The sequence below is a fragment of the Hoplias malabaricus genome, chromosome 10 (assembly GCF_029633855.1).
Source record: "Hoplias malabaricus isolate fHopMal1 chromosome 10, fHopMal1.hap1, whole genome shotgun sequence".
Taxonomy (NCBI): Eukaryota; Metazoa; Chordata; class Actinopteri; order Characiformes; family Erythrinidae; genus Hoplias; species Hoplias malabaricus.
In genome coordinates this window covers 22,557,047-22,699,062 of record NC_089809.1, presented here as the reverse complement: position 1 = coordinate 22,699,062, position 142,016 = coordinate 22,557,047, and the positions used below count along the sequence as shown (strand labels likewise).

General features: G+C 38.8%; 8 protein-coding genes and 2 long non-coding RNA genes across 13 annotated transcripts; 7 read left to right on the top strand and 3 right to left on the bottom strand.

Annotated features, from left to right (window-relative positions):
* Positions 1–21,104: 21,104 nt before the first annotated feature.
* Positions 21,105–25,014, top strand: lingo4b (leucine rich repeat and Ig domain containing 4b). The gene is made up of 2 exons (XM_066682511.1): positions 21,105–21,211; positions 21,747–25,014. The coding sequence occupies exon 2, from the start codon at positions 21,759–21,761 to the stop codon at positions 23,580–23,582; it is 1,824 nt and encodes a 607-aa protein (XP_066538608.1). The 5' UTR covers positions 21,105–21,211; positions 21,747–21,758; the 3' UTR covers positions 23,583–25,014.
* Positions 25,015–27,654: 2,640 nt separating this feature from the next.
* Positions 27,655–45,063, top strand: si:ch211-113g11.6 (uncharacterized protein LOC559008 homolog). 2 transcript variants are annotated; one of them, XM_066682510.1, is made up of 14 exons: positions 27,655–27,887; positions 30,669–30,808; positions 31,283–31,345; positions 32,088–32,183; positions 34,158–34,260; positions 34,466–34,573; positions 38,088–38,227; positions 38,405–38,580; positions 38,965–39,073; positions 39,181–39,382; positions 41,834–41,949; positions 42,218–42,390; positions 42,485–42,540; positions 43,101–45,063. In XM_066682510.1, the coding sequence occupies exons 1-14, from the start codon at positions 27,809–27,811 to the stop codon at positions 43,445–43,447; spliced, it is 1,908 nt and encodes a 635-aa protein (XP_066538607.1). In that variant the 5' UTR covers positions 27,655–27,808; the 3' UTR covers positions 43,448–45,063. The 2 variants fall into 2 exon arrangements, with proteins under 2 accessions (XP_066538607.1, XP_066538605.1); XM_066682508.1 differs by having other exon boundaries at positions 43,098–45,063.
* Positions 45,064–50,902: 5,839 nt separating this feature from the next.
* On the top strand, positions 50,903–64,743 carry tlr18 (toll-like receptor 18). Its single transcript, XM_066682507.1, has 4 exons — positions 50,903–50,989; positions 60,583–61,565; positions 61,660–62,833; positions 63,274–64,743. The coding sequence occupies exons 2-4, from the start codon at positions 60,604–60,606 to the stop codon at positions 63,748–63,750; spliced, it is 2,613 nt and encodes an 870-aa protein (XP_066538604.1). The 5' UTR covers positions 50,903–50,989; positions 60,583–60,603; the 3' UTR covers positions 63,751–64,743.
* A 4,214-nt stretch (positions 64,744–68,957) lies between these two features.
* On the top strand, positions 68,958–70,578 carry s100a1 (S100 calcium binding protein A1). The gene is made up of 3 exons (XM_066682983.1): positions 68,958–69,046; positions 70,069–70,227; positions 70,384–70,578. Exons 2-3 carry the CDS (start codon positions 70,087–70,089, stop codon positions 70,528–70,530), a joined length of 288 nt encoding a protein of 95 aa, XP_066539080.1. The 5' UTR covers positions 68,958–69,046; positions 70,069–70,086; the 3' UTR covers positions 70,531–70,578.
* Positions 70,579–71,302: 724 nt separating this feature from the next.
* On the bottom strand, positions 71,303–78,829 carry mettl25b (methyltransferase like 25B). The gene is made up of 8 exons (XM_066683347.1): positions 78,553–78,829; positions 78,029–78,147; positions 77,546–77,756; positions 76,650–76,712; positions 76,406–76,540; positions 74,544–75,454; positions 73,480–73,664; positions 71,303–72,452 (listed from the first exon to the last, which is right to left on the bottom strand). The coding sequence occupies exons 1-8, from the start codon at positions 78,652–78,654 to the stop codon at positions 72,349–72,351; spliced, it is 1,830 nt and encodes a 609-aa protein (XP_066539444.1). The 5' UTR covers positions 78,655–78,829; the 3' UTR covers positions 71,303–72,348.
* isg20l2 (interferon stimulated exonuclease gene 20-like 2) lies at positions 78,763–83,570 on the top strand. Of its 2 annotated transcripts, none has more exons than XM_066683348.1 (4): positions 78,763–78,927; positions 80,297–81,060; positions 81,183–81,383; positions 81,969–83,570. In XM_066683348.1, the coding sequence occupies exons 2-4, from the start codon at positions 80,449–80,451 to the stop codon at positions 82,104–82,106; spliced, it is 951 nt and encodes a 316-aa protein (XP_066539445.1). In that variant the 5' UTR covers positions 78,763–78,927; positions 80,297–80,448; the 3' UTR covers positions 82,107–83,570. The 2 variants fall into 2 exon arrangements, with proteins under 2 accessions (XP_066539445.1, XP_066539446.1); XM_066683349.1 differs by lacking the exon at positions 78,763–78,927 and adding an exon at positions 79,276–79,328.
* A 3,965-nt stretch (positions 83,571–87,535) lies between these two features.
* bcan (brevican) lies at positions 87,536–118,297 on the top strand. Of its 2 annotated transcripts, none has more exons than XM_066683238.1 (14): positions 87,536–87,610; positions 95,305–95,387; positions 96,025–96,411; positions 108,972–109,146; positions 109,325–109,452; positions 109,546–109,839; positions 110,495–111,373; positions 112,326–113,318; positions 113,892–113,999; positions 114,174–114,332; positions 115,229–115,311; positions 117,016–117,160; positions 117,306–117,488; positions 117,686–118,297. In XM_066683238.1, the coding sequence occupies exons 2-14, from the start codon at positions 95,312–95,314 to the stop codon at positions 117,799–117,801; spliced, it is 3,726 nt and encodes a 1,241-aa protein (XP_066539335.1). In that variant the 5' UTR covers positions 87,536–87,610; positions 95,305–95,311; the 3' UTR covers positions 117,802–118,297. The 2 variants fall into 2 exon arrangements, with proteins under 2 accessions (XP_066539335.1, XP_066539334.1); XM_066683237.1 differs by having other exon boundaries at positions 96,022–96,411.
* On the bottom strand, positions 98,267–102,309 carry LOC136708595 (uncharacterized). The gene is made up of 5 exons (XR_010804366.1): positions 102,213–102,309; positions 102,041–102,131; positions 100,611–100,676; positions 99,507–99,574; positions 98,267–98,740 (listed from the first exon to the last, which is right to left on the bottom strand). It is a non-coding gene; the product is annotated as an uncharacterized lncRNA (long non-coding RNA).
* A 176-nt stretch (positions 118,298–118,473) lies between the features above and the next one.
* On the bottom strand, positions 118,474–129,133 carry hapln2 (hyaluronan and proteoglycan link protein 2). The gene is made up of 6 exons (XM_066682244.1): positions 129,031–129,133; positions 127,562–127,653; positions 125,954–126,313; positions 124,862–124,978; positions 124,139–124,321; positions 118,474–121,225 (listed from the first exon to the last, which is right to left on the bottom strand). The coding sequence occupies exons 2-6, from the start codon at positions 127,635–127,637 to the stop codon at positions 120,948–120,950; spliced, it is 1,014 nt and encodes a 337-aa protein (XP_066538341.1). The 5' UTR covers positions 127,638–127,653; positions 129,031–129,133; the 3' UTR covers positions 118,474–120,947.
* LOC136707997 (uncharacterized) lies at positions 126,209–141,247 on the top strand. The gene is made up of 3 exons (XR_010804306.1): positions 126,209–126,344; positions 138,805–138,874; positions 139,751–141,247. It is a non-coding gene; the product is annotated as an uncharacterized lncRNA (long non-coding RNA).
* The last annotated feature ends 769 nt before the right edge of the window (positions 141,248–142,016 follow it).

The following is a 142,016-nucleotide window of genomic DNA, read 5'->3' as shown; positions in this document are numbered from 1 at the left end:
TGTCTGTAATCGCTTATACATTTTAGGTTTGCAGTGAGTATGGGGGATGATTATGTTATTAAATACTTAATTGTAAAACAATTAAGCACTAGTAATTTTGTATTAGTGATGTGATGTAATGTTAGTGACCAGACTGCTATTTGAGATTACCTTGTGACCCACTTAATCAGCTCGCTATAGTAATGGGGCTGTGACTTACTCAGGCTTTGAATTAAATCTGAACACTGTCCCATGATGTTTACCCAGCAGGCATGCAGTAGGACATGACTCCATCACAGACAGTCACCCTGACAGAAAAAATAAATACATGACATGTTTAAGGGGAAATACCCTAGGTGGTATAGCTGCATACTGTGTGCATGTTAGTCACAATCATATAAGGCTTCCATAAATATCCTGGGATAAAAGTAGCGTTGCCTGCTGACATAAAAATGAGACATTCATACAAACATTTAGCATATTTTTCACTCAATTGTGCCAAAACGCACCTTTAGTGAACAACTTTCAAGTGTTTTGTTTGAAATAAATATACCAAATATTTTATATAGAGTGCTTTTACTGTTTATGAAAATAATTATACTGTGTGCATTTAAACTAATCAAACAATTTATAATTTATGACATTATCCTGGGGTTAATAAACAATGAGTTTAGTTTCTTTTATGGTTTTGATGACTTAAACTAAATTCTTACTTTACTAGCTCCTACAGCTCACACTAACAGCCTCCATTCACCTAATTATTTCCTCAGGCTAAATGTGTGTGTCAGTGCAGAGATTTAACCAAAGCTCCATAGATCATCTGCAGCTCAAGCACCTTACAGTGATCACAGGGGTCACTCAGGTTAGAGGTGAGGGCAATAAAGCCCAGGCTTCTCAGCCTGAATAACCAACAACTTCCTTTTGAGTTCTAGAACACTCTGAGGTTAAATATAAGTGGTGATTTAAAATTGCAGTTGACCACAGATTTCTTTTTGACTTTGCATATAGTCACTAATTCCGATGATTATATACCTATAGCTATATAATATCATAAGAGTAATATTATGGATGTGTTGGTTTTCTTCCAATGGAATGGGAAGCTTTGGAACAGCCACTCATTAGTCTTTGTGTAGCTTATGCATGGCTAAGGTCACAGTGTCGATACAAAGTGCAAGCTAGAAGGGAATAAATCTCCCTTGCATTGAACTATGGGGCAGTGAAATCCTGTTTCCTACAGTGATGGAGCACCATCAAAAATCTTTATGATTAGTTGGAGTGGCTTTTGAGATGAGAACTAATCATCTAATATCAATACCTGACATCCCAGTGCTCTTGTGGCTGAATACCAAAAACTCTATGCAGCACTGTTTGTCAGTTCTCCCAAAATCTGGCAAAAATTGGTGACCCACAACCCTTTGTGTCAGAGTTGCTCACACTGACTGAGCCTTTGGTGGATGCTCCTTTTAAACCTACATATTCACTGCATATTTTGGAATGTTTTAAAATGGTGTAACTTAAAGCAACGCAATGTAAACACTGACCTGTAATAGGAACATTAGAGCCTCTCTCATATATGCAACTTTTAAAGGTGGGTAGGGAACCTTTCATGAGAACTGTGAAACCCTTTACATCGCACATAACACACTACACATACGGAGGAAGCAATGAGTGAAAAAGAGTGTGACCAAGCAAAGAGTAAATTGGCCACTATGGTCTGATAATATCGACCACAGGATTCTGTCACCAGCTAGTGACATGTAACACTGTCACAGGCAGCTACTAATATAATCAGAAGTACTATGTATCGGGCTAAGAGCTGGTACTTGCCACTAGTCCAGCGTTTCTCAAAGTGTGAGGTGCACCCCACTAGTGAGGCGTGTAGATATTGCAGGTGGGGTGCAAGGAATCCAAAGAACTGAGCATTTCTTTTTTAGTGAGCCTGTCTTTATTAATGCATTTCTGCTGTGCCTATAAACTTACTCAGTAAAAAGCACCCACTCACAATGGATTCATTAATAGCTCTTAAAAATAATAGAAGAGCATTAGATGGGACAGGTGCTGGTCATACAATTAGAATAACATACAAAAGTTGATTTACTTCAGTAATTCCATTAAAAAAGTGGAACTTGTATATTATACTCATTCATTACACACAGACTGATATATTTCAAGTGTTTATTTCTTTTAATTTGATGATTATAACTGACGACTAATGAAAACCCCAAATTCAAAAAGTAGAAAGTAGAAAAGTAGAAAATTGTGAAAAGGTTCAATATTGAAGACACCTGGTGCCACACTCTAAACAGCTAATTAAGTCAAAACACCTGCAAAGACCTTTAGATGGTCTCTCGGTCTACTTCTGTAGGCTACACAATCATGGGGAAGAATGCTGACTTAACTGTTGTCCAAAAGATGACACCTTACACCAACAGAGCAAGATACAAAAGGTCATTGCTAAAGAGGCTGGCTATTCACAGAGCTCTGTGTCCAAGCACATTAATAGAGAGGCAAAGGGAAGGACAAGATGTGATAGCAAAAAGTGTACAAGCAATAGAGATAATCTTTCCCTGGAGAGGATTGTGAAACAAAACCCATTCAAAAATGTGGGTTGGATTCACAAAGACTGGATTGCAGCTGGCCATTCTTGAACCACAAAGCCATTCTTGAACAAGAGACAGTGTCAGAAGCGTCTCGCCTGGGCTAAAGACAAAAAGGACTGGACACTGCTGAGTGGTCCAAAGTTATGTTCTCTGATGAAAGTAAATTTTGCATTTCCTTTGGAAATCAAGGTCCCAGAGTCTGGAGGAAGAGATGGGAGGCACAGAATCCACGTTGCTTGAGGTCCAGTGTAAAGTTTCCACAGTCAGGGATGGTTTGGGGTGCCATGTCATCTGCTGGTGTTGGTCCACTGTGTTTTCTGAGGTTCAAGGTCAATGCAGCCATCTACCAGGACGTTTTAGAGCACTTCATGCTTCCTGCTGTTGACCAATTTATGGAGATGAAAATTTCATTTTCCAACAGGACTTGGCACCTGCACACAGTGTCAAAGCTACCAGTACCTGGTTTAAGGACCATGGTGTCCCTGTTCTTAATTGGCCAGCAAACTCGCCTGACCTTAACCCTATAGAATATCTATGGGGTATTGTGAAGAGGAAGATGCAGTATGCCAAACCCAACAATGCAGAAGAGCTGAAGGCCACTATCAGAGCAACCTGGGCTCTCATAACACCTGAGCAGTGCCACAGACTGATCAACTTCATGCCACGTCGCATTGCTGCAGTGATTCAGGCAAAAGGAGCCCCAACTAAGTATTGAGTGCTGTACATGCTCAAACTTTTCATGTTCATACTTTTCAGTTGGCCAGCACTTCTAAGTCTTTTTTTTTGTATTGGTCTTAATTTTCTGAGATACTGAATTTGGGGTTTTCATTAGTTGTCAGTTATAATCATCAAATTAAAAGAAATAAACACTTGAAATGTATCAGTCTGTGTGTAATGAATGAGTATAATATACACTTTTCACTTTTTGAATGGAATTACTGATCAGCACCTGTATGTTTTTATTTGCAAACCTTTATTTTGAAAATGCGCCACTGAGATTTACATGTTTTTGGCTGCGAGTCAGGCACAGGGTGGGTCTTCATTCAGTCTTCGTTAAGGCACCTGTTCAGATATAGAGCTGCTCCAATCATCAACTTCACTGGCCTCCGCTTCACTGTCAGAGTCTGGTTTATAAAGTTAGTGTTTATCAGCTCTGGGCTTGAGGTCAGTAACAAAAACACAACAAATAACAATGGCAGCTAATTACAGTTGTAAAAGCAGCTTGTATATAACTGTTAGGGTAACAGGAGGATCTGAGAGTTCATTTATTCATTCATTATCTGGAACCGCTTTTCCAGTTCAGGGTCGCGGTGGGTCCAGAGCCTACCTGGAATCATTGGGCGCAAGGCGGGAATACACCCTGGAGGGTGGCGCCAGTCTTTCACAGGGCAACACAGACACACACACACCTACAGACACTTTTGAGTAAACTTTAATATTAGCTGTGTTCAGGTTGTGAGAAAGCGCTAAAAACATGCATAAAGTTAACGTTAGTCTCTGGCATTGTCCCACTGCTGTCCCACTGCTGCACTGAATAGTGTGAAAAAAATATATATATAATCCTGTAATGTAGAATATAAAGTTCCATAATGTGTTGTTTGGGACACAGCCTGACTCTCTCAAATGCTGTTACACATAATAATAAATGCAGTATTTTACTGCCTCATCTACATAGGAATCAGCTTATGGCTATCTAATATTTTGACTCAGCAAATATATTCCCCCACAATTTCAAACTCACTCCTATGCCCTTGCACCTGCACCAAAGAAACTGAAGCACAGTTTAATTAGACCAATTTTCTGTACATTGATGCTAATGTATCTGTTATAATGTTAAGCTACTGATTTAGAGGCAGAAGTTGATGTTACTTAAATAAATTAGAAAATTGTAAACTTCAAAGTGTATTTTATCGCCATTTTTTGGGGGCAATATGGTACAGGTGGGGTGTGAAAATTCCCTTTTGTCTGAGGTGGGGAATGAGTTTGAAAACCACTGCACTAGCCGCACCTAATATCAGTCAAAGAACTTTGTATCCAGCTAGTGGCTGCTAATATTGACAGAGGGAATCTCCATTAGGATGTGACTTCTAATAAGAGTAAGTAGTGTGAGTATGTTTTTTGTTGCTGCTCATTGGTTGGATTCTTATTCTTACCACTGAAATTTGTGATGTCTTGTACTATCTGTACTACTGTGTTTTTTTTTGTTTTTTATTGGGTTGTGACAGAGATGCATGACTTGATTTCAAGACTGAATTACACTCTGTGACTTGAGGGAGATCCCAAGAGGAAAAATTCCTATTCTTACATAATGTTGCATTAATAATTCTATAAACATTTCATTCATATTTTTCCTGTCTGTACCTTTTTAATTCTAAATATATTTATTTTAAAAATACACAGTTAAATTGATTAAATCATTAAATATCCTTGTAATTTTGTCCATTGAAGCTTCAAGGGAATTAACAAGTAACATTTTCTAGTTTTTAATGCATTTTACAATAAATCCCAACATTTATTAATTAATAATTAATGGGTTTATACATATATCATGGTTACATCTATAAGTATCGCTTAGTTCCATTATATACCACATATATGGATATGAGCCAGTGGCGATTGCTCTAAGACTGCAAGGGAAGCTCAGCTTCACCTTAAATGTCCAAAAATGAGTGATCAAATATATACTGTTGTGTGTACATGTCATTGAATAAATATGCACTACAACGCGCTCAACTTTTGTTCAGAATCAGCTCCTTATCACTGGTAAAGACGCGGCTTTCCTCTCAATCATTCTCACAGTGCTTTAAACAGTGTTGACGCTGAGCGTCCACAGAGAACAATAGCGAAGTGCAGCGAAACGAGACGAGTCATTGGATAAATGCTGGGCTTTGTCCCGCCCATTGGACGCTCAGCGTCTCTGGGGGTCTATGGGGCAGTGGGCTGGCCTCGGCTGGCCCGGACGCTCAGCTTCTGCATGATGATTGGATGATCTGTCTGAGGTTGAATCCCTTTTTGATTGACAGCGAAATGAGCGAATCAGCGATCCTTTGGTGTAAAGATCCGTGGGAGCATTACATTTTCATTCTGTTCTGAGTTGAACCAGAGACTTTGTTAAAAACGACTAGCGACAAATCGAGCTTCTATTTCTGGTGGGGCTTTTTGTAGCTGCTTGTGTTTGGAGACTGACTTCTAGCACTCTTTCTGATTCTATCGCAGTTTCTGTCCAGCGGGTGCTGCTGAGCCCACTTCACATGGACCAAGGCCGTTTAAGCAGCCTAGCTCTGCTGGTAATTGAGAGGACACTAGTCAAGTCCCTGGAAAAGACGCCGAAATTGAGCTTCCCCTCCTTGAAAGACCAGCATCCGCCACTGATATGAGCATTATGCAAGTAATAGTAATTGTGTGCCAAAAGCGTCCCATGGGTTTCTCAGAGCATAACCAAATCCAGATGTAGGGCAAAAAGAATGACTTGACTCACAGAATATTTTCCACTGCTTAGGGTTGGAGGTTTTATGATTCTTTTAAAAACAATGTTGTTTCCATTGTTTTCACCCATAGCAGCATTTATCTATCATTTGGTGAGCAGGAATTCATCAGCAGGACCTGTGTAATGCACATATGTGCTGCAGAGGACGTACTTCATGGTATGGCCAGTCAACTTATCTTAACTTAAAATGGCCATGTACCAACAAATTATGTCATCAGTGACTTCCAAAACAGGGCCCTGTGTTTAAACTGTATTTTATCCAGGTTTGAACTAAGGTTCCCTATTATAGCACAGACATTGCACGTTGGCACATCTCCCCCCTGACTCTCTCAGAACTGTGAACTGGAGCCAACATCTGTTTCCTCTTTGTTTGCATACCACAAAAAGTGAAACATTACTGGAGGACACTTTCCCAGCAGCCTTCAATATAATCACATGACTGATCCCATGACTGTCACAAGATCTGTAAGTCATAGTGTTAACTGTTTAATGTATTAAATGAAATACTACTTACGATTTTTAGATTAAAATACAGTTACAATCAAAATTATTCAACCCCACTGGAAATTGGGTTTATTAAACATACACATTTTCAGTTGCTTGCAAGAAAAACCAATCAAATAAGTATAACTTTAATAGCTCAACAAAATTAATTTAACAAGAGAATTCAAATTCCACAAAAAAGCCACTTTTAATGACTACTGCAGGCTCAGAATTCATTCATTTATTCGTTGTCTGTAACCGCTTATTCAGTTTAGGGTCAGGTTGGTCCAGAGCCTAGACGGAATCACTGGGCGCGAAGCAAGAACACACCCTTGAGGGGGAGGCAATCCTTCACAGGGCAACACACTCACACATATGTACACTTTTGAGTAGCCAATCCACCTACCAACGTGTGATTTTGGACCATGGGAGGAAATCAGGGCATGCGGAGGAAACCAACACGGACCTTAATAAAAATGTCTTTAATACTTATTACAGCATGGTACTAGGACTATCTTCTGGCAGCTCTCCTGAGAAATCATAGACCATTCCTCATGGGCACTGACCTTCAGGTGACTAATATTTTTGGGTTTGTGTGCTGCAATCGCCCTCTTCAAATCCCACCAAAGAATTTTTATGGGGTTCAAATCATGTGACTGTGACAACCACTCCAGCATCTTCCAGGAACTCTTCAGAAAACAATCCTTGGGGAGCTATGAAATATGCTTGGGATCATTGTTCTGCTGGAAGGTCCAGTAACACCAAATCTTCTGCTTTCTTACAGAAGGCATGAGGATTTTTCTAGGATTCCTGATTGACCCATCTTGCTCTTCTCACACTGCAGGTTTCCAGTGTCAGAGGAAGCAAACTGTCATGCCTCACTGTAGACAGAGTGTACTTTTCAGAGTATGTTTCCTTCTACATCTTGCAGATATACTGCTGGTCTATTAGCCTGAAAAGTTACAGTTTTGTTTTGTTGCTCTAGTGAACAGAATCCGACAACATCCCTGGCTTATTTATATGATTTTGAGCATATTAGAGCCAACTTTACATCATGTTTACATCTTGGAGTTCAGTCAGGTAGGCCTTTGACATTTAGTTTGTACCTTACTGTGCAAACTGAAACCTCTGTGTCTACTGCCACCAAATCTTGCTGGAGGTCTTTTGCAGTCACTCATCTGTTTTTGACCACCTGCCTCCTCAGGAATCTGGTGACAGCCGGTGATATCTTCCTCTTCTGCCAAGTCCAGGTAGTGTTTCCAGTACAGTACAGTATAACTTTGAACTTTATTACTTCCTAACTGAATTACTAACTTAGAACTATGCTTCCATACATTATTTCTAATAAGTTGTCTTATAGAGGTGCATTTTAAAGATTGTAATTCATCCGTATATCTGGCAAATTTGTTAGCTCCTTTTATTCATTCATGGTCAGAACTCCCTCAGGACCACCACTGAGGAGGCATTATTTGAGTGGTGGAGCATTCTCAGCACTGCAGTGCTACTGACACTTGGTAGAATGGAATGTTAATAGGTTTTTGAGTTTGTACAAATGGTTCAGAAACAACAGTTAAGTGTGTGTGTGTGTGTGTGGGGGGGGTTCAACATTGTACGCCTACTGCCCATTTCAATACCATGGTCCAGCTATAACCTCTTGGGGAAACCCTCAATGCATGTGTGACAAATGTATTAGATTAATGATTGTTGTAATGAGGGATGAAGTGAACACAATCATCAAATTTGGTTGCAGATGCTAAGACATCACACTAAGGCAACTCCGGATATTATCCCCTGATTTTTTCTTGTGGGGGGCTGTTCCTAAATTGCTTGTTGCCTGTCAACAAATTGAGGCTACAAACTGCCTGCTTTCATAGGTAATAACTGGTTACCTGTCTCCTTCTAGTGTGACTGAGCATTTATTATTAGGTTGCAAAGTACTCCATCCGTTATGCATGATTGCTTATACAATTGCATCACTTTATTCATAGCCTCAGCCATAGACGCTCTGCCCACAGATTAGTTTGTTCATAGCCAAACAAAGCAATTATTAACAGGAAGGGGGCCTTACCTTACAATTTATTAGATACACATGCCTTGCTCTTCAACCTTGCTGAAGTAAAGTTACAGATAATTACAGTCATCCCGTAGTCCTTCAGCAATAGCTGGATTATATGGTCAGTTTTGTTTTGACTGTTGGCCTGGTAGATTTTTTTCACTCCAGTAGTAACACTAAAACGTCAGTGTGACTGCAGTATTGAGAATGGCCTGTTGATTAATAATACCTGCTCAGTGGTTATCCTTTGCTGTTATTAATTAACAGGTTATAGTGGGGCAAATGCAGAACATGTAAAAACTAATATGTGTAAAGCCAATCCCCCAATTGGATAGTTGAATGAAAAAAAAAGGGTGGAGGTGATGCAGAGGTTGGAGCGAGTTTGTGTGATACTGTGACATAGAAATAATGTGAATGTGGCGATATATATATATATATATATATATATATATATATATATATATATATATATATATATATATATATATATATATATATATATATAGGGGCATGCATTGTCCTACTCCCTACTACTTTAGGTTTTTGTTAATAGAAAAACAATTGTAATTACTAGTACTAACAACAGTTACACAAAATGACAAAAGAGAGATAATTCTCAACCCTGTGCTCTTACAAACTAATAGTTTTGGACCAAATGTCAAAATGAGAAATAGAGTTTATTTATTGAGATGACACTTGCATGTCTCTTATAATGCCACAAAGTCAATGAACACTGCAGTATAACAGACCATTCATAAATAATGTCTTCAAGCTGACAGAGGTCGTGTTGCTTCCATTGATGCACAGATGTCTCCATGCTGCGGATTAAAAGCACTGCAAAGCAGCGCTGGCAAACTATATGTTAAACCCCAGCATGGCCAAAGCGCCTTAACAGGCAGTGCACATTCACAATTTACAGACTCTCCCATCTGGCACGTGCTGAGTGATTTCAGGGTTGCTGGGATTTAGGCCAACTCTGATGCATGTCTTACAGACAGCACTCCGCAGTAATGGATCTACAGAGCATGGCCGATGCACGTTTGTTTTCACAGAGGGGTGGGAAACAGACGTTGATGAATGCTGAATACCAGACATGTGTTTAGGGTGGCTGATGTCGCAGAATCTAGTTAATAACTCAGAGGATGCAGTGGTCCGTTTAATCACCTCTTACAGTAACATCCTTCTCAGTGAAAACTCTGTTTGCTTCAATTTTTTTTTACAATTATCCAAATATATAAACCTACATTTAAACATATTCCCATCCTGAAAACTGGTCTGTAAAAACTAGGACATCAATTGGAATTGGAATTATATCACTATAAGATGCTTCTTCATTCTGTTTATTTACACATACCCTTCCTTCATCCTTATCCTCTGTGTATATTGTAATCAACATGCCCTGGGATGCCTTCCTCTTGTCTCTGTTTTAATGTTTATTTGACTATAAATCTTTATACACCACAATTTCATAACCATACCCTTTGTTAATTCTTGTTTATTCACTTTTTCAGAGCACAGAAATAACACAATACATGGGGGAAAAACAAACCCAAAATGAATCCCAGAGCAATCATATTAATTACGAAAAACAAGCACTGGCTAAATACCAAGCAGCCCCTGTAGAGGGCTACATGCCAGCTGTCAATCTCCGTCCTACCACAGAGAAAAGATTATGCTCACAGGTGAACAAGCAAACTGAAAGTAAATGAGATTTGTCCCAAAAACAAAAGTAACCTGGCTGTCCAAATGCTGAAACACAAAATAGGTTACACAACACAAATATATTATTTATTACCAAGGTGCTATCTCAGAATGACCTGAAATAATCTATAGATAATCACGTGTTCAGCGACATATTACTGCACTGCAGTTAAAGACTCAGCTGTAAGAAATTTAGCTGTGTTTTCATGTAGTTCATTTAAGGAGTTTAATGGGGATAAAGGTGGATGTTTTGTATAATAGAGGGTTGAATCTCATTCCTTCACTTCATCTGAGACATCCTCCCTCCAGTGGCCAGATTTAATTAAATTCCTAGAGGCAATACCAAGAGTGCCACAGTACTCCCAACCCACTAACACTACATTAAAGATCTGTCTCTCTCTCCTCTCTCTCCATGCCTGTCTCTTTCACATGCATTGTCAAAAATTATTTGAAAATCATAAGTATAACCAATCTGTTACATTGTAATTGCTTCTCCTGCAGGCAGTTTTATCCATAAACTCTAATTCATTGCTCCTTTCTCACACCCTCTTGCATTCAATTTGGTACATGGACATAAAGTAAGGGAGGACAGATGTTTTTTTCTGCTGAGGGAGCAGCTAAACCTGCTAGCTTCAGGCTCAGAGATCATTTGAGGATAATAGGTCATCTAAAAACAATGAGAGGCTGATGATGATGAACAATCAGCAGAATGATGAGGTAGCAATCTAAGCCTTTTCTTCAAGGTATTAAGTATAGAACTATATATTTGGGCAGAAGGGGAGTTCAGGTTAGCATACAACAGGAAACTTTCTTGGGGTCACATTAAGGTTGTCCAAGTAATAAATAAGGTAAAACCACCTATTATCTCTCTGAAGTTCAGTATCAATCCCAATAAAGCCGGGCAATCTGGACATTAGCCTAAACTGAGGATGTGAACCCTTTGGAAGGGAAGGAAACTGGATTATATGGAAATAAATGCCAAGGGTGGTATATGAGAGTAGTGCCACATGGTGACTAGTAGGAGTCTCAAAAAAGTTATCACCCCATTCCAAATGTGCCCAGGTTTACAGCACAGCTGCTGGGGCAGGAGATCCTTTATGAGTTGAAAAAAAAGAGGTCTGTCTCACACTGAAATCTGCCTTCAAGAAGAAAGTCATAGGCTTTATATATTTAAATATATATAATGAAAAATATGTCAAAATAATAACATTATAAAAGACATTTATTCCATGACAGTTTGGAGCATTTCTATCTGTCCATTCACCATGAATTTTTAGGCACCAGAGATTATGAGATTTAAAAAGTTATTTATCTGAGCAGTGTTTATTTGCTAAAAAAATAAATAAATAATAAAAAAAAATAATACCCAACATTAGAATAAAACACAATAACATTATTCCAGTGTGACATTCTGTTTGTGAACTTTTTCCAAATCTCTCCTCATGGAAGTCCATATTATTTGAGGGAAAAAAATATCTTATATTTCTTATTTGTTGTATGATTTTTTGTATTTACTGTGATTATATATAACTTTATACAAGCACCACACTTACTGAGAAGGCATTAGTTTAAATAAATATGTTTATCGTGCCTAAGACTTCTGCAGAGTACTGTATATATACAGGGTGCTCAAAGTCTTGAATCTGAATAGAATTATATTGTAAGTTATTTATCAGAGCAGTGCACAGTTACATGTTTCAAATAATCAAAATCCATAAGATAAACATTAGAACAACACAACTGACTTAAGTGCATCAAGACGTCCCAGGGTCTTCTGTTTTTCAAACCAGGATGTCAATTCACTCACGTGTAGATATTTCATTTTCTGTATTTGTATTTGTTAGTACTACGATTGCACAGTGTTTTATTTATATCTTAGTAAAACATGATAAGCGGACTAACTTTAAGAATATATTAATACACTTATCAACCACAATATTATGACTGCTTCCTTGTTTTTACATTCACAGTTCATTTTCTCAGCTCCACTGACTAAACAGGAGCACACTGAAGTTCAATTACAGACTGTAGTCTATTGCAATCTGCTGCTCTGCATATATTTTAGCCTCATACCACTCTGTTTTTCATTGGTCAGAACCACCACAGAGCAGGTATGATTTGGGTGGTGGATCATTCTCAGTGCTTCAGTGATACTGACGTGGTGGTGTTTTGTTAGTGTGTGTTGCACTGATAGCAGTGGATCAGACAGAGCAGTGCTGCTGGAGTTTTTAAACCCCTCAGTGTCACAGCTGGACTGAGAATAGTCCACCACCCAAAAACATCCAATCAACAACCTCCAGAGTCCACTAATGAATGGACCAAAGAGGTTGGGCTGTCTAACAGAGTGGACACAGTGTTCAAAACACTCATGCAGCACTACCGTGTCTGATCTACACACTACCATGATGCCAATGTCACTAAAGTGCTGAGAATGATCCACCAAGTCATACCTGTTCTGTGGGGACCCTGACCATTAAAGGCCAGGGTGAAAGGGGGCAAACAAGATATGCAGAGCTCATAAGTGCTCATTTTTGGTCAGTGTAGTTGAAAGAATGTAAAATTAATGTAGAAACAAGAAGGTGGTGAAAATGTTATGTGGATCTATAGTGTATTATAGTATATTGTATCATGGCAATAATCTACATATTATCTTGAGGGTCTGTGTAAGCTTGGAGCTAACATTACATTCAACCATTAGGTCAAAACATTAATTTGTTAAAAAAATAATACTTTTAAAATGAATGCTGTTATAACATATAAACAACCAACAAAAGCAACATTTATATCTAGGATTTTTTTAAAAGTTTTATAGATTTAAGATTTAAATGACACACTATATCTTCAGACCTCAAATTTAAAATGTGTGCGGGTGTGTGTTATTCCCATTGTTTTCATGGAAGCCTTCTTTCGGACTGTACAACGCTGCATTTTTGTATGTGTCTCATGTTTTGGACTGCCACCGGTCTTTCTCTTGGCATCCATCTGCAGCTGTCATTAAATCCGGAGGGGTGTGTGTTTGGTTGAGGCAGAAGGGCGCATGGAGAGGGCTCATGGCACTTAAACACACTCTCTAACCGTGCTCTGTCCTGATAAACTCCACTCAGTCTCTGGAATATAGCAGCAAATCCTGTAGGGACAGCCACCCAGCACAAACTCACACTAAATCCAACAGCTTATACACTCACACACCGTCACACACACACACACAGGATACGTTTTATTTCTCCTGAGCCGTTTCAGTGACTAATACTAGGTTACATACGAATTTTATTGCTCTTCGTCGCTCAGTTTGTGTTTTATTCCCGACAGCCTTGCTCCACTTGCCAGGCGGGAAAGTGTGTGGAAGTTAGCTGAGGCGACACGGAAAGGAAGCTCGAGTTCTGAGAGGAGTCGACCTAAATTATGGCACCAATTATCTTTATAGACCCCAGGGACCACGCTTGGTAGACAGAAGAAATTAATGAAGGAGTAAAACGATTAAAAATGCTCGGGACTCGTCTCCAGATAGGTGTGCGTTTTCTCTCAGAACCACGACTCACGACACCGGGAACGGAGCTCTGAGAAGAGGAGAGAACCACACCGGGAATGGCCACATAAAGAAACCTGGGAGAGTCCTCGTTTAAGAAGCAGGTGAGCTCCTCTATCCACTTTTCTCGCCTGTTCATTTCTTTTCTTTTTCTCTGGCTGAACATGACAAATATACGATAACGGGAAACGTAGACTTCCTGTTTTGTGTGGTTATGAATAGTAAGTAAAGTTTCCTCATTCAGTGCAGGACATCACGTTATTTCCATTTTTATTCGTTCTTCATGGGTGTCCTTTGTGGTACGTTTTAGCCTCATTTTACGGCTCCTAAAAATTACGACGGAGTCTGAAATATGCTTCTTATTCGGCTTTTTATTGAATTGTTCGTTCCACCTTAAACGGGCGCAGTTGCACTCAGGCGTGTGTAGATACCGAGCCTGCCCGAATGTGCACCCTTTAAGGTGGGGCGTAAAACTCCAAGAAACTGCAACAAAAAAATTAATGAATTTTCCGCCTCTTGGACTATGATCATTATAATTTCATTATCACATTATTTATAACATTCCACTGGGATGTACTTCAAATGTGACCACTGTATGATTCAAATATGAACATCCATTCCCCATGAATAAAATATGGCAACAGTTTTTACCAGAAGTAAAACGGATGGTTAGATACAATGAATAAGAGAATGAAACCTCTCTACGTATTGAATCAAGTACGTATGAAGTTTAGATCTTCAAAGTTAAGTTAGTTTTGTGTTATCTTTTTAAAAACTGAAAAAAAAACCCCATCTAAAATCTTTAGAGTCTAATTACAAATGAAATAATTTGAGTAATAATGAAAAAAGGCTGTCACCTAACACACCCTGTTGCATTCATTAACCCATTCATATATTCACTAGTACATACACACATATAGTCACTCCCACACTCACTGGATAACTGCAGACATTAGCAACCACTGCAAGTCTGTCTACACTGAAGATCAAAAAGGAGGTCAAACTGGGAAGTCCCAGTTAAAGACAATAAGCAGTCCTGCGATCAATCTCGCCTTGAACTGAGCCAGATTACTACTGCTGCAAAGCAGAAAATCTGCCACCTTTAATATTCTCAGCACATTCTGATGAGCTCAGATTTCCTGATTCAGTTTTGGCTCCGTAGCCCTGGGAATGTCTGTTGAATTGATACTAATCCATTTGTGGAAGTTTTCTCTAATGAGAGATTAAACAGCAGACCATAGTACCAATAATGTGCAGCAAAGCAAATTCTGTCCTCGCGTGTGCAAGGGGAAGCCAAAGTGAGGAGGCTTGGAGAGGGTCCAAATGGACACTTTAATCAGGCAAGTTTTAATGCACAGCCAGAGTGTCCCAGTCACCTCTTGCTGCTTGATTTATCTCTGACTCCTGTTATTCGCCCTCCTGCCTGAGTGGCTGGACCAGTGGAGTTCACCAATAAAATCACTGATCTGATCACTGCTGTTTGTTTGTTCTGTCAAACTGTCAATACTCCCAATCAAACCCGACAGGAATTTGTGTTTGATTTAAAGTTCATGATTAAAGGTAGCTGCAGAGCTGATAAAAGACTGATTTAGAGATGATATGATACAGGACTTATTTTACACACCACACATTCCCAAGGCTAAATGTTTACTGGGTATAGTAACATTTATCTGTTGTAAGGGTGACACATCTGTGCCACAGGATTAAGACAACAGCACTTTCACATTTGGTTTTAAAAAGGCTTCTGAGAGTAAAAGCTTGCGGTTGCTGATCAGCATGTCCTAGGTCAGCTGTCTGCCCCATGAGAGTTTTGCCTTTTCTTTCTGTATGTAATCCTGACGCTCTGAACCAGACCCGCCTAGGACTGCTCAGACACATATATCTATTCAGGGCACAATTTGACCCCACTCATGTCTGGCCTGCTGTACAGTTAGCCACCCGTTGATATGCATTTCTAAACTGGTAACATTACAAAGAAAGGCAAAATGTTCTTCTGACAGTTACATATCAGTTTTAATGTCTTCCATATTCGTTTACAATGTAGAAAGTCAAAAAACAAAAGAAACCCTCCCTGAGTGAGTGTCCAAACATTTGACTGGTACTGTATGTTGACAAAATCATGTCGCATATATTTCAGTAAGGCTCCAGGGAAGTGGCTTAACTTGTGGAAAGGGGGTATAATATGTACCCTGTAATGTCTCAAGCATTGGTTTAGAAATTTGGTCTATTTCTGTTGGTTAATTTCACATAAAATACTTACACAACAGAAAGGTCAGTTGTGCTCAGTGAAAAAACATGACATTTTGCCATATGCAGTAGTTTGAACATCCCTTATCAGATGACATGTTTTATACAGTTCTCTGGTCACTAGTCTACACAGGTCAAACTGGAAAATATATAGCGTAGACATTAAATCAAGTCACACCTTTCACACAGTCCACATTTTATGTTTTATATTTCCTCATTCATTAATTTAAGCTATTAAATGGTAATTGTGCATTAAAATATACACATATTTCCTCTATAGAGTATGTGTACTACAAAACTAGACAAATGTTTCCACAATATGTGGAAAATGGCCCAAAACAATGGAAACCCTCCAAGTGGGCGTTTCTAAACATTTGACTGGTACTGTATATTCACTTGGAAAATTAACTTATGCTAATTGGCTAATAACATAATTTTTTATTTTCACTTGGCTGATATAGCCAGGACTGCCCAAACTCTGCACATAATTGCATCAGTTTTAATAGGACAGCAGCAAATACATTCTAGATTCTAAGGTCAAGATTACACTTAGTTTTCAATATTATATGTGCTACAAATGGCTTGATTCTCTTGAGCTCTAAATTATACGCCACAAAGACTGCTGTTACTCAGACTGGTTGTGGAACACCAGCACTCAAAGCGCCTAATAATTTATAAGCAAGAAAATTAATCATTTGAGTGTGGGTGCATGCATAACATAACCCCTCCCCTTTTCTACCCTCTTCACATCTGGTGGAACCCACATAATTTAGATAATTGACAGTGTTTTCCCAGTGGTAGAAAATAAGGGGTTTCATGTTTCTAACAAATTAATTTTGTCATCTTTTTGTCATGGTTTTGTTACACCCTCATCCAGAGCTAAACAGATTATACTGAGCTAAAATGCGTGAATAAGTAGGACAAGGACCGTGTACAATTCAAGTGCATTTAAGTGAATGAATAGCAAAAGATGACCAATCTTTTTGCATGAATATGTGTCTGTATCATGTCATGTGCCTCTTTGTAAGCTCACTGACAATCTCAGGCTGGGTTGCACGTGAAACAGGCTTGAATCATTTTCCTCCCCCCCATAACAACAAGTTCCCATCAGTGGAATCAAATCTAAAGCCAGGAATTTGCAAGATATCTGCTCTTGCCAGAATGGATTTCAAATTTGAGAAGCTAGCTGTCCACTCCATGTTTGGGATTATCCAAATAGTTGTTCACATTGTATCTTTGCATCAATTAGAGACGTACGGTGATTTAGTACAACATTTAATTTGCCAGTGCAATGAGAAAATCATGCATAGTTACCTATACATGTACTTTATATTCACTAATATTTGATTATCAGTCTATACCTCTAACGAGTTATTCAGCTACCAATATTTTTGTTGAGATTATTCTTATTATTATACATATTCTTGTCGGAATTATTTGCTGAGAGACATTTAGAAAAACAGTTTAAACATTTTCGCAATAACTCATCACCAACATGCATTCTTTTTCCCATTTCTAGTTCATGCTGTAACAGTACGCAGTGTTCATTCTCAGGCAGAGCACTACAGCACAAAGCTGATGTCATGTTCTATTGTAATCATATTCTACATGCTGATCTTTTGTGATTAAGTTCTTTTGGAACTGGGATTATTATTTTTGCTTCTCTCCTATAAAGCACAAGAAAAGTTAAAGTAAAAATAATATCAGTTCAGCTCAGAAGGCAATACACACAAAAAGGTATCCAGTGTTCATTGTTCATAGATGTCTACCGAATACATTTTTATCTGTTTACTCAGAGAAACTGAGCTAAAAACTAAAAATGAATGCTCTTTCCTGTTCATGTCCCCTGCAGTTTGAACTAAAAAACAGAACAGATAAAAAAAACACACACGTTCTCAAATCTCCACTTCCTCCTCTTCCTTCTCAACACCTTTCAAATACATTCAGAGAAATCATATGGATTATACTCCATATCCTTCAAAAATAAACAGTCTCTGAGTGTAAGGCACATACAGGACACAACACAAATTGCCACCTACTTTCATACCTTCTCCTTCAAGACGTGTGTGACGGCTGTGGGAATGTGCAATGCTCTGTACAGAGTGAATGGCTCATGTAATCATGTTTGTTACAGGCCTGAAGCTTCTGCATTGTTTCTTTATCTATCTCTCGCACATTCTTTGAGTCTTAAGAGCATAGAAATTTGCCTCACTTTTTCAGATACTAAAATTTGAAAACCCACTTTACATATTACTGTCACAGTTGATCCATTGAAAAATGCATTATGTGAATATAAAACAGACATTGCAAACGTACAAAGCAGAGAAACTACTGATCTTGGTTTATCTCCTGTAAATGCAATATTGCAGTCTCTCTCTCTCTCTCTCTCTCTCTCTCTCTCTCTCTCTCTCTCTCTCTCTCTCTCTCTCTCTCCATAGTTGCACTTTTTTCCTTCTATATTTTATTGGCTAGCTCTGGGGGAAACACACTCAGGCATCCTTCAGACTCAGTCATCTTTCCATCCAGCACCTGTTATTTGCTTGGAGAGCTTTTAATACTCATGAGAGTGGCTATGCTGCATTCTGCAGAGGGTAATGATGGAGATAGGTGCCTGACCAATAAACGGCTCCCTCTGATACTGGCACTATTGTTGTTCTATCTAAGGAATTCTAATTGAGGATTCATGAGTGGCTGGAGTTAGATCACACCCAAGCTGGGGTAAGAATAGCATCACAGTATGAGGAAGAAAGGGCAACAGAGGCAACCTAGTGCATTTGGTGTCTTCATGCTGAGGGCAAATGTCAGGCCAGCTACAGAAGTCATTGACCTCTCACACAACCCTGTATCTTAAGCAGAACTGGGTAGAACATTAAATTGTACTTAAATAAAACCTGTCTAAATCCAGAGTCTTGCATGTTATTGTCCACATTTAAGACCTACTGATTAGTTTTATCTGATTCTTGGATTTGATTTCAATATCTTCAATTTCAAAATGTGTCTGAGCTTAGGGTAAGACAGTGGAGTTGGGTGTATTTACTGACTGCAGTGGATTGCACACAAATCAAGAAGCATTAAAAGGCATGTGGAATGCAAATGTAGACAGTCACTCATCAGTCTACTTTTAGAACAAGCAAGCCTTATGGCTCACTAATGCTGATTAAAGACACCGAAGACGTAAAACAATGAACACAAAACACTTCCTGTTTGTATATGGGCCAAAGAGCAAATGAGCTCAGAGCAAATGGTTCAGTCTGATTAGCAGAAACACGGTTTCTGGCAAAATTGCCCACATTATATAAGTATCTGAAACTGAGAAAGGCGAGCTGTGGTGTTATGCAAAACAATTCTCTGAAACATCATGCTGATTAGTTTCGAATTATTGTGGATGTTATAAAATGATTTACCTCATAAATATCTAACATGGACCATGACGTATTTTGACAGAGTTTGTTGTATTTTTGAAAATGGAGTTTTATGAGCATTACACCAGCTGACTGTATCCATTATTGATGGTGATGAGCATGATCACAGACGTAATTGTGTGTAAAGTGGTAAGTTGTTGTGTAAGGAACACTATCCTACTGAAACTGATATAAAGTTGTGAATAATTTATGTAAATGTGAGTTTGTGTGTGTGTGTGTGTGTGTGTGTGAGAGAGAGAGAGAGAGAGACAGAGAGAGTCAGTATCAGTTCTGCTACTTTTTTGAGCACTACACAGGCTAATGTTGTGCACCTGTCAGTCCTTGTCTCTCGTAAATTGTACTGAGGGATCAACGCTTTAATTTGTGTAAGCTGGGCTCTGTGCTTCACAGACAGGCTGCATGGTGTTAGGATAGTACAGCTACGTCCAGCTCTCTCCCCCGAGCCCCACATTATGATTCATCTCTTCGCTGCCATACAAGACCCTTTGTATGAATACCTGGATTGAAAAGCTTTAGAGCTGCTTTCAGCTTCAATCATATGCCTTCTGCAAAGAGAGATGGAAAAAATGGCTCTGTGAGAGGGAGAGAAGTGAGAGATTTTCAGCCATGCAGGTTTGAATTTGTATGCTTCTTATGAGTTATTTCATCAAAGAGGTTGTGTGTGAATAATGTCATTTTAGATCTGAGTTTTTCTATTAAGTGTATTTCAATGTAGTTTACTTTTAATTACACCCATTCAATACAAATTCATTATTTCAACGTGTCTTCCTGTTAGCTTATGCTTCAAAAAATAAAACATTATATCTGAAATTTATGTAACTATTATGTAATTTCCATTAAAATAACAACAAAACAAGCCCTTTTCAAGCATTAGGCCTTTTCTAATTTTGGCCTCTGGATATCACATACTGTATGTTAATTCAATATATTATTGAGCTTGGTCCTTGTTAGCATCTTACATGTTAATAAGACAAAAATAGTTGTTGCTGGCTATACATTTTGAGGAAAGGAATTTGCTTACAATCAGAAAGGTTCCTTCACTTTAAGCATAGATCTAATGTCAGGAAATCTGCTTCAGATACTGTTTTTAAGTTATTTTGAATTATGTTAAATACAGACTACTATATTCTTTTTAATTCTTTGTTTTTGTACTCAGTCATTATGGGGAACAGTTATAATAAACAGTGCTAATGATGATCAACAAAGTCAGTTTTACATTCTTTAAAACCAAATCACGGCTCAGCGTGAAGATGTGTGCTGTGTGTCTAAGTCCTAATTTATGGCAAGTTCTTTTTCACATACAGCATCTGGCCTGTGGTTAAACCAGTGTCCAGTGTAGACTATTACATACAAACCTGTCTATGCATATTAGCCCCTCTAGCAGTCTCACAGCATGTTCTGCTCTAGATAACTACTGAGAAAGGAGGCTTGTTTGTGTCCGCCACACATCACTTAAACACCTAATATTGCCATAATATAAGCCAAATATTGTGTGACAATACTTTTTTAATATGTATTGTATTTGATTAAGAATTTGATTATGTATTGTATCTGGATTAAGAAACAAGGACCCTGTAAAAATCTAAACCCTTTTGGATTGCAGGTTTTCTGGAGCTGGATGCATCTGTGATGAACTCAAGTATGGACTGCACTCAAGCCAGACCTGATCCTTAAATATCTGGTAATGAAAACTTGCACAACAGTAGCACCTTGGTGAGCAATGCTCTTCAATTAACCTCATAAAACCCCTCTTTTTCATCCTTAGGGCCTCTTACTCTAGTTAAAATGTATAGAGCTATGTAATTCTAATTTGGACTCACTGGTGAACTGGGGTTTAAAGGAAATGTAAATTGAAGAATAAAATATACAGAACCTTCCGGTTACCCCAAATATTGTTGAACCAAATTTTAAAATTCCAAACAGAGATTTTCCCTCTTAATTATACCAGTTAATGGCCAGGTATAGTACGTCTGTAAGAGCAAAAGTATCCATAAATTGTACCAAGTGAATACTGAACAGCCTTGCTTTAGATGTCTCTGTTGTTAATATATAGAGAGGATTTTTAACACATCATAAAAGTTGAATCTTCATGGTTGGACCTTCATATGTAAAACCAAGTAGTATTTTGTAGTTGTATGTTGGAATAGTAAGTAAATTACTACTTTACTGCCATTTTACATAGGTTTTCATCTCATGTTGATCAGCTGCTTATGTATCCCCAACAAATTTCTTCCTGTTGTTTTAACAGGCAGGAGGTAAGATGCTTGTGGAGGTGTGTGGCCAGCACGGCGTGTGGGCACTCCTGCTGCTGTGGTGTGTAAACTTATCAGTAGCTGATCTATCCGGGCCATGCCCACAAAAGTGCACCTGTCGACAGGATACTTTAGAGATCAGCTGTTTCACAAAACAGATAACAGGTGTCCCTGAAGGCCTGCCTAACAATACCAAGCGTCTGGACCTTTCTGGCAACCGCTTAAAAACTCTGGGTCGCAGACAGTTCTATGACTTGTCCAAGCTTGAAGAGCTTGACCTTAGTGAGAACATTATATCTATGATCGAGGTGGAAGCATTCCAAGGTCTTAAAAACCTTCGAACCTTACGAATAAAAAACAACCGGCTGAAGATCATCCCTGTGGGTGTCTTTTCTGGCCTGTCCAACCTTCGCAGCTTGGACATCAGTAAGAATGAGATCCTTGTATTTCTGGACTACACGTTTCAGGAAATGGGAAACCTTCGGGAATTGAACGCTGCAGAGAATGACCTGGTGTTCATTTCCCAGAGGGCCTTTGTTGGACTGCAGAACTTACGGGAGCTCCATGTGGACCGTAGCAACCTGACCTCCATTCCTACTGAAGCGTTTTCACAGCTCCAGAGCCTCTCCAAGATGCGTCTGAGAAGACTTACCATTAGCCTCTTGCCCAACAATGCCTTCCATCGGCTCCACCAGCTGCGCACCTTGCAGATCATTCAGTGGTTCTCCCTGGATACCTTAAACATCAACAGCCTTATGGGTCTCAATCTCACCACCCTTGTCATCAGCAACTGCAATTTGAGTGCTGTGCCATACGTCTCCCTGCGCCACTTGGTCTACCTACGCTACTTGGACTTGTCTTACAATCCCATCACCTACATACATGGCAACATGCTAGGGGAATTGCTCCGACTTCAGGAGTTCCACCTTGCTGGTGGAAACCTTGTGCGTATAGAGCCAGGTGCCTTCAGAGGACTGGTCCACTTTCGGCTCCTCAATGTTTCGTCAAACCGGCTCACCACCCTCGAGGAGAGTGCCTTCCATTCAGTGGGGAACTTACAGACCTTGCGGTTGGACCGAAACCCTTTGACTTGTGACTGCCGACTTCTGTGGGTAGTTCGCCGGCTTGTGAGGCTGAACTTTGATGGTCGTCAGCCTACATGTTTAGCTCCTGATAAAGAGCGCAAGCAGGAGTTCCGGGCCTTTTTAGAGCTGGAAATACCAAAAGTGTTTATTTGCAGACAGGCAAAGATCCTGGCCAAGCAGATACAAGAGGCAAATGTGGACGAAGGAACCAATATACAGTTTGAATGCAAAGCAGACGGGTATCCACCACCTTTTATCACTTGGATATCACCCCAGCAGACTTCGGTCAGCTCCACCGGGAGAATACGAGTACTTGCAAATGGGAGTCTGGAGGTGCGTTACGCACAAATGCAGGACTCTGGGACTTACCTGTGTACTGCCGCAAATGCTGCAGGGAACGACAGCATCTCCGCAAGTCTTCAGGTTCGAGGTTTTCCTCGAAACTACACAGCTCCCTATTTCTCAGAGGATGGGTGGGCTGAAACTTCGTTACCCCCTTCCACCAACTCCTCAGATCAAGTGTCAAAACCTTACCCTTTTGATGCCAAGACCCTTGTCATTGCCACTACAATGGGCTTCCTTTCATTCTTGAGTTCAGTGGCCATTTGTTTTGTGTTTATGTTCTTTTGGAGCCAAAGTAAAGGCCAGATCAAGCACACTGCCACCATTGACTTTGTGCCACGTACATCAGTGGGTGGAGGCGGTGATGGTGCAGACACTGGAAGGTTTACAATGAAGCTCATATGAAGTCGTTGAAGGGATTATTTAAAACTTTGACAAGTTGCCAGCACTGGTAAGGTAAGCCAAAAACAGCTAGCTTACTTGCAGTGTCAGAAATCAGCTTTTATTCAGATATGTTCACAGCCATGCTCAGTGCTACTTCTGGCTAGCATGTCATTTAATGTCAGTATGGTGTCAGTTTAAGCTCATTTGATAGTCATTACTGTAAAAAAGAAAGCAAAGGTGATTTTCTCATCAGTTTTGCTGAGCTGGGTCAAAATAGACTTGTCCCCTGCACTGGAATGCAGAACGGTAGCTCACATTAGCACGGTAATGTATGAACAGTTCAATTTTGAATGAATGTAAACAGAGCAGAGCAGAGTAGTGCAAAATATGCTATTTGTCAGAGTTGGCTACAACACAAACATCATTTAATAGGCGGGGTATTGTAATGTAAATAGGAGGATTAAGTTGGCCTCAACAGACAGGATATGATAAGAATATCATGTAAATTCACTCATATGGACAGGAACTACCAGTTAAGTTGAACCACATTACTGTATTTACCTGGCATGTCTTTACCAATCATATGAATTTATCATTGTTAATGGTTTATGTGAAGTTAGATATTACTCTTTTTATAATAACTTATACAGAATGCTTATTATGGAGTTTATCATTCTCTTAACTAATATACTGTATAATTAAATGGTGTCAATTACAGAAATGAATAGGGATTTATTGGTTACAATTTGCAAAATATTATTGATTTCTTTACCATTAGAAAGTGTTCCCAACAGCATAATGTTTACATTTTACATTTGCAGCATTTGGCCTATGTTTTTATCCTGCAGTGTTAACCCTGTAACAGACTTAGGCCCATATAGATTTAGGTGTCTTTTCCAAGGTCTCTTATTAGTGTAGCCTGCTGTGCTAGATCACGTTGGGACTCAAATTTCATTCTTAAGCACTGAGAGCAGCTCATTTTTAAATCCCATAGTATCATCTCTATAGTGAGAAAGAAGGCTGAATGTAAAATTTGCTTGCAATTTTACAGTTATATTTAGTGTTACCGTGGGAAACTCACTTACCTTCTTAGCCCGAAAAAGATGGATTATAATCATTTAGTATATAACCATTTAGCAATAAGAGTAATATTGTAATAATACATAAATGTATTGCTTTTCAGTCTGTATCAGTTTTGAATAAAGTAGTACTTGACTTGTTTGCACTTTGAGCGTAACATAATGGTGGAGTTTCAGTTCAGTTCTTAATTGATTCACTATGGGTTTTTTGTGGATTGACACATGATAATGTTAAATGTATATTATTATTATTATTATTGTTAATATTATTATGTAAATGTGTGTTGTTTTAGACATGAAAAACTATGTTTAATCAATAAAAACTATTTGGATGTGTCTTAGCAATGCAAAATAGCACATTGTGCCCATGGAATTTAGGATGCTTTTGAATAAAACTAATGTAAATACTGTATACTTTTGTCACACAATTTTGTTTTGCTAACTTATTTGTAAAATGTAGAATTTTGGATTTTAATCTATTAAAGACTATGCAGATCTGCTGGTTGGACAGCTGTTGTCTTGGTGTCCTACTTGCTTATTCCACAACAGTATATATGATCATTTTAATATATATAATATATAAAACCAAGGAATTCAAACTGCTTCTCGCTGCAGATTTGAATTATAGGTTTGTTTAAATACTAAAGAGTAGATTTTACTATTGAATGGAGGTACCTCTTCACATCTTCGCTAAGCAGGAAAAACATTGCTGTCATGCTTGAGCAGGCTGTGTGATTATCACAATAAATCTCAGTCTATATTTGTTATGCCACTTAAAGCGATTTCCTCAGCCTTCCTCAGTTGTCCACATGATTTACTCATGTTTTTCGAGCACCTTGTTCAATTCTCATAATGAAATCAGAGAATGAAGTTGCTCAGGGAGGCATGTGCTGATAAATCTGGTGTTTGACAGCTGTCTTGTTACAGGAGAGAATGTGGAGGTAGAAGGTCAGGATCCTGTTTGAATGCTGCTGCCTCACTGCAGACTTTAATCAAGTGTCTCCTGCTTTATTTGGGATTCTGCAGCAAAGAGAATTCACTCATGCCATAGCCGAGAATAACCCAGAAAAAAAAAAAAAAAGGATGATAATCACGTGTATGACCAGCGGTTTAAACCCTTTAGGATTACCTCTGGAAGACTCAATCTGTTATATAGGTCTGTCTGGCTGAGGATGAGCCCAGACCCTAGATAAATATCATGCGGTATAATCTGCTAAATGTAGAAATGTTGCTTTTTCTTCTCTAAATTGGAATCGGCAAAAAACCTTGGATCTGTAGCTGAAAGGCTTTAGTAAACTGCAAAATAACAGCACCCCTTGTGCATTGACACTGTGTTTATTACTCAAATGTATAAATATAAATACACTCAAATTTGTCAGTAGGTCTCGTGCGCAGTAATTCACACTTCATGGACTGATTTATCTTTTATTCATAAATATGGTGACAGTATTGGGACCATAGGCTGAAGTCCCATTCTGTGCAATTGACTGATGTGTCCACTAGGTGGAGCCAAAAGCAAATAATTGAAGGAACTCTGATGTTTGGAAACGCTGCCTTTTGCAGATAAATAATGTTGAGATGGGCTTTTCTTTATTTCCACGTGTACTATGACTAATATAATATGATAATGTATTATTTTTATATTACAATTAATCCTTTATATTCGAATCAATGCTTAATGGATTGTAAATATATAAAACAGACGTCTACAGCTATACTTTTCTTTATAATGTGTACTTTATCTGGTGTACAGGTGCTAAATAAGTGGTCTGGCAGCTGTTCCTATTGTTAAAGCTTTGGCAAAGTGAAGACAGTATATTACTCCACCTGTTCAGTAGCATGCATTATCACAAGAAAAACACACATATCAACTTTCCCCCTGACCACTCCTGCTGTTTAAAATGTCCTCAGTAACAGGATCATAAAATCTAATCTAATAATCCTACAGACACTCAAATGGATTATTCATACACATGGATTTTCCAGCAGGGAGTAATACAATTTCCAAGCTCTAAGAATATTGATCATTGATGTGCACATCGCTATGCTTCCTCAGCAGGACCTGCACTGCCGAATCCATCTTATTCAGGAGCATAAGTGACTGCTGTGAGGATGTGAAAGGACAAGCTTCAAAACACCATAACAGAATAGGCTGAGCTGAGAGGGGTGTCTTAGATTTATGTTTCAAAACATGTCACTAGATATGAAGAGTGCACAGTGGAAGGCCATTTCACAGTACACTGTACAGGCGTCTGTGTATGGCCACAAGTCAAACACAATGACTTACTCTATCAGTACAAAGCCACAGGTTTTCAGCACTGAACGTCCAATATTTCTTCCAATTTCAAAAACCAAGGGTGTACATGTGCTTCCTTTACTTGTAGTAACAATGGAAGAAGCCTATACACTAGATGCTGAAATATTGCTGTGAGGATTTAAGCCACAAGAGCATTAGTGAAATCTGATAGTGAAGCTGGATGATCCGTTCCACACCAACTCTTCACAGAAATCCTGAATGGAGCTCAGTCACTCCAGAGAGTGCAGTTCCACTGCTGCAGAGCCCAGTGCTGGGGGGCTTCATATCCATCAAGCCTTCACTTGGCATTGGGTGTAGTGAATTTACACTCGTGTGTAGATGCTCTAGAGCAGAAGCCAGTGCCAGCACTGGGACACCATAAATGAAAGAATGAACTGATTGTAATTAGTGTGTGGATAAATATGGACTCTACATGGTCAAAGTTGATAACACACTTGTCATTATATTAAAGGCTATCTGTAAACTTCTGCACATATGAATAGTGTGTGTTTGTGTGTGTTTAAACTCACTCAGCACACATTCATTACATTTCATGATGAAAGCTCATAACTGTAATAATAAAGGTGTTATAAGCAGGTTTAAGTGTGTCAGGGAAAAAAAAGGTGGATTGCTACAAGCCTGGACATCTCTCTCATCCCCCCTCTCTGCTTAAGGGGAGTGTGACGCACAGCCCATCACCCCGACTTCCTCTCGGTGAGATGGTGAGGGACAGGAGAGCTCAGACTAGCGCTGAAACCAAAGCTGCGTATTAAACCCAGTCTAAACCCAGCGATTTGGAGGAGGATTTTTTTTCGGTTGCGTGATTTGAAGGACGCTCTTTTCGTTGTGATCCGAAGCAGCTTCTGAGAGCCATGAATCCCATCCTTCTGACGACCCTCTTTACTGTGATTCTGGCGGAAAAATCCCCTCGGCTCAAATTCACAGTGCAAGGTAAGCAGCGTTTTTCTCTCGGGCTCGGGGTTATTTTTTACGACGAAGATGAGAAGCTAAGGACAGTACGTCAGCTAAAGGGACAGGTCGAGAAACGTCGTCTAACGGACGCTCTGTCGGTCTAATGGTGTTTGTGCTGGAGGGTAATGAACAGTAATGAGGGGGCTTGGGGGGATTAGTGCAAATGCTGCGTGCGTGCTTTGCGTATAAAGTCGCCTGTTCCGAGGGCATCCGCTTAGAAACTGTAAACTGGACACAGTTGGGAGTGCAGTGCGTTTGCAACACGCTTTTAAACCCATCTGGTGCCAGTATATTTTCAACTTAATCTTGACCCCCAGAACGTGCAGTTAGATGTGGATGGTTAGCTCTTGGACGGATGAGGAGATGTTCTCCTTTTTGGCCATAGCACAGCCTACTCTACGTCATTCCGAGTGGAGCCCAAACTCGCTCAGACTTCACTTCTTCACCATGCAGTCCAGCTAATAAAGAGTGATGACGGTAATAAAGTCTACAGATAACTCATTCACGTAAAGCAAAACCCGACCGTGTCCGAGGGGGTGAATACTGCAGACACTGCGCCTGTTTTCCTATAAACCCACAAGGGCTGCTGGTCACTGTCACCATTATAGATGAGTGTGGTCAAACCTGGGTCTCGGGTCGATATTTATGGCTTGGTCTCCATGGTAACGCCATCTTGACATATGTTGGTTGTTGGTCAACTGTCTGTGATTACAAACACTGACTTGTTGAGATAAGATTCAGAGCCGGCCACAGTTGCACTTATTGACGAACACAAGGACCCTTTGGACAGGACCCCCGGCTGGACGTAGATTGGTCATCCCCGTGTAATAAGGCTGCTGAAAAGGTCGGACGAGGGATGGGAGGCGCAGGGAAAAAGAAAACTGTTTGTGAAATGCCATTGACCCTTAAATTGTGCTTGTTGTGATGTGTCCAAAGCTGCACAACTGCATTGCAGGTAGGAGCTAATGGAGATGATGCCATTGCAGTAGTCGAGGCTTTTCTCGAAGATCAGAGCTGAAAACACATGCAACCTCGTAACACGCGCGCACACGCACTCACTCACGCGCGCGCTCGCTTGCACACACACACACACACACACACACACACACACAAACAAACATATGGGAAATAGCCCATGGAAAATTCCACACAATCCACCAAGCATTTATTCATTCAGTGCACGCCTTAACGCGTTCCACTCCCCTCACCGACCCACAGCCAATGATGATGTAGACCCTGTTCATCATCATCATCTCCACCATCATCTTTATTGTTGTAGGCTATGTATCACTTGTTCCACGATGTTTGAGCTCCTCTTGATCTCCTGTGTAGTCACACCCAGTTGGCCAACATACACGGTGCCTTGTATAAAGAAGAGCGTGCTTTGACTTGTTACCATTTGGAGGCTGTTTTAGTACCACGGAGAGCGCCTATCGATCTCTCTATCTCGGCCAAAGGAAGGCGCGTCCTCCATTCAAAGCACGTCTATCTGAATTCACAAAGGAGGGGCGAGACACACACACGGCTCCTCTGAAGAGCTGGCTACATCATAAAAAAATATATGCATTCCCCTCTGACAATAAGCTTGATGTGGTCCCTTTTACTGTGTTTGCTAACGCTTAAAATTTAGGTTCCGATTTCAGTTTTCTCCTAATCGCGAAAGAACACCTGTTGATGAACAAGAGTCAGTTCCTATGTTACAGCATACAAATAACACAGAGCTCGAGAGGCACAGGGTACACGCCGTGGGCAGTAGCTTGTCTCAGAAACACATTTGTGTAATGCTTACTGTTGATGTGATGATGTATGGCAGCTGTAAAGAACAGCACACAAAAAGGCAGATGTGCCTTAATTGATTTATCATAAAAACAGTGCAAAACGAATGACACAAATCACTGCTATTATACCCACACAACCAAGCTAAGATGGTTGCACTGAATCCATTGCCTGATCTTTAAACATATGTACGTTTATTTATAAAACACAGTATCCATCATGTTTCAAGTCCTTGAAAATGTCATACAGTTCTGTGCAAAAGACAGAGGCCACCCTTCATGTATTTGACCTCAAAAAAACAGACATTAAGCAAAGGATATTATTTGATCAGTGATGCCAGAAAACAAACAAACAACAGAAGGAAAACCTTTACATAGAGAGACATTTACAAGAGAAAATGACAGAAGTCTTAATGTGTAAATTTACAGTGACATTTCTCAGTGTCTACATTTTCCTTTATTTCAGCTTCGATACTTTAAAAAAAACCTGTTTTCGATGTTTCACAAGAATCTCCAGAGAAGTCTTTCCACAGCTCTTAAATTCATTAGATGTTTGCATTTTCTGCTTCGTGTAATCCAAGTAAGCTCAAACACAGTGATAATGAGGCCAAGGCTCTGGGGTGGCCAGGCCATTGTTCAGCAAACACCTACAATTTATTTATTTTTATTTTACTCTTTTTATAGCTATGTAGCGATGATCTTATCTATCTTATATCTCTTAAAGAATGAACAGGTCTTAGCTTATAGCCATTTGACTGGAATTGTAATAAAGAATGACATCTGACTTTTGCACTGTACTAAAGCCACTGGGAAAATAAAATTGTACATTACATTCACGAGATACAAATATCTACATTATGATTTATATCAAGATAATTTTATTCTTTAAAGTGCTGATGTAAGGCATATTGTTGAAATTTTGAGCAAGTTTGAGTGCCATACACTTCACAGTATAATCCCTTGACCCTTTTAAACTGCCTTTCAGAGCCTACGAGGTTTCACTTCGCGAAACCAGAGAACTACATGACGTTGTACCACCAGCAGGGGAGTGATGTGGTGTATGTGGGGGGCCAGGCAGTCATCTATATGATCACATTCGCCCAGAAAGAAGTGCAGGACACACCGGTAGGGGCCTGACATAGTAACCCAACACCAACCCACACTGTACTCAGCAGTTACCACAGTGTCACTGAAATGCTTTTAGAATATGTAATGTGTGTAATAACACTGGCTACAAACCAAGAGCTTCAGTCAAGAACACTGAAGATCAAAGACATATCAAAGCCAATATTAAACTCCCTTAAAAAGTGAATATATTAACAGATGGGTTCTTTGGAGTGCTGTCATAGAGCAACTGCTTTTGCATCCAGAAAGAGCCTTTCAAGGGATACTCACCTGAAACTGCTCAGTTTAAAAGGTCTGGGATCCAAAAGTTGTTCTTCTTTGAATCACCACAAACAACCTTTTATATTTCTCGGGCCTAGAGAAAATGACACAAATATGGTTTGTTTGAATGCAACACATTCTGTCAAAAAATGAATGCTAAATGAATGAAATGTGATACTAAATGTTAATGTATAATGTTATTAATACACACAGATACAAGTAAAGGCAGAAGAAAGCGCCAAAGACACCTGCCTCACTAGATCAGCGCCTCTACAAGTAAGAGAGCCTTTCACTTCATTATTATGGCACCTCTGTTCACCAAGAGTGAGTTCCTCAAACAGGGATTAAGCCTAATCTTGGACTAAACTGAAGCATCAATGGAGAATCAGCATCAGAAGCTCTATTTAGCTTAAACCTAGCTTTAGATGGGTCTAGGAAATGTTTGAGGGTATGTAACAAGGCTTGAAGTATCACAACTTTCTTTGAATTCTTAGAATCTTAAGACCTGTGTAGTGTGTGATTCTCCAGTCTGATGTGGAAACACAGACTTGTGCAAGAAGATAAGGAAAAAGATTTCTCTGGTTTGCGCTTACATCAAAGCTGAAAGCCAGACTGGAAGAGCTCTTTGTAAATATGAGTTCTCTTCACAAAGGCCAGTCAGAGCAAAGAGCACATCACAGTGTCCTCATTCTAAATGTACAGAAATAGTCATGTGTGAGGAGCGGCACATCACTCATCATCACGCTAGACTGAATGGGGTTATGTTTTAAGGTTAATGGCTTAGAACTCCTGTGAATAACAAGTTCTTTTAAAATGTGGAATTAAAGACGGAAAGCAGAGAACGTTCATCACATTAGTGTTGAAGACTTTGGACGGTATGTCTGCGCTGCTGATCTCCGGCATGTATGATCATGTACAACAATATAATACTTTTTTTGTTTGTTTTAATCCTGTACTGTTCATGTGTTAAACACTCACATCTTGTAAATGTTGTTATATGTTCTTTGTCCCTGCCTAGCTTGAGTGTGATAATTTCATCACTGTCATCGAGAAAGTCAACGACACCTTTGTGGTGTGTGGAACAAATGCGGGCAGTCCAAAATGCTGGCTGCTGGTAAGGTGATATGTTTTCATTTTATTCTATGCATGGTTGTACAGATGTAAACGAACCCTTTGAGGATTCCTGAAAACACTTAATAAATTCAGTAGAATCAAAGAAGACGTCTGTAATTCCTACATCATTTTTATTAAATAACACATTGCATATTTTATTTAAAGTTCTGTAATTGCAAGCACCATTTGATTAAATCTGTTTTGACTAAAAATGGGACGGCACAGTGGCACAACCTGTAGTGTCTCAGTAACACAGCTCCAGGGTCCTGGGGTTGTGAGTTCAAGCCTCGCTCCTGGTGACTTTCTGTGAGGTGTTTGGTGTGTTCTCCTTGTGTCTTTGCTCTCAGAGCTCTGATTTCCTCCCACAGTTCCAAAACACATGTTGGGATTGGCTACTCAAAGAAGTGTCCATAGTTGTGAGTGTGTTGACCTTCTTGTGTCCAGTGATTCCGCGTAGGCTCCGGACCCACCGCGACCCTGAACTGGATAAGAGACTACAGACAATGAATGAATAAATAAAAATAAATAGTTAATTCTCCCATTAGTCAGATTTTCCAGAACTGAAGGTCTAATATGTCAGATTAATGAACATAACTAGATTCTGACACTGAAATCAACTATCTACATTTAGTGTTTTGAAAATGTACAAATGTTAATTATTTTCTGAAGGAAATGTGAATATATTATTAATTCTAATGGTCTCAAGTAGACATAAGACCTATATTTATACATTTTCTATTATTGGTGAACAAATTTTATTCTGACAATCTAAAAAAACCTGTTAAATGTTAGAAATATTTATTATGTGAATATATCTGTAACATGATTTAAATTACTGAAGAAATCAGACATTTACATAATATATATTATTCAGGTTTTTTACCTCTGTTGACATTTTGACACAAATTAAAACAGTTATTATAAAAACAGCAATAAATTGCAGTAACAAAAGCTTTTACAACTTTGAGAAGATAAATATTTAATATAGGCCAACCTTAATATAGCATTTCATTAATGTCAGTCTGGAGGGGGGCACCACAGAAACAGTGTAAGTTGCAAAATTTCCTTTTAGAGAAATGAAACTCTTTGGAGACCCGGCTTCCATCACTACCACTATGAACAATTCTAACTGAAATGGCATTTTTACATCAAAGCAGTAACTGACACTTTCCAACAAAATTATGCAAAAATATCAAAGAGATTGGTGAAAAATCCCTTTAAAAGCACCTTATAGAGAGAATCAACCTTGTTAACCTTGTTAACATGTCCAAGTGTCATTTTGATATGCTAGAAGACAAGAAGAATAAACAGTAAAGAAGAGGACCAAGTGATCACCATGGTTGATTTCTGCTTTGTAAACAGCAGGGTTTCAAAAACAGGCAGCTCCAGACCGTCTTTGTTTATTATGTTGTACCTAAAGAACCAGAATACTATCATTTGGCAAGGTGGGGAAGAGTGGTGAAGGGGTGGGTGGAGGTAGAGATGAAAAGTAAATGCATGTTCATGCATCTGTGCATACTGAATGAAGGGGAAGGAGTTACAACTAAACAACTTTTGAGGCATAAGGGGTATTTTTTTTCTTCTTCTTGGAAATAACTTCTAAACGTGTCATCTCAATTCAGATTTAATTGACCAGAGGGGAACCATACATCATCATCACTCTAGCTCTAAATTGAATAAAAAATTACAGCATCCTGAAATTACAAAGCCCACATTTTAGTAACTGGAGTTCTGTAATCCGCTTTGTTATTGTATCACAGTGCTACATACCAAGCAAACAGGAATTCCCCACTGTGCGTATTAGACATTTTTATTTTTTACAGAAACAGTGGTTACAGCCTGGGCCAAAGTATGAGGTGGATTTTTCCACAGATATATTGGATTAGTCTGAAGGGTAAAGAGGCATCTCTCCTTACACCTGCAGCTTCAGTTGTGCATCTTCAAATTTTTTTTATTTCATTATTTCTTTTATTAGGTAAACAAAACTCTAACAGACATACCTGATCATGGCCAGAGGACTTCAGCCTCAGATATCTCTCCTCCGTTCCCCTCTCAGCGTTCGGTCAGCATCTCAGCAGGTAAGAAGGGGTGGGCCAAGGGTTAATGCCTCTTCATTAGATATTTCCCAGGTCCAGCACTCTTATCTAGATGAATCAGGCTTTCTATAATCAGACAAGAATGTTCTCCTCACACAGGTGCTGCTGAGGCATAATTTCTCTCTCTCTCTCTCTCTCTCTCTCTCTCTCTCTCTCTCTCTCTCTCTCTCTCTCTCTCTGCCATCAGATGGTAGTCTGTATTCTGCTCTATCAGCAGTGGGAAAGCAGTCTGGCTCTGTCCGGCGTACGTACAGCTCCAGCAAGCTGCTGAAGACTGAGAGTAAATGGCTGCTGAGTGAGTAGGCCGAGGTGTTACAATTATAGTGGCAGGCGTGCTAACACTTCCCAGCTACGATTCACATTTATTAGGTCTTACTTTGTAATTGTGCTTTTATTTCTAGACTCTTTTCATCGTAAAGCACTTATTTATAGATTTACTTAGAGTTTAAATGTTGATCTTTAGCCCTGTGAAGGACTGGCGCCCCCTCCAGGGTGTATTCCCGCCTTGCGCCCAATGATTCCAGGTAGGCTTTGGACCCACCGTGACCCTGAACTGGATAAGCAATTACAGATAATGAATGAATGAATGAATGGTGTTGATCTTTATTATTCCAACCTGGTGAGTGTAGGACCTATTGGGTGTTCACAGCTCCAGTTCCAGTTTTAAATGTGTAACTACAGATTATCGGCAATTTTAAAGATGTTTTAACAGTGTTACCCATAAAAAAACATGCAATATTGTGCTTGATCTCCTGTGGGGAAGTCTGATGATAGGGTTTGTGTTTATGATAGATGCATGATAGATGTGTGGACAGTCAAGAATTCCTGCTGGGGATCCAGAATCCAGCCATGGTTTAAGTTAATTAAAACAAACACTAATATTGCTATCCTTATGAACAAACATGTCAAAGATTAAAGGGCTTCTAAAAGTTTAATATATTATCCGTCTTGGTGCTATATCCTTAAGCCTATAGGGTTTGATTGAATTTATAGTTTAATTTGTCTGTATCACACAAACTTCAGAAATCCCTTTTGTGCTTAGCTCAAATCCTGAATGTTAGCACAGCAACCGAATTATTAGCATAGAATTATGACCAAGCTAGCGTTAGTATAACTGCTGTAGCCTTTTTTACAAGAAGAGTTTTTTTTTTTTTACTTTATTCATTGTAGGAGGGTGAAGCAAATTCTTCTTGAGAAATATGAAGCCATTGCAACTTTTCTACTGCTAACACAAAAGCAGAACTAGATGATGGTGGTAGTTTGGGTGAACAAGGCCCAAATTACCAACACACAGAGAGAGAGAGAGAGAGAGAGAAAGAGAGAGAGAGAGAGAGAGAGAGAGAGAGAGAGAGATGATTTGTGCTGTGTAGGTCTCTCAGCCTCAGACGGCTGTACAAATCATTCTAAATAAAACAATGATTTTTAGCACAAAGTGAATATAGATGAGAAATCCATCCATCCATCCATTATCTGTAACCGCTTATCCAATTCAGGGTCGCGGGGGGTCCAGAGCCTACCTGGAATCATTGGGCGCAAGGCGGGAATACACCCTGGAGGGGACGCCAGTCCTTCACAGGGCTAGATGAGAAATCTTTAACTTCTAATTTTGATACCTACCTTACCAATTGCTATGTTAGTGTTAGCATGCATAATGTTGAATTTGTATGATAATAATATAAAAGTTTTATAGCACATACATACTATTTATATGTTTCAGGAAATAAGAGTTGTATATTGTGATACAGTTGCCCTGTGAAGGACTAGCGCCCCCTCCAGGGTGTATTCTTGCCTTGCGCCCAATGATTCCAGGTAGGCTCTGGACCCACCGCGACCCTGAATTGGATAAGCGGTTACGGATAATGAATAGGGCGGCACGGTGGTGCAGCAGGTAGTGTCACAGAGCTCCAGGGGCCTGGAGGTTGTGGGTTCGATTCCCGCTCCGGGTGACTGTCTGTGAGGAGTTGGTGTGTTCTCCCCGTGTCTGCGTGGGTTTCCTCCAGGTGCTCCGGTTTCCTCCCACAGTCCAAAAAACACACGTTGGTAGGTAGATTGGCGACTCAAAAGTGTCCGTAGGTGTGAATGTGTGTGTGTGTCTGTGTTGCCCTGGGGACTGGCGACCCCTCCAGGGTGTATTCCCGCCTTGTGCCCAATGATTCCAGGTAGGCTCTGGACCCACCGCGACCCTGAATTGGATAAGCAGTTACAGATAATGAATGAATGAATATATTGTGATACAAATACATATACAGATATAAGGAACTGCAGATACAGAGGGATGATTCTACAACAGAAATCATATATATTTGTGCCATAAATATTTCCAGATTTACATCTAAATTTAAAATCTTTTCTCTCATGCTTTTAATCCTCAATCATTAACCAGCCCTGTACCAAGTTATGTCACGTTTATGTCTTTCTTGACACCTTTGGTCTTTGCTGTTTTGTGTTTTGACATCTGAAAACATCTTTCAGTCCTTGAGAATGGCTCTATAAGTTGAACGTATTCTTCTTTTTCTTCTTTTGTTATTTATGTAATTTGAGTAATCTCTTCTCTCTGTTGAAGTGACCACAGATATGTAGATGCAATAAGATTCATTTTCTTAGCAGCACCGTTCACTGTTATCTAATTGCAGTTGTTCTGCATTCACCAGAAAATAAGTAAATAAATAATCCACTCAAAGTAGTTGTTTTTCAAAAGTTTCAGTCATCACAGTGTCTTCAAAAGGTGTTTTTCTAGTCTTTAAACAGGAAAATATTTCTCTAGAGAAAACTGTGCAGCTGTATTATTCGAGCAGGCATTTTTACCACAGATGTAGTGATGGTTCAATTTTTCATTTTTTCCTGAGTGTCTCTTTAAAGACTTTGAGTTTGTGTGGTATGACCCCTTAATGAGGCACAGAGAGAGATTTGGGAGGAGAAACCCAGCTGTGAAAAAGAAAGGGTGGGGTGTGTGTGTGTGTGTGGGGGGGGGGTGCTTTCAATAGCTTGTTATCTACTTACTGAAAGGGGGAGATGCACTGAGAGAATTTTTCTTTGCTATCAGCTCTGTGTCTGATTCTACAGTTCAAAATTAATCTCTGGTTATGGCCCCAAGTACTTTGACCTGAAAAGAATGAACTTAATCAACAATACTACATGGACAGCAGTGGAAAATATGTGGTGCATATTTCTGTACTCTTCTCCAGGACAAGTTAATGCTTCCTCTCACAGATATCTGTCTCATGATATGAAAAATGATTTAAACAGGCTTAGTGACAACACTAGGAGTAAATGAGGAAAATCTAAAGATATGATTATATGCATGACGTTGCAGGAACTTTTCCTATCATGAAACGCTAGAGCAAAGGAAGAAAGAATGTTGCAGAGACATGCAGGATAATATCTGTAGCCGTTTCCCTGACATTGCACCCTGGTACAAAGCACATCAATTTCAAACTCTGTGCTTGCATGTGATATCCTAATGAATTTGGTCAAGCTTAGTCTTTTGTTTGTATGCAAGTTCTGTACTGGAACATAATGACCTCCAGTGAGAATTAATATGCTTGTGCTATGAATGCACAATCCTGTAAATAGATATCCTTTGCTGTTGATTTCTTCAGATTAACACCCACAGTGGAGGATTAGTTAGCATTTCTGCTAGGGTTGTGTTTGACACCAAAAGCATTTGCCTTCAGGGACACATTAAACAAGCTTAAAATAGATGTATGTGAAAATAATACTTTTAACAGTGTAGAGAGGGCAAAACAATCCTTTGTTGTATGAAAGCAGCAACAGTCTGCTCAATCTGTCTGTCTTTCTCTCTCTTTCAGACCCTCAGTTTGCTGGAGCTGCAGTCATTCCTGCCACACAGAAGTACAATGAGGAGATCTATTTTTTCTTCAGCGAGACCAACAAAAGTGCTTCTTTGGATGAAGAGCCATTCAGAGCGCGAATTGGCCGAATTTGCACGGTAGCCATGTGCAGCATTTTTATTTGTGTTCACCGAGTATATAAATATCATTCTAACATCAACATAATTCACATAAAATGTGTCATATGTTGTGTTATTTATTAAAAATGACTAATTCTGTGGTGTACTGAAATGACCAGGATCTTGGATGATGTAATCTGCATTTGTCTGATCTAGAGTGATGAGGGAGGCATAAAGACTGTGCTGTCAGACTCCTGGACTACGTTCCTGAAGGCTCGTGTGATGTGTGGGACAGCCAGCACGCCTCAGCAGTACAACAACATCCGACGAGCATTTGTGCTCATATTCCAGCATCGGACTGGTGTCATATATGGACTCTTCTCCAATGTGTGGTGAGTAGCAATAATGCATCTCTGACTGTCTACTCTGTAGATCAGAAATATACTAGATTTTGCTTCATATAAATCAATGGACACTAGAATAGATTCAAAAGAAAAACCTTGTATCTCAATTATTGCCAGCTGTCAACATTTCATGAAAATCATAGCAAGAGAAATGGTCCAAAAGGGCTTCTAATTTATTTTTGTTAAATTTGCTTACACTGGCAGATCAGGCCATTTTTCCCTACCTAGTATTTTTTTTCTGAGTGCAATGATATATGTATGTGCCATTCACAAGTGATATAACATTATAAATACTGCATGCTTAGGAGTCATTCAAAGGGTGTCAGTAACTTTTATTTTACCAATCCTTCTTGTGTTCTGATTTTGTAATAGGGACACTACTAAAGTCTGTGCATACTCCATTGAGGAAATCGACCAGGCTTTTGCTAAATCTAAGCTGAAAGGCTACAGCAGTCCACTCACTGGACACCGGCCTGGAATGGCAAGTCTCCTCTCTACAATCACTTTGACCTTCACTTTAACAATCTCTTTCTGCAATCTTCCTTCCATTTAGTGGAGAGAATACATAATTTGCTGTTTTTTTTCCAGTGTGCCTCTAAGAATAATTCAGCAGCTCTGAACGCAAAGACCCTGGGAGTGATCAAGGATCACCCTGAGATCGAGGAAGTGATCTGGCCAGTAGGAGGAGCTCCTCTGGACCTGCCCACTGATGACCACTTCACACAGGTAGTGGCAGACACTGTGCTGGCTGTCAATGAGGAACACTACAGTGTTATCTACCTCGGCACAGGTGAGAGAAAAAGATTAATATTAATGTAGAGAGCTCCTGTACTAATACTTTACTGAAAATAGATTTAGAATAAGTTAAAAGTCCTATTGTTGCTGTGGTTATACTGTAACTACATTTATAAATGATCTTTCTATAACACCCCTGAAACCTCATAGAAGGAGGAAATTGTCCAAATTTCTGACTATTCATTGTTTTATTTGAATCTTAGAAAAGGCATGATCAATGTTTTACAGAGCTCTGATAAAACATTGTGATTGTAGGTTTAAAATCCTGCATGCCCTGAAGGGTCAGCTTCCAGTAAAGTCTATTTATTCTTCCACTCAAACCCACTGCACTTGATGTTTAATAAATAAATTAAAGCAGTTAAACATTAAAATCTGCTGAATCATACCCTTCAGGTCCAGAGCTCAATACCCTTGCTCTAGGGCTGTGGTCTCCAACACTTCTCCTAAGGATCTGATTAAAGATTAGTTTATACCTGCATCTAACAGGTTGTACAACAGCACACTCACAACACGTAATCATTTTATACAGTCTGTCAAGGACTTATGGAGAAGTTAATTGGCTGGAGCAGGTCCGGCAGATTGAGGCTAGAGTTAGACAGGAGGAATGTACAAAGCACCGATTCTAGAACTTTAAATGCAAATAAATCATGGATGCAATGATGTGCAAATCATTTAAACCCTATATATAATTAAAAAAAATTACAAAGACAATATTGCAATTGTTAAAACTGTTCATTGAAAAATAATTGCCCACATTGATATTAAACCCAGCAACACATTCCATAAAAATAGGGATGGAGCAACAAGTAATTTGTAATGCTACAAAAAAAAAATACAAGTGAGTGTGCCAAAATACAACTGGCAATAGGCCAGTGACATGACTGGGTTTAAAAAGAGCGTCTCAGAGAGTCTTTCAGAAGTAAAGATGGGGATGGGTTTACCGCTTTGTAAAAGACTGCAAATAAATAATTTAAAATAATTTAAGAATAATGTTTCTAAACTTAAAACAATTAAAATGTGGGGGTTTCATTATCTACAACACATATCATTAAAGGTTTCAGAGAATCTGGAGTAATCTCTATATGCAAGCAACAAGTGAATCAAAAACCAACAAGATTCTATAGTGGAAATTGTCACATGGCCTCAGAAACACTTCCAAAAACAAATGTCTGTGAAAATAGTTCATTGCTACATCCACTATTTCAAGTTAAAATTCTATCATGCAATGAAAAAAAAACATATAACCAGGATCCAGAAATGCTGCTGCCTGCCCTGGGCCTCATTTAAGATGGACTGATGGGAATTGAAAAAGTGTCCTTTGGTCCAAGGAAACAAAATATTTAATTCTTTATGGAAATAATAGATGACCACTGGGCTAAAGAGGAGAAGGACCATCTGGTTCTGGTTATAAGTTAACAGTTCAAAAGCCATTATCCATGAAGGTATGTCAGTGCATTCGCATTGTTAGTATATCCCTGCTGTCCAAAGAAAACATGTATCTTCCAAAAGAGTAAATGTATATGAGAAGGAAAAAACCTTCTATTGGTCCATTCACCATGAAATATGCACACAATAGGAATATAAAGATCCTCTGCTCTGTTAATGTGATATAGTAAACCAAAAATCAACAAATAATAGAGCTACATATTGTTCTTTGTAAAGTGACAATATACAGGTTTGTAACAACATGCTGCCATCTGGACAACATCTTTTTCTAGGGAGGCCTTTTTTATTTCAGTAAGGCCAATGCACATTCTGCATGAAGACAACAGCATTGTAAAAGTGTCAGGGTGCTAACCTAGTCCAGACTTTAATAGTCCATTAAAAATAAATGGTGCATTATCAAATGATAAACACTGTAATGGCGACCCTTAACTGTTAAGCAGATGTTAATCCTGTAACAAGAAAAATGGGAAGACATTTCACTTTCAGAACTACAGCATTTGGTCTTCTCAGTCCCCAAATATTTACAGTGTTGTGGTAAATAAAGTAAAACAGTGGTAAACATGTCCCCCCGCCCCCGTCTCACCCAATTCCAATTGTGTAAATATTTTTTAAAACAATTAACTTACTTTTTTACAACATTTAAAATGTTGTCTACAAAAACTATATATGGGGCTTAAATTATTTTAAATTATATTTCATTTTGTTTTATTTACATTTCTCCCAACATCCCAATTTTTTGGAAATGGTCATTGCCTTAGAGCAGGGCTTCCATTCAAGCAGAAGCATGTCTGACCTCAGTAGGTCTCAGTTTTCAAACTGGTTAGTTATTTTAAGAATGCCCCTGATAATTGTAGTTGTAATTACAATCTGCTGTAAACTGGCTCTTGTAAATGCCTTGGAAATAGTGTTATTGCTACTGGTGTATTTTAATAAATTTTCTTACAACATTGTCTTTATGATCTTATTAAGAATGTGCTCATTTTGCTTGCCATTGTTACAGAGCAGGGGAAAGTCCTGAAGGTGCTCCACACTAATGAAGAAGCTTTCATCATATCACAGTACTCTCTGTTCCACAATGAGGGCCCCATCATTAACATGGTCATCGACTCACAGAAGGTACACTGTACTCTACTTACCCCTTAAATGAAGATCTGAAGAAATAAAATAATTTTGAACCTTGTCTGGTCATGCTTACACTATAAAGGATGAACCCAGTCTGGAGGTTAGATGTACGACTGTGGCAGTGTAGCCAGGAGCTGTCAGAGAGACAGATTGGGAACATTAACTTCAGCTTGGTGAATCATCCCGATATCATACCCAGACCATGTTTAACAGCGGCTCCAGATGAATCCTTTTTCACCCTGTCCATCTTGTTTTCTTCTAGGGTCACCTTTATGTTGGCACAGCAATGGAAATCCAGCGTCTCCCGCTGGCTGATTGTACCCGTTATGGAGACAGCTGCCGGGAGTGCATCCTCTCCAGAGACCCTTACTGTGGGTGGGACTTGGCTAAAAAGAAGTGTCTGGCAATTCCAATAAATTACAACATCTCTACAGGGTGCAGATCTGTTTGGTTCAACATCAACAACAACATATTTTATATGGAACTGTTTGTAAATATACTTAATTCACATTTTCCTTTTTTCATACAGGGGATTCTTACAAGGCCTTGATCAGTCCAATGCATCAGTCTGTGGAGATGCTTCTGGTGAGTACTTAAATGCAAAATGTAAAAAAAAAAGTGCTTATGACTGTGCACATTTTTAAAAAGGCAGTCTTTTTTAACTTTGTCTTGACTTTGACAATTTGTTGTTAGTAAGCTTTTGTTTATATCAAGTTTCCTCTGACGTAACTATATGACCCACATTTACACCATGCAGTTTCCTTACAATGCAAAATTTCTGTAAGCCATATTTTTTCTGTTGTACTGAGATGATTCAACATATATATATATATATATATTTTGTTAACACTTTTAGAAGAGTTCTTCTACCATTTGGTAATAGTTAAGAACATGTTTTTTCTCTGAATCATTAAAATTCTATGCAAAGTAAAAATGATAAAGCATGTGTTGAATACCAATAAAAAACATAATAAACAACAGGTTTAGGCTGGAATGAGGCTTTTCTTTAAATGAAATTAAATCTAGTAAATGTACTTGAGTTTTAGTAACACAGCAAGCATCAGCATAAAGAATATCAGCATAATCTGTCAAACTGTTTCAGTAATCAAACATCAGTCACTAAAATGCTCTTTGTTGTGCAGCAGTTTTAAAGCCACACAGCACAATTCCAAAGGAAGTGCAAGTGGCAAAAGATGGCCCAGTTCATTTGCCTTGCCCTGTTCACTCTTACCACGCCACCTATGTATGGGAGAAGGACAACTGTGTGAAGCGTTACCCCTGCATTATCACTGGCTCATCTTGTGTGCTGGCACCGACTCCGGAGCTGCCGCTGAAGGAGGGAGTGTTCCGTTGTATGGTGCTGGAGAGTGGCCTAAAGAAGGAAGTGGTGTCCTATAAACTGGTGTTTAACACCGGAACCCAGTCCACTTCCCCGGCCTCCACACTGGCTTTGTCTTTGCTGTTGGCTTTGACTGGCCTCTGGCTTCAGTAGTCTTGCCCTGCCAGCTGAGCAACCTACTGGAGATAAGGGCAGAGAGTTTTGATACCAAGGTTAGGTTCGCAGAGCATGAGCGCATTCAAGACCTATCAAAAACAGGGCAGGAAAACAACTGGTTTCCATGCAACCTATACTGTGCTTTTGTTTGTGATTCTAGCGGGTAAAGCGGTTTCTATTGATCACCAAAAAGTGGAGAAAAAACTTTAATGTGAACCATTTGCCAAATGACACACACTATATCATCACAGTCCCATTACATAGATAACTTCAAATTGTCATGCTGTTAAAATATTTCCTGGTATCCCATAACAAGCACCCAGTCCTGGATATATATACATAAAGGGTTTGTACCAATTAACATCATGCTTTCGTGGTGTTACTAATTTGCGAACCTAGCCTGAGATACAAAGAACCAGGACAACATCTTCCACAGTGTATAAACAAGATACTCAGCCCTTCTCAATTACAAACAAGATAATGTAATGCTGTAATCTGCAAAATATTCTGTTATAAATATTGATTTTTTCACACACTGAGGTATCCACAGATTCAAAGCCTTAAGAACATGGGAGCTCTCCCTAAGCACAATTCACGGTTTGAGCAAAAGCTGCAGAATCTGACTTGGCTTATTGCATTGTGTTGGGTCTCATTTTCAGCCTGTTAGCTTTTTTGCTGGCCAGCGGGTGGAAAGAAAACATACAGGCAGATGTTTCATCCAAATGTGTCACTGTGCAAAACAGAATCACTACATCATTACAGAGGCCTATAGTATTTCATACTTGTGTGCTCATATGTGATTACATTTTGTTTCTATACATATTACATTTGAAAATGTGAAATGATGGCCAAATAAGCTTGAATAGATTAACTGTAGACTTGCATTTTGTAGTTGCTGTGAAAATAAGCTTGTGATTAATCTTACTTATATTGTTAATGCTCTGCATATGCTGATCTCCACCATTGCTGCCTATGTGAATGGAAAAGTATTCCTGATGGTTTTCTAGTTCTTGTGCACTGCGTTTTCAGAGTGATCATAATTTCATCTTTAGGGTTTTCTTTTACTGTCACTGTTTTTACACAAGTAAATGTCTTTATATCACATTTCTGATCAAACAATTGTTCATATGGGACAGTAGTTACCACTTGGGAGGACAAGAGGTAGAAGGTGACAGAGAGTCAGTCACTCTTTAGAGGAATTTTGAGATTGGAACATCCGCTATTGTCTTATTCCCAACTTAAACTCTCCCAGTGCAACTGATCCCATATGGCAGTTATGTCTTTAACCTCATTCATTTATTTCTGCTCACTGTATATCACAAATCAGTGCAATTACTCAACACAGTAATATTTAAAGTATTAATTACTAATATGAACAATATGTAGTATGTGTTGATTGCTGTCTGTTATTTCTATTTTTATGGAAGACATCTTTGTTGTTGACGTTAGCATTGTTTTGTTTGTTTGTGAAGAAAATGTTTTTTGCACATGTCCCCCCACTCTTACCCAAGTTTTCATTTTGCACATATTTCTCCAGAGACAGCTCTCTAGATCCAGATCTGATCTAATCTGGACAAAAATCCCTCTGTTAAATTGATCGAACGTTAATAAAAGTGATGAAAAAAATATTTCACTGACATTTTTCTTTACATACCTATATCTGAACAACTTGTTTATTTAGATTTTAGCTGATACTGAGCACACACTGTTTATTGAACAAAGTAATGGGTAAATTTTATTATATTTATTATTATATTTTTTTATATGTTTTCTTATTTGTAGATGCAAGTTTTAACTTTTGAAAAATACACTTTTGTACTGACTAGGATTTGAAAATGATATATCCAAACGTTTCTATTCACCTGCTAAGAAATCTGAAATGAAGTTTGCTGAAAAAATATCTAAAGTTTTCAGTTTCGCGTAATGTTGTCAGCCAAGACATTTTATGTGTCAATGATTTGTTTTTTAAGGTTATACTTTTTAAGGTTTAATTTATTTTAAATATAGATTTTAAGATTTAAAAAAAATTATATTGACACTAAAAATTCAAACTGTACAGTTATTTAAACAATTGAGACAACTGAATTTGCAAATAAAATGTAGTTTCCATGCTTTCCAGTAGCACTCAGCTACATGAAGACATTTAGGTTTTTACAGTTTGCAGTAATTCATATTGCATCCTAAACTAAATCAATAAGTGAGCACGAATGTATTAAAGTCCTGGATGTGGTTACAATATGTATTGAGGTTCCTTCAGTGAACTGAAATTGTTCGGTTTTTCATATCCCCATTTCTGATTCTAACTGAAAAAGCTGCTTTGTGCAAGAGTACCATATTGGTGTTGGCCATCTTTGCCTCATCAGGTACACCTACAAAGCACTGGATGTTTGAGTCTCACAGACACCCACCATAGCTCAGATAGTTGCACTGTGATGTAAATACTGACTGACATGATCCAAAGGAAATTTGAACTCACTTGCAGATTGATACAGGAAATGAAATTGCATTCGGTTGATAGCCAAGAGACAGTATTATATATAGAAAAGTTCTGTCTGGTTCACGAGGGATAGCTCTCACAGTCAGTGTAAGTGGTGTGCATAATATGCATTACCACATTTTGAAAGCACAAGGAAGCACAATATTCCAGAACAGATGTTGGAGTCTCTGCTTGATTGTCATTTCATTTATTTTGGCTTGTTTATTTTGGAGGTATGCCAAAGACCAAAGATTTTTCTATGTTCTGAAATTGATCCAAAACCGATCAGTCAGTACCAATGAGAATTGTTTAGACTTTTCCCATCCCAGACTTTCTTCAGCTTCAAATTTGCAGCACTTAAGACACTTTTACAAATGCATACCTCAAAATCCCCCTGCTACAAACTCAAAGATATTTTGCAATCACTACAATGTTGAAACAAACCATTAGTATTTTTTAGTGTGAACCGTACAGCATGCTCTTCTATTCCTGAAATAAATGATACTGTAGTTTATGTTTTACATATAGCAGACTAAGTCCTAGATTTCACCTTCACTTACGAAAAAATAAAACAAAAGAAGAAATGGTACATTGATGTATACAAGACAAACACCATTATTATTAAAGATTATGCAGGTGTTAAACACCACTTACAGTGTCTAACTATGAGCCGATTCAAATAAAACCTGTCTGAATTGTCATTACATACTGGAAACTATTATGAAATATTGTTTAAAAGGTACACTGTCTTATTTATTTATTTATTTTAAAAAATATATAATAATAATAATTATTATATATTAATTATAATTATAATTATTATTTAACACTTAAAGAAAAATATGTTTTATTCAGTTACATTGAAGCCATTCATATTTTGTTGCTAATTCCTATCTTTAGTTTTATTTAAATATTTTCTTGTTATTTGACCTGGCACATGCTGATGTTGGAATTTTAAAAATGTATTTATTAAAAATTATTTAAGTATCCAAAAAGAGATGCTAGAGTATACACACTTCAGTTCCTGTACTAATAGGTGCTGGATGTATAAAAAACTTCCACTGAAGTTCCAAGTTACTCAGTATTCCTCTATGTCATTTTTGCTGTCATATTTAGACACCAGTCTAGAGAAGGAAATTTAAATTTAAACCTTGTGAAGTGTTTCACCATCTTGGAAAGATGAGTCTGACTCTGAAATATTTGTACAATTGCCAAGTGTTTCCTAAGATATGAAGTGTAACATCTAGTTTTAAGTGGCCTATTGTCAATTGAAAATGATAAAGAGAGATAAGAGAGTGTCATGATCTGAACTTCCTTGGCTAGTGACATAATGGGTGATCTTTACCAGCACAATGGCATTCCTCTCAGCCCAAATATTATAAGTAAGGCTCATGTTTTTCCAGCACTGTGACAGCTAGCTGGGTAGTCCTTTAATACACAAAATGTGCTGAAATGCCAGTCTTTATTTATTCAAAGACATAAATATTCATTTATTGTCTGAAACTGCTTATCCAATTCAGGGTCATGATGGGGCCGGAGCCTACCCGGAATCACTGGGCGCAAGGTGGAAATACACCCTGGAGTGGGTGCCAGTCCTTTAGAGGGCGACACATACAGTCACACATTCACTCACCCCTACAGACAATATTGAGTTGCCAATCCACCTACCAATGTGTGTTTTTGGACTGTGGGAGGAAACCGGAGCACCCGGAGGAAACCCACACAGACACTGGGAGAACACACCAAACTCCTCACAGACAGTCACCCAAAGTGGGACTTGAACCCACAATCTCCAGTTCCCTGGAGCTGTGTGACTGCGACACTTCCTGCTGCGCCACCATGCCACCAAGACATAAATATGCACGTGAAAAATTAAAGGTGCCTAAGGAGCAAAAGTATTGCTCTTAGACATAAAAGACATAAAGCTGTAATGAATGACTTGCTTGGTTAAATAAAGGTTAATTACAATTTGCCATTTCCTTCTCTCTTATCCATCCATTATCTGTAACCGCTTATCCAATTTAGGGTCGCGGGGAGTCCAGAGCCTACCTGGAATCATCAGGCGCAAGGCGGGAATACACCCTGGAGGGGACGCCAGTCCTTCACAGGGCAACACAGACACATTCACTCACGGACACTTTCGAGTCACCAATCCACCTGCAACGTGTGTTTTTGGACTGTGGGAGGAAACCGGAGCACCCGGAGGAAACCCACGCGGACACGGGGAGAACACACCAACTCCTCACAGACAGTCACCCGGAGCTGGAATCGAACCCACAATCTCCAGGCCCCTGGAGCTGTGTGACTGCGACACTACCTGCTGCGCCACCGTGCCGCCCCCTTCTCTCTTATATTTAGAAATTTATACATATATGTACAATATTTATGACTTCTATGAGAAATAATAATCTGACCATACACATTTTATATATATATAGACCTATTACACCACTGGAAATCCTGTTAATTTCCCTTTTAAATGGGTGCAACACACATACTCAGCTACATTGCTCATCCAACAAATGCATGTTCCTTACAACTGTGGCACAATTCTTTTTTTTAAACAGATTTGTCTTCAAATTTGTACTTTGAGAGTATTCTTAATAGAAGCATCTCAAGGGTCATCTGTAAATTTGTTTAATAATTTACCATGCAGCATATTCTGACACATTTAAACATTTGGTCTCTTTGATTTTGTGTGAACTCATTACAGCCTGCTTTACTATATCTTTTGCTCCTTCATTCTTGATGTTTTTCAGTCATTGGGAATGTAGGCAACTCAAAACCCCTGACAGCATTCTAATGCAGCAGTACACAACTAGCCAAGAAACAACAAAACAACAGGTGTGAAATTAGTATGGTTTCAGTAAACTATAATTCATAAATTTATAATATAAATATATATATTTATAGATAAAATAAATAATAGAGGGTTGCTATTCCATTTCACTCACCCTTTGATTTTTATAATGACAACTGATGGTCAGTTGCTCATTATAAACACATTCCCTGGGGTGATTCCTTATTGCACATTGTGTCAGGAAGCATGTAAATTAATCATTAGACATCCACATATATACATATACAGTACATATATGCGTGTTTGTGTGCGCACACGTGTGTGTATGTACAGATAGTAGGATTTTAGAAGCAAATGTTTGTCCCATTAATAGTGTGGAAAACTTGACCTCAATCCAGTGAAACACCATTGGGATTAATTGTGACAGGCCTTATTACCCAGAATAAGCAGTCAACATCAGTAATGTTCTTGGAGCCAAACTGAAGCAAATCCCCATTGCCATGTAAAGATTTCCCAGAGAAGTGGAGACTGTTATTGCTACAAAATGCGACTGCTCCATATAAATGTACATGTGCAAGATATTCAACAAAATATATATGGATATAACGTCTAAATATCCACACACGTTTAACTGCATAGTGTGAATCAACAACATCTGACCAAGGACTAGTCAACATGGAACACCTAGAACACTCATCTAAAAGTTCGGTCTTATGCTGGTCTTAGAGTAAGGACTTTTTTCCAGTAAAGCAGCCTTTTAGGCTTTTAGGCCAAAATGTATGACTTAATTTGCATCTCCTTTAAGAATGATGTGGTTTTGTGTTGTCCCAAATATGTGTTGTCTTTTGTTTGCCTAAAATTGCTTATACATTTGCTTATGCTACCTGTAGATGTTTGGAAATTGCCCCTGAGTTCGTACCAGACATATGGAGGTCGACATTTTTTTTTTATTATATATCTTATTATTTTGAGGCCTTGGATGAGTTTTTTTTGGATGTTCCTATTGTATCAGGAGTGAAAATAATCATTGTCTTTGAAGGCAGGCCCTTCAAAACAGTCCCCCTTCAAAAGGACCCTTGCTGTGTGCATATTCACTATATAGTGCATTATTTTGGGGCTTCGCCATTTTGTAGTAGTGTCCGAAAAGTCCCACAATTCACTGCAAAACGTAGCGTACAACCCATGTACAATAGTATCAGATAACCGATAGTCCACTGTTATTTGGTGAAACCCTGCATGAGGTAGTGTTCGAAATCATTCACTACCCTCCCGAATTCAGTTCCCTATAATAGTGAATAATATAGTGAATAGGGAGCACTGAACCAAATATTATTCACTATATAGTGCAACTAAATTCCCCCAAAATAGTGCACTATATAGTGAATAAGGCTCAGTTTTGGACGCAGTGACAGATAAAATAATGAACTCCTTAATTGGCAGTTGGCAAATCAGAATCTTCTGAGTGAATACATCCATTGCTGAAACCCCTCAGAATGTTTCGTGACAGTCGATGTATGTAAATTCTGACTCACTTAAAATGTGATGTAGTGAATTGAAGATGAAAAAATCTGTCTCTAATTTGTGGCTTTAAAAATAACCTCTTATGTGTACAAAGTAGACGCCCTAGGAAACTTGCCAAAATACACATGGTATGACATCAATGGTGAGGAGCTGTAAAGTCTGAACATCTTTAGCCTAGGATTATGTCAATATTTAGCCTAACCTTAATTTTAATTGTATTTGAACATGTATTTTTAACGAAATTTTAAATTAAGTTTTGGTCACGCATTTTCTAAACTAACAGCTCACACTGAAGCCAGAGAAAAAGCTAAACATGAAGTAAAATAAAAGGGCTAAATTGCAGAGTATGCTCATGCTTGTTTGCTCTTCATCAACTCCCCCTCAGGCTACAGCCGTGTTGCGCTCTCGAGCATGAACACTGAAAAACAGCAGGAGAGAATCAACACTGCGCACAATGCGCACACACACCCTGCGCTTGGTCAGCAGCGTGCACTGCCAGACTCTGGGCATGCTGGTGGCAAGTCTGACCTCTTTTCATACACACACATTCCAAAGAAATTCTCATACGTAAGAAGAAAGAAACCAAGAAGAAGCGAGCTGACCGGAGTCAATGTTTCAACGGACCTCTGTCAACATTAAATCTCCGTACAGCCAGTCAAAACTGACAACATTTCTGGACAGTGCAAAACATCTGTTAAACCTTTCAACTACAACCTGGGAATGTCTCCAGCCTGAACCTGAAGTAAGTAGCCTCATGTTTTGGTTATGACTCAGGAACTGTTTTGAAGACCTGTTCGACTATGGCTTAGTTTTATGAATAGTAGAATACACCCCAGAGCTCACACAGGAAAGCGTGGTGATGTTTATTCTCAACTTTAGTTCAGTTAGTCCTGCTGTATTTCCCTTAAACTATCAGACAATTCACCCGTCAACATGTTTGTTTAAAAAAACTATACACTGGGCCTAGACACTCTTAAAAATGTATACAAACATTTTGTATGAAAGGTTTGTTTTTTGCATTCAATTTCCTGAAATAATTCGCTGCAAAGTGTTTACTACGTTTCAGTTTAGAAACCAACAAAACTGTAATTTGGCCATGGCTACACAAACATTTTGCATAAAACGGTACAAGTACATTACGAGTATCAGCAAAATATTATAATGACCCCATTGTCTATTTTATCAGCTGCACTTCCCTTATTGTCAGTAGCGGTAAGATATACCGCGGCCACGCCATCTGCACTTCGCGAAAACGCAGTAAAGCCATCTACACTATGATTTCCTATGCGCGTCTACATCGCGGTTTACGGTAGAACGTGTGCGAGCGAGAGGGGGGACTGGCAGAAAAGAAAATTATTGAAAATTCAGATATTGAAAATTCATAAGAAATAGAATTTAAGACATATTTCCACATAATTCACTACAGTTAATGTTAAAAGAAGAGCCTGATTGACTAAAAGAACGATTTGCAACCCTTAAAAACGCCAGAACGGTCCATAAAATGTAAGGAATTCAGTTTCCCTGAAATTAAAATTAAAAATCAAATTGTTACCAGAAAATCACACTGTTGTGTTCAAAAACATGTCCTCAGGTATACAGGGTATAATATTTATGTGTATTTACTGTAAGAATTGTAGGAGTAATAGGCTTGAAAAAACTCAGATATTAAATTCCATAAAATAGTTCAATCAAAATGTTACCAGACCACTCCACTGCAGTCTTGAAAAGCATGTTCTCAGGTACTCAGGGTATAATTTGCATACATTTTTACTGTAGGAATTTGGAATAATATTATTTCAAAACTCATAAAAATGATATTTAATTTACATATGTGGCAAATTTTGAGTGCTATTAAAGGCTTAAATCTAACTGTTACCAGACCATTCCACAGCAGCCTTGATGAACATGTTCTAGAGTACCCAGATTATAATGTTCATACATTTTTACTGTACAAATGTGAAGTAATAGTGTAGTGGAAATAGTATGCACAAGTTGCGGTGGCATAAGCACTACATAGCGGAGTCAATGATAATTAATTATCATTTTATTAATAATTATTTGTTTAATTCATTTTGATAAGCTCCATGTTTGGGAGTCATTAAATAATATGTAGTGTCTTTACCTGTTCAATTTTAGCCTGGATATGTAGGTCAACTTCACATGTTATACAGCAGAATTAGCTAGAAATTATTATTATTAATGAATTATGCTCAATGACCCGCAGTAGGTTCTGCCATAGCGCAGCTTCCTGGGGAATTGCAGACGTGGGCTTGTAGGTTGCAGCTGCGGGCATTCCTTTTCTCCCCTTTTCAGACATGGTGACCCCTTCGTCGGAGCTGGTGGCGTTCTGAAATTTTCTGTGGGGATTCTCTGTCATAGCTGATCCGCTGCCTTGTGAGACACGTCCATGCAGGTCTCTACTGGGCCTCATCTCAGAAGGTCATTGTGAGGGTGCGTGTGGTCGTCTTCGTCGCTGGTCCGGAAGCTGTTTTTATCACTTTGAAGGTCTGAGGTTTCCTTCATGCTCTGGCCGTGGCATTGAATTTTTTCTAGAGTTAAACTATAATTTTTCTTAAACTATAATTTTCTACAAGAGATAAAATTAAAATAGAACTTCTGTTCTATCTGAGACACTATTTAAGAAAGCCATGAGAGTCTTGACGCCTGCAGAGTCATTTCAAAACCCGAGTCATTTTCCTCTTTAGCCATGAAAAAGGCTAAAAGAGAAAAAGTGTGAAGTGAAGCAAAGGTGTGTGAAGAGAGGACGCCAAAAGTCCGAAGCGTGAAGTTTGAAAAGACATTTGGCGCCACTGAGCTTTTTGGCCAGAATTTAGAAAGCCCGCCTTTAATACCCGATTGGTCCTCAGGGTTGAGGATTGGATAGGATTGGAGCCTCTCTTGCTCCTGATTGGCTGTTTCCTGTGCCTTGGTAGTGACATCACATAAAATTTATGACCCTTGACAAGACAAGGCTTGAAGACCATTCCTGTTGAATGACCATCCCAAGATTTCTGAATCATACTTTGGGTTAACATATAATCTTTTATATTGCAAAGTAATATCATTAAGACAACCGTGTTTTACATAATTATTAACCAACTACACACATTGTATGTGGCTACCTTGCTTCTACAAAAATTAATATAAAACAAAAATGACTTTAAACACATTTAAATTAATCCCACTCATTTTGATTGTCCAAATGTAATTAATTTCCAACAGTTGTACCCATATACAACTTGTTTTTTTATGTAAGACTTTTGCGATATTTGAGTCTTTTAGAGTTAGCAGTCTTTAAAAAGGTGTAAGAGGACATGGAATCAAAGTGGAATTTTATCTGAGTCTCTATGTCTCTCTGCATGCTTCTCTTGACCCTGTGTGGCCTTGGGTCATAAAAAAGGTCCCTGGAGAGTGGTTTACAAGCCGGCTCTATGTTATCTGAAATTCCCATCTGGGCTTGTGTGGTTTGGAGGTGTCTCTGAATACCAGTTAAAGTTTGGGCATTTAAAATCAAATCACAGAAAGTCAACTTTCTTATTAGAAATGAATACACATTCATCATACCATACCACAATAGCATTACAAACATCATAACAATAACAACACAATTCCATAAATTGAAGAATGCTGAAGGCCATAAAATGGTTAAATCTAACTGTTACCAGACCACTCCACTGCAGCCATAAAGAATATGTTCCCAGGTACCCAGAGAATAATTTTTATTTTCTTTTATTTTTATTTTATTAAAAATTATGTTTAATTTGGATATATGGCAAAATTGTGAGTCCTATTAAAGGGTTAAATCAAACTGTTACCAAATCATTCCACTGCAGCCTTGTAGTACATGTTCTCAGGTATTCGGGGTATAATTTTCATACATTTTTACTGTAGGAATTTGGAGTAATATCATTTCAAACTCATAAACATGGTTTAGTTTACAAATATTGAAAAATTGTGCTATTAAAGGGTTAAATCAAACTGTTACTAGACCACTCCACTGCAGCCTTGAAGAACATATGCTCAGGTACTCAGGGTATAATTGTCATACATTTGTACTGTAGGAATTTGGAGAAATATCATTTCAAACTCATAAATATGCTGTTTAATTTACAAATATTGCAAAATTCTGAGAGCTATTAAAGGGTTAAATCAAACTGTTACCAAACCATTCCACTGCAACCTTGAAAAACATGTTCTCAGGTACTCAGGGTATTCTTTTCATACATTTTTACTTTAGGAATTTGGAGTAATACTATTTCAAATCTCATAAATATGATGTTTAATTTACATATATGGCAAAATTGAGTCCTATTAAAGGGTTAAATCAAATTGTTACCAAACCGCTCCATGTTCTCAGGTACTCAGAGTATAATATTCATTCATTTTTACTGTAAGAATGTGGAGTAAAAGCATCGCAAACTTCATAAAATTAACAATACAATTCCCTTCCTGAATCAGGGCCTTGTCATGGCAGAAGGGCTTGTGTGGTCTAATGACTTTCAGGGCTATGTCTTTGGGAGCTGTTAGTTCCCAGTAGGGTTTACAGTGGCAAACAGGTCTGGACGAAGATCTAAACAAACACCTGCCAAAACGCATACCTATGAGTACAAAATTTAAAACTAAGTGTACCCTGCCCAGGAGAGGGTTAAACCTGGAGCCAGGCCTGGGAGTGGTGTCTGACAGTGAGCGCCTGGTGGCCGGGCAGCCCACGTTGCCTGAATAGGCAACATTGGAGGATCATGTGGGCTCACCACCCACAAGATCTGGAGTAGGTGTGTGGTGAAAATGCCCATTGGGCACAGAGCGGAGGCGAAGGGGCCCCTTGGCTTGGCAGCAGAAACAGATTTTTCGCACATGGAACGTAACCTCATTGCTGGAGAAGGAGCCAGAGCTGGTGTGGGAGGTGGAGAGATATCAGCTAGATATAGTTGGGCGGACACACTTCACATGGGCCAAGGCCGTTTAAGCAGCCTAGCTCTGCTGGCCACTGAGAGGACACTAGTCAAGTCCCTGGAAGAGACGCCTTGTTGGTACGACAGGGTCACAGATCATTTTCTTAAAAAGGAACGGAGGGTAGAATTTACGTATAAATAAACCGACACATTTTAAGACGTAGGCCGAAATTGAGCTTCCCCTCCTCGAAAGACCAGTATCCGCCACTGCTTTAATAGCACTCAAAATTTGCCATATATGTAAATTAAACATCATTTTTATGAGATTTGAAATAATATTTCTCCAAATTCCTACAGTAAAAATGTATGAATATTATACCCTGGGTACCTGAGAACATGTTCTTCAAGGCTGCAGTGGAGTGGTCTGGTAACAGTTTGATTTAACTCTTTAATAGCACTCAAAATTTTGCAATATGTGCAAATTAAACATAATTTTTACTGAAATTTGCAATGCTCTTACTCCAAATTCCTACAGTAAAAATGTATGAAAAGTATACCCTGAGTACCTGAGAACATGTTCTTCAAAGACTGCAGTGGAGTGGTCCGGTAACAGTTTGATTTAACTCTTTAATAGGACTCACAATTTTGCCATATATGCAAATTAAACATAATTTAGTTTTAAAATAATATTACTCCAAATTCCTACAGTAAAATGTATGCAAATTATACCCTGAGTACCTGAGAACATGCTTTTCAAGACTGCAGTGGAGTGGTCTGGTAACAGGTTGATTTAATCATTTTATGGAATTTAAGTGGAATTTTTCAATTACTCCTAATTCTTACAGTAAATACACATAAATATTATACGCTGTGTACCTGAAGAGATGTTTTTCAATACAACAGTGGAACTTTTTGATAACAGATTTGTAATTTTAATTTCAGGGAAACTGAATTCCTTATGGGCAGCACGGTGGCGCAGCAGGTAGTGTCGCAGTCACACAGCTCCAGGGGCCTGGAGGTTGTGGGTGACTGTCTGTGAGGAGTTTAGTGTGTTCTCCCCGTGTCCGTGTGGGTTTCCTCTGGGTGCTCCGGTTTCCTCCCACAGTCCAAAAACACAAGTTGGTAGGTGGATTGGCGACTCAAAAAAGTGTGTGTGTGTGTTGCCCTGTGAAGGACTGGCGCCCCCTCCAGGGTGTATTCCCGCCTTGCGCCCAATGATTCCAGGTAGGCTCTGGACCCACCGCGACCCTGAATTGGATAAGCGGTTACAGATAATGAATGAATTAATTCCTTACATTTTATGGACCTTTCTGGCCTTTTTAAGAGTTGCAAACCGTTCTTTTAGCCAATCAGGCCCTTCTTTTTAATATTAACTGTAGTGAATTATGTGGAATTATGTTTTAAATTCCATTTCTTTTGGAGTAACAATATCTGCGCTTTTCTGCAAGTCCCCCCTCTCGCTCTCACGCGTTCTAACGTAAACCGCGATGTAGACGCGCATAGGAAATCATAGTGTAGATGGCGTTACTGCGTTTTCGCAAGTGCAGATGGCGTGACCGCGGTTAATGACGGCACCTTACGTGCTTAAACATTAGGGTAAGAGCGTGTAGATGAACTGATTTCAAAAGAAAAGCCACAAGTCACAATGTGATAACTCATTTCCAAAAAAATGCTCATAAATGATGACATTCCTATGGATTTTATACTAAATTTATTAAAAATGAGTGCTTCACCAATTTCATGTACAAACGATAGTGCACCATCTCAATGTGTCAATCATTTAATACCAAGGCATTCTTTTATGTCATTTTAAAATAATAGGCCCTTTTCTGTAACTTTAATTCCAAATGTAATTCTTTTTTTAAAGGATGATTTTAAAAATGATGAAAACAACACACCCTTTACAGAGGCAACATAAATTATATATTATTTTTTAAGGTTTAGTGATCTATTTAGGTTTATATCTATTTACCATTATTTATTTTTGAGCCTAATTCAGAAATTCATAATTGTCTTGGTTGAAATGTCAGCTTTCATGTACCAGATAGGCAGTGTTGTAATTGATGCCTATGCGATGTACCACCTACCTAGCCAGTAAGTACCTATAAATTACGTTTAGTTCTTGGCTTTTTTTGCTGACACTGACATTTATCGTGATATTAGCATGGGAACAGCTTATAGTTCAGTGGTCCAGTAACACAGTGAGATTGGGCTATGAGCTAATGTTTGTAACATGCCACTTGTTTTCGTTTGCTAGGTCGGTTTACTAGCATTTAAGACACCAATGTTTAGTTAGTACATGGATGTTTAATCACCTAGGCTACTGGCAGATGTTCCACAATGCAATATATGCCAATGTCACAACAATATCAGTGATATCAACATATGCCACTGTCACAAAAAAAAAAAAAAAATTAATATCATTGGCATATGCCACAGTCACTCATACATAAGATGCCAAAGCCATTTCATATTATTACTGGTGCACTTTGTAGTTTTGCAGATACAGACTATAGTCCATCTATTGCTCTGCATGCTTTGCCAACACCTTTAATGGTCAGGCCCAACACACAGACGGAACATACTCAGGTGCTGTATCATTGTCAACACTGCAGTGACACTAATGTGTTGGACGTGTATTGATTGTGATGTGGATCAGACACAGTGTCACTGCTGGACTGAGAATCATCCACCAACCAAATATATCCCACCGACATATTCACTGATGAAGCACTAGAAGACAACACAAACAGAGCTACTGTCTTTACGGATTTTACACCTACAAGGTGGACCAAAGATTATTATACAACCCTGTATCAAGCTCCTTGGTGTAGTATCAATATAGATGTTAATTTATGTAAAGTTAAAAAATATTTGGATGTTTATGGATATCCAGGACATTTGTTCTTCTACAAACCAAATAGTTATTTGCCCTAACGCTTATGAATGATTCCTTACTATAGCTAAAGAACACATACTACTAGGACTTGTGTTCTACTTTGAGCTACAGAGGGATTTTTTAGAGTCTGGAGGCATTTGAACAGTTTAAAGGCATACTGAGCTGTTATCTCAGTCTTACAAGTGTCAATCATATTAACTCTTATATAATTCACCTACATTACAGGGCCTTCATCACTTTATTATGTTGTGGGACTCCCAAAAATCTCAGTTAAATCTCAGTTAAACAATGCCCTGTAATTATTTTATTTGACAGTTAGGGACTGAATGCTCAGTCTCTAGTGAACAGAGCATGGACATATCTTTGTAGCTGGAAGATACTGTAGCGTAGGTATACACTTGCCTTTTCTTGTCACTGCCTTGTCAGACTTATCTTTTTTCCTTTTTTTCCATTTACCACATACTTTTCAAACATTCCTTACACATTTCTTTCAGTAGTCATTCTGAACAAACATTTGCTATAATGAAATGAAGAAAAATCAATGTTATAAAAAAGGGGGACATTTTGTTCACTCAGACCTCCACATATTTGTTTGACTCATCTTACTGATAAAAGACAGCCCTGTGGACCAGAGCTTTGGGAGTTGCTTGTTGGTTAATGGTCAACCAGTGAGAGTGCAACTGTAAGTCAGAAGTCAGGAAAAATGCTTTTAGCAGATGACATCAACAAAAGTGGCTTAAAATATATTTATAAGCTTACATCTTAAAGCCTATGTCCCAGTTGGGATATTAGCTGACTGCACACACGTGTAGAAATAAAGATAAGTTCAGATCAAATCAAACAGGGCCCTTCTGGATGAGGAATTGAGAAGTAATTAGAAGAGGATGTGCATTAGGTCAGAACAAGTCTAAATATTTCTCTGCTACACCTGGCATGCAGTCAGCTTTTAGAGCTTGTTTGTTCATTTGGCAATAAATGTAGTCATAAAGCGCATGTGCTGGTGAGGAGAAAAATAGTAGCCATTCATTTGTAAACATGGCTGCAGCTTGAGAACATGAAGAGTTCTGTTTTTCACCTACTCACTTCCACCAGGACTATTACACAATGTGAACTATGTGAAATAAACCTGAAGTTAGAAGCTCTCAGAACATTAAACTGCAAGATCACATCTAAACCAAGTCTACGTTCACCTCTGCATTTCAAAGGTAATGTAAGTCTGAGCTGGGAAACTGAACTATCATTGTGTCTTTATAGCTTTGCTAAGGCGTAACTTAACAGATTAAATGTAACGCTACTGGATCTGTTCACTGTCTTATTCATTCCCGTGTTTTATCTCTACCTGACATTAGGTATTAGGGTATTTATAGATTCTTTTTGATCACACAGGAAAGCTTGTAGGACAGTCCTGTTTTTTAGTTCATGTTTAAAAACTGTCAAAAGTTGACAGCAAAGGTGTATAACATGCTCAATGTTGGCATGTACAGTGATGAAACTTTTTCTTGAAATGTGCAAGTATATATATAAAATTAATCATCACAGATGTGACACTGACGTGGTGGTAATGTGTTGTGTAAATGTAAAGTCAGAGACAGTAACTGATCTGTTGCTGCACAATTTGTTGGTGTGTGTACATAGTGTTTAAAATCTCCAGCAGCACTGCTGTGTCTAATTCTCTCAAACCATTTTCTGAGGGAAATGTGTAAGAAGTTTTCTAGCCCCCTTAGCAATTAAGTTTAACTGAGGCACAGAAGGGGGTGGCAAGGTGGCGCAGCAGTTAGTGTCCCAGTCACAGAGCTCCAGGGACCTGGAGGTTGTGGGTTTGAGTCCCGCTTCAGGTGACTGTCTATTAGGAATTTGGTGTGTTCTCCCTGTGTCCGCGTGGGTTTCCTCCGGGTTCTCCAGTTTCAACCCACGGTCCAAAAACACACATTGGTAGGTGGATTCGAAAGTGTCCATAGGTGAGTGAATATGTGTGTGTCTGTGTTGCCCTGTGAAGGACTGGCGCCCCCTCCAGGGTGTGTTCCGCCTTGCGCCTAATAATTCCAGGTAGGTTCTGGACCCACCGCGACCCTGAACTGGATAACCGCTTACAGATAATGAACGAATGAGGCACAGAAGCTTCCTGCAGTGGTGGTTTCAACTCTATCTCTTTCCATCTGTATGTAGTTTTTTTTTAATCCTTGCTGTCTATAACTCAATTATTCATCTGAATGAGTGTAGAAACAAGGAGATCATTTTAATGTTAGCTGATTGGTGTGTGTGTGTGTATGTAGATATCCTGCTAGGTTTCTTTTCTTTTAACCGTGCTCAAAACATTGAGTTGATATCTAAACATTTCTCCGTGTGGAGAATGTTCAGTGTGGTGAAAAGGGCTGTATAATTACTTTATGATTTTTTTTTATTTGACTACTTTTTTATTGACAGAAAGCTAATTAACACACCAGTTCACTGAAAAGATTTTTCATGTTTTTTTTTTACTTAATAATCATGACTGCTCAACTAGACACAGTCCAAATACAACACTTTTTTTTAATCTCTTCACAGATCCCAATAACAGATGTGAGCATGGTTCCTTTGTACAGTCTTGTGTTTGTCTTCCAAGCCTCTCTACTCATCTTACCAGTATGCAGTGACATATCCTGTCTGATTTCTTCTGACAAGCATGCAGCTAACTGCCAAGGCCTTCGACTGCATCGTGTCCCTGTGGAGGACCTGCCTACTTCTCTGGAGATATTAGATCTTTCCTATAACTTCCTTCAGGTCATCCAAAAGACAGACTTTGTTGGGCTGCCCCTCCTACGAGTTCTGTGGCTTCCATATAACAATATATCTGTTATTGAGGATGAAGCCTTTCAGGACAATCCACTACTGGAAGATGTGAATATCTTCAACAACTCGTTGACAATTATTCCATCAAAAGCCCTTGCACCACTCCGTCAGCTGAAAAGCTTAGAAATGTCAAATAATCTCTACACTGAAGCAATTCTGGATGATGTGTTTTTGAATTTCGCTAATCTAAAAGTACTGTCCATGGGAGGGCCATTTGTTAGGAGTTTGAAAAAGGGAGATATTGATGTGTTGCAGAATGTTTTTCTAGAGAAGTTTGCAATCAAAACTGGTTCTAGTCTAGATGTTTATGAACAAGGTTATCTGAAGAATATCCAAACAAAGAATATGTGGCTGGATGTGGCCATAGACAACAGAACGTATGCACTCCCTATGATATTAAATGACCTTGCCAACAAAACATTAGTTGCTCTGCGTTTTCGGAATCTCTTTGAGTTCAAGTACTACACTGATAAAAACGATCTCTTCTACGGCTTGCAGTACATTAACTCCCAGCAGCTGATCTTTCATCGAGGGAAGTTTAATGAAGAACTCCTGAGAATGGCTCTTGTTAATTTGCAAAAAAGTCCTATTAAGGTTCTAGCTCTTTTGTTTGTGGACTTTGCCCGATCACAGACATTTGTCGACAGTGAACAGGCGTCCAGTGTGACAAATCTAGCATTGGAAATGCTGCTCCTCTCGTAAGTATCACAATGTGTTTCCCTAAATAAATAAATAAACCTTAAGTTCTTCTTAATATACATAAACTAGAGTGTTTTCTGTTTGCTTTAACAGGGACATCAGCAACCCAGACATCCTACGTTTTGACTGGCGTTTTACGTGGTTCAATAAGATTCGTCACCTGCGCATAAACAATGTCAACTTCAACACGGTGCCCTGTGATGCATGGGAGGAGATGAGAGGAGTTGAGATCCTGGATATTTCCAAAAACCAGCTAAAAGATCAATTTCTCTTTAACCAGCAATGTGACTACAAAGAAACGATGCCCTCACTTCACACCTTCAACATCAGCAATAATCAGCTGACTAGCCTTAGTTCCTTTGCCTCTCTTGCTGGGGAATTCAAACGCCTGCATACAGTTGATATCAGTAACAATCTTCTAGGCTCTGAAGGTAACAGCATCTGCACTTGGAAGCAAAATATTACTACTGTAATTGCTAACCATAACAGACTGGTTATGAACAGCTTCAAATGTCTCCCCACAAGTGTTTTATACCTTGATCTCTCATTCTGTAATCTGGACCAGTTAGATATGGACTATTTTAAGAAGGCTGTTAGTCTGCAGGAGGTCCACCTCAGTGGTAACAAAATTAAATTTATTCCATCAGGCTGGAGAAGTCCTAATTTAAAGTTGCTGTCTTTAGATGGAAACTCCTTTGGGCTTATTAGCATGAGTTCTTTTAAGGGAATGCCTAATCTGGAGCGACTGAAGGCTGGTAACAACCCTTACCATTGCACTTGTGATCTCCACAAATTTATTCAGGAGACCACTGTGAAGGGTAACGTTCAAATTACAGACTGGCCAGAGAACTATAAGTGCTACTACCCAGAGGACCTACTTAATACAATGATATCTCAGTATTTCCCAGGTCATGTAGCCTGTGATATCAGACTTGTAATCGTTATCTCTGTAGTCACCACTGCAGCTGTGGTGCTAGCTGTCATACTGATTTGCTATTTTTTTAACATACCCTGGTATGCTAAAGCTACATACCAAATCATCAGAGCCAAGTATAGGGCTCATAAAGGAGTAGAACTGTCTATGGACTACACCTTTCATGCCTTCATCTCATACAGCCACTCAGATGCTGACTGGGTGAGGGACAAGCTGCTTCCATGTTTGGAGAACTGCAGGCCCCCTTACAAGATCTGCATCCATGAAAGAGACTTCATGCCGGGAAAGTGGATCATTGATAATATAATTGAGAACATTGAAAACAGTCACAAGGTAGGTGTAAGGAAAGAAGTAAAAAGACAGTAGAAAATAAGTAATCAGTTAATGAGTCACTGACAATAAAAAGTACTGTACTGCAAAAGTTAGAGACCTAATTAATGTAACATTAATGTATTTAATTTCCTGTGGTCTAGAAGGTCTTGAATGGTTGTTTGGCTTCCTAAGTTCTCTATATTATCTTTTTTAAGTACAATTTTAGAAACTATATATTATTTCAGTGTTTTAGCCCTCAGCTTTCCCTTTTTTGATTCAAGTGGGTTAATATTTGTATGCATTTATATTTTGTATGCTCCCAAATAGTCTCCCTTAAAAATGGAATAATTTGAATTGAAAGGAAGGATTCCAGCTTTCTCTGCTTTTCGAGCTGGCACATCACATGAGTGCTAACTTTGTCCTTTTGCAAAATGTCCTAACATCCTGTTTCTTTTTTTGAGGTTATCTTTGTGCTGTCACGCCATTTTGTGAACAGTGAGTGGTGCAACTATGAACTCTACTTTGCCCAGCAACGGGCTATTGGCAAGACCCTAAAAGATGTCATCCTGGTGGTGAAAGAGCCCATCGATCCAAAATCTCTGCCCAGCAAGTACTGTAAACTCAAAAAGATGCTCAATACAAAAACGTATCTGGAGTGGCCTGAACAGCTGAAACAGCAGGCTTTCTTCTGGGCCCAGCTAAGGAGCGTCCTGGGAAAACCAAATCTCTTAAAACAGCATTCAGTATCAGAACATAGACGTGCCTCCAGACTGAGCAGTGTCTCAGTGATCGAGCTTCCAGAGAAGAACCAGAAGCCTGAAGATGAACTTAATATAGATCCTGATGCAGGAGCAGAGGTCAATCCTCAAACCTCAGGAGAGATTGGAGTTCATCCAGAGCAACAGATTCTCAGGATAGAACTAGAGGATTTAGCCTAAGCTTAAGGGTCTGTGGTGAAGTTTGGCATACCCTGCAGTATAGATCATCCAGGGACCTGCCATATATCAGATATATTTCAATTATTGAGTAAGACAGCTCTGTATCTACATATGGGGTAGGCAGAGCTGGTGAGTGTCATGTGATGAAGACATTAAACAGTCATTCTTTGGGTTTTTTATGCCTGGCTGTCATCAATTTAAAGTCAATTGACACAGAAAGAGAAAGGAAGCTGATCCAATGTTTTGACAAGTCTGAGACTCAACAGTATGATAACAGTGTCCCATAACACACTTCTAAGAATAGCAAATCCAAGAGATGCTTTGAAGTATTTGAGGCAAATACACAGTGTCTTTTTTAAGGAAAAAAAAAAACACACACAAATCTGACTACATATTCGTTCAAATGTAATCAGTTTTGTCATCAGTCTAAAGGGCTATGAACAGTCTGCAAACACACATTGATTTTCTGTTGAGTTTACATTATCTTCTTAATAAGTTATTTAACTGCACACCTATTTTTGTTATTTAGATATAGAACATAGTCCAGACAAGCTTTGTTAATAATGCAGCATTACAGTGAATGTGGGAAATGAGTGGCTGGCTGGATGCCTGGCTGCCTGACTAGAATTGCTGAACTGAATGACAGCTTTTATATGAGCACCATTAACACTGAAAAAAATCACTCTATGCACTGTATATTACCATAACCATCTTTATGTGGCCTTATTCTATGTACCACCAAGCTTAATGTGTTTTAGATTACTGTCTTTGTTGAATTTAACAGAATGTGAAGTAATCACTATCACAGGATATCACAGATTTTTAATCATTTTTATTTTAACCCTAATATGTCTGTTCCTTTTCTATCTGTTTTGTGATATATATATATATATATATATATAACCTTTCACAAATATATATGTTGGCCCCTCCAGGGTGTATTCCTTCCTTGAGCCCAGTGATTCTCCAGACCCACCATGACCCTGAACTGGATAAGCCGTTATAAATACAAGTATTAACATGCACAATACGCTGTGGATTTCAGGACCAAAAGTTATATTATATTATATATATATATATATATATATATATATATATATATATATATATATATATATATATATATATATATCTTTTTTTAGAAACATGGTTTATTAAGAATATTTTATAAATGTACAACAATAATTTTTTTTACACTGCTATCACATACTTGATTTAAAATCTGTCCAGAGACTGTCCAGGGAAAGAGAGGGAGAGTGCCAAAAATATAATCTATTTATTTTTAAATGTCCTTAACAATGTGCTTTCTTGTGTAAATCTATTTCCAGATTATTGAGATAAAAGTTAATATCTCTGTTCTTTATAAATTAGAAAAAATTAATTTTTTCTTTATTAATTAGAAAAAAAAAGCTACAATCAGCTTCTCTTTTAGTGAAACTGCTTTGCACAATATATTATTTAATCTTGTCTAATAAACCTGATCCAGCATCAGTTGATTAGCACGGCCTTTCTGAGTTAAAGCGGACATGTTAGCATCAATCTCAGTTTGTGCCTTACAGAGAATGTCTACAATTGTGGGGAACTGCAGTTTTCTCTTGTTTGTTTACATTCAGAAGCTCTGTTTGTTTAAGGAGGGATTGTATGTTTGAAGAGAAATACATCTGCTGGTTGTACGTGGCTGAAGTTTAACTTGTCTGTAAATATTATTTACTGATTGAGATACCACAGAAACTCAAATGTAACTAGAGTTGTTTAGATTTATACCACCTTTGATCTGTGTTTACTTTGGTGCAGTTTGCAGTCTCACAAATTTATAGAGGGCTTCTAATTAAAGAATCTGAAACAGTAAAATTAAGTAAATATTGCCAATCTGTAGAGCAGAAATAAAGCAATATCCTCATCTCTTTTCACTATTTTGAATATTTTCTGGGCTCTATGCTGTTTTTCTGCTATGAGCAGAGAGAGGAAGCATAGCATGACTGACTTTGCTCATATACTGACACCAGGGCTTTGTACACATTAAAGGCTCAAAATGCAGCAGTCCAATCTCACTTAAATCATAGTTTTTGGTAGAAGTGATATTTCTACATTACAAATAATTTACTTGTAAGTGTAGTAGAGTAATAGAAAGGAAACAGACCCAACTATCAGGACATACATGCCACTCATTATGAGTAATTGAATTATTCATTAAAATGGGTATGTTAAAAATAATAGCAGTGAGGATTTCAATTGGAGAAGTGAAATCTGAGGAATAACCGGCCCTTATGTAAGGTAGGAGGGTGGCCAAAGTTGAACATGTTGGTTATAGTGCATTTGCTTCTGAAATACTGGGGATAATGTGTCATTCCAGATATTGTTCTGCTGAATAATATGTTTTGATTAAAAAGTTAATTGCAGAGGGAAGACATACAGAGAAGTGCAACAAATTATTGGTTGATCAGCTAAAACAATCTGCAGTGCCGTGAAGTGGCAACCAAAACCTCAAAGACACGGATGGAAGCAGAGAAATATTGCTTCAAATGGAGAATTGAAGAATAGGCAAAATGCAAAGGTTCAGCCAGTGATCACCTCTAGAAAGATTAAAAAAGGTCTTATGTTACCAGTGAGTACTGCTACAGTCATAAGAGGATTAAGTGGATAAGTTTGTATATATCACATACCCGAGGAGATCATGTTGCCCTCTGCTGAAGAAGAAATACTTTTGAAATGAGTATTTCAACACTACAGTGACCTAAAACACACCAGCAAGTGAACAACATCTTGGTTATAGACAAGCAGGATTGAGGTAATGGAGGTGCCAGAAGTTGACTGACTCCATGCAAAACATGTGTAAAGCAGTTCTCAGAAACAATGGTTATGCCACTAAATAGTTCAGTAATTTAAAATAAAGTGAAATCTTTTTTCAGTTTATACATTACATTTTTTTGCGTATTTAAGGAAAAATGCCAGTACTATTTTTTTTAAACTGCCAAATATTACATTTGTTTTACTTTCTGCAAATAATTAACATAAACTGGGCATGTTTTGTTAATGATTTGACTTGGAATTTAATGTGTAGTATTTCCAGTGCATTAGTATTGATGGAAACTTTAAACTCACCGCTATTTTGTTAACACTACTGTATATGTCCGTTGAAACCAGTTGTACTCACCCTTGATAATGAAATAGAGTCCAACGGCAACTTTCTACATTTTCAGTAAATTTTCTACTTGAAAGAGCAAGAGTTTAACAGCAGGGGATCACAGCAAATCATGGATAATAGCCTTCACTGATCTAATGCACACTTAAAAGAGGAGTGTTTTTAATGCTCATAAAGGCACAGGTAAGCCCTTTGGTGACAATTATAGAAATGGATAACAAGGGCTGTGAATCTCCAAGTGTGAATAAGGAGAATGGGTGAAAGAGTAGGGAAAAATACATGTAGGACAGGTACTAAAGGAACAGTGTTTTAATAGATGGAAATATTTAATTATGTTGTTACATGATTAGCATCTGCTAGGTGTTTATCCAATCTGTTTTGTCAACTGAGGACAACAACTGACAGATATTACAAGAAAATGCAATATGATACACAACTCATTAGGAAAAATTCAAGCAGAAATGCAATAGCCATTCATAAGTTTTTACTTTGCAAAGACTTGTAAATCCATAAAAAAAAATCCATAGGTGTGAGTGAATGTGTGTGTGTGTGTGTGTGTGTGTGTGTGTTGCTCTGTGAAGGACTGGTGCACTCACCAGGGTGTGTACCTGCCTTGCACCCAGTGATTCCATATAGCCTCTTGACCTCACCGCAACCGCAAATATATATATACCTGAATCACTGTCCACTCTGCTAGACATATACCCCTTGTTTGGTCCACCTTGTAGATGTAAAGACAGTAGCTCATCTGTTGCTGCACATTTTGTGTTGGTCGTCCTCTAGTCCTTCATCAGTGGACAGGAGGGTGCTGTTGGTTGGATTTCTATAGTTTGATTGGTGAACTATTCTCAATCCAGTGGGGACACTGAGATTGAATATGATGGGATAACTGATGGAAATGTATATGATGGAAGTAACTGATGAAAATGGGGTTAATAGAATGCATTTGCAGGTAGGTAGTGTCGCAGTCACACAGCTCCAGGGGCCTGGAGGTTGTGGGTTCGATTCCCGCTCCGGGTGACTGTCTGTGAGGAGTTGGTGTGCTCTCCCCGTGTCCGCGTGGGTTTCCTCCGGGTGCTCCGGTTTCCTCCCACAGTCCAAAAAAAACACACACGTTGCAGCTGGATTGGTGGCTCGAAAGTGTCCGTAGGTGTGAGTGTGTGAGGGAATGTGTGTGTGTGTGTGTTGCCCTGTGAAGGACTGGCGTCCCCTCCAGGGTGTATTCCCGCCTTGCGCCCGATGATTCCAGGTAGGCTCTGGACCCCCCGCGACCCTAAATTGGATAAGCGGTTACAGATAAAGGATGGTTTGAAATAGTCAATAAGACATAAGGCGGCACGGTGGTGCAGCAGGGAGTGTCGCAGTCACATAGCTCCAGGGTCCTAGAGGTTGTGCGTTCAAGTCCCGCTCCGGGTGACTCTCTGTGAGGAGTTGGTGTGTTCTCCCCGTGTCTGTGTGGGTTTCCTCCCACAGTCCAAAAACACACGTTGGTAGGTGGATTGGCAACTCAAAAAAGTGTGTGTGTGTTGCCCTGTGAAGGATTGGTGCCCCCTCCAGGGTGTATTCCTGCCTTGTGCCCAATGATTCCAGGTAGGCTCTGGACCCACCGTGACTTACACATAGGACTTTTACCACGGTTACAGATAATGAATGAATGAATGAATAAGACATGTCTTATAAAATGTATATTTAATATATGCATTGTAAATGTTTTACATTTCAAAAATAGTTATTTTCATCTTCATGCAGCATAATATGGTGATGGATGATGGAACATGGTCAGTACATGGTAAACACTGCTATCCAGCAGTAGTTTTTTCATCATTTGAACTGGACAATCATTCAGAGTTTAAATTTACTTTTTTTTATAACATATTACAAATTTTATTTAAGATTTTATTTCAAATGCACTTTATCAACCTCATTTTCATCAAGTGTTGAGTGCAGTCATTGTGTTAAAATATCTGTTTTAGTGAAACTTTCAGTAGTCTTATCTTAGTAGTGTCTGTGCTGTTGGATGTGAAGGAGGAGCAGGAAGAGGAGGAGCCCATTAGAAGCTCATTCTGAACAGGTGAGTGGCCGCCATTTAAAGAGTGAGATGGCAGAAAGTTGAGATCATCTCCTCGCGCTTCAGTCCCTGTGTTCTCTTTCTCGGTAAGATAACTCCTGCCTCATTTTGTTTGGATAAGTGTTACTGGCATGTGAAGTCAGGGGTGTGGGCTACTCATTTGAAATGAGAGCAAGTTTGTCTTAATTACTAGCTTAACTGTTGAATGTTTGATAAGAACTAAGCTAAAAGGTTTGACGATGATTAAAAATAATTGCATTCTGTTACTAGACGAACACTAACCACTTTTGTTACTAGTCATGCAGTATGTAGAGAAAATAAGGAATGAGGGAGATTCAATGTCATAGCACTTTAGTACAGAAATTAAGTAATCTGTTGAGTAGTACTACTGTCTTTAGTATTTTTGCTGATATGGGAATTGTGGAATAATACAGCCATCTAATATATTTAGTTGTGAGCATTTTTACACTGAAACATTGATTAAAACCTAGAGTTTAGGTATCCACCTAGTATTTGGACAATCTATCATCCCTTTTATTAAAAGATTGCATTCCTCAGAATGGAGATTTATTATTATTTTTTCCTTAAACTCTGTCAGTGTCGAAATCTAACACTTTGCACTTGTTTCTGAATTACTATTTCTTTTTGTTAATCTGTTCAGGTCTGTATATATTGTGCCTCTAGATTGTCAATCTTAATTTGACTTTCGGTCTTTTCTAAGTTCTTATTAGGCACGTGTTGGAGATGGCGCTTAATGTCAAGTGCTCATTCTCAACCCTTTTAAACTGCAGACAAAAAGCTGCTTAAATATTTGATGCACTTCTGTCCTCCTATTCCCACCCAACATCATCAGTCTGCTGGGGCCAAACCACTTACCTTTTAGACACTGGATCCCCCTTTAACAGTGTGTACAGTTGCTCTGTGGGTCTAAGGGAGTTATGGGGTCAGCTGGTGTTAATAACAGCGGGGCGGGGAATCAAGCAGACGGTGATCTTGTCCAAGACTGTGTTCTTCCATAAATGCTTGTAAAAGTCCATTTGTTTGTAGTTCAAGCAGTCAATATGGCTTCAGAATTAAATGTCAATTAACTGTCTTGTTACATATGCAGGTCATAACTTCAGAAAACATGACTTCTCAGCTGGAAAGTGCGATGGAAAGCCTTATAACTGTGTTCCACATATATTCTTCCAAAGAGGGAGACAAATACAAACTAAGTAAAGCAGAGCTGAAGAGTCTTCTTCAGGGAGAACTAAGTGACTTCTTAGCAGTGAGTTCTCTTCTGATTTACAAATCTTGGGCTCTATTAAACATTTACTTAACTGCTGGGCTCTTTTAAATGTATACATTGGTTAGCATGGGATATTTATGCTTTTTTTTTTTTTTTTTTTTTTTTTTTTTAAATGCTCTCTTTCTCTCCTTCTAGGCAAGTAAAGATCCCCTGGTTGTGGAGAAGATCATGTCTGATCTGGATGAGAATCGAGATGGGGAAGTGGACTTCCAGGAGTTTGTAGTTCTAGTTGCTGCTCTCACTGTGGCATGTAATGATTTCTTTGAAAGTATGGACAAGTGATGTCTCATCAGGTTGTCTTCTGTTCATTTAATAAAATGTATTGCAATGTGTTTTTTGGGAATTCTTTGTCCAGCAAACTTATATTCTCATGTAATATTTGTTTGATGAAAGCAGGGGGAAAATGGACAGTCTTAAGGTCAGGGCCCCTACAAGGCCAACAAAGAGCAGGTATAATGTGGGTGGTTGATCATTTTCAGCAATGCAGTGATAATGTGGGGGTTGCATGCCTCTGAGAGTTGTGCTAGTATGAGGGGATAAGACACAGCTGTAGTAGGTGGTGTGTGTGGGTTTTTTTTTTTTTTTTTTTTTTAATTTATATAAAAAAAAAAGGGGGGGGGGGGGGGGACAAAAACCACAAGTGCCACTGCTGGGCCAAGAACAATTCATTAAGCAATCAAAACACACACACACAATCCTGCCAGCAGCATCCTGGGACCACTGATGAACTAATGGAGCACTAAAACACTGCGGCACCAGATGAGCTACTGTCTTTATGCATCTGCAGCAGATGGACTACATTCTGTAATTGTAGAATTACAAAGTGCTGATAAACAAGTGTACAGTATTAGCGGGTTTTGCGGTTATTTTAAATTCCTATGTGGAGAGGGCCTGCATATTCGAGCAAAGCTGCCATCTACAGGTCAAATCGGTAAATGTACGCTGAAGTCGGATGAGGTAATGTTGGAACTCTAGGAGCTTGAGTGTCAGTGATACCGGGTGCATCGGTCATATGGAAAGCTATGATGCAGAATTAGATTCCAATTCAGACGTTTATAAGAATTCCAAGCCATGTTACAAATTTAATTGAGCATCTTCTGAAAATACTTTCAAAATAACATTCATCCTAAATGTAAAGATGGACTATCGCTGTGGTATCTTTATAAAGGAAAGCTCTTTACAACCTAAAGCAAAATTAGATATCAGTCCTGTTCTTCCTGTTCAGTTAAACTCCTCATAGTCTTGAATGTAACCCATTGTTTTAAAGATTGAGTTCATTTTTGTTCATTTTAAATATTTTATGATGTGTGGCTGAGATCCTGAGACCTGATAGCTTCATTAATTGGATTAGGTCTCAGAAAAGGCACAATAGACAAAGGCCACCAAGGACCAAAGCCCAGCAGTGCCATTGTAACCTAATATACATATCATTGCTCAGGGCTTCTCCGTAAGTTAATCGTGTAGTAAAACCTTGTAATTAATCACAGTCATTGGTGTAAAACATCCTGTGTAACACATCTATTCTGTTAAATATGGCAGAAGCAGTGGGATCTTTTAGTCTAATACTTGGTAGAACAGAGGAGATATGTGGGGTAGTGTCTTAGATAGTTAATAATAAACCAACATACATACAGAAAATCATAACATTTATGTATTAAAACAAACGCAGATAAGATTTAGCAACACAATATTTTTAGAAACATGACCTACATAAGTATGAAGTTCTGTTTCTGTTGATATAAAGTACTGCAAAACTCTGTTGTTCTGGACATTGATTATGTTTATTCCCAAACTAAAAGTGTCTTTCAAATAAGGATTCTTGCTGACAATGTCATTTAGTTTAAAACCAGAAAAGCAGATAATTCAGGAGGGGAAAACGCTGCTGGCACAGCTCGACGGAAAACGCTCATCTGAGGGAAGTTGGTCTGGTGCAATTAGACATTATGCCCGATTCACTATTTTAAATTCAAACCACTTCTTTCAGACTCTATTTCCCTAATAATGAAGTTTGAATGGTTGTAATATGTGCAATCTCCTTTTTAAAAAAATCCCAGTCCTGAGTTTCTCAACAGTAACTGCAGATGACTTGGAAATGCTCCACTAATGAATCTCTTTTCCATCTGCTGTAGGTTTTACTGCCACCAGCACAAGGTTTCGGGGAGAAAGGGCTGGATCAAACAGAGGAACTAGCTGGCTCTGAAAACCTGAGAACACATAAAATAAATAAATATATTGCACACACGTTCACTTACTCTGCAGTTAACTGCATATACACTTGAGTACAAAGTAAAAACCTTTAGATATTTATGCAATGGAAAATATTTTTTTTGGATTGGTTGGGGTGATGAAGATTCTCTGCCAGCCACTGCCTAGAGTTTTAAATACATTTTTATTTCACTAAAAACAGCATCTTACCAACCTTAAGAGCTGGGAGAGAATCAGCCAATTCCATTAATCTCTGTCCCTTCAGTCTAAAACTGCTCACTTATATAGGTTGGGTTCTGTGTATATAAGGTAATGGTATAGTGTCTTATTTACATTATTTCCTACTCCGGGACTGGGAAAAAGAAAATAATTATGACTTCCTGTCTTCTAAATTTCAGGTATGTTTCTTACTTCATTCTCATGCAGACATAACCCATACGTATGATCACAGAACAGTGACACATTTCTTAATGCTGCATTTTATATGATATGTGAATAAAATACACGTCATACACAAGCACAGAGCTGAACAAAGCTGTAGCTAATGTGAGGATTAACTATGAATGCGCTGATCATGAGATCAGCTGATGTTTCAGACCTCAGGAGCTCATGCCCACAGCACATTTCCAATATTAGCCAAAATTGCAATATAAATTGCATTTAGCATTTAGCTTTTTAACAGTCCGTACTTATATTGTACATTCTTGAAAGTCAGGTGACTGTTTAAATAACATGAAACAAAGTCCTCCATTGGAAGCAAGAAGCAGGAGGTAATTTAGCACAATGAGTCATGGAAAATTATGCATCAACATTTTGGGATAGGTTTAGCAGGGGAATTCAAATAAAGCAAAAGTACATTTACTGGTCTCACATTGCTATAACATTGAACAAAATCAGCCCGAAAGTTTTTGCCAAAGTCTGTCAAATAATGTCTTGGTCAATTTCAGATGTGAAAATCTTGAATAAGACTAACTATTTATATCACTATGCAATTAATACAAGCCCTTAGAATTCCTGAGAACTTACCCCTCTCCTGCAAAAACAGCATTCTGTCCAGCAGCACCAGAGTCTCCACAACTGGAGCCAGCAGCAAAGCCAGGCTAAAATACACAACCACTCTCCCCTGCTGCCCCAGCATATTTTCCACACTGACATGGTCAAAGGAAAGGTCAGCAGGCAGGCCTACACGTGGCAGACCCAAGCGGGCATACCTACAGCAGCAAAGACAAAGAGGTAAAGTAAGTGCTTGTGCCTGAGTCAAAGAAAAGAACACAAATCCTGTGGGATGATTTCAATATCACAGCTTAATATACACTAAGCTTCCTACACCCCATTATTACATTTGACATTACTTGACAATCTGGTGTGGTCTGAGCAAATTGTAGAACATAAAAATTCAGTTTTCACATTGTTAATACAAACGTTCTACTACAAGTGTTTAAAAGAAATGAATAAACGAGTGGAGAAACATAACAAGAACAGATGCTTCAATAAAAGTGGACTACATTATATTTTTCAGCAGTTAACACCCTATTAGATATAAATGATATGGAAACATTACTGGGCAGTGGATAGTAGGATCTGCAGAGACTACTCAAGTGTATAGTGTTTCAGGGGGAACAGTGACTTAAGTATTAAATCTATGGGAAAGACAGTAAATATGAGGAATTTGTTCCTGAAAGCACACATTCAAAGACTGTGATGCTTGTGCATTAGTGCCAGAAAAACAAAGGGCATCTGTTCCTCGGGTGACTGAGAATGTCAATGTGTTTATGTGATTAGACTGTACCAGCAAGGCCTGTTCATCTACTACATGGACACTGTTGTAGGGCTGTAGTGCAGAAACCTCTCATTAGACAGACCCATACAGTTCTGTGAGTTTATGAGTACAAAACCATAGACACTGGTTAGCATAGATGTATAAAAATGGTCATGAGTCATATTTCTCCAGTCTCAAATATGCATCTGTGGTATACACACAGATAGAGATATAGATGCCTGAATGCTTGAGCCCTGAAGTAAAGGGTGGCTGTATGATGATGTGTGATGAATCTGATTTCTATGGAAGTCAAAATGAGAAAGATACTGACTCTGAGAATGACAGTGTATGGGCTTTTTTGATGGTCTGGATGCCTGCTCTGCGCAGTTGAGGCCTCTCTGCCCTGATGATGCACTCCAGTGCTGCTCTGTAACAATGCGTTTTCAACAGCCCACTTTCCTCTCTTAGCCTGTTGAGATAGTCCTCTATTGCATGGCACGCCCCCTCTCGAGCTTTATATGACAGCTCATATTCCGACAAGCCTCTCACCCACTCACTCATTGGGTAGCCATAGTCTGAGTGCAAAACCTCCTTTATGTTGTCAGTGAGTGGGGGTGGAACAACTCCAGGAGGATTGGGGTTCTCTTTGGTAGTGAGCTTCATATAGCAGCATGCTACTGAAGTGATTCCTTTAACACGAGGGCAGTTAACAAAATGACGGAGCAGCGTAGCACTAAGGTCTCCACAAGCATGAAGCCCAGTCAGGACAAAGTCTGAGCTATTGAGTCCTTTGTTACAAGAACAGACATTGGAACATTTGGCTGAAGCCCATTCAGAACCAGTCCTGGCTGGAGTGCACAGAGGTGACTCATTCACAGAGTCCTCCTTAAAGAGATGGTTTGTTGTTGCAGTGAGTGAATGAGCTACATGCCCAGAGTTATTTCCTTTCTGTTGGTAAAGATACGATGTGGAGTGTCTCTCTGGATCAGCTCCTGAGTTGCATTCTCCTGTGCACACATTTTGGCTACCAAGAACAAGCTGCTTGTTATTCTCATGTACCCGACTTGACACTAATATCCTCTGTCTCTTTTTACACGGTCCTACTGTTCCTGGATTACTCTCACTTTCTTCTCCCCCTATCCCCAGCTGCTGGAGTAAGACCTCCCAAGTGGCTCTTGGGTTGACCCATCCAAGCACATGCTGAGGTGTGGGACCAGTTGCTGAAGGTTGAGAGGGGCCTGTCTGAAAAAGTAAGAACACGAATGTTGAAAGGTTAGTTTTTTGTTTTAAGTGTTACTTAGTTCTGTCCACTGTTACTGTTCCACCACTTTCCCCTTCCATTTATTTAATGCTAAATCATGTGCTCAACTATATACTTTTAGTCCTTAAATGTAAACGTCTCCCTTATATCTCTATCTGGAAAAAAACAAATGAAGCCCTGGAAGCCTGCTATACACTGTGCGACACCAGCAGTTGATTACTTTAAAGGATAATTTTTCCAAATGCTTTGACAAACTGTAAGATACACCAATCAATCTTAACATTATGACCACCTTGTTTCTAAACTCACTGTCCATTCTCTCACACCCACTGACCAAACAGGTGTACTTTGTGGTTCTATAATTACACACTGTAGTATGCTCCACATACTGTGTTTGCTCCCCTTTACCTTGTTCTTCTATGTTATGATTGGGTGGTGGATCATTCTCAGCGCTGCAGTGACAATGACATGGTGGTGGTGAGTTAATGTGTGTTGTGCTGGTAAGAGTGCTCCTCTGGAGAGCGGAGCTGAGAGAATGTAACATGAATGTAAAAACAAGGAGGTGGTCATAAAGTTTTTGGTTGATCTGTGTATATGTGCTGAAGTCAGACTTTGCAATAAGGGTTTTCTGGTGGAAAACATTCAGTGTCATGCAGTGCACTGAAGCAGCAGTTGTGCAGTGATGTTTGGACCAAAGTTTCTAACACTGCGAGATTTCCTGAATTTTTTTAGTCATTTATTCATAAACTGATCAGTCCCTTTAAGTAGGCCAATGGTAATAATAGGTGGACCTAGGCTTCCTGGGCTTAATCATATTACCACTACTGACCAGAATAAAGCAGTAGAGGGAATTTATTGTTCCAAAACTATACATGTAATACAGGTAAACATAACTATTATTTTTATTATTATTTATAATAATAAAATAATACCTTTCGACTCTCTTTGGCCAGTGTCAGTAGGAGCTCTTCATCAAAACTTGAAGCCATGGAAACTAGCTTGGGATCAGCCTCAATACTGGTAACATCTAGACCAAGTCCAAAGGATAGAAAACGAGTCAAATGGCCCTATAATAGAGTAAAGTGGTTAGCATATAACACAAACCTATGAGGTAGGAATAATAATAATAAAAAAAACAGATTTTCTCTACAGTGGAATGTGACAAAAAAAATGTACCTGACCAGATCCAACATCAACCACACTGCTACACAGAGTCTGGTCACACAGCTGCTTAACCAACTAAAACAAAGCATGTGGAATAAAGAAGATAACGTTTACGCTACTGTGAATAAACACAAATAATACCTGACATCTGTTGATACAGATTATTCAGTAACACTTTACAATACGGGTGCACAAATAAGCATATATTAATACGTCATGAATGATCTCCTCATAGTATATTAATACATACATTGATGCTTAATATATCAGGAACTAACAAAGGATATACATTAATGACCACATTACTCATACATAAATCGCCATTAGCAAGGGTAAACATTAAGTATCAACATCTTGTTAATTCAATCTCTTAATTATCACTATGACTTGCCTTACTAATTAACACCTTTGTGGGTTAATTTAATTATTTAATTAATTATTGTGGCCAATAACAACCCTAAAGTGAAGTGACTTTATATAAGTAATTACAAAACTCATAATAAACTCATAATAATCACTTCATCACTGCTTATGTCCCTGCCTATAATTTTGCCTACATCAATGCACAAAGATATGTAACACACAGTATCCAAATAAATCCAATATGTAAAGGGTGTTAATTAATAAGGCAAGTCATAGTGTTAATTAAGAGATTGAATTAACAAGATGTTGATACTTAATGTTTACCCTTGCTAATGGCGATGTATGTATGAGTAATGTGGTCATTAATGTATATCCTTTGTTAGTTCCTGATATATTAAGCATTAATGTATGTATTAATATACTATGAAGAGATAATTCATGACATATTAATATATCCTTATTTGTGCACCCGTATTGTAAAGTGTTACCGATTATTCAAATCCTAAACTGATACTGTTTTGACTAACTAAAATATCATGCTATACCATTCCAAGCTTGTGAATCTCATGCTGTTTCTTGGGTTTCACATGTTTTCGAAAGATGTGACCAAGCAGAGAGCTCTGGCTACTGTTGGAAACAAACTCCTCAGTTTTCACTGTGTCCAGTACTTGGTGGCCAGGAGGTGTCCGGGGAAAAGATAATGTGTGAGCTGTGGCTCGTAGTGCAAGTAATGACAGGGGCCAGACAGACGGATAACTGGGAAAAACGATCAGAATGTGTTTAAATACAATTCAACTTCAAACAGAAGAAAAACTAATATTCTGAAAAGCTCAATTACATCTATTATGAAATTGGTGCCTCGGAAATCATAAAAACCTTTATTGTTATGATATTCAATACATTGTCAGAGTATTTACTTTTACTTTTGCAAATGTTGAATATGTGATTGTATTATTAATATTATTTTGCCATTTCAACCATCTCTAAATGGTAGATGACATTTAAACCACGCAATAAATTATGCTAACCTTCTGTTCTTCATTTGCCTGTCCAGGAGCAGATCTGCAATCTGAGGAGCTGTCAGGTCTCTCAGAGCTTTCTGCCATCCTTCTGGCAGTGTCTCCCACAGGTTCTCACTGAAAAACTCCTAAGAAAACAGTAGAGTAAAACTTAGTAGCACCTTGGAAATTATATAGTCATATGCAAGTTTAAATTCAAATATTAGCATTTTATTGATTGTGAACGTTGGCTAACACTCTGGGTAGAGCAACAGTTTATAAATATAGAACTAAAGTGAACATATACTTGTCATATTTAGATGTGTCCCCTGAAGCTTACGTGTTAGCTGAGTTCAAATTAGAAAATCACTAGACCATTACGACTACGAGTCCAATAGTTTACCTCAGCAAACAATGCACGAATTAACGTTGTTGTCTAGTAATTTGAGTAGCTGAGTAAAACATACTTCAAAAAATAAAGCAGGCAAAAACTTTTGAGTTAGACATGTTACTATATAATTCTCAGGTCGTTATAATAGAAAGGTGCTTATTACAATGATGTAGGAATCGGATATATGTTTGTAGCTGGACAAAACACATATGATCCTCTTGGCCAAGTCCTTTTGCTGCTGTTCAGAAAACGTGGCTGAAATCATGATCCCAGATCAGTGCAGTTTATTCGCCGTTTAACTAATGAGCTGCACGATAAACTGTAAAATACTGGCGGATATTAATTTATGTTTCTGGCCATATTAGCTAGAGGAGACAGTCTCCAAAACACGAAGAGAACTGCTGCCCTCCTACCCGGAAATACACACACACACACACACACACACACACCACGTGTACGAGGACTCCTCCGTTCACTGAGAGGTGGCCAGTGTACGATTTTTTTTCTACGACATCTTTATTTACTCTGGAAATAAAAGGTAAACAATTCTATCTACAAACTGGCCACATGGGCGACGAGAGCTAGAGTAGTCCACCATTTATCCTAGAGTTAGCCTCTTTCCCGCTCCACCTTAAATAGTGAAGCGAAAACACCGAGTACAGTACCGTTTAAGGCGGAATGTAAAGTTAGACGAGAATCATTTAAATTCAGCCTCGTTGTTTCTTTCAATTTCAGTTTTTTAAACTTTAGAATCTGTATAATGCTTCATAAATTCATCAAGTTCGTTCTTTCAAAAGCTGAAATTGACTCACTTCTCGCCAGCTTCTTATATAAATTTTCCGTTCCACCTTAAATAATGCAGCAGCTGCACGCGTCAGACAATAGCCGCTGCACTGTTTAAGGTTGAACGGAAGGTTTGGTTAAGAATCTAACCGCGAGGTTCGTTTGTTTTGGTCAGAAAAGGTCATTTTCCTGACATCTGCATTTTACCTGGATAAGACTGTCTACTGTTGTTAAAGTAGCGAAACGGAGTTTAATTGACCAAGTTAATTTGTTTGTAATTTACTGTAAAATAAGTGTAACTTTGAGTATATAATCTGTTTTTCTCGTTAGCACCTGTGTTAATGTCCAAAGAACAGGTCAAGTTACCCGAGATATGATTTCTGGTGATATTCGGTCAACGTTCGTTATTTATTTTTAGTAAAGTCAATATTTAGGCAGCACTCCTCTGCCGAATAAAACTAGACAGACTAGGGATATTATACCATCTTTGTTCTATTAATTTGTATCCAATTTGTTGAACGTGTTTATTGATAATTTTCTAGCTGGTACACTGTTTATTAGCACCAACACATCAGATTTTGTTTTGCTTAATTTATCTTGATAGAGTTGCAAACAACACAATACGAGAAACAATTTACAGAAATATGTTCAGACGATTACCTCAATGACAATTTCTTGATAATCTATATTGATACACTAGCTATCACTATTCCTATTATATAGTTTTTATGATTCATATTTGTTGTAGCTAGATGATTTAAATATTCATTCTTGATCTATATTTATGAGCAGTTTTCTAATTCTTTCATTGATACGTTTAATTTATTTATGTCCAGATATTCCTGTTATTGCTTGCAAAATCTACTCTGTATATTAGATTTTTGCCTGGTGTAAGGAGTCGAAACAGTTTTCTAATTCGTTAATTGATTTGTTTATTTATGTCCAGAGATTCCTTTTACTGCTTGCAAAACTTACTCTGTATTTTAGATTGTTTGCCTTGTGTAAGGAGTTAACAGTAAATAATGTCCGTGTTAAACAGAAAAAAACTGTCTTTTTTATTTAAATAGTCTAGTATGGTTTACAAGGTTGAATAAATGCTGATTCTGTTTTATTTGTCTTCTCAGGTTGGGCAGGGCATTCATATGAATGGCATCCTTGGATATAAATAAGTGTAACAAAGCTTGGCTGACCATCAGTTTTCAGCTGGATTGTTTTGTCTGAAATATCGATAGCTTAAAAGTATTTGCAGAAATTCCAGACACACATTTGCTTAAATATGTCAGGTATAATGCTAAACCTGGATTTTAATGGTCCAAGCCATAATGAGAGATGTAGTAAACCTGATGGAAATTCCAAGCACAGACGTTTTGTTAAGAAAAGGCGCTACCTGGAGCGGCGGGGTCTGCTGAATAAAAAGCAAAACAAAAATAACTTTCACAAAGGAGGAGACAAGAGGAAGCAGTGGCATAGACAAAATAAAAGAAAGGACCATTATCAGGCTGATAGGGATTTTCCAAAATTTGTAACAACTCAGCAAGTAGTTTGCACAAATCCTTCCAGTTCTATGCAAGCGCCCCATGAAAACTTTGCTTCAGAGACTGACATGAAAACCATTGTGCCTTCAGGTTCAAGATCTTTCCAGAAAACAGGAGCATATCTAGGAAACCCACAGAAATATATAGCCATTGACTGTGAAATGGTAGGAACAGGGCCCAAAGGGCACTGTAGTGAACTGGCCCGCTGCAGTATAGTCTCTTATGATGGGGATGTGATTTATGACAAGTTCGTCAAGCCTGAAAACCTGGTCACAGATTTTCGCACTCGCTGGAGTGGAATCAGGAAACAAGATCTCAGAAACGCGACACCTTTCAAACAAGCCCAGAGAGAAGTAAAAAAATACACTGTCATGTTTTAAATCCAAAATAAATATATATACACATATTTGTAATTTAATTTAATGTGGATTTGTTAATAAGTAGTAGGTAATAATTTTTTATTTTTTCCCCACAGATTTTAAAAATCCTCTCAGGAAAGGTTGTTGTAGGCCATGCTGTTCAGAATGACTTTAAAGTTTTGCACTATTCTCATCCTGCCTGCCTTACACGAGACACCTCACACATACCAATCCTGAATCAGAAAGCTGGACTGCCCAGTGACCGTGTTCCCTCTCTGAAGATTCTAACAAAGCATCTCTTCAACAAGGATATACAGGTAGGTTAGTTCCTGGCAGGTCAAAAGACACGTCATGTTTTTTTTTGTTTTTTGTTTTAATTAATAAATAAAAAAACAGAAGATACTTTAATGGATGTACAAAGGGTTTTTTGTTCCTAAATGCATTTCAACTTAATGAATTGGCTTTTGTCATTGTATTGTTATTCTGTATGCCTTCTACTATTATTAATACAACCTTAGTATGTTTTTTATTTGTATATAAGCAGTTAGAAAATATTTACTTATTATATCCAGTGTTTTTGCCAATTAATATATAAAAAAAAATCAAATGAAATGCTTCGTAATTATGCGTAATATCTTCTGGGTGCATACGTGTTCAGCTTGAATATGAATCTGACAACATTTGGTATGTATTTCTACACCAGTCCCTGCTTTTTGCTTTTTTTAACTTGCATTAATTCTTGGAAGATTCATGAAGTTTAGTTTCAATAAAAGTAGTTCCAGTTATCCTCCCCCAGACTGAGCTCCTGTCAGTTTTGCAGATTTGAATCAAGTTTGACTTTTTTTTTTTTCCAATAAATAGGCACATGTACATTAATCAGAAATGCTTGTTTGTGTCCTCAGGTGGGAACAAAGGGCCACTCTTCAGTTGAAGATGCAAAAGCCACTATGGAACTTTACAAATTGGTTGAGCTGGAGTGGGAGAAGACACTGGCCTCTAAACCTGTAAAAAAAGAAACAAACAACACCCCACAAACCTGATTCTAAAGGATGCCATGTATTTTTTTAAATTAACTGTGAATCAATTGCTTTTTAAAATCAGAGCTCATTCTTTTTACCACAAGGGGGCTCTAATTTGTAATGATTGTTAATTTAACAGTAAATTATGGTCATTGAGTTTTTAGCTCCAACTCTGATTTTATTTCAGAAGAGCCTTGAATTCTATGTAAACTATGTCTGGCTATGTTACATAAAATCCACAAATCCATTGTCTGTCTCCCTCTGCACTCTGGATGGCAGGATGGTGGCACATTTGAGAAGTGATTTCTCCTACGTTTAAAAGGTTGTGGTCAGAATTTATTTGATGTCATAAATTCAGCACCACGGCGTTAATTGCTGAGTGACATGTATCCAGAATTATCCATATCACCATATTGCAACTGCTACTTACACAAGTTTCCCAGTGCCAGCCTATTTTCTCAAATCCTATTCCAACACTATTCAGCCAAAACACAGGGGTTCTGAGCTTGTGATACATGTTGCAGTTCCCGCAGTACGGACCCTAAACAAAAAAAAAAGTAAAAATTTTTGGCGCCTCAGCATTACTCCAGATTATAAGCTCTGTCTGTCACACAAGTGGTTATACAAGGAAAAACTGGACCACTGGATCAGGTTTTCTTGTATTTCAGAAAAACCACATTATTTTAACTGGAAAATGCAGCCTTGCTGAAAGGTGATGGCAGGAAAAGTTGCATACGTGGTATGCCAAAACTAGACAATGTTTGATGTGAGTTCATAGTTTCCTGATTGTGGTCTGACTGGATATGACTAGTCTTGATGGTAACAGCTATGCTCGTTATATTCTTATTTCTTTACAGCCAGTGAATTCTGAGAACATGTAATACTAGGATTAATAAAAAATATTAGCAGTAATGGACTGCATCTAAATTACCTACTTAAAATGTTAAAATGATAGTGGGTGAAAAGAAAAATGACAATGATTGGTAAATTTGCTAATTTGTTTATCTGGTGTCAGATCATTGATTGTTAATGCTTGAGGACGCAGAGGCCTACTGACACATTCCAAAGTCTTTAGACCACATGACATTAGCATTTGAACCACACCTCAAAGCAGTCTACTGAAACATCTTACTCTTCAAAAACACAACTTGTGTTATGGGTCTAAACTGATGTCCAGCTGTTAAGGTGACGTTCACAATTTTAATCAAAAAACACTTTATAAAATTCAGAAGATGTTTCCTCACCATTTGGAAACCAGTCTAATATGTTTACAAAACCCCGGCAGTGAAAATGCCGTAAATTAGTTTAAAAAATAAGAAATAAGGTATGCTTCTCTCTCTCTCTCTCTCTCTCTCTATCTCTCTCTCTCTCTCTCTATCTCTCTCTCTCTCTATATATATATATATATATATATATATATATACATAGGCATCTACAGTATTTTTTGACAATGTAGAGAAATCCAAAAAAAGAAAAGCATGAACTGAATGATAAAGTGGGTAAAATTTACTTTTTTTTTTGTTTCTTATCACCTGAATGTTTGTAAGCTCAGGAGATGGTTATCTGCTTTACGACAGTGATACAAAATTAAACAACTTGTGTTACAAATGAGATTCTGTGGTAATTCAAAGAGTGAAAAGAAACTTAACAGACAAGATCAACTTCGGCCACATACAGTTGGATTTTCCCCCTCAAACAAATCATTCCACTTCAAAAGTGGCAGAGCTTCTGCATGCAAACAAAGTGTTTCCCTTTCCTGAACAAAGGAAGCCAAAAAAACATTTGTGAATAAACAGATTTTAGACTGCTAACCACAGGACCTAGGCCTTAACATAACAATGTTTTCAGGATTACTTAAGAAACAGAAAATGCAACCAATTGATCTAATCTTAAACTCTGTTTTCACTGGAAATTAAATAAAGGATTGTCTATGGTTTTTGAACCATATTGCATTCAAGTTTTCAAGCTTAAAACACTCAAAATGATAAACAACACAATAAAATTCAGACAATGTTTTCTCACCATTCACTAGGTCTTCTGTTTGTGCACTGGAAACCGGTCTAATGTGTTTACAAAGTCCTGGTGATAAGATGAGAATATAATTTTTTTTCCTGTGCCATAGACAGGTAATATTGACTTATGTTTGCTTTGTCAGATTATTTAAGTAGGAACCACCCTAAATTCGAGAGAACTCTTAACTACCTGAAAGTTAAGGGGAAAGGAAAGAGCTAGAAAAGAAAAAAAACTTAAGTTACAAATGAGTTTCTGTGGTAATTAGTAGGTAGAACAGTGAATAAGAACTTACAAGTTAAACTTCAGCCATGTACAACCAACAGTCATTTTTTCAACTCAAACATAGACAGAGCTTCTGAAAGTAAACAAACCAGAGAGAACTGCAGTTCCCCACAATCGTAGAAGTTCTCTTTAACTGGACTATTAACTCCCAACTGAGATCTAACAGAATGCTTAGTACTCTTTGCACTGTATAATCCTACATTTTCCCTTAAATTAACTTTTAAAATGTGAAGTCCCCAAGTATAGTCATAAAAGTCTCTTGATTCTCAAAATGGCTTTAATAATCACCAAAAATGTTTAAAACATTTAATTTAAAAATAAAATAAATGAAAGGAATTCAGTATTCTGTTAAAATAAAACTTTAATAAGTAATTACTCTCTATTAATTAAGTGCCCAAAATGTATGATCTCTTGAGTGACCACCTGGGTGATTAAGGGAGGCTGCCCATGCTTAGTGTATATGTTAAATTCCTCCAGTGTGTGGTACTCTGGCTGGATAGTCAGTGAGGAAAAAACTGTACAAAGCTGTATTCACCCTCCCCTTATCCCAGCTGCAGTGAAGCAGATTCATGCTAGTGTCTCATTCATTCTGTCTGCCACCAGATACCTCAGTTCCTCTGTGTCCACAGACATGAATCACAAATGGATCGCGTTCATGTTTGCCGACTTGAATCACCAATTAGTCACCCACTGGGCATTGATGTATTGATGTGAATTACAAACAGATCATTTTGCTGCTTGTTCCTGGGGTGTGCTATGACTTGGAAAATGTAGGTTTACCTTTTTTATTTGAATAAGAAGATTATGTACCTCTCATATAGATGTGATGATGAGTTTTTATGTGCTTTGCTGGCCCTAACTCATGATCTCTTGTATTAAATGTCTTGGACTTGCACATTTGAAGAGAAACTTGATAATATAGCTCTTTGCAGTAATGGACCCTGTATTGGTGCCTAACACATACCTACATCGAATAGACCAACATCAACAATCATCCTCACAAAGGTGGTAACACACTTCAGTAGCAGCTCCTTTGGTCCTCTGTGAGTAATACTTCCCTGACACAGAGCTCAAGAGAACACATGAACAACTTGATGTCTTTTTTTTTAAGAAGAACTTATTCATATGTATTTAACAGCACGTACTCTTAAGCAAATATGGCTGCAAATCTGTATTGGAATATTTTCTTTACAAATAAATACACTAATTAATATTACATTATATAACATAGTAATTAAAGTAACTTTTAGATAAAAAATATCCTAGTTGTCCATGTCACTATTTCAAATGTCAGATGTATCTCAGATTGGAAAATGTGCTTCTGTTCTGTGGTGGCTGTGAAACTGAATGTGTAAGTTACGCAAGTAGAGTGCATGGATATCCTCTGCTGAATTTGTAAGGCATTATCCCTGAAACTTCCAACTGTGGAAAGTGTGTATGATTGCATATTATTACAGTTCCAAAATTATAATGTTAGATCTTGCTAGCCCTTGTACCGTTCTCCAACATTGCAAACCTGGAGTACCATATATTTTCAGCATTCTACACTGCCAGATGTGCTGATCAGTTTCAATAGACAAGCTTTTTTTCCTTAAAATGTTAGTTTGAATGACTAGTTTCCCCAACATTTCTTCACTTAGAATTAGTAATTAGTAAATGTATTGCCTGTATTGTAGAACTATAAATTATGATGTATATTATCTGACACATGGCCTAACAGGTAGTAGTGTAGCTGCCTCAAAGTTGGATCTTGGAGTGCTGTGTTTGATCTTCACCTTGTCCCTCTCTTTGTGCTTCTAACATCTGGATGCTCCAATTTCCTCCTATAATCATAAAAAAAACACCGGTAAGAGGATTGTCTTTGCGAAATTGCCTACTGATGTGTGTACGTGACCGAGTACATACTGCATTGTCCAGGGTGTGTTCCTTCCTTGTGCCCAATGAGTCTGGGTAGGCTCCAGACCCACCACAGTCCTGAACAGGACGAAGCTGTTGCAGAAAATGAATGGCTGATGAAGGCTAGCTGAGTTTTTACACTCAAGTAGTTAACTGATGCTACTGATTGTTTATAATAAAACATTTTTGCATTAAAGTAGTGTTGAAATAAATAATAAAAATCACGAGTTACTTGTTAATTTGTCATCACCGTATACAAGCTAATTTAAGCGCTAACTTTAACATATTAACATTATAAACTACATTTAGGACAGTCATGTTTACACCTACGTTAAATCGTCTGTAAAAATGCAAGTGTTCTTGATTTTAGGTAAAAGCTTATTATAGTTCACTAGAGCTATTACACCGTGTTGCGTTTATTCATGTTGGAGCATGGCAGTGTTTCGCTTGTGAAAGACATTTCTTCCACATTCTCGTGTGCATATCGATGAAAGTGAAAATTAATCTGAAGATCTATAATGCTGTAACATAGATCAGTCATTAAAATAAACTAACTTGTATTATATGAACGTGAACGTCTTTATCCCCCCTTTGTCTGTTCATTGGCCGCTAAGAGTAGTTGGTAACACGTCCACTCACAGATTTCTTCTTTTCTCATTTCCAGCACTTTTCAACACGCAGTGGCGCCCCTGCTTCAGACAGGGGGTTTGACCACACGTTCGGCTAAACACAGCCCGGAGGCTGCGAGGTTAAACTAAAGAGCTTTAACTTGTTCAATAATACACACAATCGGGGTTTTCCATCACTTTTCAAAGCCACAGACCCTCAGGGAACCCCCCCCCTCGCCGAGTTGTATTTCCCTTATCAGCAACACGGGACTCCGAGGATGCTCTTTCTGTAAGTCACTTTGCTTTTCACAATCGTTGCCCATCGCGCACATTAAGTGTGCCGTGGTTTAATGAACTCACCTACCGGCTTCTGGGCATGATCTCTCTGAACCAAGCTTGCTTCCAAAGCCCAGTCTTGTCCCATTTAAAAAAAAATCCTCCCTAGAGGCAAATAAAGTGCGCCCTGTCTGTTGGCAAGACAAGGCAGTTCAGAAAGCCTTGCCCCTCTCTCTCTCTCTCTCTCTCTCTCTCTCTCTCTCTCTCTCTGCCACCCAGATTCTTCACTCTCACTCTCTGCCTCCCTCTTTCTTTCCTCTTTGCCTGCGGACAGGCCACAGGTTTTGTCCTCTTTCCTCTTGATTGCACTGAGGAAAATCACATCTCTGGTGCAGGACCAGAAAGAGCAGGCTGCTTGAAGATCAGTTTATATCTGCAGACTACTTTGTGGTATGTATCAGAAGTAAGTTCTTTATTTATTTGACTCTTAAACATAGTTTTTATTAGGATCTGAATTTCATGTTTTGGACACAAGCAATTTCTCTGTTAATGTGCCATCCTTAGCATTAAAACATATTAATTATTCTGTTATATTATATATTTGTAAATTTTTGTTTTACAATGCAGTGCTCTGAATATATGCAGATTACACCTTGTGCATGAGCTCTAACTGCTGTGTAATGAATTTAGCAATTACTAATTTATCAATGGATTTATTTTTATGAACGTGCTGATGCTTTAGTGTAGTATGGGTTTCAAAATAATCTGAGACATTGTGGAGCAGTGTGTGGTTTGAACAGTACTGTAATTACAGTAAAATTGCTACTTGAAGTTTTGAAATTCTCAAGCATCCATTAACCACTCTCATATCTTTCTTCTCTCTGTGGCTCTTAAGGTTTGTCTGGTCACTGAATTTCTGGAGTCATTTAGGTGATTATGTGTAGTCTGTTTAAAGACCTGCCAGGTCTGCTGTGTGTTAAAGACACAGGAGCAGAAAGCAGGCACCCTTTACATGAGAGACACCTGTTTTTTTTTAGATCAGCTTCCTTACATTGATCATTCAGCTTTCTAAAACTGGCAAAAGAGTCTGATAAATTGAAACTGTCTAAGACATTATCTGTATCTAAGAGTAGTCAAAACAACCACAAAGTTATTGTAACCTGCTTTTCTCAAACATTCCATAAGAACGTGCCACTCAACATAGAACCAGTCCCCAGATTTTACTCATTTTTTACAACATGAAGAACCCCCTTCAGGAAAAAAATTGAATTTTTATATTGTGTTGTGCTGGATCTTTATGCTAGAACAAAAATCTTGCAGGTAATTATGTGTTGATGCCATGGCTGAGCATTTCTGTTCTGAAATTACAGTTCCCCAAAAAGCATTTCAGGCAGCCAGGGTTTGTTATGTCATAAACCTAAGCGACCGATCATGTCAACTAGTGAAGCAAGATCTACAAACTGCAGGATAGGGTCAGGGAGTAATTGCATATTCATACATCCACACATACTGAGGTCCAAGACAATTTTAAGTCAATAAGGAATCTTTTTCAACAAAAGGAAACTTTTTGAACAAAATAGGCAGTTTTGTGATAAACAGTGATTAGCACCTAGCAGTTTAATTGATGACTAGAAGGGGACTTTAACTCTGTGAAAATCATAGTGTATCATACAGTATGTGATGATATGCCTGGTTATCTGGGTTTATTTGGATGCAGCATCTGTGATTTAAACTCTGGTATGAGCTTTTGTTTTAAATGCGACACTACACAGCTATGGTATACATTCCCAATTCAGCCATCAGAATACAGAAGAGTTTTGTTCAGCCTAATAGCCTGTGCTAGCTGAATGTAAAAGGCTTGCTGAAGAGTATACAGGAGATTTCAGCAGTTATGCACCTAGGGCAAGGCTATTTTGGAGACTGAGAAAGGTGAAATAAAAAGCACAAACTGTGGAAATGTTCAGAGAAAGTGTAGCCAAAGATAATGTCTCCATGTATATGTTAATTTTGTGCATGTCTGTTTGCTTGTGAGTTTAACTCCAGACTACCTGTTTGTATTAGGCAAGGATTTGCAATCCTTTCCCTATAATGGAGCTAATGAAGATAAAACTTAATAAAAGTATTAGTTTGAATGAATGTTTAGGCATTTTTGCAATTGGTTAATTAATGTCTTTAAATGCAGTTCTAAAATATAGTTAATATTTGCTCTCTATAGGGAACATGACAGCCCCATCCTAAGGAACAGTGTATATGATTAATTATGTAATTACTAAAAATGATTCAAATCTGTGTTTCTAATGCATATGCTATGTAGCTCTGAACACAAAAATATGTGTGTGTGCATGCAAGCCCTAATATTGTGTATGTATATATTAAATTAATTTTCTTGCTGTATGCATGTGTCCTTTAATACAGTTCACCCCTGTGTAATCATCCCTTGCTACAGAGAAGACCTCAAAATACCACTGGAAAGTTGTCAATATGGGCTTAACCCTGAAGGAACAGATGAGATTACTATCACCCCACCAACTTTCTCTCTCAGTGTCTCACTTTCACTCACTCTCTACTGCTTCATGAGTTTTGGTCATTCTGGGCTTCTGAATGGGGTGTTGGTTGCCCCTGGTGATAGGTTGAGCCATGTGAGGTTAAAAAGGGTAGGCAAGGCTTTGTGAAGCAGCGAACGAGGAACGGCCATGGCCAGGGTGATGGCAAGACTGGAGAGAAAGCAGCAGACCATATTACATTCCACAGTGATAAAGACACGGGAAATCTTGTGCTTCAGTTTGTAATACTGAATTCTAAGCTGCCTAAATAGACCAAAGAACTAGCCATAATATAGCACTTGCCATATAAATCATATTTTTTAAATAAATAAGGCCAGGGAAGGGTGGGAAAATGTGATGTGGTCCAGGTAAATGAATATGCAATTGCAGCAGACCATGCCCACTTCTTACTTTCTTTCAGTGGCTCCTTCCATTCCTCCTCTTTCTTATACTCCTCGTCTTAAAATGACCATGCGCAGGCGTTCCTCAGAAAGGCTCGGCCTCTCTCCCAGCCTGAGCCATTTCACAAAATCATTCTGTATTCCAGACAGCAGACCTTGGCCATGATGCCTGCTTAAGCACTAGCGAGGTTGCTGGGCTGCGTCTTCCCTGCTTGCCCTCAAAGCAAGTGGCCGACTTCTTTTCCCTTTGGATTATGGAAATGTGGTCATGGCTGTAGGCCATGGGCCATGTGCTGAGAGCCACTGGGTGAAGAGTGGCTTTCAGGAAACATAGATCAAAGCTCTCTGCCAGATACTCTCATTAAGAATTAACAACAGCCTTACCGTCTTATAAATACTAGACAGACAGACAGACAGAGGAGGCGGTGAATTCCTGGGGAGAGAAATTGAGATAAATGGCAGAAAGAGCTGGCAGCTTGATTGCAAGTTTAGGTGTTCCCTGTTGAGTCTCTCCCACCATTTAGGTTTCCTCCATTTTCTCCAAGGCATTCTGGAAGCTGCCACCAAAAATTACGAGTGCCTCTCTAATTTCCTCCCGAGTCTAAGCCGGGCATTAAGTCCAAGATTCACCCTGGTGAGGACGCCCATAACACACCCAGTTATTTTCTGCTCAGCACAGCACTTTCTCCCTTTTTTCATGTAGTTAATGCCAGTTTCCATTGCTCCCAGACATCCAGTCCCTCTCTCTTTTTCTCTCCCACTCCCCCACTTCCTTGACCTCATTTGTCCATGTCTTTGTGAAAAGCATAGTGATGTCATGAGCTCCTGTTTTTGTGCGCCTGAGGCTTTCGTGGCCACAGAGTGGATTTCTTTGGGCTTTGTAGTTCCTGTCTCTTACTTACAGTAAACCACTTCTCTCAGATCCCTGGATCCAAATTTTTAATGGGTCATGTCTGTGGCATTGTCCTGTCCTGTAACTGAAATCTTAAATATCAGAGTAACATCAAGGACTTAGAGCAAACTAAAGATAAAACGTTCCTCTACCAAAGGAACATATAAATGCAGAATATTGCGGTTGTTATGTCTATTAAATTAGTTTTCCACCAGTGTGGAAATATTTAAAATAAAAAACTATATATTTAATAAATAAATAAATGTAGCAATGCAAGAATAATGGGCGGCACGGTGGCGCAGCAGGTAGTGTCGCAGTCACACAGCTCCAGGGGCCTGGAGGTTGTGGGTTCGATTCCCGCTCCGGGTGACTGTCTGTGAGGAGTTGGTGTGTTCTCCCTGTGTCCGCGTGGGTTTCCTCCGGGTGCTCCGGTTCCCTCCCACAGTCCAAAAACACACGTTGCAGGTGGATTGGCGACTCAAAAGTGTCCGTAGGTGTGAGTGTGTGAGTGAATGTGTGTGTCTGTGTTACCCTGTGAAGGACTGGCGTCCCCTCCAGGGTGTATTCCCGCCTTGCGCCCAGTGATTCCAGGTAGGCTCTGGACCCCCCGCGACCCTAAAATTGGATAAGCGGTTACAGATAATGGATGGATGGATGGAAAAGAATCATCGTCTTACAAAGATTGTATGGTGGTAGGGTTCTGGGGTTGTGGGTTCAAGCCCTGCTCTGGGTGATGTGCTTCCCTCCACGGTCCAAAAACACAAGTTGGTAGGTGGATTGGCGATTCAAAAGTGTCCATAGATGTGAGTGTGTGTCACCCTGTGAAGGACTGGCGCTCTCCCATGAAGGGTGCGTTCCCACCTTGTGCTCAGTGATTCAGGGTAGGCTCCGGACCCACCGCAACCCTGAACTGGATAAGTGGTTACAAAAAATGAATTAATTTACAAAAGAAAGAAAAAACTCTTATGCAATAAAAAAATACCAAATAAATAACATTTCTATTTGTGAAAATATTTAACTGAACATGACGTAACTGGAGAACTTTCAGCTCGCCCCATAAACAGCTAACTGTAGCACACTGAGGGGCTACTTATAACAGATGGTTGAAGGTTGGGGAATATAAAGCAAGCACAGTTAATTCAGTATAACTCAATGTAATACGACCTAGACAAGATCTCAATCTATGAAGCTACAAAAGTGGCACAATACATATTTGATAAATCTTGAAATATATATCATTGATTAGCAGGTTAATGTGAAATTCAGGAATCTTGAAACCAACCTTGAACATGCGGTTTCTGAATCAATTATTCAGCCCATCTTACCTCAGCTTCCTCAGAGATACTTATTTCGATACTATATTAAAACATGGTCAACGGAACATTTCATTTAGTATCCATAGACACTATTAGACTACAAGGTCCAAGACTAGTGGTTTGAGTTTTCTAAAGTCTTTAATTTCAGAATCTGGTTGGTTAAAAAAAAAGATCAAAATGGAGAACTAAGGATTAGATTTCTGTAATTATACTCTATGGCAGTCATACCTAGAGTCAACCTTAATTTAGGTAAATTATGCCACTGTGTATGCCTGAACTGACTGACCTCACATACATAAAAAGCAAACACATGTAATCATCTAGTGTACATATTTCAGGTTTTAAAACACAACACCCTTGTTACATGACTTGTACTGTACACTGCATGTAATAATGGAAACTCATTGCTTTGCTTAAAGTATTTAACTGTGCAAATTACACATCTGGAAATCAGACTATTTTAATTCTCCAAAACTGCTGCATGAGTCTACCAGTGTCATGTCTGACCTGCTTTTCAAGCACTTTCCATGTGGCATAGTTATGCAGTTCATTCACCCTTTACAAACACCAGTGCAATGGGTCTAGCAGGTGGTCCTCTTTATTTATTTCTTCCACTCTTTTGTAGGGAAGAGACCAGGTCTGATTAAAACATTCCCCTTTCATTCTGTGCATTATATCAAAGTACTAACCTAAGCATGAGTTTGTAAATGCATAACAAAGAACAGAGAAATGACAAATGTACAATAACATATTTGTGTTAGTTAAAGACAGATTGGTAATTTGTTGCATCATCAAAATTCTGAGCACACCCCAGAGCTCCCAAAGCCTACTGAGTACTGCCTCATGCCAGCTGGAGTGCACACAGGGTTGCCAGATCCCCTATTCAGCAATCCTCAACCGCTGAGTCAAAAGTCATACGGAAATGTGAAACCACAAATAAAAGTAAACACAGACACAGTTTAAAGCTAATACATATAAAAATATGATGCAACAAAAGCTATATCTTTGCAAAATCTGCTCGCATAATAGCCACACAATATAATAGCCCAGAGGAGGGCTGCTGTGAGAGTTCTGAAGCATATTAATTGGGCTACTTTTTTACTGGTCCTTTGTCTTGTGATATTAATTGTTCAGGCATCTCCTTCTGATGCCTTAGCTTTCAATAAAAGCTGTCTGTATTATGATTATTCTCTTGATAATAAGCTATCTTAAAGATTACACATGCTCTTGTTTCAGCTAACTCCAGCCCTAATTCAACTTTGAAAAATGCTCAAAAATGAGAGGGTCAAATTTGTAGGTATACCTCACAGGTGGGTATCTATCATCAGGGGGTGGTAATATTGGGTGACTGCTTTGCAGAATGTGATATTTCATCGTACCTTGGGACCATGACCATATAGGAAATCATTTTAACAGTAAATCATGTATGACATAATTATATATTAGCAAGGTAAAATGCCAGTGAGAACTGCTCAAGACTTTTAGAATTTCTTGTCTCAGTAGCAAGTGCTTATATGAATAACCTTGGCATGTTAATATGCTACATAAATCTGCTACAGCAGGTGGTGCAGCAGGTAGTGTAGCATTCAAACAGCTCCAGGGACCTCTGGGTGACTGTCTGTGAGGAGTTTGGTGTGGTCTCCCTGTGTCTGCGTGGGTTTCCTCCCACGGTCCAAAACCACACGTTGATAGGTGGATTGGTAGCTCAAAAGTGTCCATAGGTGTAAGTGAGTGTGTTGCCCCACGAAAGACTGGTTCCCCTTTCCAGTGATTCTGGGAATACACCCTGGAAGGGGCACCAGTTTTTCACAGGGCACCTTAGTTTCACATATCTAAAAATATATTTAATTACATAACCAAGAAGGGCGGCACGGTGGCGCAGCAGGTAGTGTTGCAGTCACACAACTCCAGGGACCTGGAGGTTGTGGGTTCGATTCCTGCACCGGGTGACTGTCTGTGAGGAGTTGGTGTGTTCTCCCCGTGTCTGCGTGGGTTTCCTCCGGGTGCTCCGGTTTCCTCCCACAGTCCAAAAACATACGTTGGTAGGTTGATTGGTGACTCAAAAGTGACCGTAGGTGTGAGTGAATGTGTGTGTGTCTGTGTTGCCCTGTGAAGGACTGGCGCCCCCTCCAGGGTGTATTCCTGCCTTGCGCCCAATGATTCCAGGTAGGCTCTGGACCCACCGTGACCCTGAATTGGATAAGCGCTTACAGATAATGGATGGATGGACATAACCAAGAAAGGACATTTAGGATATCTTTAATTGGAATTATGACTAGTATGAACAAAAGAAAAGATATCTCTAATATATTTTACTACTAGTTGTAATTTTATGATAGATATTTGAAATGTACCTTTCGGACAGTCAGTAAATAACAGATTTCTTGAATTGGAGCTTCCATACAACTCCAACAAGAATTACATCATTCTGACCAGTTAAAATGTGATTAGCTGTATCTCAAACTAGCATTTCACTTAGTCAATATATAATTAGAGATACATAGTATACCTAGTACATTGTCTTATTAATATGTCTAGCCATAAATGAATTACAAATGTCAAATGTATGTCAGGTTACATGAAATATTAAAGCTGCGTGTTATAATGACACATCATCTGTGTCTATAGCAGAGTTGACCACAATATAAATGATATTGTGCAAATTTGAAAAATGTGTTCAAATTTTAAGCAGGTCTTATGAAGTTAATGAAGTTAGAGGAAATTGTATGAGAGCAAGGTTACAAATTCTGCCAATCTACCAAGAGTAGACAAAGAACACACCTTTATTTCTCTCTTGCTCTTTCTGCGTATATGTATATGTTTTTCAATGTTTATGCTGCAAAACAAATCCATTTTCTTCATGTGATCTAATTATTGTCATTTTTCAACTTTTTTCAAATTCTGTCCTGTATTGTCCTTCACAGTAAGCAATTGACCTTATTCAGCCTGTCATAATGGTTCACTTTATCCTTGCTCCCTGTTCCCTCCTCAGATCAGTGATGTTCCTGTCTCTGCTGCTGTGCACCATCTGTCCCTTTGTCCTGCTGTCCTCTGCTGTCCCTAGACCAACAGCAGGTGTGTCACCTTCACTTACCAACATTCAGGAAATGATTAATGAGACTTGACTCACAGGGCATGCAAGGCCTTTCAGTGTTTTACTGTTGTGCGATCATTATATGTTTAAGGTAAAAAGCTCAAGGACAAAGCTAAGAAACACCAGCTGGAATGAACACCATCACAAGGCGTCATACACTTACACATTGCCTCACACACTCACACCTGGGGATAATTTCACAGTCTATCAACTACATTAGTTTTTGGACTGTGCGATGAAAGCTGAGCACCTGGAGGAAACCCATGCAGAAACAGGGTGAACACACCAAGCTCTTCACAGTGACTTGAGGTGGGGTTAGAACCCACAATAGGACCTTAGAGCTGTGTGGCAGCAACTGTAATAATTTGTTATTTTTGCTAATTTTCTGCACCACATAAAGTAAATTCTTGATCCAGTTCACATTCTGCTAAGACAGAGGAAACGATTATCAAAGCTCACAACTCTGGAAGCTAATTACAGTGTGCTTTATTAATTATTATCACACAATCTGACAATTTTGTGAGAATGACTGTGACAATCCTAAAAATGGGAATGGACTCGGTTGTGGAGTTGTAAATGTTCTTCACTCATTTTATATCATATCTTTTCTCTCAGAAGATGCCAGCATCCTACAAGTTACAATACCAGGGATCTCTCCTAAGTCTGCAATTTTGGGAGGTTCGCTGACTCTGCCATGCCTGGTGTCTCTGCCACAGCATTCAACGACTCCATCCATGGGCAGGCACGCTGTGCTCACTATGCCACGAGTGAAATGGAGCTTGCTCTCATTTGGAGGAGAGACTGAAATCTTGGTGGCCAGAGGGGAGAGGGTGAAGGTCAGCGAGTTCTATAAAGGTCGAGCTTCACTGCCTAACTATGACTCATATCCATCTGATCTCACTCTTCAACTGGACAATCTGAGGCACAACGATACAGGCTTCTACCGCTGTGAGGTCCAGAAGGGTCTGGAGGACGCCCATGGCCTAGCGCAAGTAAAAGTCAAAGGTGAAAATTACACACCCACTCCCACCCAAAATAATCTACAAATCATATTTTGTGTTTTAGGCTATAATAAGAGGTTCAGAATAACCTAATAGAAAAAAGAGGGACAATATACATGATTAAAATAAACTTTGCGATGTACTAAGATGGCAACTGTGGGCTAGTGCTTGTATCCACCAATTTCCAAGTATATACCTCCAAATATTAATAAAGAAAATCCTCAGTGTATGAACAATTCTTTTTAAAGTTATATATAACATCTGTATTCATTGGTTTAAATATGAGTCATTCATGAGGCAATGCATTGTTTCATCTAAGACGAAGAGAGCCTCTGGCCAGACATCACTGGATTGGTTCTTCAAGAGGGTGTGAGTCTCGCCCTGAAACTGAACAAGGTGTTACATCTTGCCCTCTGTCTCCTGTTGCTGATGACCCATCTCCACCATATCCCACTATCCCCTTCTCCTCCCTCTCCAGTCAATAACTCATATCCCCTCTAAGCTTAAAGGTGTAGTTCATGACTGTAATCAAAAACTACTTTTTATAAAATTCAGAAGATGTTTCCTGACCATTCACTAGCTTGCCAATGTGTTTGTGTGCTCAAAACCTAATGTGTTTACATATCTCCAGTGTCTGTAAATGAACAAAATGGTTTGCTCTATTCCTGCTCCATATGTGGGTAAAATTGACTTATTTTTGCTGTTTCTGATCACTTAAGGTGGAAATGTCTCCAAACTTGGCAGACGGCTAACTGCACGACCAAACATGCTAAAATACTAAACAACTGTAGTTACAAATGAGTTTCTGGGGTGACTCAAATAGTGAATAAAAATGTATTTTCCCTCAAACATACAGTTCCACTTTAAAAGAGCTTAGAGCTGCATTTCCCCACAATCGTACACGTTCCATTTAAAGCCAGTCCAGTGATTATTACAGTAGGGTGCTGTATGCCATAGTCTCAGTGGCGATTATATCTTGTGTGATACCCTGGGCGAACCCACTTTTAGTGCTCCATCCCACCACACACACACACACACACACACAAAGAGAGAGAGAGAGAGAGAGAGAGAGAGAGAGAGAGAAAAGAGGAAATGTTGCAGCAGGATTTGGTGGGGATCCTGCTACAGGCGTTTCTATTGGAAACTAAATGGGCATTCGCTTACACATTTGTATTCATAGTATTTATAATGATGAAAACATATGAAGCTTTTATTTGCAAAAACAGATTTTTAAAATAAATTTTCATTTGTCATGTATATTACCTCCAGGTTATATAAATGAATCAAATAAAATCAAATAAATGATTAGAATTGAGATGTCTTTTTTGGCAAATTAACTCTTAATATGTGCCCAGTAAGAAAATTATGTTATGGACAGTGTGGAAACTTAACAAAGTATTAAGTAATTTCTCAAGTCACAGAAACAGTTTGTGAAGACATTTGTATTGTTAAGAGGTAAGGCCTCTCATTCTGGTAACTGCCAGAGGGTGCTCCAGCTCAAAAATAATTTAGAAGTGCCCCTACATTTGCAGTGAAATACAGTATTATACTTACAGATATATATATATATATATACACTCTAAAAAATGGTTGGGTTGAAATAACCCAAGTTGGTTCAATTTGTCAACCCAGCGCTGGGTCAAATAGGGACAAACCCAGCATTAGTTATTTTAACCCAGCTATGCTGGGTTACCAGTTTAACCCAACAGGCTGGGTTATTGACATTGACCCACTATTGGGTAAAAACAACTATATTGTGGGGTTACGGCAACCTTTGGGTTGGTTCATTTTTAATCCATTTAATGCAAGCATGCACACAAATATTATTCCAGAATATTTTTATTAATAAGCCAACAAACAAAAATAAAAATATAATCAGCGTCTAGCTGGAATAAAAGACATACGTACAATAGTCAAGTTATCAAAATATTGTAGATTTTTATACATTTAAAATATTCAAAAATAAAATGTAAAGTGTATTTATATTGTTTATACACACGGACAACAGGAGAATCAAGCAACACAAAATAATTTACCAAGAGACACATCTAGTCCAGAAGTCCACAAAAAACAAGTTCAAATTATTTTTCTTCAGGTTATAAATGTTATTGAAAACACAATTAATAAATAACAACAAGATATTGGAGGTCAAATACGTAAAATGCTTTGAAGCAAACATCCACTGCTCTCAGTAGTGTGCTCTGCTCCAGAGCTTCTCCACTGATGATTACAAAAGCTTGAGAACAACGACTGCAGTCCCCAAGCATCCGAACATATGGAAGCTCCCTGGTGTCCTTGGTATGTCTTAAATACTCAGCCATATTACTTCCAACCTAGGAAAACAAGTTGAGCAAAGGTGGGAAAGAGGAAATTGAATTAATGTATGAATGAGTGAATAAATTAACAAAATCACAAACTAACTCACATGGAATTCCAGGGTACAGTCCACAATAGGTTAAGCGTTTGTACTATATAACAGAAATAAAAAGCACCTGCACATTTGTGGCCTACAGCCTGGACACTTGTAAGCTTTTAGAGTAATGATATGTTTGGACAGATGCTAGCTTTGATAGCATATCAGTTGCCTTTCTTTGTTATGTTTATCCCAACTTTACATTATATTTTACTGACATTTTTCCCATGTTCACACGTTTAAACTAAAAATGCTTTAAATGTAATTGTCTAAAGCCCATAAGAATAAAAAAGTCAACAATTATATAAATTTTAAATTCGAAACTTCGACTTTACAAATATTTACAATGTAAATTTAAACAAATGTATTTATTTTTGCATAAAATTGTGATATGTCTATGAAAAACAAACACGTGTGTTTATGAATGTAACTGTATTTGTACAAACTGCAGACTGTGAGACACAGATTGGGATCTGTTCATTTGTGAACAGTGAAAAATTTATGACTTGTGTTTAATTTGTGGATTAACATTTACACATTTGTAAAGTATTTTGAGACTAATCTCTCTCCATATGCGGTGTCCAACAGACGTGGATATTCTTGTAGTATTTCTACAACTGTTTTGGTCCGATTCTCCCTTATCCGTTAGCTCTATGGATTGCAGTCACCTTCATGTATTGTCTAACCTGGCTTGGTGGATGAATGTTGTTCTTAAGCCACTCTTGCATAGCCCTGTCCACAGTCACAGCAGACGCTGAAGAGTAGAGGTAATAAAATACATTTTTTAAATATATTTATATATATTTTTTTATATAAAAAATAAAAGATTTTAAACCTAAATATAAAACAAAACTTTCCGGGTCAGTGCTCTGGGGACAAATACATGCTTTTTACATACCTCAATATGCGTACAAAAGTTTAAAGTGTTGTGTACCAAATAGTTGTCATTTAAAGGTCATCACTGATTTTTAAGGTAACTTGTGTAATATTAAAAACGACACTTGTCTTTTAATGAAAAAAAAAAATTATTTTGAAAAGGAGAGTAAAGAATTTAATTACCGAAAGCGCTACAAAACTTAACTACTCGAGTTACAAATGTGTTTCTGTGGTAATTCAAACAAAGAATAAAACTTTTTCTCCCCCTCAATCATGGCGTATTACCTTAAAAAACGCAAAACTTACGAACGTAAACAAAACGGAGAGAACTGTGTTTTCCAACAAATGTAGACATTCCCTTTAAGTGAGACATCAAAACACCATGAAGCCTGAGTTTTAATCCCAAATCACTCAATACTCCCTATGTACTACACTACGCACGTCATTAACTTACTGAATCTAAATCTTAACAGTGCATTATATATTCCTAATACAACATCATTTATATGTATTAATATGTGTGAATCTGAAATCTATTGCTATCTGCTTGTGTACAGTGTAGTGTATGACTGATGTAATTTATTATAGAGAAACTGAAAAGCTATTTGTATTTCAGACAAAGACAGATGTGCTGTCTCAGTTTTCCTCATCCACGTGAGCACAGTGACAACCATGTTTTTAAAAGTCTCCACCTTGGGAGAGCATTTTTGCAAAATCTCAATTTTCAGTGACCTGTGTGGGGATGGGAGGCCAAAACCGAGACAAAACCTTGTTTTTTTTTGGTGTATAGACAAAACGTCTATACCTGAAAACTCACTGAAAACTCACTGTCCTTAAACATTATATACATTGTTGCAAAACTAAAATTGAGTAGAGAGAGAGAGAGAGAGGATGCACACAAAAATTTTACATACCTTCGATTTTAGGAATTAATGTTTGAAGATTCCAGTCTTCGTTTGAACAAATTCATCCATGTGTCACTGCAGATATCAACATAACATTTTAGAAAGACATGTACAATACTTCATAGTACAAGACCAAATAAAAAAACACCATGTGTAAAGTTAAAAAGTCAAGATGATCCACTGTGTTGACATAATATTGTTGACATAGTATTACGCATTTATGAATGGGTTGCAGTTGATGTCACATTGCCGAGTACCCGTCATGTTCATGGGTTGAAATGACAATCTTTTTGGCGTGGGCACCATATTGGGGTGCGATTGTCTGGTTTCAAGGTGCAACGTTAATGAATATGAATAGGAAAAATGAATATATTTATCTCATACACAGCTCCTGTTAACAACTAGTTAAAGTTAGTGTAGTGCATGTTTTATAAAAGGTACATGAGGAATAAAGGGTATTAAAAGGTAAAATATTTGTGGTTTGTTTTTTTACGAATATAACGAGTGGTATTAAAAGGTGTTTAATGCATTTTGAACAAAGAAAAAGAGGAAAGAGACTTTTTTAAAAAGCTAACAATCGTCACAGTTACCCTTTTTAAGATGGAACTACTAATTCAAACAAGAAGCTAGTGAATTACGCCAATGTTAGCCTCATATACTGACAGGTTTAAGGTAGAAATAAACATTTGAATACGAAAAATGGAGAATAAGAAGCAAACGTCTTCCGAAAATGGCATTTAAGGTGGAAGGGGGAAAAATAAGTAAGGAAGGCAACATCAGCTTCGACTAGTGACAATTTTAACACTAGGAGCACAGAGAGTCGGTGTGTATTTGAGCCTGTGACTGACTTTACTCCGTGTGTTGTGTTGGTTTTGGTGCGGAAGGGAGACTTTAGTCACAGCTGTCGAACCAGCGGCTCTCTTTGCTCCGGTCTCAGTCGGTCAAATAAGCGCGATGCTTCTAGTGTTAAGGTGGAAATGAAAATTCCAATATGACGATGGGAAGCTATTTTCTGATTTCACATCGTGATTTTTATCACTCGTTTCATATAAGTAAAAAAAGCAAAGGAGGTATTCATTTCAAAGGAATCACAAGCACTGGTTAAGGAGTGCTGTACAGATTTTTTTTGCTTATTGGCTTTCATTTAAAAAGCGAACATCCCAATAGGGATAAAGCATGACATACCCTAAGGCTACCACACACGGGCCATATCAGTCCAAGAACGGCAGAAGCTTATTTAACTCAGCTAACGCTAGCTAGTGCTACCTCACGGAGGCGCAGAGCAGGACATTTATCTGAGGTACCGCTAGCATAACTGACCTAGCGTTAGCAGGCAAGAAATAACATCAACGCAACGCCAATGTTAATAAAAACAGTAATTGGGTACGCTAAAAGATACAGTGATAAACATTATAAATATAGGTTTAGTAAAAATCAACCTGAGTCTGGTAGATAGTCACGTTAGCCTGGGTCTTTATTTCCTTCGGCAGAATGATAATGTCCGTTAGTCAGGAAACTGGGATTTACTCGCTGACAGGAAACATGAACTCAACTAAGATCCCGATTAATACAAAACGGTTAAATTTATGTAAATTAAAAAAAAATACTTACAAATATGCTCACGGCCAAAAGAAATCCTTCTTTCTCTGGAGTTCAGCTTCGGTTTCTTCGGTTTCTTCTTTTCGCTCGAGCTTCTCGGCTTCCCGCCTATTCTGACGCACGACGTGACTGTTCCCTTTCAGGTCCGCATGCACAACCCAACGCTGCTGGGTTGCTTGTTATTAACCCAATTTAAGTCAAAATAACCCAACATCATGACCCAACATGCTCAACCCAGCAATTGGGTTATAAAAATAACCCAGCATTTTTTAGAGTGTATATATATATATATATATAATACTTACAGTATATAAATATATATAGACAGTATATAAGACTTACAGAGCCAGATACACTATTGTTGCACAATATACATATATTAAAATAACTGATAATGCAATATATTCTCCTAAATAACAGCATAGTAGCTAATACAACTACAGGAAACCCTTGGGATGTCACCTCACCAAATCAATAACATACTTTGTGGTACACGCTAAGTAATTCCTAATAGAGGCTACACATATCACAGAAGACAATCATGTAATTGTGTCATTAAAACATTACAGTAAATACAGTATTAATATTAAATACAGTAACTGGAATATTCACACCCCCCTCTCCCTCTCTTCTAGTGCTTGTCAAAATCAAAGGGCAAAGTGAACCCAGGTGCTATTAACATAAACTAAACCCATTGTCACGTGCAGCACCCTGTACGATGCTGCCTCGGGTGGCTGCCCATGTGGCCAATGCCTAAATCCGACATTGCATAGCCCAGTGGTTCTCAAACCTTTTCTATTATTTCCCACCTCAGACAAAGGGGAGGTTCAGCGCAACACCTGTACCATATTGCTCCAAAATTTGTAATAAAAGTCAAAGCCCACCCCATATCCAAAATATTAGATAGCTATAAACTGATTCCTAAACTGATTCCTTGTAGATAAGGTAGTAAAATACTGCACTGCACTGATGTGGAACAGCATTTGATTAACATTAACGTTAGAAAGTGAGGCAGTGTCCCAAACACACTATGGAACTTTACACTCAAAGTTAACTCATGCTGTGATCTAGTGCTCATTGAAAGGTTGTATATACCGGGTGGATAAGTAATAAAACCATTCGGGAGCTTGGCTCTACTGTACACAATATGTCCCCAAAAAGTGATTTATCATTAAATAACACCTAAATGGTTTTTGAGTAATAACAAAACTAATCAAGATTTTTGGCTTTTATTTACAGAAAACATGCATAATAAATCTATTCAAATGCATATTTGGGGCAACACGGTGGCGCAGCAGGTAGTGTCGCAGTCACACAGCTCCACGGACCTGGAGGCTGTGCATTTGAGTCCCGCTCTGGGTGACTGTCTGTAAGGAGTGTGGTGTGTTCTCCCCGTGTCCGCGTGGGTTTCCTCCGGGTGCTCCGGTTTCCTCCCACAGTCCAAAAACACACATTGGTAGGTGGATTGGCGACTCAAAAAGTGTCTGTTGGTGTGAGTGAGTGTGTGAGCGTGTTGCCCTGTGAAGGACTGGCGCCCCCTCCAGGGTGTATTCCCGCCTTGCACCCAATGATTCCAAGTAGGCTCTGGACCCACCGTGACCCTGAACTGGATAAGCGCTTACAGATAATGAATGAATGAATGAATGAATGAATGAATGAAATGCATATTTGCCACTTTATCCTAGGAAAGAGGTAAAAGGTTTTGATATACTTCACATCTCGTAAAGTCGTGTATCATCTAGAATCCCAAGTTTACAAGTGGTAAATACGACTTTGTCCACCATTCGGGTGCAATATACAAGTTGGAAAAATGCTATTTCCCAGTTTCCGACATCACTCAAACAGATATATACAAGCCGCTTTCGTAACTGTAATTATCCATTGTTGTGCTCTCGTTACTGACCTCAAGCCCAGAGCTGGTAAAACTATGGTATAAACCAGACTCTGACGATGAATCAGAGGCCAGTGAGGTTGATGATTAGTGCAGATTTATATTTAAGTAGGCGCCTTAACGAAGGCTGAAAGACCCACCTTGTCTGACAAAACACGTTAATGTCGGTGGCGCATTTTCAAAATAAAGGTTTACAAAAAAAAGCTTATTTTGGTTCCAGGCAGGGCTACATTTTTATGGTCTCCTATCTAATGTTCTTTTATTATGTTTAATGGCTATTAATGAATCTATTGTGAGTGGGTGCTCTTTACTAAGTAAGCTTTATTGACAAAATGCAAGGGCATTAATAAAGACAGGCATAGAAATCCTCATTTCTTCCGATTTCTTCCGCCCCACCTGCAATACCACGCTTTGGGAAAAGCTGACATAGCCAAGTAGAACGCTGGATGCCCAAGCTTTTTTGGACTTGTGAAAAAAAAACAACCAACCAAAAAATATCCAGCCCTTTATATATTTTACTTTCAGGCCCTTTGTAATAGATAATGCTAGAGATGTTGGGGGAAAAACTCTTAATCTTTCACACATTTGTTATAACCATGGTTGTAAGTTAATGAATAGGATACATGTTAATAACGTGTGTAGGCTGCTATTGTGCACAAAACATACCTATAGCTGCCAGATGTTTCCCTCCTGTGGATTTTACTGTAGTGAACCATCCGACTCAGGTTCACTATGTATTGAAGAACTCTTCTGATCTACATTACATCATTAAATGCTTCCTCCAGTGCCTCCATTCCTGATAAAACTGTAAATTATATAATTACTTCATTATCTGTAAGCGTTCAGATTCGCAGTGTGTCTAGAGCTTACCCGGAATCATTGGGCACAAGGCAGGAGACACACCACAAGTCACCCCACAGGGAATGATAGTCCTCCACAGGGCAACACACTCAAACATTCACTCACACATATGGATGCATTTGAGTATCCAATACAACTACCAATATTTTTGGACTGTGAGAGGAAACCAGAGCACATGGAGGAAACCTACTTGGACAGCACACCAAACTCCTCCCAATAATCTGTAGCAGGGCTCACACCCACAACCCCATGTCCCTGGAGCTGTGTAACAGTGACACTACCTGTTGTGCCACCATGCCGCTCATAATCTAATTAGTTGCAACTAAAATGACTGAGTGTATAATATATAAGAATAGTGCGGATGCTGTGCAAAATGTAAATAAAAACAGAATGCAATGATGGGCAAATCCATCCATCCATCCATTATCCACCGCTTATCCGGGTCCGGGTCGCGGGGGGAGCAGTCGGAGCAAAGAAACCAAGACCTCCTTCTCCCCAGCCACCGCCTCCAGCTCCTCCGGGGGTATACCGAGGCGTTCCCAGACCAGTCGAGACATATAGTAGCAGCGGCTCCACTCCGAGTCTCTCCCGGATGTCCGAGCTCCTAACCCTGGCTCTAAGGGAGAGTCCAGACACCCTGTGGAGAAAATTCATTTCAGCCGCTTGTACCCGCGATCTCGTTCTTTCGGTCACTACCCAAAGTTTGTGACCATAGGTGAGGGTTGGGACGTAGATTGAACGATATATCGAGAGCTTTGCTTTTCTGCTCAGCTCTCTCTTCACCACAACGGACCGGTACAGAGCCTGCATTACTGCTGACGCTGCACCGATCCGCCTGTCAATCTCACGCTCCATCTTTCCCTCACTCGTGAACAAGACCCCGAGGTATTTAAACTCCTCCACTTGAGGCAGGATCTCACTTCCAACCTGGAGAGAGCACTCCACCCTTTTCCGACTGAGTACCATGGACTCGGGCTTGGAGGTGCTGATCCTCATCCCTACCGCTTCACACTCGGCTGCAAACTGGTCCAGCAAAAGCTGGAGGTCCCGGCTCGATGAAGCCAACAAGACCACATCATCTGCAAAAAGCAGACATGGAATCCTGAGACCACCAAACCGGACACCCTCCGCCACTTGGCTACGCCGAGAAATTCTGTCCATAAAAATTATGAACAGAACCGGTGACAACAGGCAGCCCTGACGGAGTCCAACTCAGATTTACTGCCAGCCATACGAACCAGACTCCTGCTCTGTTTGTACAGGGACTGGATAGCTCATAGCAAAGAGCCCAGTACCCCATACTCCCTGAGCACCCCCCACAGAAAACCCCGAGGGACACGGTCAAATGCCTTCTCCAGATCCACAAAACACATGTAGACTGGTTGAGCAAACTCCCATGCACCCTCCAGGATCCTAGCGAGGGTAAAGAGCTGGTCCTGTGTTCCACGACCAGGGCGGAATCCGCATTGTTCCTCCTGGATTCGAGGTTCAACTATCAGTCGGACTCTCTTCTCCAATAGACATTACTGGGGAGGCTGAGGAGTGTGATCCCCCTATAGTTGGAACACACTCACCGATCCCACTTTTTAAAAAGGGGAACCACCACCCCAGTCTGCCAGTCCAGAGGCACTGCCCCCGATGTCCACGCGATGCTGCAAAGACGTGTCAGCCAGGACAGCCCCACAACATCCAAAGCCTTGAGGAACCCGGGACGAACCTCATCCACCCCCGGGGCCCTACCGCCAAGGAGTTTCCCTACCACCTCGGCCACCTACCTCAGCCCCAGTGATAGACTCCTCTGCGGAAGACGTGCTGGTGGGATTGAGAAGATCCTCGAAGTATTCCGTCCACTGCCTATTGACGTCCCCAGTCGAGGTCAACAGTTCCCCACCCCCACCATATACAGTGTTGGTGGAAAACTGCTTTCCCCTCCTGAGTCGCCTGATGGTTTGCCAGAAACTTCTCGGAGCCGACCGAAAGTCGTTTTCCATGTTCTCACCGAACTCCTCCCACACCCGAGTTTTTGCCTCAGCGACAGCCGAAGCCGCGAGCCGCTTGGCTCCTCGGTACCTGTCGGCTGCCTCCGGAGTCCCCTGAGCCAACCAGGCTTGATAGGACTCTTTCTTCAGATTGCCACCCCGACAAGCACCGACAACCTTGCAGCCACAGCTCCGTTCAGCCGCCTCAACAATGGAGGTCCGGAACATGGCCCACTTGGACTCAATGTCACCAGCCTCCCCCGGGATGCAGTCGAAGCTCTGCCGGATGTGGGAGTTGAAGATCTTTCTGACAGGTTCTTCTGCCAAACGTTCCCAGCAAACCCTCAGCACACGTTTGGGCCTGCCAGGTCTGTCCGGCATCCTCCCCCGCCATCTGATCCAACTCATCACAAGGTGGTGATCAGTTGACAGCTCAGCGCCTCTCTTCACCCGAGTGTCCAGAACATATGGCCGCAGGTCAGATGATACGACTATAAAGTCGATCATTGAAATGCGGCCTAGGGTATCCTGATGCCAGGTGTACTTGTGGACACCCTTATGTTCGAACATGGTGTTTGTAATGGACAAACTGTGACGGGCACAGAAATCCAATAACTGAACACCACTCGGGTTCAGATCAGCGGGGCCATTCCTCCCAATCACGCCCCTCCAGGTCTCACTGTCATTACCCACGTGCGCGTTGAAGTCCCCCAGCAGAACAATGGAGTCCCCAGAATGAGTGTTCTCCAGCACCCCCTCTAGGGTCCTTAAGAAGGCATGGTACTCTGAACTGCTGTTCGGTGCCTAAGCACAAACAACAGTCAGAGCCCTTTCCCCAACCCAAAGACGCAGGGAAATTACCCTCTCGTCCACTGGGGTAAACCCCAATGTACAGGCGCCAAGCCGGGGGGCTATGAGGAAGCCCACTCCTGCCTTACGCCTCTCACCCTGGGCAACTCCAGAGTGAAAGAGCATCCAGCCTCTCTCAAGGAGATTGGTTCCAGAGCCCTTACTGTGTGTCGAGGTGAGCCCAACCTCTCAACCTCGCGCACCAGCTCAGGCTCTTTTCCCACCAGAGAGGTTACGTTCCATGTTCCAAAAGCCAGTTTTAGTAACCGAGGATCAGAACGCCAGGGCGTTCTGATGGGCAAATCATTAGTTGAAAATATAACCTAAGCAAATATTTATATATTGAGACTTCAAATATTTGACCATTTTGAAGACCATGCCACCAACACATTTGTAAAACGTTGGGACAGGGGCCTGTTTACCACAGTGTTACATCACCTCTACATTTAACACTCTGTAAATGTTTGGAGACTACTCTAGTTTTGGGAGTGAAACCTTTTTCCATTCTTGCTTGATACAGAATTTTAACTGCTCAACAGTCTGGGGTCTCCGTTATAGTATTTTTGATTTCATAATGCACCAAATATTTTCAGTATCTGAACTATTTTAGCACCTGGACTCTTTTTCTATGGGACAATCCTGTTGTAATCCATGAAGAAAATGGGTGGACATTTTCTTGCTAAAATAAATAAGGACTCCCCAAAAATGGCAATCCCCCCACGCCATGTGCACTAATACACCCCCATATGATCACAGATGCTGGCTTTTGGACTGTGCTCTTATAACAAGTTGGATGGTCCCTCAATTCTTTAGCCCAGTGAATGCAGCATCCATGATTTCCAAGAAGAAGTTTAAATTCAGATTCACTGGACCACAGGACACTTTTCCCTATGTTCTTTCCTGAGAAATATGGTTCTTGAATTATGTCACTGACCTGTTACCAATATGTTCAATATTTCAATATTTTCAATATTTTAATGTTTGAAAGGTCTTTGTAATGTTTTCAATTAAACATAGGGTTTAATTGATTTGCACATCAATGCATTCTGTTCTTTGCTTAGTGTTCCTACTTTTCTGGGAATGAGGTTTGTAATTATAAATCTGAAAAAAGCTTCTAAAATGTACAAATTTGACAGTGAAAATATACAACGATGTGTCAAATATTGATATGACCTCCTTGTCACAACACAGGTGTGGTGTTTCACTATCGTCATGCGTCGAACCGCTACGCTTTCACTTTTGATGAGGCCAAGGATGCATGTGAAGACATTGGGGCTCAGATTGCCACCCCAAACCAGCTTCTGGCTGCATACAACAGTGGCTATGAGCAGTGTGACGCTGGGTGGTTAGCAGATGGCTCTGTCAGGTCAGTGGATTTCCATTTAATCTGACTGCTATTAGTAAATGGGTCAGATCTAAGCATGACTTTGTAGGACTAACTGCTGTATTCAGTCACAGTTTTTTTCCTTTAGGATATCTCAAAATTATATATGCAATATGTGTGATTTACTTTGAAATTAATTAGAACAAAAAACTTGTTTTAGATACCCTATCCAGATGCCCCGTGAAGGCTGTTTTGGGGATATGGATGGTCTGCCAGGGGTCAGGAACTATGGCATGATGGATCCTGATGAGCTTTATGATGTGTATTGCTACATAGAAAACATCCATGGTAAAGAGTCTTATTATTATAGACATGAACAAGCCACATATATAAGTATTTTATGTCATTTAATGTATGCCTGATTTCTTATATTTAAATCAGGGGAGGTGTTCCATGGGACAAGCCCACAGCGTTTCACACTGGCTGAGGCTAAAGCTTACTGTGAACAACACGGTGCAGAGTTGGCCTCTACGGGCCAGCTTTACGCTGCATGGAATGATGGTCTTAATCACTGCAGCCCAGGCTGGCTCGCTGACAGCAGTGTACGCTATCCTATTGTAACACCAAGAGAAAAATGTGGGGGATCTGAACCTGGCGTCAAAACAGTGTATCGCTTCAGCAACCAAACTGGCTTTCCGGAGTCTTTCTCTCGCTATGATGCCTATTGTTTCAAGGGTAACAAATATTCCATACCATTAGTCTCGATAAGAGTCTTTGAATTAAATAAAGGAACATTAGGTTGTATTCTTACCTTAAAGTTACAGATTCAGAATCATTATAATGCTTCACTGACCTGCAATAAGGAGAAAATAACCTCTGTAGTTGCTACTCCAGGCTCAGCTTTGCAGAAATGGCACTGTGTAACCTTTGAAGGAGGGTAGGTTACCATCACCCTCCCTCCCCCTACATTGAATTTAGTAGAGTGCTATAAAAGTTAATAACACTAGTGGGAGCCCCAGGAGCAAAAATCCAAATCGTACCTAGTTTTAATTTAATTAAAGGAACAACTGGCAGTATTTTTAACTTAAAATTACTGATTAAATATCATTGAGATACTTGTAGTCATTGATGACCTGTAATAGAGGAGGAGAATAGAGCCTCTGTCATTGTTACACAGCACTATGTAATTTTGGTGGAGGGCAGGAAAGCACCCACCCTCAGAACAGTGCTGTAAAAGTGAATTACACTCTGCTACTGTAGGGGGAGCCCAGGAGCAAAAATTCCTAATCTTACCTAGCTCTCATTTAATGCTCGCTGTTGTTATTTATTGACACTAGCTTTCCATGCAGTGATATACCTTCTAAAATGCATTGTTCATTTTTTTTTACAGGAAATCTGAATTCTGACACAGCCCCCACTACAAATTATTTGGGCACAGAGCCAGAGGATATTGGCCAGGACATTGTGACCTTAACTGACCCTCAGGAAGAGTTCAGCCTAACTGGTGTAACTCAGCACATTGAGAATGAAGCTCAGGGAGCTGTTGAGACCTTTTCCATTTCTAGTGAAGAGACACCACTAGAGGCAGATAAGCAAGACCCCACACCATCCCCACTTAATAAAACATATACTACCACTGTCAACAGTAAAATCCTCACCACACCTGCAACCTATGGATGGGATCCTAGCTCAACACAGAAATCCTGGCAAGAATTGCTCACTAACTCTACTGACTTGGAGTCTGACTTGGTGCCTGAGGTACACGCAGAGCCAAGTCATAATCAGCACATGACTGATGAAGATTCAGACACAGGGAACAGCACAGCCAAATATGAGATTAATAGTCACAACCATAAGCACTATCAGCCTATGCCAGACACAAATCTGCAACCAGGAGAGAAAATGGACTATAAAATCTACCTAGAGAGCAAACCAGAAACCGTGGTTAGCGGCTCAGAGCCATCCTCTGACGTTCGTGAGATTGGAGGATCCAAACATTTCCAACCCATGCCTGAAACCAACCTTGATGACCAGGACATTAGCCTCACACATGAACATGCAACTGCAGTAGACACTCATGTAGAAAACACTACTGAGCCAGTAGGACTGGGTAACAATCTGGACCACACAACTCAGACCACCTCTGCTGTAACCTCAGCGGGGTTAGAAGAGGAACTGACCACACCATCTACTGAGAAGACTTCTCCCAGGGTCATTCTTACTGAAGAAGATTCCACTGGGAAGTCCTTGTTTGAAACTGACAATCAAAGTAAGTAGAGATAAAACTGCATGTTTTTAATGCTTCTGATTTTCAACAGAGCAAATGTTAAATGATAAGAACTCAGTCGGTCATTTTCTGCTCAAGAACAGAATAACACAAGTGGACAATATGACAGTATTTCGTTGTAAACATTGTGATAAACAATATGTTTTCTCTGTGTGTCCAGGATATTGCCAGTACTTAAAAGAACACCATGTAATATACTGACCTTAAAATTACAGCTTCAAAATGACTGTGATGTTCAACTGACCTGTCACAAGGAGAATAGAGCCTCTGTCACTACTCAGCACAGCCGAAACCACATTCCTGTAACTTTCGGAGGAGACTACAGTGTCAGAAAATCTGTCACTGTGGTCTTACATTTTGCTGTGACCATGGTGGCACCCTCAAGGGTACATATCCAGTACCTTTAATTAGGGAAGATAATAGTACCTTATTTTATTATAATTGTAGATTTTAAATTTGTGTTGAGTTCACCCTATTTCATCTCCAGGACATATATTATGTTATTTTATTTTGCACATTTCTATAATGACCGCGACCCTGAAATGGAGAAGCGGAAAAGAAAATGTATGTATGTATGTACATTTCTATAATAACAGGTTACAAATACGCACCTCTCCTTATGGAGAAGAGAATGTAATGAACTTTAAGGGAACAAAACCAGACTTTAAAACCAATGCTGCACCTTTAAAGGTATGTTTACACTGTCTGAATGCTTAGGTACAATTATGTTCCCTAATTATGTATTAAAGGTACTGAATATGTACCCTCGAATGTCCCGCCAGAGTGACAGTGACAGTGCAGGAGCAAAACAACACTTATCCATTGTTTCCTATTCTGCCTTGCATCAGATTGTTTTTGCATGTATCCCTATCTACTAGTGAGCTTATACTGTTTTTTTATTCAATTGAAAATATTTTAATTGGTTCCCTTGCAGGTTTTGAAGCCAATCATGAGCACCCTGTTACTGTAGGTGCAGTGGAGCAGGAAGCAGCACATACTTCTGCAAAATCCCTAGTAGTATCTTTTAGCTCAACCTATAAAAACCATGGTGATGATTTAACAGTGATCTTAACACCTTCACTTCAAGAGGAGAAAGAAGCAGATTCTGTTGATGGATCTGGGGACCATGATAATGTCCTGCTGCTGACCCTCTTCACTACACGTGTACCTCAAGAGTTGGACATTACTCAGATAACTACAGAGGTGGACACCAGTACAGCACTTCCAGAAAGTAGCACCTCAACCAGCTTCAGCACCATAAAAGAGGAGGTGGTGGGGCATGTTGAACAGGAGGGGCTTGGAGAAGCACCTGCTGTCCTCTACACCACAACCACCCCATTCACAGAGACAGAGACAATTTCCAGCCAAGATAATAGCCATGAAAATGAGTCCTCAGGTGAGGAAGAGTCTTCTGGAAGCACATCTTCAGTGTCACAGTACCCAGAGCAGGACTATTCTAATACAACCACCACTGCACCATTCAACACCACATACCTGGTGATTCTGAACACAACAGAGGCTGTAAACGATACAGATGTTGTGAATGTTAGTGATAACGAGATTGAGTCTAGTACAGCTCCATCTACTATAGAGGTCACTCTTCTCCCAGCAGTGACATCGACCCCTAGCTGGAACCCTTTGAACTCTTCCACTCAACCACAGGACTCCCAGGCAGATGTGGAGTTGAGTGGTGACAACCCTGAGTCCTCAGCTGAGTCTGACTCCACAGCAGCTCCAACTACTGAAGAACCTAAGAACAGCCAGAGCCCGTCAACTACTACCACAGGAAACAATGAAGATTATGTGCTGACTACAACCACAGATACTGAGGACAGCGGGGAACAGTATGAAGTAACAACCAGTGCTCATCCTATCACTCTATCCACCAGAGCAACACAGAGAGTGGTGGTCAGAACAGGCATCTCAGGTATTAGAATTTAGAAAAATGCACTGACCAAAAGAATGCATCTTTTCTTTCTAAGAATGTTTGTTTATTATTATTATATAATTTGCTTAAATATATTAAGATACCATCACAAAATATACAGGGGATATACAGGGGATATACATATTATCTTTCTTTATTGCCCCATGACAAATTTGTGGCAGGTTTTAAGTGGGTCAAAATATATTATTCATGGTCACTGCTTTTTTAATTTACTTAATTTACTTTTATTTAATTTACACTTCAGTAAGATAAACGTTGTATGCTTCTTAGTCTTGTTTTTGGCTCATTTTAGTAAGCCCTGAACCTCCTTGTTGAAGAAGAAATGAGAAATTTAATGCTAAATGCAGATTGCCTTTTCCTGAACACACTTGCTCCGTCTGGTTCTCGTACTATATAATGGCGCCCTCTAGTGGGCAAGCCATACCATGTGGTTACATGTCAGATGGTGATTGCATATTGATAATAGGCAATTTACCTTAAACAAGTATTGTCTGTAATCACATTTGCACTCATTACAAACTGCCTCTTCAGAAGTGGGATTCTGTGTTTTAGATGGCTGTGTTGAGAACCCCTGTGCTAACGGAGGGACATGTGTAGACAGCGGTGTTGGTGTCAAATGCCTGTGCCTGCCGTCCTACGGTGGAGAATTCTGCCAAACAGGTGAGTCGCTTATGACCCTGTTTACATTACAGTTCAGTGTATAATTCTTCAGCTTCTTGAAAACAAAACTGGACGTATATTTAGATGAATGAAGAGTGTGAGGTATTAGATTCTAACATTAATGATCACTCATTTTAATATACACCTATATTTGTGCCTTTTTTTAAAAAAAAGATTTGGAGCAGTGTGAACCAGACTGGGAAAAGTTTCACGGCAACTGTTATAAGCACTTTGCAAAGCGTCAGAGCTGGGAAGCTGCAGAGCAACACTGTCGAATGTGTGGGGGTCACCTGGTCTCGGTCATGACACCTGAGGAGCAACATTTTATCAATGGTATGCCTAAATTGATCTTAACAAAGGCTGATGTGTGCACCTGATCTAAAAAAACCGGTTGGGCTTGTTTTGTTTGAGGATTTAGTAAAGGTTTTGAAAAAAGGAATACAGAGAGGGAAGTTTTAACATTTTTTGAAGAGGGTGTTCCTAAAATACAAGTATATTTTTCGATATTAGCACGTTTCTGAACATTTGAATTTGCTTTTACCATATTATAATGAATTTACAGATGTAATTTTAATTGATGAATCTTCCTTTCATTTTGTCATTTTAAAAAAGTGGTGTCCCACTTCTGTGGATATATTTTATACTGTAATTTATATAAAACTGTAACTTATTAATGCACACATCACCTTTCCAGTAGAATGATGACAGGTGACATGCATCATGTATCTCACACACACACAAACACACACAACCAACCTTGTAAGATATAAAAATAGAGACTACCGACTTACACATTATACCTCTATGTTTTAACATGTGTTATAAGTGGTATTGAAATTGTGCATGCTTCTCATACATATCCATTTATTCATTTATTGTCTGTAATCACTTATCCAGTTCATGTTGTGGTCATGGTGGGTCTGGAGCCTAATCTCTGGGCACAAGGCAGGAACACCTGACAATGTCCTGTAAGTTACATTTCATGAGGGCGTGCTTGTGTTTTATATGTCAAAGCACTTGCACAAAGAGTTTTGAGAAGAAAAAAAAACATACTCTTTCATGTTTTTGACTCTATACCTTACAGCCGTTCTGCTAGCAATACATAGCTTTTGATGTTCCCCAAAAAGCCCTCTGAAGCCAGATTTAGAGGTCTTATTTTGTCTAGGCCTGAATGTGTGATGATAATCAGGTATTTGTTGTCTCTGACTCATCCACATTTCTTTGAACAGATAAGTACAGGGAGTACCAGTGGACTGGTCTCAATGACAAGACCATTGAGGGTGATTTCCACTGGTCTGATGGCAACCCACTGGTAAGCTGAATGTACGCCAGACATGGTTGGACTGGAATAATGACTCCTTAAACGTCAATGACCCTAAATTGTTCTGCTGTCCTCTGGCACAGCACTAAATGACAAACTGCTAAGTTCCTTTCTAAGCAGTTGCTTTTCAAGGAGATTATTAAACTGATAAGATTTCAAACTCATGAGAAAATATTACAATTTTGTTTGTGTTCGTTAAAGCAGATGGTCTGTGGATTAAAACGGCACCCCTATCCAACGTTATCTTTTATTGAATTTGAAAGTTGGAAGGTCTTAATCCTTCCTGATCGCTTGAGAAGATTTAGAAAACTGTTATAATCTAGAGTTTGCCATTTATTCATTTTCAACATCAGTTTTCCCATGTATTTATACAACAGACGCACAAATGACCGCTTAATGGTGACCTGTTTCCAAAACACTAAAAAACTAAAATATACAAGAAATATATTTACAGTAAACAGACAGAGAGTATAATATAATGCAAAGGAATATGCTCACAGAAATGTGCAGTGGAGTAGTTTCAGGTTATTTTCAAGATATTATTTATGTCACATAACATTATGAGTTACTTGTTATTAAATATTCAGTATTAAATTATTTAATTTATATAATGGTATGCTTCTTTCTTCACTTCCTATCTACTTGCAGGAGGGTGCAACAATCTGTGAGCAGAAAGAGTACAATTTTATTACAGTCAGGGTTCTGTTGTGGCAACATTCCTTGTAGGGCCTGACAATCTGGTCAATCCTTAGGTTAAGTGTTTTTTTACCCTAATGAGATTACTACACAAAAGGATACATGTCTGTGACATCTTAAACACAAACATGACATCTATATTCAGACATGCCCTCCATTAGTGTGTGCTCTCTCTTTGTCCTGAAGTTGAGAAAAACTCCTAGTCAAGACTTGGTTGAACCTGTGGATCAAATTCAAATGTACAGCTGAAAATTAAGATATCAGCAGAGGTAAACCATATATAAACACAGACCATAAACATACACTCCTTAAAACATCTTATTGTTTTTCTGTAAATGAGAGGGTTCCTGTAGAAAAGATCCTCCTGTTATAATAAGAATAAAGCAGTATTACTCAGGTCAAGAGCAAATCTAGGAAATTTGCCAAAACAGCTTAGAGTAAAGAATGACCCATTGAGTCTTAGTTCTTTTTCCAGTTCATTTCCATTTGAATGTCAGGCCATCAGGATGACATCATTTAACCTTTCATAAGGATTTAATGAACCTATGACTATTTTGTTTTAAAACAGTCATAGATGCTCACCTATTAAAATACTGCGTATAAAAACAGACCTAATTCATTTTTACATGCTACAATTTTTGTTACTGCTCCTTTAAGACTGGATATCTGTAAAACTTACCTGCATTCAGAAGTAGGGCTAACCTGCTGCATTCAGAATGGTGTGTGTGTGTGTGTGTGTGGTTGTAATGTTATGGCTGACCAGTGTGTGTATGTGTGTGTGTATAAAGATTAATCTAAAATGGGCAGTATTTTGCAGATTATTTCCCATATGAGGACTTATGGACTGAAGAGTGAAAATTACTTTGTAAAACAGTGTTAAAATGCTACAGCTCTTTATTTTTTAACCGGGGAGAACTCTTCTGGGGAAGTTTTCTATGACATGTGCCAAATAACACAGTGGCATTACATACCTTCGTATCTCATTCTCTTCTCTTTCAGCTGTATGAGAACTGGTATCATGGCCAACCTGACAGTTATTTCCTGTCTGGAGAAGACTGTGTGGTGATGGTATGGCACGACAGTGGACGCTGGAGTGATGTGCCCTGTAACTATCATCTATCATACACCTGCAAGAAGGGCATTGGTGAGTATGCACTAAGTTAATGTGACATAATGCTTTGCAAAAGAGGACTTAATAAGTAAAAATGTGTCAAGGGGTTTACATAATCAGGGTTGGTCTTTGAAGATCAAAATGGTTCTGAAAGGAACTTGGTTCTGTTTTCCCTCAGCTTTTTGTGGTAAGCCCCCTCTTGTCTCAAATGCTAAGTTTTTCGGTCGGCTTCGCCAGCGGTATGACGCCAATGCCCAGGTGCGTTACTACTGCGAGGAGGGTTTCATTCAGAGACACAACCCAATAATCATGTGCCATAGCAACGGGCAGTGGGAGGAGCCACAGATCACCTGCACTCCACGTAAGAATACATTTTATTAATAAAATTATATAAGGACATGAAGAAAAATGAGTCTAGATTTAGAAGATACTGTTACTGGGCACTTAGTGAAGAATTTGTTAATTTGTTAGTGAAGAGTTAAAAATGAAAGTTTTGTCGTGGTAGAGTTGTGTGTTTGTTATAGTGGTGCTGAAGATGTGAACATTCTATTTTAACAGAATCACATGAGTCAAATGGAGCTCAGGGAACACCTCCCACTCCTCAAGACCAGGAAACAGTACTCACAGAAGAACCAGCCACAGAAAAAGCAACATCACAGTGGTGGAACCTATAGATCAACTAGTGCTACTTTTTTTCTTTCTCTCTTCAATTCAGCTTTCATTGAAAAGACTTCCATCAACCATCCTGCTTACTGCAGTGTTTCATAAGAAGAACCATATGCACATCACACTTCCAGCCTTCTGCTCATCAGCTTTATTCAAGCACATTTCTCTCTTAGAATGTGACACTGAATTACCTGTTTTGTAATTCTACGACCCAAAAATATAACCTGCATGTACACACAGAGCAGCACAATTCCCAAACCACAGATGATGGCATAAAAGCACAAGTAAAAAAATATATAACAATGGAGCACACACATGCTAACCTCAGCTGGTCTGAAATAAACTGATGTCTGATAAAAACCTCATTTGATCCTACTGAGGGTGTCCATTAGTGCCATGAGGTCGAAAAATTCAAAAGATTAATGTTCAGTATGTGACATGTGAGATCCAATAGTGCACCAAGGATGACCAGGTGCACTCAGCTCCATGCTGGAAGATGAAAGAGCTGTTTGCAGTGTCAGATTTTATATAATAATAATATATATATATATATATATATATATATATATATATATATATATATATATATATATATATATATATATATGCAAACAGATTTTATATAATAACATTTATATAATGCAAAAACTTACACACACTGAAAAAATTAAATCTTTTTTCCAGCCACTGAGATATCAACTACTACAAGTCATTTTGAAGCTTCCTAATTATTGACACACTTGTAATGACAGCTCATGTTAAAAGCCCCTTTAAAATGAACACATACTCAAAACCATATCTCTAGCAACATTTGGCTCGACAAAAATCAGGAGCCACATGTCTGTTCCCCTCTGACGAGGAAGGCATTCGCAGGCCTTGGCCATGCTAATAGTGTTAATTGGGCTAATAATATGCTCCTAACTCTTTTCCACACAGTAAAACTTGAGCTTATCAGTCAAGCAGGATACGTTTTAGGCCATTTTACACTTAAGGTCTAGAATTCCATCTTCAGTGCTGTTAGCTAAAAGTGAGAAATTGACATAGAAACTCTAAAGCTGTATAAAAGTGACTTTGCTTTATTAAATTTTGCATTGAGCAATCTCTCATTATGTTAGACTAACATACTAAAGACCTGCCTGATAGTGGCTGGGTTTCCTTAATAGAGTTTTGAGTCAATAATCCTTGGAATCAGATCAGATGATCGAGATCAAAATTGTAAAATATATATTTATTTGTGCCTGAGTGTACAACACATGCTTTTCAAGCAATTTGGTGCTCAGCTTTTCAGGTCTCTGACTTCTCTGGATATTGGTATTACAGAAATCCCTTACTAACATTCTGTTTTTACTGATCAAAACCAATTTTCTATTCTCATTCTGCTTATTAATTACATTACTTCCTGGTTCAGTCTGCTAATGACTATGTTTGTTTCATTTTCCCTCAAACATATCTGAGAGCTTAATTTAATTCTACACTATAATTCATTTGTAAAATGAGAAAATCATGCACATTTTGAAAACTTTGAGTTATTTTCACTAGCTTATACTACAAATAGAACAGAAAACAGTGTCAACTTTTTTTTTTTTTTTTTTACATTTTGTTGAACTTTCTTGAATCTAACTGGTTAATAAACAAAGACAATGAATGGGTTACTAATACTCTAAAGATTTAAAGGGTACACACATTATCATTAGTTGTGTCATTGAGATATGTGTAGCACTTTACTGATTTTGTAAACAAACCTTTCATTGTAATTTATTCCGTGGCTTGATTTTTTTCCCCACTGAAAACACTTGGAATATTTAGTTAGTTCATAAGTGACAACCAAGAATGAGTACAACCAATCAACACGTTTACATAACAGAAATCATCACAAGTGTTTTTATTCACTTTAAGGTAATATTTTATTACAATTTTGAAAAAAATCAAGCCATAAGGTGCCATCTGGTATATGGTACCATATTCTTGCAACATAAATGATGTGTTTGTTCTGGGTTTCATGAAAAATAAAATAAAATAAAACAGCCCTTTTACTAACTGTATTAACAGATTGCATTATTATTTATTTTGGTACATAAGTCCATTATTAACTCTAATTTTGACATAAATTCACAGACACTTTTCAAGCATTTGACAACTTATAGTAACTAATATTATACATTACACCAGTGTTAGATGATGTGTATAACAAAATATCATCCAGATTGAAAACTAAATTTTTGATCATCACTTTCAAAATATCATATAAAGGTGATACTAAAGAAATAGCTGCAAAAGTAAGAGTGAACGTAGTGCACATTAATTACAGTTACCACAGGCAGAACAGAAAATGTCTTTTTTAATAATAGCATGCCTTGAGATGTTTTGTTTTTATGCATTCTTTTAGTTTTGATATCTCTGATTGTAGGAAATTAGTTTGGTTAGATTATTTTGACAATGATAATGCAAATTATTAATTTACAAAATTTTGGAACAACATGATTCACTGGGCAGACCAAATAAACAACAAACAGCGAAGTGGGGCTGAACTCAGCAAAATGTTATTATAATAAATAAATACTCAACTGATTTAAATAAAGAATAGATAGATCGATGTAACTGAAACAGGAAACCAATTTTAAATCTGTGTAATGTTTTGGGAAAAAAATGACACTGGTATTTAACAAAAGATTCACCAGACTCGTCTATTCCCATTCTCACACAAATCTAATATAACAACACAAGCTGTATCACAACATCATCTGGCACTGCTGCAAGCATAGTAGAGCACTGGAAATCATTCATATTCCAGGTTCCCTAGGATGCCTGGGAACTGTGACCATTATACGCACCACAAATTGCCTTGTACAGATGAATACAATCAGTAGCCTTTCACACTGTGTTCTGTATTTTTTTATATCATAGCAGTAGATGGAATGGCCATCTCAAAAGTTCACTGAACATCACACTGTAAATTAACAGAACAAAACTCAAGTTAATCTCTCTTAACTCTCTCTAACTGTGTTGGATAGAGGGTCCTCAGGATCTGAGTAAAGAACTCATTATGTGAAATTCAATAAAATTTAAGCTTTAAGGCAGTGGTCTCATTTATTTATTTTTTTATTAAATCTCCAAATCAGTTTTTCCAGTGCAGAAAATGGCTGACTGTGGTAATTTACCTGTAGCAATATGCCCCATATATGTGTGTGTCCTTGCTGGGGAATCCAAAACTGTGAACCCCTGGCTCTGGGATTCCTCCACAGTGTTCCCTAGGTGTGGTGATGGGGAAACGCACACTGCCGTCCTGTAGCCAGCCTCCATCACAGCGGTCCAGCCCCAGGAACCTCCAGGAAGAGTACAGCTGTCCTACAGTAGCCAGGTTTGCTCCTTCCTCCCTACATGCATCCAGTGCTTCCAAAAAGTTCAGTGACCCACTGATGTAGAATACTAAACCTATCAGAGACACAAATTAACAGGAGAGTCTCAAAGAAGGCCCAAAATAGGTCTTCAAACATCTCACACCTTCTCAAAAAAGTAAAGCTTTTGTGGTGGTGTTTATATGTGTGTGTTGTACTGGTATGAGTGGATCAGACACAGCAGTGCTGCTGGAATTTTTAAACACTGTATCCACTCACTGTCCACTCTATTAGATGCATCTACCTCATTGGCCTACCTTATAGATGTAAAGTCAAAGGCAGTAGCTCATCTGTTGCTGCACAGTTTGTGTTGGTCGTCCTCTAGTCCTTCATCAGTGGACACAGGATGCTATTGGTTGGATATCTTTGACTGATGGATTATTCTCAATCCAGCAGTGACACTGAGGGGTTTAAAAACACTAGCAGCACAGCTGTGTCTGAACCACTCATACTGGTGCATGTAACGGAGCTCTCGTCCGTTCCATGCTGAGGACATTTTAGAGAACCAGGAACAAAAGCACAGACAATTTATATGGTTTTAAGGACTCTTTTATTCAACTCTCTGTGATTATGGCGGCGCCTGTCCAGCACACTTATTTTCTGAACTCTGAAAAATAAACACAAACGATCATGCTTATCTCGCACTATTCAGGGTGGCCAACTGAGGGTGTTGATGATTTCTACTTTGTGTAAGCATTATCTGGGCATATTTAACTGAAATAATAGTTTCAATGTGGGTTTGAAATGAGTTTGACTGACTGGTTTCTTCCAGCATGCCGGTGACCTGCTGTGAGTCACGGGCACAGGGGGTTGATGGGTTATGTAGTCCTGAGTGTGTGCTAAAGTTAGGATTGTACCATCCTCCATATTAAGCAGAGGGGGGTGAGTTCTCTCAAGTTTCCTACTTGTATTTTTTGTTTGTTATGTTATTGCATGAATGTTTTAAATAAGGGTTTGTTTAGTTAAAACAGCATTGAGTATTAAAAGTGGTTTTAATTGAATTAAGAAAGATAGGTTATGGTTAACCCTACAATTTGTAAACTTACCTGTATTTGGGCCAGGCCTATAGCCTAAAGGTATTTAAGGGGGAACTCAGCCATTTTCGGCTGGCTGGATGGGGATGCAGACCTTAATATTTTGATTGATAAGATACTATATTAAGTGTTGATTTTCTTTGACTGTTGGTACTTGGGTGAAAATAAAACTTCTGGTGAATTTGAACTCCTGGTTGTGAATCAGTTTTCGACCACCACTCAGCTATCCTGCAACAGTGCAACACACACTAACAAAACACTACCACACCAGTGTCACTGCAGCACTGCAGAGAATGATCCACCACCAAAATCATACCTGTTCTGTGGGGGTCCTAGCTATTGAGGAACAGGGGTAGAGAAGCAAATGTATGCAGAGCAGAACTGGACTACAGTCTGTAACTGTAGAACTACAGTGCTCCTTTCTGTTCAGTGGAGCTGAGAGAATGGACCATGAGTGTAGAACACTCTCATTAAATAGTGTGTATTTTAATTAAATTTGTATTTTTGTATTGTGTATTACATATCTTTGTAAACAACTAGCTAGCAGGCAGTAAGGCAGGTAGTAATTGTGTAATATTGTAAAACTGTGATTCTTTTTCAATCATCTTCAAAGAAAAGAAACTTCTACATTCAGAACAGTTTATTACATTTGAAGCTGCCAATAACACATGGACATGGTAGTAAATCATGCTAATGTGTTATACAGGTTTTTGCCTTGATTCTGATGGGGCTAAAATCATAGCAGTGTAAAATGCAGAGCAATACTGAAGTAAAATATTAATGTCAAAAACATCTTCATCTTCACAGAGAAGTCGTGGTTTTCCCTGCTTTAAAACCTTAAAGTTCACAGCTACATTTTAGTACACAATTACAGTTTGCTTGTATTCTGTATTTTGTTATGAATTTGACATTCAATGATTCCTTCATTGTCTGTAACCACTTATCCAGTTCAGGGTTCTGAGCCTACCTGGAATCATTGGGCGCAAGGCGGGAACACAGCCTGGAGGGGGTTCCAGTTCTTGACAGGCTGACACACACCCACATACTCACACCTATGGACACTTTTGAGTCGCCACTCCACCTACCAACGTGTGTTTTTATACAGTGGGAGGAAACTGGAGCACCTGACGGAAACCCACGTGGACACAGACAGAACACACCAAACTCCTCACAGACAGTCACCTGGGGTGGAGCTCGAACCCACAACCTCCAGGTCCCTGGAGCTGTGTGACAGCGACACTTCCTGCGACACCGTGCAGCCTATTTGACAAAACATAATAGAAAAAAAAATATATTAAACTAACTGTTGCCTGTGAAGGGGGTGGCACGGTGGCGCAGCAGGAGTGTCATAGTCACACAGCTCCAGGAGGTTGATCTGGAGGTTGTGGGTTTGAGTCCCACTCCGGGTGACTGTCTGTGAGGAGTTTGGTGTGTTCTGCCTGTGTCCACGTGGGTTTACTTCCTCGGATTGGAGACTCAAAAGTGTCCGTAGGTGTGAGGGTGTGAGTGAATGTGTGAGTGTGTGTGTCGCCCTGTGAAGGACTGGCCCCTCCTCCAGGGTGTGTTCCCACCTTGCAGCCAGTTATTCCGGGTAGGCTCTGGACCCACCGCAACCCTGAATTGGATAAGCAGTTTCAGACAATGAATGAATGAATGAATGAATGTTGCCAGTGAAGATGTTATGTCACATTATACCTTTCAATTTTCAAGTATGTTAATCTCTGTAAATATTAATATTATTTCTATTCAGTAGAGTAGAATTAATTGTTCATTGCAGAGGAAGTAAGATTTATTTTCAGTTTGATATTACACAAACATGTCATTTGACCAGGGTTGTTAAAACTGCACACAACTTCATTTCCCATGACCTTGTCAACCTCAATACATTGTTATCACTATATATTCCATCTACTGACCTTTAGTTGTAGAAGTGAAGCAGAAAGCATCATAAAGCTCCTTTGTCTTGTGGCGTGGTCCATAGCTGCGGATCCCAGCGAGAAGATCTCCTCCACAGGCTGGTCGTGGGTTCAGGATTGGGTAATGGACAGTCCCATCATTTATCCATCCAGCATTACACCAGTCCAAGCCATCGGTCCATGCTTCATATGAGATAGGTAATGGTAAAACACAGAGAAAGAGCTGTTTTAGAACAGTGCAGTTACTTTAATTACTCTAAAAACCAAACAGAGATAAAGTAAGCACGGCAGATTTCCTATTTTGTTTAAATCTGTGTGTGGAATTGAGATGAAAACATGACACGTTATTGTTATTGTGATAAATATGCCTTTCAAACATTACTGTGGATGTTGTCTGTACTTAAAAAAAACACTAAGCAATTGCAATTTCTTTATTAAAATAAAGACATAAAGAATATAGAATATAAGACACGGTCCAAAATTAAATTAAGTATATAGAAGTTTGAATTAAAAACCATTGCATTCAGAGCTTTTAGCACATTGTTTCTCTTTGTACAATGCGCTGAGATACATATTGTGTACTATAAAAAATGTCTTTAAATATCTTGATATGGTATTTAGGTCATTTCACCCACACCTAGTTTGGCATTGTGAATATGAGAGACTAAGTGAATAAAATATATACAGTTTGTTAGTGGTTTCATGATAAACTCTTTAACTTACCTCTGTAGAGTTGTCTGTATGTTGCCAGTGCACCATCCTGCTCTGCACAAGCATTTTTGGCCTCAAAGTACGTCAATTTGTAACGACCACGGCTGCTCTGATAAGGAAATACAACCCCTGCAATAGCAGTTTAACAAGTTCATTTCAAATGCTGTTTTAAAGAGCCCTTTGTATCACATCTGCTGTTGGAACAGATCAGGCTCTGCTCAAAGGCTACTGATGGCCATGGTTCAGGTTGGTTAGATTAGGTGTAAAACTAATTAGTGAATGTCCAGAATCAGGTTGTGTTTATTGATAGTAGCGCGGACTCCAGCATATAGTTCAACATTCCAACATACTGCTGTCTTGGCTCAAATAATATGGCATTCAAGTGAGTGGGATTTCATTTTCATTCAAGCTAAAAGCAATATGGAGTATTATAAACTTATTTTTGTTCTGGGTCATAGTAATATTTATAATGGTATACCATTAAAAAAATTATTCTTGCTTTTCCACCATCTTTAAAAAGTCATGTTATTCCTTCCTGTAACAGGTCTTCTGTTGAGTGACTGTGTATGTGAAAACCAGCAGGTTTGACAAATTTATATTAAGCAAAATAATCACTTTTCAAACCCCTGCTTTTCATCATTCAATCAAATCTCAATGGATAAATAGTGTCACATTCATTTACGTTTGCTGCCTTATATATCCTGTCTCACTTTGAAATATATAACACTATCGAAGTAAAATGTCTTCCGATTTCCATTTTATGGTGGACAGTTTTTATTTTTATTTATTTTTAGAAAAGAAATACCTCATAAAACTAGATTGCTATTAAATTTAATTTCATTGTGGGGTGATTGTAGTATAACTTTAGACGATTTGTTTGGAATGATGGGCCAATATCCTACACGGGGATTTAGTGTAAACCTAAGGTAAAAAATAATCCCAATAGTCACTCCCCAACAGAAAAATTAAAAAGCAGGTTAGGAAATGCCCATGTTGGTTAAATACACTTAGCAGTTGTACTACTACCAGCCTAATTTTCTACAGTAGTAAGGCAATCACTGTACTGCCTGGCAGCAGCGCTGGAGTTAGGAAACTCTACTGTACCTTCGATCCTAAGGGTGATGTGGACGTTCTCGTCGTTGATTCCGTTGATGAGCTCGCAGCGGTACACACCGTCGTCCTGCAGATCGAGGTCGGACAGAAGCAGAGAGATGTCGAGCGCATGCGCGCGGCGAATACTTGCTCTAGGCCCCAGGACGCCGTAGTGTTTATCAGAGCGGCCATTGGTGATGAGAACGATGTTCTCCACTCCGCGGTTAAGAGGGTCAACTTTAGTCCACTTCACTCTGTATTGAGCGGGTCTGGAGCGCAGTAAACATGGCAGAGTGGCGTTCTCTCCTCGCCGCGCACTCACTTCAGCGTACACCGGCGGCTCCACCAGATACTGCAGCTCTTTCTGTTTCTCTGGAAGACCGTGTTTCATAGGGAGGAAAATGTAAGCATTTGACCAATATTATCCTGAAGACGCTTAAAGTACACTATACATGAATCGGACACAGCAGTGCTGCCCCTTTACAGTCCACTAGATGCACCTACCTTTGTTGATCCACCCTGTGGATGCAAAATAAGAAGCTCACCTGTTGCGTTAGTTCACCTCTAATCTTTGATCAGTGTTATCAAAGGACACAGTCCTCATTTTTGGTTGGACTATTCTCAGTCCAGCAGTGACACTGTGGGTTTTTTAAAATCTAGCAGCCCTGGTGTGTCTAATCCACTTGTAAATGTGCAGTACACACTAACCCACAACCACTACATCAGTGTAACTGCAGTGCTGCAACCAAATACTGCCTGCTGTATGGATGTTATCTGGGTTACTACTAAAAAAAGTTGAGAGGGAGCTAACAATGTATGCTGTGTAGCAAATGGAGTAAACTTTGTAATTGTAGAACTACAAAGTGCACCAATATAGTAAGTAGTGCTGTTAACATAGACAGGGAGTGTAATTAGGTCAAAGTAATGATTTGGCTAATTTCTGTTTGTCAATAAGTCTATAGATAGCTACTCACCCACTGTTTCTTCTGAAAGGGGTATATATATGAGTGAGGATATTATTCCTATTTCCTGCAGTAGCAGCTTCTATATACATCAACTGTAATGTAAATCTTTTTCCAATTTAAATGTGCTTGCTATAGTGTATGTATTTAGAGGTACTTTAAACTTTTTAAAGTTTTTTATATTCACACCTCATTTTCTGTATCAATACCTTCTGTCGTCCCTTAGGGGAAAAATATTTACATCGCACAAAGAACCCTTTGTGACACACATTTGTAAGTACGTACTTGTCTGGTAGAATTTGATTGCTTTCTTTCACAAGTGAAACTGATGGATGTCTATTTTTCTCAATGCAACTCGTTTAAAAGGAACTGGATGGCTCCATCACTTGAGAGAATGCAGTTCTATTGCTCCACAGCCAAATGATGGGGAGATATTACCTTCCTTGCCCACATTTACCAAAGGATATGATGATAGATGAGTGGCTGCTCTAAAACATCCCATTTACTGGCAATGTTTTCTTAAGAGATTATATGATGAAGAATGGTTTTGAAATTCAATCACTGTCATAAATAGGTGCACTTTAAAGTCCAATTCACCAGTTAACAATGGGTAGATACTTTTGCATATGAAGTGTGCATTATGCTGATTGCTGATTACCTTTCTCACTGTGGTGAATAATGGCAGAAGTCCAGGAGAGTAAACTTGCAGTCACTATCAAAGTAGCACAGTTCATGTTTGAGATGTTTTCACTGGCAGAAATGACACAATGGAACAATATTTTACAATGATGTAGTGTATTGTTCAAGTTATCCAGTTACAATTCTTATTTCTAGAAACATCATAGAAATGGCATTTTTGGAAATGTCAGGAAATGTTTGTAAAATGCAATAAAATAATTTAAATAATTAAAAATAATAAAAGATAATTTTGAGGCTTCATTTAACTGACAGAAGAAGAAAATATTCCCAATGATTTTATTGACTGAATGAATTTTATTTTGTAAATATAAATAAATGTATGATTTGATGCCTGAAATACGCTTCAAACAAGTTGGGACAGAGAAATTTCCCACTGTGTTATGTTACACTTTTTAATTGTTTGAGAACTGAGGATAACATATGGTTGAAGTTTTGCAATTGGAGGTTTTGATCACTCTTGCTGGCTACAAGACAGCTGCTCAACAGCTTGTGGTCCCTTCTGTCTGATTCTTCATGTTGCTCCACAAGAGACAGAGCTGGACCACTAAGAGATCAGTTAAGTGCATGAATTCCCAGATAATCCACATCCCAAATGGCTGTTGTTTTCACAGTAGTAGTATGACAATTGACATTCATTGTCGTCAAAGGGCTTGAGGATTGATGCACATTCAAACAGTTCTTGCCCTAACAGAGAATCCTCCAGATTTCCTGAATCTTTTCACAATATAAGATTAATGGTTGATTTGTTTTGCACAAGTGGTGATACATGACCCATCTTTGCTGCACAGTCTGAACATTTGATGGATTCTCCTCATATATTCAGTTGTTACATCTTCAGCTGTTTATAGTGGAATATTTCAAAATGTTGTGCTGTGAATATTCTTTAAACTTTTCACTCTTATTTTGCCCCCAAATTTTGTAGGGTGTTGCTGGTATTAAATTCTAAATTTATTTATATTCATAAGATACAATCAAGTGTTTGTATTTTTGTCAGTTGAATAAAACTGCAAGATAATTAATAAATCAAAGATCATTGTTTTAATCGTATTTTACAAAAACTCCCAACTTCTTTGTTTATATGGCAACTTCTCTGGTAATCACTCGGCACTAGTTTATATTCTCTCAGCATGTTACATAATACAAGGATTACTGGGGTTACTCCAGTACCTGCTTCGGTATATGGGATATGCCTCAGTAAGTGCTTGCTTATTCAAGTTAGCTGTACTGAGCAGAGACATGCTAAACTAGGCTTGGCTGAGAACGGACCTGGATATATTACATAATTGTATCTTTTTTTCCTTGTATGAAAAGCACAGTTTTAGCATTTGATCATTAGTAAGCAATGAGGCTTTGATGTAACATCAATTAAGCAAACAGTACCAGACAGTATAGTAAGATAATACAGCTCTGCAGAAATTGGGGTCAAACCTGTTAAGAGCACCGTCTTCTGACTTGTTTTCTTCAAAAAGGTCAATTTAGAAGCTTCAGGCTCTTGGCAGTTGTCTGTAGATCCGCTTCATTTTCATCCAAGTCAGTTTCTACTCATCACACCCGTCATTAGCTTGGCTTCTCTCTCTCTCTCTCTCTCTCTCTATCTCTCTCTCTCTCTCACTCAAAAGGCTGGCCTATGTCTGTGGATCTGGACAGAGTAAACAGCTTTTTTTCTTCCCTCTATTCCAGATGTTAATGAGATTCACACAGACTCTCATTGTTCTTCTCCTCGCCTCCTGGTTTCTGCTCACTATGGGCACCAGGAACACAGATTAATAGACACCACCCATTTCTTAGCAGATAAAAGGTTTATTAGCCCCCTCTTAGCACATATATTTTAAAATATGTATTTATTTTTTGATGTAAACCCAGAATCTACCTGCAATTCTACACTCTTAAAAACTTTATCTAGATAACCTTAAGAACAGATGGATTCTTAAAGACACATTTTTGATTTTGATCTTTTAATTATTATACTTATATCAATTGAAAGTTTTGCCAGAGTCATGTGTTTCTGTGAAGCCTCTGTAGTTTTTATAACATGAACTTTAATGAAATTGGCTTAAGTTGCTTCTTAGTTTTGGAGCATACAGTCTTGTGTTTTGTAATGAAAGTGTACCCACAAGTGAAATTCATCCTTAAAGATCAGGGTTTCCAAAGTGCCACTGTAAAGATCACTGGAAGATGGTAGATGCTATTTTGAACACTCTTTATATAATTATTGAACTTTAGCATTATGCTGTTTTTGAAAAGCTTAGCTCTAAATATGATGTAGTCAAACTAGCCAAAAAAGTAACAGGAAATCACTGGAATACTATTATCTTAATGTATTTTAATATATCCCATTGATTTTATTCCTGCATTTTTTTCTAAAGACCGTCAAAAAATGAAAAACCATTATCTCCAAAAGTGTAACTTCACAGAACAATACACTTTTTATTGAATTTTATGGGAAATTAACCTAAAGAGATTTGCTTCTTATTATGTAGCATTTCTACTGGTTCATTCTTTTTATAATTTTCAAAGTGTTAATGAACATATGTTAATAGAAATGCAAGGTTTTTTAGGGCAGTGATGTCAGTTTCATGACTGCAGAAAATCTCTAGAACTGAGCTCTTGCAAAAAAAAAAAAAACAAACAAAAAAAAAACCTTAATTTAATGCCCTCTATTTAAAAATTAATCAGTCTCTAAAGCATTCCTTCTGTTTATTGGGCTGCAGTTTTGCATTTAAATGAATGGTTAGGCTACAAAAACTTTTACCGCTATTAAGACTGGATAAGTAAGTAGTGCTAATAAAAAATTAAATGACTGATATATATTCTTCATTGCCAGGCCTTTTTTTTTGGGGGGGGGGGCACATGATTTAATGAACTGTACATATGCAATATTAGGAGCAGTTTCTTTATTATAAAAGCTCCTCACTTACAGTACCCAGAAATTCAACACTACACCAGGTTGATCCCACTGTTTGTTAAAGGCATTGACATTTAAATATCAATGATAGATGATGAAGAAATATTAATCACTCTGTCATTTTCACTGTGGTGGGACCAGCCATTTAGTTCAGACACAGGAGGCAGAGTGTGCCTTCTGTGTTTTTGTCTCGCTGTGACCCAGAACACAACGATCACTTTGTCGCCAGCCTACCCCTTGCATCCAAAAGACAGCAGCAAACACACAAACACAAGCTGGAAAAAGAGGCTGGGAGGAGAAAAAAATGAGATAATAGAATTCCAGTGCTTCCTTTGGGCCCTTCTTCATTGTGCTGATTCATCAATGGGACTCTTTCTGTGCCGCTACAATTAATATGCGTGAAGGCATCCTTAGGTAACAGTCAGTCTGTCTGTCTGTCTCTCTCTCTCTCTCTCTCTCTCTCTCTCTCTCTCTCTCTCTCTCTCTCTCTTTCTCGCTCTCTCAGAGAAGAAACTGAATAGTTTAGGTAGCATTATTTACCAATATGGAATGGAAAGGTTTGGTACATTGCAGAAAAAGCAAAGGGGACAAGACAATCAAGACAGCAAGTAGAAATAAACAGGAGTTAAGGACTCTTAGAAAGCAGCGAAGGCAAATAGGGGAAGAAGAAAGAAATTATATTAAGGTACTACAGAAAGAGCTTAAGGGTATGCTGTCAGTGTTAAAAAGAGCAGAGAACTTGAAGAAAAGGAGGAAAAAGAAGGAACATGCTAGGCAGGGTTCTTTAGTAATTCTTTTAATGTTGTGAAGCCCTTATATGGTAAGGAGAAATCTTGGAGTTTAAAAGTTAGAAAGAGGGAATATTTCAGTGGTGTAAGGCAAAGGAGCTAGAGCTGCCATGAGATATTCCACCACTAGGTGAAACTGAGTGGCAAATGGAGGTTAGCTCACCAAAATAGAATGAGGTTCAAGATGTGGTGCATCATTCAAAGGTAGGTTCTGCTCCAGCACCTAATGGCGTGCCATATTGGGTGTATTGTTTTCCTAGATTTAGCTAATGCATTTGGCTCAGTGCCACAAACTAATGTGGACAGCCTTTCAATACTTTCAGGTGCCAGATAAGGTTACTAGGCTGGTTAAAGCATACTTTGAGGATATTCCGTTTTGCTTTAGTACAGGGGAATTTGTTACACCATGGCAGCGATTAGAAATAGGTATAATGGCTGGATGTATGATTTCACCATTAGCATTTGCAATTGCAATGGTGGTAGTAATTAGGGCCTCTAAGTGGGTCGTAGGTGGGGAGAGGTTCCATGACTGTACTCGGCTTCCCCCAATTAGGGCTTACATGGACGACGTGACAGTGCTGACGACTACTGTGAGTCTGTAATGTCTCCCATTCCAGTACTTATCAGAAATAGAAAACACAGGGAGTACAAAACAGATAGTGTAAATATTTCCAACCTAAAGTATGTCCTTAGACATCAGTCAGATCTGGAACCAAAGACCTTTGTTTTAAAACTAGCTCTTATTAATATTAGGTCTCTTACAAATAAATAATTTATAGTCAGTGAACTTATCACCTCACACAATTTAGAATTTTTGCTTTTAACAGAAACCTGGCCAGAAAACAGCACCAATGCTGCTGTCCTTTTAGAATCCGCTCCCCCAGACTATAGTTTTAATAATGTATGTAGAGAAAACAGAAAAGGTGGTGGAATAGCCTCCCTGTTTAAACATATATTTCAATGAAAGCATGCAGCATTTGGTGACTTCCTCTCTTTTGAGTATCTAAATACTGTGCTAAAAGGTGCACCTCATATTTTAATACTTACTATTTATAGACCACCTAAATACTCTGCAGACTTTATTGATGAATTTACTGAGCTGCTAACATTCATTTCAACTGACTTTGATCACTTTGTCATCTCAAGAGACTTTAATGTGCTCTTAGATAATATCTTGGACAAAACTACTAAAGAACTTTATTCTTTACTTGATGTTTTTGGTCTATCCCAGCATGTGAATGTACCTACCCACAACCACGGACACACACTGGACTTGGTCATTACCAAAGGGCTGAATATTTCATCTATATCTGTGAAAGATTTAGGGATCTCTGACCACTTCTGTGTCATTTTAAATATTGAAACCACTCTTAGCTGCTCAAACCAGGTCTGTCAGTGTGAAGAAAAGATATTTTACTGAGAACACGAAGGAGCTGTTTATGTCAAAAACACAGTGCATTATATCTCTTCTCCTGAAGGCGATCTTGCGAACCTTAACTCCAAAGCTCTGAATCTTATTGACTGATTGGCCCCTCTGAAAACAAAAAGTGTATCTGGTAAGAAGAAAGCACTATGGTGATGCAGCATGGGGGTAAAATCCAAGAAAAATGAGTGCAGAAAGGCTGAGCGTAAATGGAGGCACACTAAACTTCACATTCACTTGGAAATTTATAAAGAGAAACTCTAAAAATACAATTTGGATGTTAGAAAGGGCAGACAAACCTACTTCTCTGACATCATTAGTAAAGCTCTAACAATGCCCGCTCATTATTCACAATAATTGATCAGCTGAGAAATCCACCAAAACAGGTAAACCCAGAACTACTCTCTGTGGAAAAATGTAATTAATTTGCAGCTTTCTTTAGCAATAAAATTCTAAATATCCGGCAAGCGATCTTAAAAAAGGCCTTTGACAGCAGAGCTGTTCTGATACAGCCTCAAAATCTGAAATGTACCCTGTCTAAATTCACTGCTATTGATTTGAAAACTCTAGAGAAAACTGTCCAACATCTAAAACCATCCACATGCACATTAGATGTGTTGCCTGCACACTTTACGAAGGAAGTCTTCTGTTGTCTATTTGAGGACATACTGCAAATAGTAAATGGGTCTCTACTTTCGGGGATCTTCCCTCAAGCGTTAAAAACTGCAGTAATCAAACCTCTCTTAAGTTTAGACAGCACTATCCTGAACAACTACAGACCAATCTCTAATCTTCCTTTCATAGGCAAAATTATTGAGAAAGTTGTTTTTATTCAGCTCAGCAAATTTCTACATGAACACTGTTATGATGACTTCCAGTCAGGCTTCCGTCCACATCATAGCACAGAAACTGCCCTCATAAAGATCCTAAATGACATCCGTCTAAACACAGACAGTGGTAAAATCTGTGCTAGTGCTTCTCGATCTTAGTGCTGCATTAGGAGGCTTTCAGGAACAGTTCTTAGCTGGTTAAGATCATATCTAGCGGATAGAGACTACTTTATTGCTATTTGCAATTATAAATCAAAACAAACATCGTTGACCTGCGGTGTTCCACAAGGATCAAAATCTGCATTTTATCACCTTAAGAACATATCAAAATTCAAAGGGTATGTGTCACAACCAGACTTAGAAAAACTCATTCATGCATTCATCTCTAGCAGGTTGGACTACTGCAATGGTCTCCTTACTGGACTTCCCAAGTCCACAGTTAGGCAGCTGCAGCTTATTCAAAGTGCGGCAGCTAGAACTCTTACCAGAACCAAGAGAACCGAGCACATCACTCCTGTCCTCAGGTCACTGCACTGGCTGCCAATTAAACACAAAATTGATTTTAAAGTGTCATTAATTGTTTATAAATCAATAAACTATATATATAAAATATATTTCAGATCTACTAGAAGTGTATGAACCCAGTAGGCCCCTCAGAACACTCGGGACTGGTCAGCAAGTGGTGCCCCAGGTCAGAACCACACAGAGTGAGGCTCCTGGAAGACATCAGATTTGCCCCAAATATTACTATCTTCAAATCTAGACTAAAGAATAGCGCTGCACTTAGATCAAATTAAAAATGTAGATTTACTTATTTTATTTCTAGTACCATTTTAATAACTGTCCTTTTTTATTACTATTTTTTTTTATTGTTTTAAATTTTACTGAATAGTTTTACTGAAAAAAATTGTTTTTATTTTCTTTTACTTTTTAAATTCTACTGTAATATTGTTTTTCTTTTACTTTTTATATTCTACTGTAATCTTTCTGTATAGCACTGTAAAGCACTTTGAATTGCCATTGTGTACGAAAGGTGCTCTATAAATAAACCTTGCCTTAACTTACTGTGCCTTGCACACAGCTGTTGGTGGGGAAGTTAAATGATAATCTAAGTTTGGCTAGACTGAAAGTTAAACCAAGCAAGTCTAGAAATCTGTTGATTGTCAAAGGAAAACATGTGCAGGAAAATGGTTTGATGGAAGGAGAAGTGATCCCTATGGTACTGGAGAGACAAGTGAAGAGTTTAGGTAGATGGTATAGTACAGCACTAAATGATACTGAGAAAGCTGTGGGACTAAAAGCTCAAGTGGTGAAGGCTGTGAAGAATGTGCATTGATAGATTGTGTTTGCCAGGGAAGTTGAACAAGGCCATAAGGAAGTGGCTAAGTGGCTGCCGCAGTGTTTAAATATTAAGTTAAGTGTGGCATGCTATGAGAGAGGGGTACTGGAGTTACCGCTCACAAATTTAGTTTAGGAATTGAAATGTGCAAAGGTGAGTCATGAGATGATTTTGTCAGGATCAAAGCATGCAGCGGTAAAAGCAGTAGCACCTGTCACAAAAGAAGGAAGGAAGTGGAATCTGAAAGTGGCCATGCAGGTAACCAGGAGCTCATTAGAGCTTATAGCCAAATACAGTGTGGAAGAGCAGGACATGGGTCAGGTGTTCCGTGGAAAGCTATTAATAAGACCACATCACCAGAGAGAAGGCAATTGATGACTAGTTTTATTCACGAGCAGGAAGAGGCACGGTGTGCCACATCAGCATCACAGGCAAAACAAGGCCAGTGGCTTTGATGGGAAAATCTAGAGAAGTGGAAGATTTCTTGGAAAGAGTTGTGGGTGGTGAAGGCAAGTCATATTAAGTGTTTGCTGGGAGAAACTTACAACGTCCTTCCAACACCACAAAATCTTGGACAGTGGGTAGGTGAAGACCCTAGTTGTAGATTATGTATAGAAGTTGGTACGCTGAAGCATATTCTATCAGCTTGTAAGGTTAGTTTTCCACAGGATCGGTATACATAATATAATCAGTTGCTAAGGGTTTTAGCATGTTTGTTGGACAGCAAATGCCTAGAGGTTAATGCATTGACAAGTGGCTGTAGTAATAAAATGATTACATTTACATTTTTACATGCATTTGGCAGACGCTTTTATCCAAAGCAATTTACAAAAGAGGATCTAACATTCAAACTACAGTACAATTTATACAAATTACCTTACATTGAGTGCAGTATGCCAGGAAGTAATAAGTGCATTAAAGATACTCTCGGAAGAGCTGGGTCTTCAAGGATTTCTTGAATGCGGAGAGGGTTTCTGTGGCTCAGATAGTGCTTGGAAGCTCGTTCCACCAGCGTGGTACCAGAGATGAGAATAGCCTCGACTGACCTGTACGGGGGGTTGGCCGTGTTAGTTGGCGCTCCTTTGAGGAACAGAGAGGGCGGGCGCTAACATATGAGTTAAAAAGTATTCACTTTCTCTGCTCCCATCTACCTCGATAGACTCTTAAAACCAAGAGTCTATTGAGGTAGATGGGAGCAGAGCCAGCGAATACTCTGAAGGCCATCATTAGTGACTTAAATTTGATGTGAGCAGCTAAGGGTAGCCAATGCAGCTCAACTAATAGGGGAGTGACATGTGCTCTTTTAAGCTGGTTGAAAACCAGGCGTGCTGCAGCATTCTGGATCATCTGTAGTGGTCTCACAGCACAGGCCGGAAGACCTGTCAGGAGGGCGATGCAATAGTCAAGATGGGAGATTACTAACGTCTGAACAAGAAGCTGTGTTGCATGTTGAGTTAGGTATGGCCTAATCTTCCTTATGTTGAATAGAGTTAGCAGTTTCATTTAAGGATGCAGTAGATGAAGCATTCGAAAGGAAGAAACTGAATGTCCAGTATGTGGACTTGGTGAGGTGAGGGAGGGTGTGGGTGGCAGGCAAATGTAAGACCGATGGAGATAGGTGTTAGGGGATTTGTAAAAGTCTGCCACATCCCTGCTTGTGCAGTTGTAAACATTGTGAACTAGAAACAGAGAATTAATTTATGGAGTAAAGGAGTAAATGTAATACCACAAGTTCTTTATGTGCTGTACTTGCAGTAAGAGCATAAGATTGAACAGATAAAGTTGGGTGGCAGTGCAGGATACAGACTGAAGTTAACATTTGTCATGCTGTGATTGGTGGGGGCTTCTCAGAAAGAGTCTGTGTATTGAATCCAGTGAAAAGCAAGAGAGTGCATGCTCAGAATTTGATATCATGTTGTTTTGAGAACCTGTCTGATGGCTTGGCAGAGTACAAGTGATCTCTATTTTTCACTGATGCTTGCACTTATGTGGGTTCTGCCTGTATCTGATGTCTGTCACTTGCCGACACTTGACTTCAGCAATTCAAAAGTTCATAGTGGCAAATGTGGTCTCATAAGTGGAAAATATTTACATTATATATTACTGTCATACTAGATATAATTTGTATATTTGACAATTTCTAGTTGATCTGGACAACTCTGGTTTAGAGTTTTGGTTCTTTAATAATTATATTACAAAATTATATTTATGACCATTTGAGAACACAATAACATTTCAGAATTTTATATTATATTATATATATATATATTATATTATATATATATTATATATATATATAATATATATATAATATATTATATTATATATATATTAAGCAAAATTATTAAACTAAATTAGGTGTCCACTTGCATTTTTTCTTGTAACATTCCACTATGTAACCTGGCTCTATTCGCCACATGCACATTTTTCCAGTATAACAGAAATTAAGCAATGAATTTGTTGCTGTCTAATCAGAACCAGGCAAAGCTCAATCTGCTCATGGCTGATTGTCTAAAACCAATGAGGCCACTACATTGCATTAAGTTGAATATAGCTGACCTTTCTCATCGAGCAGCGAGTCATGCACCAGACAATGTGGACAGACTCCCGATTGGAATAGAGTGGATAAAGTGCAATTGGAAGCCTACTTCAATGCTGTTCATTTTCTGTATCTCTTAGTTTTGATGATACAGGACTTTTTATACATGCTCTTTAAACATCTTCCAATATTTATTAAGATTGCTGTTTTAGACTTGTCTGGCTGTTAAAAAACAACGTTATTAATCACCATTGTTCTGAGACTTGGCACTAAAGATATAGTACTGTAAGGCAAACTCCTAAAACGCCCCACACCCACACCCACCCAGTGTGAGTGCCTGGGGTTAGCCCCTGTTCCAGGGTTCAGGATGAGTTTGTTCATTTTTACTGCTGACAGAGTCATTTGTTGGAAAAAGAGAATGGCCTAAAGGGTAACTGTCTTGCAAAAGTTTCAAGCTGGTTCCTGTTACCCCCTCATATTTTAGCACAAAATGCTACTTACATATTTTACTTCATAATATATACCGATAATAATTAACCCCAATAATTCAAATATACATTTAAGCAATAGAACACAAGAGGAAGTGTGTTATTGTGAAATTATAGCACAGCTGTGATGCAGCGCAAGCTGAAGACAAGTTCCCTTGGTAATGCATCGCACGTAGTGAAGTAACTTGCTTCTAATCAGCAACAGTGCATTATACTTCATTAGTGCATAGGTAATCGATAATCAAGAGAGTCCTTGGTCTTCTTTTCTGATACAATTTCATGCTATTTCAGGATGTCCATTAAAAAAGAGATATGTGCATGTGTGTGAAACATTATAACACATCTAAAACAAATTTTCTAAAGAAGAAGAAATTAGATGAATGAACGAACATACTTGACATAAGATGACTTAATACATTTGCATATATTATTTTTCAAAATGATTGAGGAAACACCAACCAGTAATTAAAGCTTGTAAAATGCTGTCTGAGCTAAACATATCAATGTACTGCTAATTATGGATATGCTGTCCAGCCCGGCTCCATTGTATTATTATTATTATTATATATCCAGCTAAGCTGGACCTACTATTAACAGGGTAGACTTATAACAGATTAGAGTGCAATTGTAGTGTATTGATGATACCAACATGTTGATGGTGATAACATAACACTGTAACAACACAGTGAATATTTAAAGGGGACATATTATACACCCATTTCTACAGGTTAACACAGTTCCCTGGGGTCTTAATGAAACATCTGTTAATAAGCCGTGGGTGAACTTCTCCAGTGTCATTTTCACTATATTTAATCAGTACTCATTTCTCAGCACTCATTGTATTTGATTGCTCCGTTTAACCTTGTGTTTGCCCTCTTACATAAACACAGGTCCAGCGCTGTGGCTGGGGAGGCTCTCAAGGAAGTGGTACAACTCTGTAGCGTCTTCACTCTACAAAAGGTGCAGAACAAAATTGGAACAGCTGGCTTTGCGCCATGTTTTCGGATATAGGCAGAGTTGTTTTGTTTTACACTTTATTTGTTGGTTTGTACTCCAGATCTCCAAATTAATGTGCTAATGCACTGAAAAGGTTTTTTTTCCATAATATTTTCCCTTTCAATTTGGTCTGCCAATTTTATATATGACCACACAGCTAAGAGACTTGCTGTGACATTACTTAAACTCTTCTCACTCTGCAGCTTTAAAGCAATGAACAGTGAATGAATGAATTTAAAGAATGAATCAGACATTAGGAGGAAACTTTGCGATAATCTCTTGCCTTTCCCTGTCCCACATTATCTTTAGGTGCTTCTATGTGAAAGAGATCTTTTTGGCAGGCTGCAATCAAGTGTGGCCATGTTAATGTGACAGAGAGTTCAGGACACGGTCACTTTCTAAATTGTCACTTCTCAAATAACATTTGACAGGTTTTTACATGCCAGAGCCATGTCTGTTGCTTAAAAGGAAAATGTTGATTGGTATCACACTGCAGAACTCTTGCAGGGCTGTTGGAAATACCTAAATATCTGCACTCATGTAACCTACAGCAATCCTTCTTGGGAAAGACTGAGCTTAAATGGAAACTTGATTTTCTAAGAAGTCAGGTACTATCAGTTTAAAGGGAGACATATACAGAGTATCTGATGCTGTTTGTCAGATATAGTCAATTCCTGGGACTGCTTTGGACCCTGACCATTTTTAGTGAAATCTTTTTTTCTTTTGTGTGTGTGTGTGTATAAACAAATCTCTGGTGGAAAGTTGATAAAATACTGTGTATCTACACTTTTCTATGGAAACTGTTGTTTTCCTGATTTATCTGTTCTGTGTCTTCTACAGGGGGAGCATCATTCATTCATTCATTATCTGTAACCGTTTATCCAGTTCAGGGTCGCGGTGGGTCCAGAGCCTACCTGGAATCATTGGGCGCAAGGCAGGAATACACCCTGGAGGGGGCGCCAGTCCTTCACAGGGCAACACACACACACACACACATTCACTCACACACTCACCTACGGACACTTTTGGAGTCGCCAATCCACCTACCAACATGTGTTTTTGGACTGTGGGAGGAAACCGGAGCACCCAGAGGAAACCCACGCGGGGGACACGGGGAGAACACACCAAACTCCTCACAGACATTCACCCGGAGCGGAAATCAAACCCACAACCTCCAGGTCCCTGGAGCTGTGTGACTGCGACACTACCTGCTGCGCCAGCGTGCTGCCCTGAGCATCATTCAGCCATTATGCAAAACTATTTGAAGCAAAGAGATGAAAAGAAAATAAAGACAAATGTAAAAATGTTTCACTCAACAAACTAACACACAGATAAGAGTGCTCTTCCTCTCTTTTGTCATATGACTGATATGTTTAGATGACAGTCATTACCTAAGTGTATTTTTTTGTACTGCTAATATCTCCACCTCCATCTCTCTCACCACACACACCTACAGGTAGAGTGAAATCATGCATATAGGTATGCGCCCTCTGCTTCTCTCACCCATTACTGTACACATACCAGTGTGACACAGAGAGAGAGGGGAGTGGGTAGAGGGCAAGAAAGGAATGGGTTCTTCCCTGGCAGTGAGACTCTCTCCCTCAGGCTTTGTGGTTTGTTAACCCTGAGTCATATATATGTTTACAGCATTTACTCTGAAACAGAGTTATGACCTGTGTTGGACTGGTGCCCTCTCCAGTGTGTGTTACTGCCTTGTGTCCAGAGATTTGTGTAGGTTCCGGACCCATTATGATTCTGGACAGGATTAAGCAGTTTCAGGAGATAAATGAATTAATAATTCAATAAAACTAATCCAGAATTACTTTCAAAATTTGACCTCATTTGTCATACCAACATACTTTGCCATACAATTTTATCCTTTGCGGGCACTGTCCTCCCAGCTTAGTGCTGTTAACCTACTGAACTCAGGGACTTAAATCATGTAAACATTTTACCCATGGGCAGAACAGTGGTGCAAGAGTTAGTTTCAGTTTCACACAGCTCCAGGGTCCTGGGGATGTGAGTGCTCCCTGTCACTGTATATGACGAATTTGCTGTGTTTTACCTGTGTCTGCTTGAGTTTCCTCCAGGTGCTTTGCTTTCCTCCCACAGTCCAAAAACACATGTGAACCAGCTATGCAAAACTGACTGGCTGGATGAGTGTGTGAAATTGCCCACAGGTGTGAGTGACTGGGTTAGTGTGTGATGCCCTTTGATGGACTGGCACTCTCTCCAGGGTGTGTTACTGCCTTGTGTCCAGTGATTCCCTTTGGGCTCCAGATCCACCATGAGCCTGAACAGAATGAAGCAATTACAGAAGATGAATGAATGAATGTATTATTGCCCAGAATCAACACATAAAGCTTGTTGAGTGATTGTACATTTTACCCAATGACCATATGTTTACATTTTGTGTATTTAATAAATTGTTCTCCAATTTCTTCGCATTGTAACTGTACCATGTGAAGAAACATTATCCAGTTGTACAGTTGTAGTTAATTACATAACAGACAGGTTATGTCTTGAGCTTATCTCTCAGGATCATGGTTGGCGTCTATGGTAGCTGCTTCCGTAGCAAGCTCACACCCAGCAGACAAACTCTCACATGTTCCTGCAAACTAGCTGATTGCCTGATTGTCTTATCTGAGAGACCACAAGGAGCCACTAGTGATAATGTTTCAGACACACACCTCACAGAAAACTTTAGCATGCATATTTGAAGGACAGATATCTGTGCATGGCTACACTTCATGAGGACTGCCAGGAGTGCGCAGAGCAGGGTGCTATCTACACTAGCGTAATAGGGTTTAAGGTTGGTCCAGAAAAGGTTAAATGATTTTGTAAAATGTGACATATTCAATAAGCACGGTTTAACAGCTTTTAAATAACAAAGTTTGCTTTTGCACTCCGGAAGTGTTTTATAGGTTAACTCAGGACCAGCTTCCTGGTTACAGTAGGTGTTCTAGATAAAGTTCTGCTCACATGAGAAATGTATGAAGAAGGTGGAGACAAAAGTCATGTGATTTTTATCGGTGTGCATTGTTTGTAAAGCATGTAAGTGTGATATGCCACACTTAAGTGCATCATCAGACTGGCATTTCTCCAA

Bases quoted from the DNA above. Each gene is read 5' to 3' on its own strand.
- lingo4b (XM_066682511.1), top strand. From the start codon at position 21,759: ATGCTTGTGGAGGTGTGTGGCCAGCACGGCGTGTGGGCACTCCTGCTG.
- si:ch211-113g11.6 (XM_066682508.1), top strand. From the start codon at position 27,809: ATGAATCCCATCCTTCTGACGACCCTCTTTACTGTGATTCTGGCGGAA. The intron at 27,888-30,668 runs GTAAGCAGCGTT...ACTGCCTTTCAG, and splicing joins GCTCAAATTCACAGTGCAAG to AGCCTACGAGGTTTCACTTC. The intron at 41,950-42,217 runs GTACACTGTACT...GTTTTCTTCTAG, and splicing joins TGGTCATCGACTCACAGAAG to GGTCACCTTTATGTTGGCAC.
- tlr18 (XM_066682507.1), top strand. From the start codon at position 60,604: ATGGTTCCTTTGTACAGTCTTGTGTTTGTCTTCCAAGCCTCTCTACTC. The intron at 61,566-61,659 runs GTAAGTATCACA...TTGCTTTAACAG, and splicing joins TTGGAAATGCTGCTCCTCTC to GGACATCAGCAACCCAGACA. The intron at 62,834-63,273 runs GTAGGTGTAAGG...TCTTTTTTTGAG, and splicing joins ACATTGAAAACAGTCACAAG to GTTATCTTTGTGCTGTCACG.
- s100a1 (XM_066682983.1), top strand. From the start codon at position 70,087: ATGACTTCTCAGCTGGAAAGTGCGATGGAAAGCCTTATAACTGTGTTC. The intron at 70,228-70,383 runs GTGAGTTCTCTT...CTCTCCTTCTAG, and splicing joins AACTAAGTGACTTCTTAGCA to GCAAGTAAAGATCCCCTGGT.
- mettl25b (XM_066683347.1), bottom strand. From the start codon at position 78,654: ATGATTTCAGCCACGTTTTCTGAACAGCAGCAAAAGGACTTGGCCAAG. The intron at 76,541-76,649 runs GTACATTTTTTT...ACTCTATTATAG, and splicing joins TTGATGTTGGATCTGGTCAG to GGCCATTTGACTCGTTTTCT. The intron at 73,665-74,543 runs GTCAGTATCTTT...TTGCTGCTGTAG, and splicing joins CATACACTGTCATTCTCAGA to GTATGCCCGCTTGGGTCTGC.
- isg20l2 (XM_066683348.1), top strand. From the start codon at position 80,449: ATGTCAGGTATAATGCTAAACCTGGATTTTAATGGTCCAAGCCATAAT. The intron at 81,061-81,182 runs GTAAAAAAATAC...TTTTCCCCACAG, and splicing joins TCAAACAAGCCCAGAGAGAA to ATTTTAAAAATCCTCTCAGG. The intron at 81,384-81,968 runs GTAGGTTAGTTC...TTGTGTCCTCAG, and splicing joins TCTTCAACAAGGATATACAG to GTGGGAACAAAGGGCCACTC.
- bcan (XM_066683237.1), top strand. From the start codon at position 95,312: ATGTTCCTGTCTCTGCTGCTGTGCACCATCTGTCCCTTTGTCCTGCTG. The intron at 96,412-108,971 runs GTGAAAATTACA...GTCACAACACAG, and splicing joins AGCGCAAGTAAAAGTCAAAG to GTGTGGTGTTTCACTATCGT. The intron at 109,840-110,494 runs GTAACAAATATT...TTTTTTTTACAG, and splicing joins TGATGCCTATTGTTTCAAGG to GAAATCTGAATTCTGACACA.
- hapln2 (XM_066682244.1), bottom strand. From the start codon at position 127,637: ATGAACTGTGCTACTTTGATAGTGACTGCAAGTTTACTCTCCTGGACT. The intron at 124,979-125,953 runs GTACAGTAGAGT...CTGCTATTGCAG, and splicing joins CATCACCCTTAGGATCGAAG to GGGTTGTATTTCCTTATCAG. The intron at 121,226-124,138 runs GTCAGTAGATGG...TGTCTCTGATAG, and splicing joins CTTCACTTCTACAACTAAAG to GTTTAGTATTCTACATCAGT.